The sequence below is a fragment of the Arachis ipaensis genome, chromosome B4 (assembly GCF_059453495.1).
Source record: "Arachis ipaensis isolate K30076 ecotype BB chromosome B4, ASM5945349v1, whole genome shotgun sequence".
Lineage (NCBI taxonomy): Eukaryota > Viridiplantae > Streptophyta > Magnoliopsida > Fabales > Fabaceae > Arachis > Arachis ipaensis.
This window is the reverse complement of record NC_142439.1, coordinates 3741114-3885292: the sequence shown is the minus strand read 5'-3', so window position 1 is coordinate 3885292 and position 144179 is coordinate 3741114. Positions and strand designations below refer to the sequence as shown.

Sequence of the window (144179 nt, the reverse complement as noted above, 5' to 3'; positions counted from 1 at the left end):
AGAGCCCTAGAAAATCCTAGAAAACCCTAGATAACCCTAGAAAACCCTAGAAAACCTAAAAAAACCTTGAAAATCCTAGAAAACCCTAGATAACCCTAGAAAATACTAGATAACCCTAGAAAATCATAAATAACCCTAGAAAGCCCTAGAAAACCTAAAAAACCCGAGAAAACCCTAGATAACCCTAGAAAAATGTCAAAAACCCTAGATAACCCTCGAAAACCCTAGAAAACCTTGAAAACCCTAGAAAATCCTAGATAACCCTAGAAAATCCTAGATAACCATAGAAAACCCTAGATAACCCTAGAAAATCCTAATTAACCTTAGAAAACCCTAAAGAACCCTAGATAATCCTAAAAAATCCTAGAAAACCTAGAAAATCCTAGATAAACATAGATAACCCTAGAAAACCATAGATAACCCTAGTAAATCCTAAAATATCCTAGATAACCCTAGAAAACCCTAAAAATCCTATAAAACCTTAGATAACCCTAGAAAACCCTAGATAACCCTAGAAAACCCTATATAACCCTCGAAAACTCTTGAAAACCCTAAAAAACCCTTTAAAACCTTAGATAACCATAAAAAACCCTAGATAACCCTAGAAAAACCTAGATAACCCTAGAAAATCTTAGATAACCCTAAAAAACCATAATAACACTAGAAAATCCTAGAAAACCCCAGATAATCCTAGAATACTCTAGAAAATTCTAGAAAACCTAGAAAATCCTTGAAAATCCTAGGAAACCCTAGAAAACCCTAGAAAGCCCTAGAAAACCCTAGATAACCCTAGAAATCCCTAAAAAGCCTAGAAAATACATGAAAACACTAGAAAACCCTAGATAACCCTAGAAAATCTTAGATAACACTAGAAAACCGTAGATTACCCTAGAAAATCCTAAATAACCCTAGAAAGCCGAAGAAATTCCTAAAAATTTTAGAGAACCCTAAAAAACCCTAGAAAATCCTAGAAAATTCTAGAAAACCCAAGAAAACCCTAGAAAATCCTAGAAAATTCTAAAGAACCCAAGATAACCCTAGAAAATCCTAAAAAACCTAGAAAACCCTAGATAACCTTAGATAACCATAGATAACCCTAGAAAATCCTAGAAAACCCTAGATAACCCTAGAAAACACTAAAAATCCTATAAAACCTTACATAACCCTAGAAAACCCTATATAACTCTAGAAAACCTTAGATAACCCTAGAAAGTCCTAGATAACCCTAGAAAACCCTAGATACCTCTAGAAATCCCTAGTTAACCCTAGTAAACCCTAAAAAACTATAGATAACCCTAGAAAATCCTAGATAACCCTAGATAATCCTAGAAAACCCTAGATAACCCTAGAAAACTCTACATAACTGTAGAAAATCCTAGATAACACTAGAAAACCCTATAAATTCCTAAAAACCCTAGAAAACCCTAGAAAACCCTAGATAATCCTAGAAAACCTAGAAAACCCTTTAAAACCCTAGAAAATCTAGAAAACCCTAGAAAGTCATAGAAAAACAAAGAAAACCCTAGATAACCCTAGAAAATCCTAGATAACCCTAGAAAACCCTAGAAAATCCTAGATAACCATAGAAAGCCCTAGAAATTCCTAAAAATCCTAGAAAACCCTAAAGAACACTAGATACTGCTAGAAACACTAGAAAACCTAGAAAATCCTACATAACTTTAGAAAACCCTAGAAAACCCTAGATAAACCTAGAAACACCTAGAAAACCCAATATAACCCTAGAAAGCCTTAAAAAATCCTAGAAAACCCTAGATAACCCTAGAAAACCCTAGAAAACCTAGAAAACCCTTGAAAACCCTAAAAAATCTTAGATAACCCTAGAAAACCCTAGATAAACCTAGAAAACCCTAAATAACACTAAAAAATCATAAATAACCCTAGAAAGCCCTAGAAAACCTAAAAAACCCTAGAAAATCCTAGATAACCCTAGAAAATCATAGATAACCCTAGATAACTCTAGATAACCCTAGATAACCCTAGAAAACCCTAGATAACCCTAGAAAACCCTAGAAAACCCTAGTTAACCCTAGAAAATCCTAGAAAACCCTAGTTAACCCTAGATAACCCTTGAAAACACTAGATAATCCTAGAAAACCCTAGAAAATCCTACAAAGACCTAGAAAACCCTAGATAACCCTAAAAAATCCTAAAAATCCTAGAAAACCCTTGAAAATCGTAGAAATCCCTAGATAACCCTAGAAAATTCTAGATAACCCTAGAAAACCCTAGATAACCCTAGATAACCCTATAAAACCCTAGAAAACCCTAGAAATTCTTAAAAAATCTAGAAAACCCTGGATAACCCTAGAAAACCTAGAAAACCCTAGATAACCCTAGATAACCCTAGAAAACCCTAGATAACCCTAGATAACCCTAGATAACCCTAGAAAACTCTAGAGAACCCTAGAAAATCCTAGAAAATACTAGATAACCCTAGAAAACCCTAAAAATCCTATAAAACCTTAGATAAACCTAGAAAACTCTAGATAACACTAGAAAACCCTAGATAACCCTAGATAACTCTAGAGAGTCCTAGAAAATTGTAGAAAACCCTAGATAACCCTAAAAAACCCTAGAAAACCTAAAAAATCCTTGAAAATCCTAGAAAACCCTAGATAACCCTAGAAAATCCTAGATAACCCTAGATAACTCTAGAAAGCCCTAGAAAATTCTAGAAAACCTAAGATAAGTCTAGAAAATCTTAGAAAACCTAGAAAACCCTTGAAAACCCAAGAAAACCCTAGATAACCCAAGAAAACCCTAGATAACCCTAGAAAATCCTAGATAACCCTAGAAAACCCTAAATAACCCTAGAAAGCCCTAGAAAACCTAAAAATTTTAGAAAACCCTAGATAACCCTAGATAACCCTAGAAAACCCTAGATAACCCTATATAACCCTAGAAAACCCAAGATAACACTCGAAAGCCCTACAAAACCCTAAAAAATCCTAAAAAACCCTAGATAACCCTAGAAAATCCTAGATAACCCTAGAAAAACCTAGATAACCCTAGAAAATCCTTGAAAACCATAAAAACCCTTTAAAATCTTAGATAACCCTAAAAACCCTAGATAACCCTAGAAAACCCTAGATAACCCTATAAAATCCTAAATAACCCTAGAAATCCCTAGAAAATCTAAAAAACCCGAGAAAACCCTAGATAACCCTAGAAAACCCTAGATAACTCTAGATAATCCTAGAAAACCTTAGAAAACCCTAGATAACCCTAGAAAATCCTAGAAAATCCTAGATAACCCTAGATAGCCCTAGAAAATCCTAGATAACCCTAGAAAATCCTAGATAACCCTAGAAAATCCTAGATAACCCAATATAACCCTAGAAAACATTAGATAACCTTAGAAAGCCCTAGAAAATCCTAAAAGATCCTAAAAAATCCTAGATTACCCTAGAAAATTCTAGAAAACCCTAGAAAATCCTAGATAACCCTAGAAAACACTTGAAAACCCTAAAAACCCTTTCAAACCTTAGATAACCCTAAAAGATCTTAGATAACCCTAGAAAAACCTAGATAACCCTAGAAAATCTTAGATAACCCTAGAAAACTCTAGAAAACCCTAATAACCCTAGAAAACCCTAAAAAATTCTAGACAACCCTAGAAAACCCTAGAAAACCTAGAAAACTCTTAAAAACCCTAAAAAACCCTAGAAAACCCTAGAAAGCCCTAGAAAATCCTAGAAAACCCAAGAAAACCCTAGACAATCCTAGAAAACCCTAGATAACCCTAGAAAACCCTAAAAACCTAGAAAACCCTTAAAAACCCTAAAAAAGCCTAGATAACCCTAGAAAATCCTAGATAACCCTAGAAAACCCTAGATAACCCAAGAAAATCCTAAATAACCCTAGAAAGTCCTAGAAATTCTTAAAAACCCTAGAAAACCCTAAAAAACTCTAGATAATCCTAGAAAATCCTAGAAAAGCCTAGAAAACCCTAGAAAACCCTAAAAAAGCCTAGAAAGCCCTAGAAAACCCTAGAAAACCCTAGATAACGCTAGAAAACCCTAAAAAACATAGAAAACCCTTGAAAACCTTAAAAAACCCTAGATAACCCTAGAAAATCCTAGAAAACCCTAGAAAACCTAGAAAACCCTAGATAACCCTAGATAACCCTAGAAAACCCTAGATTACCATAGATAACCCTAGATAAACCTAAATAACCCTAGAAAACCCTAGATAACCCTAGAAAACCCTTGAAAATCCTAAAAAACCCTAGATAAACCTAGAAAACCCTAGATAACCCTATAAAATCCTAAATAACCCTAGAAATCCTTAGAAAACCTAAAAAACCCTAGAAAACCATAGATAACCCTAGAAAATTCTAGATAACCCTAGAAAACCCTAGATAACCCTAGAAAATATTATAGAACCCTAAATAACCCTAGATACCTCTAGAAAACCCTAGATAATCCTAGAAAATCCTAGATAACCCTAGAAAACCCGAGATAATCCTATATAACCCTAGAAAACCCTAGATAACCTTAGAAAGCCTAGAAAACCCTAAAAAATCCTAAAAAACCTTAGATTACCCTAAAAAATCCTAGAAAAACCTAGATAACGCTAGAAAACACTTGAGAACCCTAAAAACCCTTTCAAACCTTAGATAACCCTAAAAGATCTTAGATAACCCTAGAAAACCTAGATAACCCTAGAAAATCCTAGAAAACCCTAATAACCCTAGAAAACACTAGAAAACCCTAGACAACCCTAGAAAATCCTAGAAAACCTAGAAAACTCTTAAAAACCCTAGAAAACTCTAGAAAACCCTAGAAAGTCCTAGAAAATCCTAGAAAACCCAAGAAAATCCTAGACAATCCTAGAAAACCCTAGATAACCCTAGAAAACTCTAAAAACATAGAAAACCCTTAAAAATCCTAGAAAAGCCTAGATAACTCTAGAAAATCCTAGATAACCCTAGAAAACTCGAGGGTTATTTAGGTTTATCTAGGGTTATCTATGGTAATCTAGGGTTTTCTAGGGTTATCTAAGGTTATCTAGGGTTTTCTAGGTTTTCTAGGATTTTCTAGGGTTCTTTAGGGTTTTCTAGGATTTTTAGGAATTTCTAGGGCTCTCTAGGGTTATTTAGGATTTTCTTGGGTTATCTAGGGTTTTCTAGGATTTTCTAGGGTTATCTAGTGTTTTTTAAGGTTTTCAAGGGTTTTCTAGGTTTTTTAGGGTTATCTAGGGTTTTCTAGGGTTTTTTAGGGCTTTCTAGGCTTTTCTAGGGTTTTCTAGGGTTTTCTAGGCTTTTCTAGGATTTTCTAGTATTTTCTAGGATTATCTAGGGTTCTTTAGGGTTTTCTAGGATTTTCTAGGGTATTTAAGAATTTCTAGGACTTTCTAGGGTTATTTAGGATTTTCTTGGGTTATCTAGGGTTTTCTAGGGTTATCTAGGATTTTCTAAGATTATCTAGGCTTTTCTAGGGTTTTTAAGAGTTTTCTAGGTTTTTAGGGTTTTCTAGGGTTATCTAGGGTTTTCTAGGATTGTCTAGGGTTTTCTTGGGTTTTCTAAGGTTTTCTAGGGCTTTCTAGGGTTTTCTAGGGTTGTCTAGGGTTTTTTAGGGTTTTCTAGGGTTATTAGGGTTTTCTAGAGTTTTCTAGGATTGTCTAAGATTTTCTAGGGTTATCTAGGTTTTTCTAGGGTTATCTAAGATCTTTTAGGGTTATCTAAGGTTTGAAAGGATTTTTAGGGTTTTCAAGTGTTTTCTAGAGTTATCTAGGGTTTGCTAGGGTTTTCTAGAATTTTCTAGGGTAATCTAGGATTTTTTAGGATTTTTTAGGATTTTCTAGGGCTTTCTAAGGTTATCTAGTGTTTTCTAGGGTTATATTGGGTTATCTAGGATTTTCTAGGGTTATCTAAGATTTTCTAGGGTTATCTAGGGTTTTCTAGGGGTATCTAGGGTTATCTAGGATTTTCTAGGATTTTCTAGGGTTATCTAGGGTTTTCTAAGGTTTTCTAGGGTTATCTAGAGTTATCTAGGGTTTTTTAGGGTTATCTAGGATTTTCTAGGGTTTTTTAGATTTTCTAGGGATTTCTAGGGTTATTTAGGATTTTATAGGGTTATCTAGGGTTTTCTAGGGTTATCTAGGGTTTTTAGGGTTATCTAAGGTTTTAAAGGGTTTTTTAGGGTTTTCAAGGGTTTTCTAGGGTTGTCTAGGTTTTTCTAGGGTTATCTAGGATTTTCTAGGGTTATCTAGGGTTTTTTAGGATTTTTTAGGGTTTTGTAGGGCTTTCGAGTGTTATCTTGGGTTTTCTAGGGTTATATAGGGTTATCTAGGGTTTTCTAGGGTTATCTAGGGTTATCTAGGGTTATCTACGGTTTTCTAGGGTTATCTAGGGTTATCTAGGGTTTTCTATAATTTTTAGGTTTTCTAGGGCTTTCTAGGGTTATTTAGGATTTTCTAGGGTTGTCTAGGATTTTCTAGGGTTATCTAGGGTTTTCTTGGGTTATCTAGGGTTTTCTTGGGTTTTCAAGGGTTTTCTAGGATTTTCTAGGGCTTTCTAGAGTTATCTAGGGTTATCTTAGATTTTCTAGGGTTATCTAGGGTTTTCTAGGGTTTTCAAGGATTTTTTAGGTTTTCTAGGGTTTTCTAGGGTTATCTAGAGTTTTCTACAATTTTCTAGGATTTTCTAGAGTTATCTAGGGTTATCTAGGGTTTTCTAGGGTTATCTAGAGTTTTCTAGGTTTATCTAAGATTTTATAGGATTTTTAGGTTTTTCTAGGGTTATCTAGTGTTTTCTAGGATTTTCTAGGGTTCTCTAGAGTTTTCTTGGGTTATCTAGGGTTATCTAGGGTTTTCTAGGTTTTCTAGGGTTATCTAGGGTTTTCTAGGTTTTTTAAGAATTTCTAGGATTTTCTAGGGTTTTATAGGGTTATCTAGGGTTATCTAGGGTTTTCTAGGGTTATCTAGGATTTTCTAGGGTTATCTAGGGATTTCTACGATTTTCAAGGGTTTTCTAGGGTTTTTAGGATTTTCTAGCGTTATCTAGGATTTTCTAGGGTTTTCTAGGATTATCTAGTGTTTTCAAGGGTTATCTAGGGTTAACTAGGGTTTTCTAGGATTTTCTATGGTTAACTAGGGTTTTCTAGGGTTATCTAGGGTTTTCTAGGGTTATCTAGGTTTATCTAGAGTTATCTAGGGTTATCTAGGGTTTTCTAGGGTTATCTAGGATTTTCTAGGGTTTTTTAGGTTTTCTAGGGCTTTCTAGGGTTATTTATGATTTTTTAGTGTTATTTAGGGTTTTCTAGGGTTTTTTAGGGTTATCTAAGGTTTTTTAGGGTTTTCAAGGGTTTTCTAGGTTTTCTAGGGTTTTCTAGGGTTATCTAGGGTTTTCTAGGATTTTTTAGGGCTTTCTAGTGTTATATTGGGTTTTCTAGGGGTTTCTAGGTTTATCTAGGGTTTTCTAGGGTTTTCTAATGTTATCTAGGATTTTCTAGGTTTTCTAGTGTTTCTAGCAGTATCTAGTGTTCTTTAGGGTTTTCTAGGGTTTTTAGGAATTTCTAGGGCTTTCTATGGTTATCTAGGATTTTCTAGGGTTTTCTAGGGTTTTCTAGGGTTATCTAGGATTTTCTAGGGTTATCTAGGGTTTTCTTTGTTTTTCTATGGCTTTCTAGGGTTTTCTAGGTTTTCTAGGGTTTTAAAGGGTTTTCTAGGTTTTCTAGGATTATCTAGGGTTTTCTAGGGTTTTCTAGGGTTTTTAGGAATTTATAGGGTTTTCTAGTGTTATTTAGGATTTTCTACAGTTATGTAGAGTTTTCTAGGGTTATCTAGGGTTTTCTAGGATTATCTAGGGTTATCTAGGATTTTCTAGGGTTATCTATAGTTTTTTAGGGTTTACTAGGGTTAACTAGGGATTTCTAGAGGTATCTAGGGTTTTCTAGGGTTATCTAGGACTTTCTAGGGTTATCTAAGGTTTTCTAGAGTTATATAGGGTTTTCTAGGGTTATGTAAGGTTTTATAGGATTTTTAGTGTTTTCTAGGGTTATCTAGGGTTTTCTAGGATTTTCTAGGGTTATCTATGGTTATCTAAGGTTATCTAGGGTTATCTAGGTTTTTTAGGGTTTTCTAGGGTTATCTTGGGTTCTTTAGAATTTTCTAGGATTTTCTAGGGTTTTCTTGGGTTTTCTAGGATTTTCTAGGGTTTTCTAGGGTTTTCTAGGGTTCTCTAAAATTTTTAGGAATTTCTTCGGCTTTCTAGGGTTATTTAGGATTTTCTAGGGTAATCTAGGATTTTCTAGGGTTATCTAAGATTTTCTAGGGTTATCTAGGGTTTTCTAGTGTTTTCAAGTATTTTCTAGGCTTTTTAGGGATTTCTAGGGTTATCTAGGGCTTTCTAAGGTTTTCTAGGGTTTCTTAGGGTTTTCAAGGGTTTTCTAGTTTTTCTAGAATTTTTTAGAGTTTTCTAGGATTATCTGGGGTTTTCTAGGATTTCCTAGTGTTATTATGGTTTTTTAGGGTTATCTAGGATTTTCTAGGGTTATCTAGGTTTTTCTAGGGTTACCTAGGGTTTTTTAGGGTTATCTAAGGTTTTAAAGGGTTTTTTAGAGTTTTCAAGAGTTTTCGAGGGTTATCTAGGGTTTTCTAGGGTTATCTAGGGTTTTCTAGGGTTATCTAAGGTTTTATAGGATTTTTAGGGTTTTCAAGGGTTTTCTAGGGTTATCTAGGGTTTTTTAGGATTTACTAGGGTTATCTATGGTTTTCTAGGGTTATCTAGGGTTATCTAGGGTTTTCTAGGTTTTCTAGGGTTTTTTAGGATTATCTAGGGTTCTTTAGGGTTTTCTAGGGTTTTCTAGAGTTTTTAGAAAATCCTAGGGTTTTCTAGGGTTAATTAGGATTTTCTAGGGTTATCTAGGATTTTCTATGGTTATCTAGGATTTTCTAGGGTTATCTAGGATTTTCTAGGGTTTTCTAGGGTTTTCTAGGGTTATCTAGGGTTTCGACATTTTTCTAGGTTTATCTAGGATTTTCTCGGGTTTTTTAGGTTTTCTAGGGCTTTCTAGGGTTATTTATGATTTTCTAGGGTTATCTAGTATTTTCTAGGGTTATCTAGGGTTTTCTAGGGTTTTCAAGGTTTTTTTAGGTTTTCTAGGGTTTTCTAGGATTTTCTAGGGCTCTCTAGGGTTATCTAGGATTTTCTAGGGGTTTCTAGGGTTATTTAGGGTTATCTAGGGTTTTCTAGGATTTTCTAGGGTTTTTTAGGGTTATCTAAGGTTTTAAAGGGTTTTTTAGGGTTTTCAAGGGTTTTCTAGGGTTTTGTAGGGTTATCTAGGATTTTCTAGGGTTATATAGGGTTATCTAGGTTTTTCTAGGGTTGTCTAGGATTTTCTAGGGTTATGTAGGGTTATCTAGTGTTTTTTAGGGTTTTCTAGTGTTATTTAGGGTTTTCTAAAATTTTTTAGGTTTTTTAGGGCTTTCTAGGATTATTTAGGATTTTTTAGGGTTATCTAGGTAATCTAGGGTTATCTAGGGAGTTGTAGGGTTATCTAGGATTTTCTAGGGTTATCTAAGTTTTTATAGGATTTTTAGGGTTTTCTAGGGTTTTTTAGGATTATCTAGAATTTTCTAGGGTTATCTAGGTTTTTCTAGGGTTTTTTAGGGTTATCTAGGATTTTCTATGGTTATCTAGGGGTTTCTAGGGTTATCTAGGGTTTTCTAGGGTTATCTAAGATTCTTTAGGGTTTTCTAGGGTTTTTAGGAATTTCTAGGGGTTTCTAGGGTTATCTACAATTTTCTAGGGTTATCTAGAGTTTTCTAAGGTTATCTAGGATTTTCTAGGGTTATCTAGAGTTTTCTAGGATTTTCTAGGGTTTTCTATGTTTTCTAGGGTTATCTAGGGTCCTATAGGGTTTTCTAGGGTTTTCTAGGGTTTTTAGGAATTTCTAGCGCTTTCTAAGGTTATCTAGGATTTTCAAGGGTTATCTAGAGTTTTCTAAGGTTTTCAAGGGTTTTCTAGGTTTTCTAGGATTTCCTAGGGTTATCTTGGGTTCTCTATGGTTTTCTAGGGCTTTCTAGGGTTTTCTAGGGTTTTCTAGCGTTATCTAGGATTTTCTAGGGTTTTGTAAGGTTTTTTAGAATTATCTAGGATTTTCTAGGGTTATCTAAGATTTTATAGGATTTTTAAGGGTTTTCTAGGTTTTTCTAGGGTTAACTAGGGTTTTCTAGGGTTATCTAGGGTTTTCTAGAGTTATCTAGGGTTATCTAGGGTTATCTAGGATTTTCTAGGGTTATTTAAGATTTTCTAGGGTTATCTAGGATTTTCTAGAGTTTTTTAGGTTTTCTAGGGGTTTTTAGGGTTATCTTGGGTTCTTTAGGATTTTCTAGGGTTTTCTAGGGTATATAGAAATTTCTAGGGTTTTCTAGGGTTATCTAGGATTTTCTAGGATTATCTAGGGTTTTCTAGGGTTATCCAGGACTTTTTAGGGTTATCTAAGGTATTCTAGAGTTTTCCAGGGTTATCTAGGGTTATTATAGGATTATTAGTGTTTTCTAGGGTTTTCCAGGGTTATCTAGGGTTTTATAGGATTTTTTGGGGTTATCTAGGATTATCTAGGGTTATCTTGGGTTCTTTAGGATTTTCTAGGGTTTTCCTGGGTTTTTAGGAATTTCTAGGGCTTTCTAGGTTTATTTAGGATTTTCTAGGGTTATCTAGGATTTTCTAGGGTTATCTAGGGTTTTCTAGTGTTTTCAAGTGTTTTCTAAGTTTTTTAGGATTTCTAGGGTTATCTAGGGTTTTCTAGGGTTTTCAAGGGTTTTTTAGGCTTTCTAGAGTTTTCTTGTGTTATCTGGGGTTTTCTAGGATTTTCTAGGGTTATTTGGGTTTTCTAGGGTTTTCAAGGGTTATCTAGGATTTTCTAGGGTTATCTAGGTTTTTCTAGGATTTTTTAGTGTTATCTAAGGTTTTAAAGTGTTTTTTAAGGTTTTCAACGGTTTTCTAGGGTTATCTAGGGTTTTTTTAGTATTTTTTAGGGTTTTCTAAGAATTTCTAGGGTTATCTAGGTTTATATAGGGTTATCTAGGGTTTTCTAGGGTTATCTAGGGTTTTCTAGGGTTTTCTAGGGATTTCTAGGGATTTCTAGGGTTTTCTAGGATTTTCTAGGGTTTTTAAAGATTTTCTAGGTTTTCTAGAGTTTTCTAGGGTTATCTAAGGTTTTCAAGGATTTTCTAGGGTTATTAGGACTATGGTTATTTGGATTTTCTAGGATTTTTTAGGGTTATCTACGGTTTTTTTAGGATTTTTTAGGGTTTTCTAGGGCTTTCTAGGGTTATCTAGGGCTTTCTAGGGTTATATAGGGTTATCTATGTTTTTCTAGGGTTATCTAGGGTTATCTAGGATTTTCTAGGGTTATCTGGGGTTATCTAGGGTTTTCTAGGATTTTTTAGGGTTATTTAGGGTTTTCTAGGGTTTTTTAGGTTTTCTAGGGCTTTCTAGGGTTATTTATGATTTTCTAGGGTTATCTAGGGTTTTCTAGGATTATCTTGGGTTTTCTAGGTTTTCTAGGGTTTTCTAGGGGTTTCTAGGGTTATCTAGGGTTTTCTAGGTTTTCTAGGGTTTTCTAGCAGTATCTTGGGTTCTTTAGGTTTTTCTAGAGTTTTTTGAAATTTCTAGGACTTTCTAGGGTTATCTAGGATTTTCTAGGGTTATCTAGGATTTTCGAGGGTTATCTAGGTTTTTCTAGGGTTGTCTAGAATTTTCTAGGATTTTCTACGGTTTTCTAGGTTTTCTAGGGTTTTCTAGGGTTATCTAGGGTTTTCTAGGGTTATTTAGGGTTTTCTAGGGTTTTCTAGGGTTTTTCTATGGTTTTTTAGGGCTTTTCAGGATTTTCTAGGGTTTTCAAGTGTTTTCTAGGTTTTCTAGGGTTGTTAGGGTTATTTAGAATTTTCCAGGGTTATGTAGTGTTTTTTAGGATTATCTACGATTTTCTAAGAATATCTAAGGTTTTATATCTTTACTGGTTCACGTGCAATGTAACTTTATTTGTCTCTAACTATATATAAATCATGCTGCTCTTGACTTATTTCTCATTCAAATTGCGTCTTTAATTATTAGCATTATTATATCTTTGTAGGCCCATCTGTTTAACATGGGACTTTTATGAAAATATTTGTTTTTCTAAGATTATTAAATAATTTTGAACAATTGATGAGGTCTTCATAAATTTCATACAAAAAAATCGGACACCAAAACACTAACTTGTATCAGAAGTAGTATCAGGCGTATCATTCACCTTATTTAGTAAGTACAGACTAAAACTCACTTATTTAAACAAAATTATACCTATATTTTTAGTGGTTACCAAATTAAAAAAATACCGAGTTAGTCTCTTTTAATAATATACGTGCCATTATCATCCAACCTAACTGTATTATCATTGTGCACGTCTTCGTTTAGGTGTCAATGCATGAACCATACACGAGTCAATGTATGCAACTGTACGCGTCCTATATCTTTACTAGTTCACGTGCAATGTAACCTTATTTGTCTCTAAATATATATAAATCATGCTGCTCTTGGCTTATTTCTCATTCAAATTGCGTCTTTAATTATTAGTATTATTATATCCTTATAGGCCCATCTGTTTAACATTAGACTTTTATGAAAATATTTATTTTTCAAAGATTATTAAATAATTTTGAGTAATTGATGAGGTCTTCATAAATTTCATACAGAAAAATCAGACACCAAAACACTAACTTGTATCAGAAGTATCAGACGTATCATTCACCTTATTTAGTAAGTACAAGCTAAAACTCACCTATTTAAACAAAATTATACCCATATTTTTAGTGGTTACCAAATTAAAAAAATATCGAGTTAGTCTCTTTTAATAATATACGTGCCATTATCATCCAACCTAACAATATTATCATTGTGCACGTTTGCATTTACGTCTTCATTTACGTGTCAATGCATGGAACCGTACACGAGTCAATGCATGCAACTGTACATGCGTCCTGTATTTTTACTGGTTCACGTGCATGTAACCTTATTTATCTCTTACTATATATAAATCATGCTGCTCTTAACTTATTTCTCATTCAAATTGCGTCTTTAATTATTAATATTATTATATCTTTGTAGGCCCATCTGTTTAACATGGGACTTTTATGAAAATATTTATTTTTCTAAGATTATTAAATAATTTTGAGCAATTGATGAGGTCTTCATAAATTTCATACAAAAAAATCGGACACCAAAACACTAACTTGTATCGGAAGTAGTATTAGGCATATCATTCACCTTATTTAGTAAGTACAGACTAAAACTCACCTATTTAAACAAAATTATACGCATATTTTTAGTGGTTACCAAATTAAAAAAATACCGAGTTAGTTTCTTTTAATAATATACGTGCCATTATCATCCAACCTAATAGTATTATCATTGTGCACGTCTTCATTTACGTGTCAATGTATGGAATCGTACACGAGTCAATGCATGCAACTCTACACGCGTTCTATAACTTTACTGGTTCACGTGCAATGTAACCTTATTTGTCTCTAACTATATATAAATCATGCTGCTCTTGACTTATTTCTCATTCAAATTGCATCTTTAATTATTAGTATTATTATATTTTTGTAGGCCCATCTGTTTAACACATGGGACTTTTATGAAAATATTTGTTTTTCTAAGATTATTAAATAATTTTGAGCAATTGATGAGGTCTTCATAAATTTCATACAAAAAAATCGGACACCAAAACACTAACTTGTATCAGAAGTAGTATCAGTATAATGGACTATTTGTACAATGAACATCCCTATACTATCTAGTGATAGTTCACCAAAGATCGAACTTTTGACCTTTCGGATCTAGCGCTTTAATACCATGTCATAATACCACTCATCCCAAAAGCTTCAAATGATGAGAAAAGGTAACAATAATGATTATATCTCTAATACTCCCTAAACCTCCATTGTACACATTGTATAAATATTTCATTGACTCCTCATACTTTCCCATTAAAAAAATACCGAGTTAGTCTCTTTTAAATAATATACGTACTATTATCATCCAACCTAAGAGTATTATCATTGTGCACATCTTCATTTACGTGTCAATGCATGGAACCGTACACGAGTCAATGCATGCAACTGTACACGCGTCCTGTATCTTTACTGGTTCACGTACAATGTAACCTTATTGTCTCTAACTATATATAAATCATGCTGCTCTTAGCTTATTTCTCATTCAAATTGCGTCTTTAATTATTAGTATTATTATATCCTAGTAGGTCCATCTGTTTAATATGTGACTTTTATGAAAATATTTGTTTTTCTAAGATTATTAAATAATTTTGAGCAATTGATGAGGTCTTCATAAATTTCATACAAAAAAATCGGACACCAAAACACTAACTTGTATCAGAAGTATCAGGCTTATCATTCACCTTATTTAGTAAGTATAGGCTAAAACTCACCTATTTAAACAAAATTATACCCATATTTTTAGTGGTTACCAAATTAAAAAAATACCGAGTTAGTCTCTTTTAATAATATACGTGACATTATCATCCAACCTAACAGTATTATCATTGTGTACGTCTTCATTTACGTGTTAATGCATGGAACCGTACACGAGTCAATGCATGCAAACGCCTCATGTATCTTTACTGGTTCACGTGCAATGTAACCTTATTTATCTCTAACTATATATAAATCATGCTGCTCTTGACTTATTTCTCATTCAAATTGCGTCTTTAATTACTACTATAAACATCTCTAGAAAAAAATTCTATAGCATGAAAAAAAATCTGAGAGTATAAACAACATGACAACTCGGCAAAAGAAGCGTGAAGAGCTTTTGTGAGATGGCAAAGCAAGGTGAAACCGTGGTTCTTGGTGGTACTGGTGACAAGAATCTAGAAGCGCGAAAACACTTTGCTGAAGGTATGCAATTGATTTGTGTTATTTAATTTTTTTATTAATAATAATATAAATTTAATTCTAATTTTTTTTAATAAGAGTACGAAATGAATACATAAGATATACATTTTAATAAATATTTTTTTAAAAAATTTATATATTTTATATGTATTTTTATTATCACAATTAAGTTTAAATTATTATTAATAAAAAATAATTTAATAATTTAAATGATAATTTGCATTATTTGTATAATCCTTTTTAAGTGTATTTTGTTTTATTTAAAAAAAATTAATATATCGTACTATTATTTTTTATTAAATTTAAATGAGTAAGAGACAAATTTTTCGCTTTTTTTTTTTTAAATCAATTTTTATGTCAAAATTTTTTCTTTTAGGATGAATGAATTTGAATCCTAGACTTAAACTATTAAAAACTCGTTTTAATATATGATACTATTTGTTTAAGAAAACTTAAAACCGATAAAAAAACATGAATGCTATTACTTATTATTTTTTTGAAAATGAAAAAATGTTCTTTATACTTTAAAGATGATCTTTTGGATCATATTAGGATCACTTATGAATATAAGTAAAAATATAGGAAGGAACAGCTAAGATCAAAAGGGTATCATGAGATAGGTACAAAAGGAGGACAAACTAAGAAGGAGCAGATAGGGACCGTGAACTACCAAGAAATGGGACGTAAAGTAAGCCTCTCTATATCAATATTTTTAAAAAATAATTTTTATACTTAATTTCCTTTTATAAATTATTATTATTTTGTTGATATAGTATGTTAATTATTTTTTTTTAAATTACATATTGTAAATCGAAATACTGGTTTGATTTATGCATACATGCTGTCTTAGCAAATCTAATCAGACTACTTCGATTTATGCATGCATGCATATTAGATTTACTAGAACAATATGCAAATATGTATAAATCAAACTATATTTTTCATTTTGGGCAAATGCGTGATATTGGATGAATTTTGGACAATATGCGTGATATTGGATGAATGTTGGTTTATTTATGTGAATTACCCAATTTACCTACTCACATTGGAAATATACGAACTGTTTCAATTTATTAAAACTTACAAAGATCAAATTGAACATTAACTTAGTGAAAAATGCTTTCAATGTTTATTTTACAGTGTCCGGAGAACTTGGAAATTCCCAATAATACCAGTCACAACATAAGTATAACCATAGATATGACGACTTCTTGTTTTTCTTTTTTTTTTTTTGGTTTTTTGTTTTGGTGAGTTGAGTGTTTATGTTTTACTTGGTCGACTCATGAAATATGGGTTTGAATAGGCCAAACCTCACACTGAATCCACCCCCCCCCCCCCCCAAAATTTTATTTTCTTATGTCATCACTTCTTAATGAATCTTAGTAGTCACTGCTGGTAAATCTTAATAACTACGCGTTCAGCAGCAGATAGTGAATCTTAATAAGTTTATGATTACAATACAAAGATGAATGGATATTTTTTTACGTGGTATAATTTTTCTCACATTTATGAACAACTTGTAATAGTCAAATACTGAATACCATATATACAAGGACGTCATACTTATATTTAACAATAAATCAAATATGATCCTAATGGAATCAGATGGATGAAAATGAACACAATTCCCATGAAAACAAACAGCATCAACAACCTGGTTTAACTAACTGCTGGGCTGCTGGACGTAAGATTTAGCATGGCACGCCACAAATGACTCAACAAGTGGATTCACAAGATGAGGGGCTTCATCCTTCATTAAGTGAAGAAAAAAATTTAATAAAGAGACAAGACTATTCAGATTACTTCATCATAAAGTGAGAATCTTTCATAATCATAACCTTAATCTTATCATTGCACTTGTCTAAGAATTTCAAATTTATAATTAAGGAATTAGGGTAATATGGTTGATCCCAAGCAAATATATTAAGCCAATGCTATGGAAGTCAAGATCATAAATCAGACCTTTGAAATTCCAGGACAAGTGATTTGTAAAGGAGCCTGTGTTATACATTGAATTCATCCATGAAATTTCTACCCCATTTTTACACTGAATCAACATACCTAGAAGTTATAACAACATTATCAGATATCTTCCAATAGACTTAAATTCTTGCTAGCACCAACAAGTGCTCAATTGTTCACTGGTAAAGCTAAAGGGTCATTGACGACGAGTTATTGGTGACTACTAAATTAAGGATTGATGATAGGGAAAATGATGGATAGTCCAGTTTACTGATGTATGCTACATATCTTGTAGACAGATATGTAGACCAGAGACAAAATAATGGATGAAACAAAGGACTGTTCGAAACTAGATGAGAAAAGAACAAGAATACGCATATTTGTCTCTTCCTTCGAAAGATTCTAAGGGATAAACCCTCTCCCTTTCAGCCTCCATGTGAACTGAAAGATCTTCAATTGGTCACTTTCAGCTTTCTGGTGGAGGCTTTCAATATTTAAATCCCATCCAAAATTTCAAATGCACAATAAATGTTTATACTATAAAATATAATCAAGAAAAAATATTAATGTTAAATGATTATCAAAAAATACAGAAGATAGGTTAATAATTTCTAAAAATTGAAAAAAAAAAAAACATTGAAGATAAAAAAAGATATAAAGTTCCATGATATGAAATTTATTAGCAAAGCATAATATGAATTGTCCAAGTACTTGTAAAGATTAATTAGTTATGGCAAAGAAACAAAAGTAATGGATATCTGAATATATCTAAAAGAAGGGCATCTCATACCCTCAAACATCTTCAGGATTCAACATTTGATTTTAACCTTCTTCCAAACTAAAAGGTTATTTATTTCACCGTTTGGTTATTCCAGAGGCATAAGAAAAAAAGACAAGAATTTTCAAAAAGAGTGATAAGATCATTGGATTTGAGAACTCATGCCAATCACATTTTGTAATTGCATCAATTAGAAAAACAGCAACCGCACTTGTAGATATTTTCTTTACAAATGTAGCAAATAACTACACATCTAGAAGGCAGACCATAGATGGTAGCAGAGAAACCTTTGGCTCTTTCAGTTAGCATCACAAGTTAATAACAGTAAATCTAAGAAGGAGCATGAATATGTCCACATTTTTTTCTTCGTCATGCAAAGTCTCCTATTATTCAATCACTAGCACAGCACCATGGTATTAGCTTAGAAGAATTTCCGATTTATATTTCCCAAGTCAACTTAAAGCTGACACTGGATTTAGAAAACATGATGAGGAAAGACAATACTCCTGATCAGTTATAAGCTTCTCGATACTCCTGTGTGACTATGTCTATAGAGAAAGCAAGGGCATGACACACAAGAGAGAGAGAGAGAGAGAGAGAGAACCTGGGGGCAATGTCCAACATTTGGGAGGACAACAAAGTCTTCTACAGAATCAAATTTTCCGTAGTTTCTACCAAGCTCAATTGGTTCCCAAGGATCCTTGTCACCCCATGCTATCAATACCGGGCACTGAGAAGAAAGTTTTCTAGACTCAGTTTATCTTGTCAACCTTACATTCATTTGGCTTTGTTCCGACTTCCTCATGTATGGGAATAAGGAAGCTTACCGTTACTTGGGGTAGTAGCTCTTCAGGAAGAGGGCCACCTGAGTAACAAATGAACTCGAGAAAGACCTCCGCGGCTCCAGGTTCCAATCCTGGATTGAGTATGATCTCCACTAGCTCGTCAGTCACCATGGAGGTGTCATGATAGCACTGCAGAGAGCAATTCATAAAACAATCATTAGTTTTGGGGGAAAGCATCATCATGTGTCAATGAACAAAGCGGCTATGCCTTGGATTTAATTGCTTACAACATATTCATACAGATTTATTCTAATAATCTTTTCTTGATTTTTGATAAAATAGTATACATTAAGAGGGAGAGAAGAAACATAGAAGAAAAAGGGACAATAAAGATCCTCCTAACAAGAGACCAAAAAAAAATCGGAAGAAAAAGAATATCAATGAAGAGATTTCCAATCTCTTATCTTGTCTGCAAGGGGAAATCTTCAAACAAAAAATCACAAGCTTTACACCAAATAAGGGGCCATACATCTAATCCTAAACCATAAGGCTTGTTTATCTGAAAGTCCATTAAAGTCTCATTCTCAGGCATTTTATTCAGTTTGTGTAAGGTTCTCAGATATCACAGAAGGTGGAATAGGATTAGGATAGAGATAGTATAGAGAAGCAGTAGTATGAAAAATTAAGAATAACAAGAATAGAAGAAGTGTGTGATAGTCCCAAACCAGGGAATGAGTATATTGACTATGTGTGTATGACTGTAGCAGAAATGACGTTTGGCATTCGAGAGGCCAATTCTTTCCACAATTCTCACTTTAGTCTCTTCCTACCTGAAATAAATGCTTCTCACTTCCTATTTATATCTCTCTCTCTTGTAACTAACTCCCTAAATTCACGTTTCCTTCCTTACTCATTAGTTATTTTTTATTCCTCTCCTCCTATATGTATTTAAAAGGAGTAATTTCTCTATGCTGCCCCTGAACTTCTTGGCTGTTGGGGTTTGTCACAGTTTGTCAACCCAACATTCCTTGAAGCACAAGTTTTTGAATATACAAAGTTGAGTACTAAGCTAGAGGAGTACCTGACAAAGAATGTTCCTTACAGATTCTTTTGTCGCAACAGCTTTAAAGAAGAATTTTCCTACAGCTGTATCCCTATAAAATATAACATTATGATAGTAATAATCTGGTCAAGGCTTGAAATCTGCAACATCAACATAAAGATACTTCTGTTTCAGTTGTACCTGAGCAATCTCTGGAATGATCTGATGAAAGGTTTTGCATACCATGGCTGCTTTTTTATATGAAGCATACGCAGTGATATATTGAGAATAATAATGCCCCTGCACATCTGTGGTGCAACTACAGCTGCCTGAAGACCAACAACTCCTGCAGAAAAAAAAAATACAAATAAACAAAAAATAGTTAGTAATAGTGTAAATCTAGCATATCGAAATAATCAACAGCTCAGCTTATAACAGTAATTAGAAATAACTAAATGAAAATAATCCCAGCTATGAATAATTATTAAGGCGCTTCTGAAAAATTCACCTCCAATAGAATTGCATACAAAGAATGCTTGATCTTTAACGACATCAAGACAAAAATCATTTAACTGGGCAGCCCATGTGTCAAAAGTGTAAAATGAATCATCTCCAATTTGGCGAGGATTCGGTTTGTCTGAATATCCATATCCAATAAGATCTATAGCGTATACCCGGTTGGATTTTGCAAGAACTGGTATATTCTTCCTCCAATGGTTACTGCAATGATATCCATGCTCAGTTCAGTTACTTTGCGGCATAGTCAAAACAAAGGAAGATAATAAAATGCACAAAAAATTAAAATTAGATAAATAACATGTGATATCATATGCATATACTTTCCTATTTTGCAATGTTAGAGCATGCATCCATTTTTCCAAGAGAAGGGAAAATTATTGTTGCACACTAATTGGATACCCCTTTCTTTTACAAGGATCTTGTTTCCAAATAAAATTGACAAAGTTTGCGAAGAACATTAATTAAGAAAGCAAGAATGGAAGCTTTAGGTTTTGCTTTTACAAGGGTGTTGCTTCCTTACAGCACTAGTTAGCAGAAGCAGAAAAAAGATAGACTCTCTGTGTTGAAAATTGTGTTGAAAAGGAGTAAACTCACATTTAGGTCCTGAAATTGTAAGCCAAGATCATAATAGCCCATGAAGTTAGGAAATTCACTTTTAAGTCCCTGACATATGTAAACCAAATTAGTCTCTAATATTGTATTCTTGATAATCAAACTAGTCCCTATTTGGGTCCTAAAAACTCAATTCTTAAAGCCACTAGTGTTATAAGCAACATATATCATTTCAGGAAGTAAAGTGAGCACTTAGTTACCCAATGGAATGCTTGGTTTGAGAGACGAGATGTCATAACCAAAATTTATCATTTCAGGGAGTAAAGTGAGCATTTAGTTATCCAATGAAATGTTTGGTTTGAGAGATGAGAAATATAGGGATAGAAACACAAACTATCTATGTGTGTATGTCATTTGGAATGAGAGATGGAGATGGAAACAGAACTGGAGTGTCTTAAGACAACATATTCTAGTATTTTTTGTAACTCCAAAAAATGGGGACAATGGACCACACTACTACCAAACAAGATACCAAGACAAATTTTTATGTATCTTTTTCTCTGTCCCCACTGTTTCCAAACACAACTAAAAAGAAACACTTCCAAAAAAGAAAAAGAAAGAAAAATATAACAAAAATGGTGAGGAAATATCTTTGCTTCTATACAAATATGTAGATATCTAAATGGCATTTTAGAGTTTAGACACAAAACATGTGAGTCCTAAACCTGAAAGCACAACCAAGTAAAACATTGAAATATTTTTGCATAGAGCAATTCAATAGTAGCAATTTGTACAATTAATCTTCAAGGTACCTAGGGGCATATTTGATAATGAGAAGCAAAATTTGAACAATGTAGACCTGTTTGCTCCAAAACCGTGCACTAAAACCAGTGCAGGGCCATCGTTCCCAGCACACTGATACCGGATAGAGTAACCCCTCCAGTTCCACGTGCTACAAGCCAAGGAAAAGAAAAGACATGTTAGCACTTAACCTTAGACCAAAAATATTTAACTTCACACCACTCAGAGGAGAAAAAAATTTTTTGATAATTATTAGATGTATCCAACAAACAAAAGGAATACTCTATAATGATAGAGTTATAGCATAATACAGCAACAAAGAGAACAAATAGCCCATCCTCAATTACATCAGACCTCACCATAATGACATAATGTTACCCCGATAATTGATAAAAACCAACTACACTTGCTCTACCCCTATAAGTAACAATACCTTCTGGCTCCACTACTTAAGAAGTACGTAACTGCTGCAATAACTATTCCACAAACAAAGCACAAGTTTGGTCTTTAAGCTCCTTTAATGTCCATAAATCATGAATCCCTGCCAAGATTCAAATACTACACCAATGTACGCATTTATAGTCACATCAGCTTCTCCTATAATCATGCAACACTAAGTCCATCATCAAATATTACTCAAGAAGAGTAGCCCCTCTGTTTCTTCCACGTTGGAATCCCTTACAAAAAATTTACCTGCCTATATCTTGTGTCCTCTCAAGGTAGTTCCTTCGACGTCGCTCTGTTCCCACAGCTGATCGTTTTTTATTGCCTCCACTATTCTTCTTCTCGAGCTTATCAACTAGCATATCCTGGATCACCACTGCTTCATTGTCTGAGAGACAGCAGTTCATCCCAAAGCTCGTCTCATTCACCTCTTCTCTATTGCTGCTCCAACATTCCTTGATAGCAATTTCCGTTCCACAATTGCAGAAAAATCCACTATGTTGCTGTCTTTGACTACTTTCTTAATCACACTATTCTTCTCTATTCCTCCACTGCCTTTACTATTCCGACAACCAGTTCTTTTCCTGGTCCTTCTTCCTCTATTCTACCTCAGTCCTCAAGTTAGAAAGTTTGATCCACTATCATCATCATCTAACTACGCGTAATATAACCAAGACTATCCACTAGTTAAATATCCTACTAACATAAATACATTAGAAAGATTTAGGCATAAAAATAACACTAAAAGATGAAAACGACAAAAAACCATGGAAAGATAGTATTAGTTTTAGAAAAATATCCAAATACGAGAAATTTACTTTCAAAAAGGTTCTTGAAGGTGAATCACAATTTTTTGAATGTATCAATCTTTAAATTTCTTCGTGATTAAGTCAAGCAAATTTTATTCAGCAATTTTATTTCTACATTGTTGACCATGAGTTTTTTAAAAAGAAAACTTGAAAAAGGTCTAAAGATCCAATTTTGCCCGGGTTCTTTATCATGCAATTTTTTAATAATTATCTAAATGTTCTCGCAGAAAATTAGACGTCACTTGTGAAAAAACAAAAAATGCTACGTGCATACGAAAAATCAGCTCCCATATCATTACCATGTATTTGTTTGTTTAACTCAATGTGTATTTTGTATTTCAACTTGTATTTTTTTCGGGTGAATGATATGAAGGCTGATATTTTGTTAACAAGTAGCATATATGAAAAAAAGAAAACCGTGTTTTTTGGTCATTTCTTTTGTCATACTATTGTTTTTGGCCCTGATTTCTGAATCTTTCAGCTATATTTTTAGTGATTTACTCAATTACTAAGTAATTTATTTTTCAGAAAGTAACATGAATCTCATGGTACACAAACTATACTGAAATAAAAAAGAGTTGAATTCCTATACTGTTGAATTAATCACTGAACGATGCGGAAATTATTCTCAAGGTCCCTGGATGATGGTAAAATAATAACAAGAAGAATAGATAGTGAAAATTTTCTCATGCGCACTATAGAAAGGATAGAAATAGTTAGTTACCGGGTTTGAGGCTCATGCTGGAGATCTGGAATTTGGTTGGTTGACTTGGAAGCAATTTGGTCATTCAATTTAGGGGCAGAAAATGCAACGATCCTATTTGATTGAAAGAGATGAGGGACTTTGAGTTTGGGAGAAGGGTATTTCCGGTAAAACAATGGTGTTTGGGTGCGTGGGAGAGTGACGGTGGTGAAGGAAGATAGCAATGCCATGGTGTTAGTAGTATTAGTAACAGAAGAGATTCAAGTTCTTATTCATGGCTTCTGTTTTGGTTCTCTAGTGCCCTCACTGGTCGTGTGTATGTGTGCTCAACCACGCACCACGTACTGCGTGGTGTAGCTTCAACTTAATTGTGGTTCCAACAATGCAGGTATGGGTGGCTAGGGATGAAAAGGAAAAACTTAATTAAACCGGATTAATTATATAGTTTTTAAATGGAGTAAAAGTCATTTTCCATCTTTAACCATTTATTCTATGCATATTATGTCTCCTAACAATTATAAAAACATAAATCTATTCTCATCTATTTTTGTATTTGTTCAATCCAGTGAGACCAGTTGACAGCAGGTCAATACTGACGTGTCAGATAACTGTTGTTAGAATAAGTTAATTTCAATATCCCAGATCATCCATATTGAATCACCAAAAATATATATATCATAATGCGGAAGCGTACCTGAATTCATAAACATGAATCATACGATCGGAAGAGTTTGGATCTTGTGGTTCTTTCGATCTTCCTCAACCAAAGCCTTCTGTATTCCTAGGAGGCTGAACTGTAACTCTTTTGATGGGGAAAGAGTAACAAAGGCGGCTTTGGTATATTGGGGATCGAAACCCTGAAAATCTATTTATATTTGAGCATGGCACCCATTAAACCCTTAAGCCCAAATAAAATAGTATCTAAAGCTCAAAAGATAATATATCTAAAATCCAAAAAGATAATTATCTAAGGAACAAAAGATAATATCCGGTTTTATTCTCATTTAATTCCAAATCAAAAGTAATAATGACTTATTCAATTTAGTATTTATAACAATAAATGAGATCACCATTATATAAGTCATTTAATTTGAAATAGCATAATTTGTGATTATAATTAATATATGTATTGCCCACAAATAAGTTAGGAAATCAAATAATTTCCTAACAATCTCCCACTTGGGCTATACATATATTATTTCTTGACATAATCACATCTTTATAAACTTTATGCGCGCATCTGAATGCTATTTCTCTCATTACTTTAACAATCTGGTCCGTCTCATTCATTAGATATGGAACTACCGCAGCTTTTATCACATTAAATGCCGTGACTAAACCACGCCAATCACCATCCTAATATACTCAACGACATAGATCAAATTTGGATGAGTAATATGGAAATTACATGCCAAGTGATCTCATGCATGTCTATTTCCAGCTGGTCCAACTTTATTGAGATCAAACATAATACAAATATTGTAAAATGAACATTTCACATAACATGAAATAAACCATCAACTTAATTCTGCAGAAAAATTAACTCAATATCTGTCATAGGACATATAGCATAAAATAAACTCCCACTAAACCAAGGCATCACAAATATTGACTCCCATTCGAGCAGTGTGCTCATGAAAGACTTTAGGGATCAATTCCTTGGTTAATGAGTCTGCTAGCATATACTCTGTTCCTATATATTTTATGGAAGTCTGTTTTTTTCTTAACCTTTCTCCTTGACAACTAAGAACTTGATGTCTGTATGCTTCGATTTTGTCAAGCTCTTATTGTTATTGGAGTATAGTACTGCTGACTTGTTGTCACAAAATATCTTTAATGGCATTTCAATGTCATCTACTATATGAAGCTTAGTGACAAAGTTTCGCAACCATATGCCATGAAATCGGAATCAGAGTACCTTATGATCTCTAAATTTTCTGATCTCCGATAAATAAGCATGTAATCATTTGTTCTCTTTAAACAACGCATTACGTGTTTAACAGCTATCCAATGATCCATATCCGGATTGCTCAAGTATCTACCCAATACTCCCACTATAAATGATATATCGGGATGTATGTAGACTTGAGCATACATTAAATTCCCTAGTGCTGATGCATAAGGCTTATCATGCATTGCTGTCCTCTCAAGATCATTTTTAGGGCATTGCTTGAGACTGAACTTGTCTCCTTTAACTACGGGTGTGTCCATTGGTCTACAACTTTCTATGACATATCTACTTAAAATCTTTTCGATATAGTTATTTTGTGACAATCCAAGAATACCTTGAGAGCAATCTCTTAGTATCTCGATTCCTAATACAAAAGAGGCATCACCAAGATCTTTCATTTCGAATTTGTTCGATAGAAATTTCTTAGTTTCATGCAACAAGCCTATATCGCTACTGGCAAGTAGAATGTCATCAACATGTAAGACCAAAAGAATGTATTTACTCCCACTGAACTTGCGGTATACACACTCATCTATAATATTTACCTCAAAACCGTATGAGGTAATGACTTGATGAAACTTGTGATACCATTGATGGGAAGCTTGTTCGAGACCATAGATGGATTTTCTCCTTTTCTATTAGATCTCCTTAATGACACTTCTTGAGGTTGTTGAGCTTGCTGTATGGGTTGGGATTGAGGAGGATTCTCATTATTTTCCTGTACTGTAGCAGTATCTTGAGCAACAACAATATTCTCATTGTTCTCTTGTACTGTAGCTGGATTTACAACAGGATTCTCATTGTGCTTTTGTACTATAACTGTATCTTGAACAATAATAGGCACAAGGTCCTGATCATTGTCAGTTATAAAATCCTCATCAAAAGCAACATTCCTAATATTTCCTTTCCCCCCAAACTCAACATCCTCAAGAAATCTCGCATTTTCCGTCTCAATAAATAGACCTTGATGCAGGATTGTAAAACTTGTACCCCGTGAACGCTCAGCGTAACCAACAAAGTAGCAACTAATTGTCCTTGAGTCCAATTTTCTTTCATGCGGCCTATAAGGTCGCGCCTCAGCTGGACATCCCCAAATATGCAAATGCTTTATACTAGGCCTTTTCCCAGTCCAAATTTCATATGGGGTTTTGTTAACTGCTTTGCTTGGCACCCTATTAAGGATGTACACTGCGGTCTTTAAGGCTTCTCCCCAGAGTGATTCAGGCAAGGAAGAATGACTAATCATACTTCTCACCATGTCCTTAAGAGTTCGGTTCCTTCACTCTGCAACACCATTCATGCTAGGTTTGCCTGGCATAGTGTATTGCGGAACAATACCACACTCCTCTAGGAAAAGAGCAAAAGGCCCAGGACGTTGCTCACCTGAACCGTCATATCTTCCGTAGTATTCACCACCACGATCAGATTTGACAGCTTTAATTTTCTTTCCAAGTTGAAGTTCAACTTCAGCTTTGAAAGACTTGAAAACATCCAAGGCTTGGGACTTTTCATGAATTAAATATAGATACCCGTAACGAGAGTAATCATCTATGAACGTAATAAAGTACCATTGTCCATTCCAAGAGACAGTAGGAAATGGGCCACATATATCAGTATGTATTAGTTCTAAGACATCTTTAGCTCTCTCGGCACCTAATTTCCTTTCGTTTGTCCTTTTTCCCTTTATGCACTCAATGCAGACTTCAAAGTCCGCCAAATTTAGGGGTCCGAGAATTTCATCCGACACGAGCCTCTGAATTCTCTGTTTAGAGATGTGGCCTAGGCGTTTGTGCCATAATGATGCCGAATTCTCATTCAATTTTGTTTTGTATTCGTTTGCAGTATTTCATTATTATAGGAATTTAAGTTAAGCCTATATAGATTATCCACCAAATGATCAGAGCAAATATTATTCGAATTATAAAAGAGACTGACTTTATTGTCTCCGAACGAACAAAAAAAAAAAAAACCTGATTTGTCCAAACGAGAAACAGAAACCAAAATTCGTCTAAATGACGGTACATAAACTGTCTCTAATAAATCCAAGTAAAATCCACTCGTGGAACATAATCTAAAGGTTCCTATAGCTTCGACTGCAACTATATTGCCGTTTGTCACATAGATGTATCTTTCAGCATCACTTGGTGGTCGGCTCCACAGGCAACCCTGCATAATAACACTTACATGAGTAGAAGTAACAGAATCTACCCACCAAGTATCAACAGGTGCATAACTTAAACTAGCCTCAGAACAAACGAAAGTAAGAATTATACCCTTCTTTACACGCCAGGTGGCATATTTGGTACAATCCTTCTTCACGTGTCCCACCTTCTTACAGAAGAAACAAGTTGAAACTTGATCTTGTTTCTTAGCCTTTTTCTGCTGAGAAGGCACATCCGCAGTAGTATCACGCTTTCTTTTATACTGAGAAGATGAAGCCATGTGAGCACTTTCAGTCTTATCTTGCTGTAGCCTCTCTTCTTCTTGCACACAGTGAGATATAAGCTCATTTAAGGACCAAGTGTCCTTCAAAGTGTTATAACTCACTTTGAATTGCCCAAAGTGTGCAGGAAGGGAAATCAAAATGAAATGCACGAGTAAATCTTCAGACAACTCTAATTTTAGTGCTTTTAATTTTGAAGTAAGATGAGACATTTCCATAATGTACTCCCTTATGTTCCCGTTACCTTTATACCTCATGGAGACAAGTTTGCTCAAAAGACTACTTGCCTCCGCCTTTTCATTCTTAGTAAAGAATTTTTCTACATCCTTTAGAAACTGTTTGGCATCTTTATCCTCAGTGATTGAGCCCCGAAACGCCTCAGGAATTGAGCGTTTCATGATCATGATGCTCATTCGATTGGATCTCTCCCACTTCTCTATTTTAACCTCATTGAGGTTTTCCGGAGTGGAAGTGGGTTTCTCCTCTCGAAGAGCTATATCTAGGTCCATACAACCGAGGACAATCTCCACGGTATCCTTCCAAACTTTAAAGTTTGAACCATTCAGCATAGGAATACTGCTAATTTGTGCAGAAACATTGGTAGCTAAAGCCATAGTTTCTGGATTAGAACAAAAAGAACATGCAGTAGACATTAGTTAATTAATGGGAAAAAATCCATATTGAGATATCTAGCACAACATTAATTTTCAATCTTTGGATAGAAAAATTAACTGTAAGTGATACTCTCATTGCAGTAATCAAATATTGTCAAAATTCCTGTCACACATTAAGCCTTTCTTTGGACCGACTTAATGCGCACATGGAAACTTAAATTTCGCAACCTATTTATTACCGCATATATTTTCTATTAATTGGCCAAACAATAACCTTCCTTTGGGCCGATTATTGACCGCATAATTAATAGAAAATAAACAGAAGTGTGCAATGCTTATTATTTGGCCAAACAATAAACTTCCTTTGGGCCGATTATTGTTCGCATAAATAATAAGTATTACTTTATTCTTAATTAGTTATACCCAAATATTTATTTACCATTAATATGTATATGTAATTCGGCCAAATATAGGCCTTCCTTTGGGCTGACCAATATTCGCATGAATTACATATCACCATATTCCTAATATTTTAAATAAATTAATTTTCACAAAAGAGGCTACTTTGGCAGCATAATGTTCAATCAATTTATTCTAAAACTAAATCTTTATAAAATAAATGGGTATAATAATCCAAATTGTTACTAATTTCCTTATGTGACAATTAAATAACATTTTTTTTATTGTTATTCTATTAATATTTATTTATCAAAATAATTTTATGAGTATCATCTCAAAAGAAAAAAAAGATAACCGAATACAGGACGTATCCATCACAGATACACAGCAATGTGTATAGCCGAAAAAAAAAATGATGATGATGTCTCCGAATTTACATATATAATAGCACCAGTGTATATAATATAGAACTAACCTATGACGGCATATATACATATATATATTTATAATGCAGGCACATAGTAAATTATATATATATGCGGTAGCAACAAACCGAACCAGTTAAGGATGTTTAAAAAATATATATATGTAATTTTACAGCACAAAAAACGCAAATGTATACGACGTACGCATATACATATATTAATCCAAAAGAAATAGTAAACTGAATATTTTGATGATTAAATTATGGACGGCTCTGATACCACTTGTTAGAATAAGTTAATTTCAATATCCCAGATTATCCATATTGAATCACCAAAAATATATATATCATAATGCGGAAGCGTACCTGAATTCATAAACATGAATCATACGATCGGAAGAGTTTGGATCTTGTGGTTCTTTCGATCTTCCTCAACCAAAGCCTTCTGTATTCCTAGGAGGCTGAACTGTAACTCTTTTGATGGGAAAAGAGTAACAAAGGCGGCTTTGGTATATTGGGGACCGAAACCCTGAAGATTTATTTATATTTGAGCATGGCACCCATTAAACCCTTAAGCCCAAATAAAATAGTATCTAAAGCTCAAAAGATAATATATCTAAAATCCAAAAAGATAATTATCTAAGGAACAAAAGATAATATCCGGTTTTATTCTCATTTAATTCCAAATCAAAAGTAATAATGACTTATTCAATTTAGTATTTATAACAATAAATGAGATCACCATTATATAAGTCATTTAATTTGAAATAGCATAATTTGTGATTATAATTAATATATGTATTGCCCACAAATAAGTTAGGAAATCAAATAATTTCCTAACAACTGTGTCTAAGTAGCTTTGTCTCCTTTGTAATAGGGCCAAATTACCCCCTAGTCCTTCAATCATTTCCCTCCTCTGCTTCACCTGCTCCCTGTCTGCCACCGCTTTTTCCCTCTCCCTCCTCTTCTCCCTCTTCTCCATCGCCTCTCTTAACTCCAAAACTCTAACCCCCCTCCCATCCCCCAATCCACCTCACCTCCTCTCCGAAATTATCATCAAAATCATCACCACAGCAATCATCATCAAAATCACCGTATTCACTTATCTTCATCCTCGTCACAATCATTATCATCATCAATAATATTATCAGAATCCAAAAATTTAAAAACAAAAAACATAATCACACTAAAAAATATCCTGGTCACTTGGAGGAAAAAATTTATTTGTTTTTAGAAAAAATTATCAGAAAAATAAAGACTAAAAAAAAGTAAAATTTAAATATTAAAATAAATGAAACTCATGATGTTGTTGTGGTGGTGATGGTAGTGGTGAGTGATGAAGAGAAATGAGAAAGTAAAAAAAATGTAGACAAGGAGGAAAGGGAAGAGAGAAGGGAGAGTTTAAGAAAATATAAATTTTTCATTAATCATCATGCATAAATGGTGGTGATGATATTATTAATGACAATGATGATTGTGACTCCGGTGGGGTGGCGAAAAGGGAGGATTGGAGGGAGAGGGAAGAGTGTGAGTGCGGTGGCAGTAGAGAAGAGGGAGGAGAAGAGGAAGAAAGAATTTCGGGAGAGGGAGATGGTTGAAGAGTTTAAGGGACGATTTGTCCCTATTAGGAAGGAGACGTTACCTGACATGTCAACGTTAACCTGTTGGTAACCGGTTCTAGGGGCTGGATTGAACAAATACGAAAGTGGATAGGGATCAATTTGTGTTTTTATAATTGTTAGGGTGCGCAATGTCCATCGAGTAAATGGTTAAGGACCGAAAGAGGCTTTTACTCTTTTTAAATGGTTTGTTCTAAAATGATAACGATGAATTTTTATGCTATATTTTTTTGTTATATTTTTTATTGAGTAAATTAATTTTTTTATTTTTAAAATTAGATCATATTCAATTATTTTTATCATTATTATTTTGTATTATTTTAAAGAATTTAAAAAAATTAATTAATTATAAAGATTTGTTTCCCTTACAAAAATCAGTTAAACTCTAAAATTATTCTCTAAAATTATTCTTGAGATTCACGAAATGTATCAATATTATCTTTAAAATTGGAAAAAATGTATTTAGTTGAATTTGACCATAAAAGAATTGCGAACAACTTTCTCAAATAATATCCAGAACCCCAGTAACTTGCTTCTTCAATAGCATCAATGTATTTTTTATCATTATCAAGTAAGTCACGCACGTAACATGCATATCTGAATGTCGGGTAAACAACACCATTGAAAGAATGAAGTTCTTCGTAACTACTTGAACCTTTAACAATGTTGAGTAACATTCTTAAATAGTATAATTCACTTGCTGATAAAGGGACAAAGAATAATCTACCAATAACAGTGTTTCTTTTCCTAGGCTCCCATATTCTAAAGCTATGTTTCCAAACAAATTCAGTTGGGAAATTGTTATAAGTTAATTATCTAGCTGCCTCATATTTTATGTTTGCTTGAAACTAAGCTATGAACGTGGATTCTTTAATTGTTGCTTTCTCAATAGTTCTTTGCAAATTGTCTTGATCTTCAAAGATTATTGGTTGTTCATTGGGTAAGTGAAAGCTTAACCGTTCAACTGAGGGTCTTCTCTAGTGAATATCAAATGCAAATATTCTCCAAGTAGATTCACAGGGAGAGATATACCGACAATCATAATACATTTTCACTTCATCTATAATTGAATTATAATTGGAAAGCATTGAACTTGAATAAAAAGAAGCCGTGACTTGATCACTTCCCTTGTTAACATACTTAAAAATATACTTTATCGATCTTGACTGATTGCACCATTCAACATTGATATGAGCACCATATTTCATCAATAAGAAGGGTTAAGTATGATTTTGGTCCCCAACGTAGAGGCCAAAAATTGATTTCGTCCCCAACTTTTTTTTGCTACAAAATGGTCCCTAAAATTTCAGTTTGTTTTAAAATCGTCCGTCGGACGAAAATACCCCTCACTCCCCTCTTCTTCCTCAACACCCATCTTCTTCCTCAACATTAACCAGAAGCAGATGCACAAACGCAGAAGAACAACAATGGATAACAACAAGCTCAACCAGAAGCGGAAGAACAGCAGAAGCGAAAAATAATGAAACAACAACAACCAGATGCAGAAGAACAACAACAACCATGGATCTTGTATACAATTAACCATTAACAGAAATTCAATAACCTAAGCTAATTCTATCAAATCTAAGTTAATTCAACAACAACAACAACAATTCAGCAGCAACTTTCAGCAATTCAATAACCTAAAATCAACTAACAGAAAATTAAAATTCAGCTAAACTAACCCAGAATCAAATCAAGGGGCTGGAGGGAGGGTAACAGGCAGTGGTGGCTCTGATTCCTTCTGCGACAGGGACTGAGGGAGGGAAAGCAGGGAGGCTCGCTGGCGGTGGTGAAATAGAGGAGGCTCCACGTTGCTGCGTGGTGGTGAAGCAGGAGAGGCTCGCCGGCGGTGAGCTCTGGTTCGAGGAGATCCGAGACAGGGAAGAAGAGAAGGAGGAGAGAGGGTCGCGGTTGATCTGGACAGGAAAGAGGTGGTGGCGGGACGGCGAGACGGCGGCTTCCCTTCCCCCTTCTTCCCTTTCCTCCCCCCGGTTTCTCGCGCCCCCACCCCCCATCTTTCTCTCCCCCCCCATTCTCTCTGTATCCCTTTCTTTCCTTCTTTTTTATTTATTTTATATTTATTTTATTTTATAATTTTTTAATGAGGGGTAATTTGGTAATAAAAAATAAAATTGGTAAAAATAACGATTTTAAAACAAATTGAAATCTATGGGATCATTTTGTAGCAAAAAAAAAGTTGGGGACGAAATCGATTTTCGTCCTCTACGTTGGGGACCAAAATCATACTTAACCCTCAATAAGAACTTATTATATGGCACAACATATCAATTATCCAAATGAATACCTGAAACCTCAATGTTATGACCAGCATCTCGACATCTATAAACTGGATATCCATTTTGATCGAAGGTGGTAAACTCTACGAATTTCTTAGGGAAATGTCGGATGCAAACACCATTCTCCATGCAAGGTGAATTTTTGTTTACAAATCCACAGGGTCCATGCATCATTAAAGCCTTAACTGCCTGATAGTATTCTGGATCCATATTTTGATATGAAATTTCTGTTGAGATAATGTTGTCTATGTCATCAAGACCAGAAAATTTACGCTCTTGCGCAAGAAATAGTAGTATATGTGCATGCAGTAATCCATGCTTCTGAAACTCAATAGTATATCTGACTATAATAATAGATATGCATTCATTATAATTGTATTATAATGGATTGAAATAGTAAACATTTTCCTACAAAAATGTAGGTTTAGAGTATTACCTGCCCTAGATGTACCGAAATTTTTATTCTTTTAAATATCTTTGATGAGTAAGTCCAACTTTGTCTTGAATAATCTGCAAACCATGTCTGGTCTATCTTCAGGTTTTAAGTTATTTTCCTTACAATAACGCTTTAATTCTTCCCATTGGGGGTTGCAGGTTACTGTTATAAATAAATATGGATAACCGATTGACCTATAAATTGCCATTGCATCTTGGTAGTTCTGAATCATATATATCGTGGTCTCCCTATGAATGTTGCAGGTAAAATAATGCGCTTGCCAAGTGATGACGCCTCAATTTCACCGTTCAGAATTGCATCTTTCAGACCTTTATATATTTCAGCTCTAAATTCTCTTTGCTTTGAGTATACAAATTTAAGTCTAGAAGCTTCAACCATTGAGAATGCATCAACTAAAAACCGTTGAAAAGGTCGTTGAGAATACAATAGAACACCTTCACAACTTGATCTATGCTGGATTATTCTAAATGCAAAAAAAATCCCTCATGCTAAAATAGGAGGTTTCCTCTTTAGAATTTGTTGCCAATTTATTTAACAAGATGTTTTCTCTCCAACCTTCTTCACCATAAGGAATTAGAAAAGGATATTGTAATCCTAAATATGATGGGGGTTGAGTTATGAAATTCGTTGAAGTCGCCCAGATTTTGTTTCCACAATAATATCTCTTTCTTTTGAATTTGAATCAAAATCTCCAACAACTAAACTTGCAACCTCATCAACAGACGGTAGATTATATCGCCTTCCATCTTTTTCCCTTTTTCTAATAAGCCATAAATGAACATCAGTTTGTGGATTAGTCTTAATAACATCTCAGATATGATCCAGCATTTTTATAATATCGGATATGATCTCCTAATTCTATTGGTTGATTTTGTCGCCAGAAGTGTCAAAAAGAAGTTTTTGTTGTGTATAGAAACCAGAGTCAATAATTTAGCATCAGAAATTCAAAATTAAAGTAAAATAATAAAAATTTCAGAATCATAGAAACCAGAATCAACAATTCAGCATCAGAAATATAAATTATACTTAATCTAACCTAAAGAAATTATAACAAATGCTTCAAAATCTAAGTAAATAATGAAAATTTAAGAATCATAGAAACCAAAATCAACATCAGAAATATAAATTATAATAAATACTTCAAAATTAAAATAAATAATGAAAATTTCATAACCATAAAACCAGAATCAACAATTAAGCATAAAAAATTCAAAATCAAAGTAAATAATGAAAATTTCAGAATCATTGAAACCAGAATCAACAATTCAACATCAAAAATATAAATTATACTTAACCTAACTCACAAAAATTATAACAAATCCTTCAAAATCAAAGCAAATAATGAAAATTTCAGAGTTCTGTGACTTACCCAATAGAGAAGAGGCGACGACCGGCAAAGAGGCGATGAACGACAAAGGCGCGAAGACCGGCGAAGATGCGACGACCGACGAACACACGACAATGAGAAGATGCAACGACGGTGAAGATGACGGACTTCCTACTGCGGTGTGCGTGACATGACGGTGACCTAACTGACCTCCACAATGCGTGAGAGACTGAGAGGTGGCGGTGAGGGACTGAGGGGGTGGGAGGTAGCGGTGAAGGATTGAGGGGGTGGGAGGTGGCGGTCGGCGGTGGTGATGGTGAGACAGTGCCGTCCGTGCGTGGTTCAGCGTTTCTGAGAGGACAGGGCGAGAGGATGAGGTTTAAGGGACTTCAGAGTTCAGACTTGATTAGGAATTTAGGATTTGTGAATTGTGAGTTGTAATGGCTAGGGTTTCCCACGTTCCCTCATATGGTGTGTGTGTGTGTGTGTGTATATATATATATTAAGGGTTATTCTAGTCTTTTTACATATACGGGGTTAAACGGGTTTCCACAGGGCGGGGACGTCTATCCTCGCCCCCGCCCCCACCCCCGCCCCATTTATTATACGGGGTCCCGTCCCCGTAGGTAGAAAACCTTCTCTGTATCCGCCCCCGGCAGGTAAATCCCCGTGGATACCCGCCCACCAGGGATTTTTTGCCATCCCTAATAAGGAAATAATAAGGGATATTGAAGAGCCAAGTATAATATGTGTAAAGCATCAATCCTTTGCAATTTGTTTGACGTGGATTGTATTATAATATCCCTTTCAAGAATTGGGTCATCAATATCACCTACAATTAGAATGACAACCTCAGACATAGTTAGTAAGTAATATACTCTTCCATCTTTCTCACGCTTTCTAATTAGCTTCAATTTGATTTCTGAATTAGAACTCCCAACGAATCTATCTCTAGCAAAACAAAAGTTCTTTGTAGGAGGGTTGTGAAAATCTAACATCTCTTTAAGTTTATACACAATCTGTGCCTCAATAATATTTGACGTTGCTGCAAAATTAAAATCATAAAAATGAAATACATCGTCAATTATACATTTACATGGGGAAATAGATACATTTTGTAATTGTGTGATTAATAATTATTTCGAAATAGTAATGATTATCAAATCAGAGGAAATACCTCACAACAGTTATTCTATTGTTAACTTTACTCTCAGTGTTGTATGTGTACAACTGTGCAAACCTCGGCCTATCATTCTCTGTAGGAATCAGACTTCTAATTGAATGATAGTTTTGTCCACTTATTGAGAAACATGGTGGGGTTGAACTGTTAGTTGAGCTGTTATTGATAACATGATTGACTTTTCCAACCATGGATGTAAATGCAAATATGAAGTTAAATTTTCTTATATTCTTTTTGAAATATCTGCCTTTGTTATTATTCATACTGTGAAGATCTTGTAGAACTTGTGGTACTATGTTTAGCAGTGGCGGCTCTACTTTATCATTCATGCAACAAACTCCAAATCTAGGCACTCTATTCCTCTTGCTTTTTGATAGCCTCTCATCCTCTCACATGCATGCATTACAGTAGATACAACAATGGATTGGATCACCGATATCCCAAATATCTGATGTTTTATTTATATCATGTGTGATGATGAGTTTCATATCTAAGATTCATTTGTATAAAGTAGACATTAATTAGAATTGCATATAGACTTAATGTATGTACTAACCTTCTTCTTGAATTGATTCCATGTTCACTACAGATGCCTGATGGTATTGATCTGTTGGCAAAGTTGTCGTAACCTTAATTATAATTAACGTAGGCTTATAATAAAATTTTCGCAGGAGAGTAATGTGTTAGTTATAAGTGTACCTTGTTGGACCTCAGTCTAACAATGCTTTACGTATAGGGCTGCACACGGATCGGATACGATATCCGCATTTTTTTAGGCTGGATCCGATCCGTATCATTTTTCACCTGTTTAAGCCTATTTATTTCTAAAATATTATCAATAAAAATTCTCTTAAATAACAAAAACAAAATAATAACACAAGATTTAAGTTTAATTATTCTAAGTTGAAGTACAACATAAAAAATTAAAAACAAGATATCATAAAATTCATAAAATAACACATTAAAATTCATATCACATTAGGGTTTACTTTCTTAAACTATGCTATTTATATAATATGTGCGGATATGCGGATTTGCGGATCGGATCCGCAAATATCACTGCCAAATCCGCAATCCGATCCTATCATAGTGCGGATCGGATAATATCCGCAAAATTCGGATCGGATGCGGATAATTACTGCGGATATGCGAATATTACCCGATCTATGTGCAGCCCTATCCACATAGTCAGAGTCCATTATTCCAGTGTCGTCAAAAGCATAATTGGGACAATTAATCTTCTAGACATGATTGCTTTTATGCGTGAGTCTTGCTTTGGTCAAAACAAAAGTTCAAGGACTTTGTCCCAAGACATAGCTTCATCATCCTCAATGACATCATTAGTATTTTCGGTAGATTCAGTGGTAAGTACAGACTCTTGTACCTCGTAAGGAAGCTGTGACTTCTCTAGAATTGAGCGGTGTTGTGTATGCCTTGCGACTAATACAAATGATTAATTAGCTTCATTCATGATATGACTTATATACCTTGGTCATACTTGCGATCTAAGAAGTATCCTTATATATATATATAATGTACTACCACCTATGTATAATGTACAAAATATTGTTAGCTTTTAAAAAAAAGCAAATAATTTACTTTTTATAATAAAAATACTTTTTTTTAAAAGACGTATTTAAATAGATTTTAAATTGAATAAAAGTACTTTATTTTTTAAAAGAAAATACTCAAAAATGCCATTCTAAACTAACACATAATCTATGATCAATAAAGGTTGAGACAAATATGAAGTTTCACAAACAGAACTGAAGGAACCTTTCATACTTATATTGCACAAAGACTATGTTTTCCTTCAAATTGGTAAGTTACATAAATGGTTAAGATGGTAGCTACATCACATAGTCCATGCACGTGTACAGGAAAAGTAACTTCATGAACCATTTTTTTTGTCCTCATGTGGCCTAATTATTCATATTATGCTAATGAAACTATATGAGAAAATCTATTAATAATGGTTCCCATAGTTACTCAACAAAAAAGGTTATAACACGTTAGACACATATACCACCAAAACATGTAATAATCAACAAATATTTATGCGGTAGAGAGTTTATCAGAGCTTCAAGACCTCTACATACATGAAAGATTCATTAAAGGTGATGCCATAAATCTTAAAACACTGCCAACCTTTAAAAAGTTGTTCCTCGTATAAGCTTTCCATCCTTTATATCTATTAGGACTTCGACGAACCATAAGTAATATTCTAGTTGAGACGCATGTGGTATTGCAATCCGCCAAATAGGAAAACACGAACATCATTGAATCTAGATGGAAAGACATGGATGACAAAATTAGTAGGAATAATCTAGGGCTAAGTATTCTTGGTTAAAAATATTCTTGCAAGTATATTTATACTTTATTTTGATATTTAAATTAGTGGAATTCATAAATCATTATAGAGTCTTGCTAGAAAGTTAATGGGGTATTTGTATAATGTGTACAATAGACTGTTTATTTAATTAAATCTGAGTTAAAAATGAAAATTACCCACAAAATAATAAATTTAAAAACTCTTATTCAATTATTTCGCAACAAATTTCAAATTTCAAATTCTTCAATTTCAAATTTTAAATTTTTAAAAAATCCAGTCTGAAATCCTCCAATACTCTCTCCTTTTTCAACTGGCGGCCACTTCACCTTCATCAATAATAATCCCATTTCACTATCTTGCCACACGCCACTCACCCTTAATAAAAATAACCATCAACTTAAGGATAAAAATAATCATCCGCATACCTAATGAATTGAACATCTAACATATTTTAATTATATATAACTAAACTCAATCCAATCAAAATAATCATCTACATAAAAATAAAATAACCATCCGCATACCTACTAAAATGACCATCCTAAATTGACCATTAAAATAGAAGAAGATGAATAAACAGAAGAAACTATTATTGTGGTGAAACATAATTTTGAAGAACTAGTAATGACAAAAACGGTACTATTGTGAAGCATAGGGCTCGAATCATGAAAGAAGCTAACCATGCTTGGATTCGAAGAAGAAGAGCATGGTGGTATCATCGGTGAGAAGAGACTTAAAGGAATGGGAGAAAGCGAAGGCGCACCGGACGAGGTGAGGACGGTGTCGAGAAGAAGGCACACACCGGCTGCGACGGAGGTGCTGGACGTCCGGGTTGTTGTGGTGCCGTTAGTTCGACCCAAACAATATGCGCGTCCTCCCTTGGCGGTGGCCTGTGCGGCAACGGCGCCAGTCAGAACAGTGTCAGCACGATTTCCGATGGCGGCTGGTGACCGTGGCGTTAGTGTACCGGCGAGACTCCATGAGAAAGGCTTAAAACACTGACAAACCGTATTGAAAGAGGGAGGTAGTTTAATTGTTTCTAAAACCGACGATAATCTTAATATTTGATTTAAATTTCAAATTGGAAACTATTCAAAATTAATTAGTTGCATATAATTTAGTTTTAATTTCAAATTAACTCCATTGTACATATTGTATAAAACATACATTGTCTCCTCATACTTACTATCTTAACTCTACTTTGTTCATATATGTTTTTGGAGATTGATTTATTTTTAACCAAGTAGGTAGACGCATTTTGCATATTAGTTGATGAACCACAAGAGTTTAGAATGAAGACATGCTAATGTTTAAGTGTGAGAAAGTTGATGAACCATTTGGTGGATTTTATCAACTTTTTTCATATTTATTCACTAAAATAGCATAGTTTTGTAAATTTCTCTTAAGTGTGCTTAATGATTGAAAACATGCTTTCTAGGATATTAAATTGCTAAATTTAATTTACTTTTCTCCTATTCGATGTCTTTTTATATTTATTTGAGTGATTTAAAGTTTTGAAGGCAAAAATGACTTAAAAGAACTAGAAAAAAACATGCAAAGTGGAGAATTCATAAAAAAATAAGAATTTACTGAATTTATTTGAGTGATTTAAAGTTTTGAAGACAAGAATGACTTGAAAGAAATAGAAAAAAAAAAGCATGCAAAGTGGAGAATTCATAAAAAAAATGAGAATTTACTGAATTCATTTGAGTGATTTAAAGTTTTGAAGTCAAGAATGACTTGAAAGAAATGGAAAAAAAGCATGCAAAGTGAAAAATTCATAAAAAAAATGAGAATTTACTGAATTCATAGCGACGCGTACCGTGACAAGTATTACGGGAGCCACATCAGACTTTTCCGTTGGGTCAGGACCTATTCGTCTTTTAGTTTTTTTTTTTTTTTTTTTTTTAACCAAAGATAGGAGACTCAAACCCGTAACCTCTTAATTGAATATGGAGAGATTATGCCATTTGAACTATAACTCATTCGCCTTTTAGTCTTTGTTTTATTATTTTTCAATGGTTGAATCATATTTTATCTCATGCACATGATCATCGAAAGGTAAGCAAGCATCTTGGAGGAGGAGAGTCTGTTCCTCCCGGAGTATAAAACAATCTTCTATTAGGTAGTTTACTTTCCTTTTCCTCGTACTATTTCTGTATTTCCTACTCATCTCTCTCAAACCCTAAATCGCAAAGAAAAACACGAAAGCGTTGAACATCAGTCGGCGGCGTCTTCCCTTCCCCTATTCAAACCCTAAACCTAACCCTATTTTCTTCACTTTTCACCGCTCTGCTGCTATTCTGCAAGGTAACTCTCTTTCTTCTTCTTCTTTCTAATATATCCATGTAGCTAGCTACCTCTGTCTCTGTATGTTGCGGATCTAAGACGGTTAATGGTGGCAATGGCAGAGATGAGAGGAAGGAGTTACAGCCCGTCACCACCGCCGGCAAGGGGTTACAGCCGAAGAGGAAGGAGTCCGAGCCCAAGAGGCCGCTACTCTAGCCGCTCTAGAGATCTCCCTACCAGCCTTCTTGTTCGTAACCTTCGCCATGATTGTAGGTACAAACTCTTTCCTCCTCCGCCTCCTCCTCCTCCTCCTTATTATTATTGTTCATGTATCGAAGCTATTGAGAATTTGAGACTAGGAGTTATGATTAGGGAAGTAGTTGTCTTAAACAGTGTTTCGATTAGTTAACTATGGATAAGTGTTCATGGCGCCTAAGGTCCTGGCTTTCGAGCCTAAGGTCCTTTGCTATGGAGTTCCTTGGTGTTTCCAAGTGATGTTAAGAGACCTTAGAAATTAGTTTGACCCTGCTAGGCTACTTGCCGAAGTTAGTATCATATATTATGCTGCCATATATCTAAGTATTGTGCAGATAAATTTTACTTTATGTACTGCGTTATTGACCATTGAATGGACATGACATATAAAATCATTGAGTCAACTTTAAAAAATTCTGAACTTTGCATTTTACGGAATGGTATAACAGGAGAACATAAGACAAAAATATATAATGGAAACTATTAACCATTAAGAATCATATATGGTTGGCCCAAAGAGTTCGTGAGTTGAATGCAAGGTATTTCGAACTCCATTTAGACATGTAGGAGACAACCACTATGTCATGGCTTCAACCAATACTTTTTATTATATATTTTTTTATTTGATTTGGGTAAGGTGTGTGTATGTATGTAATATTTTCCATTGTTGCAGGCCTGAGGACCTTCGCAGACCTTTTGGTCAGTTTGGTGCCCTTAAGGACATTTACTTGCCCAAGGATTATTACACTGGGTGAGCTTTTATTTTATTTTATTTTATATTTTTCTTTTTATGAAAAAATTATATCTTTGGGACTTTGTTTTTAAAACCACGAGTCTGAATATTGTCTCCTAAGTCATTTTTAGTTTCTTGCTTTCATTCTCATTATATAATATAATAATATAATAGTAGTAAAAGTGACTAAATTATACCCAAATATCTCTCTTTATTCCATCATTTATCAAATTTTTAAAATTCATGAGAGAATTTCTGATTTGTGAACTCTCCAAGTGTTGTTTTTGCCGTGGGGATTTTTTATTTTCATTTTTTACTTTTTGTTTTCTTTGAGAACTACTACAATTGTAATAGCAAGCCGGCATAAGTTTTCTTGGGGTTTAGCAGTGATTTAGAGTTTTGAAGACATCAATCAAGTAATTAAGAGTTCTTTTGAAGATGTTATTGGTAGTGAAGATTTCAAGCAACTTGTGAGTTTGATTACATTATGAGAAGAGGTTCCAAGTCTTGAAGATTTTCAAGTGATCTTAAAACTGACACAAAGGTCAGCAGCCTAGTGCTTGCTTTATTATCCTGTCCTTCCATGTTATTGGGGGATATTTCGGCAACATTTGTATTAGTAAACTTCTGCCGTGTACACAAATTTCTCATATCGGTTTCATATTTGATTGAGCATACTCTCAGTAGTGACGGCATATCTGGGATTTTCTTGTGTTTTCCATCTTTCTGTTTTTGTAGAGAACCCCGTGGTTTTGGTTTTGTCCAGTATGTGGATCCTGCTGATGCGGCAGATGCCAAATATCATATGGATGGTCAAGTTCTACTTGGTCGGGAGTTGACTGTTGTCTTTGCTGAGGAGAATAGAAAGAAGCCAAGTGAGATGAGAACAAGGGAGAGAAGGTATGCCGCCTCGTCTCATCTTGTTAGTTATGTTGCTCAGAAGTCAAAATGCTGGTGTATATGATAATATTCCATGAGTTTATAAATCCTCTATATTGTTCAGCTTGAATATTTTGCTTGTAAAGTATTACAGTTATTGTTGATGCTTTCCAAATAGTTGAACCAAAAATACCTAAAAGTTTTCCAGTTCTAATATTAATTTAACTTTATTTGGTTTTAGATTCTAGGTTTAGATTTATATTTTACATATATTTTTAACAGTTTGATTGTAGACAGTTACCAGTTTATCATATTCTTCGCAATTGGTATCACGGAGTTATTGCCAAGTCTACCTAATAGGTCAAAGCGTTGCTGTCGTCATTAATATTATATTTGAATTGTGTACTTCTATCCTTATGATTGCTTGTCCTTATTATTACTAAATAATAAATATAAATATTAAACGTTTAGCTTTCAATTGTTCTGCAGACTTCTTGCTCATTGCAGCAAAGAGGTCAGTTGGAATTCTGATTGTCTAATTTAAATGTTAATACCTACATAGGGGCCGATATGATCGAAGAAGATCTCCTCCTCGTTATTCTCGATCACCCCGCTACTCTCGATCCCCACCACCACGTCATAGGTCTCGTTCCCATAGTCGTGACTATTATTCCCCTCCTCCTAAAAGAAGGGAATATTCAAGGTATGTTGCCTGGAACCAATCATATATTTTTAGTTTTACTTCATGTGGTGTTTTTTAACCAACCTTTCTTGGTTTGGTTCATATTAATTTTAATAGGATTATATTACAATAGACAGATATAGAGCAGGTGTGTTTTTGGCTGTAGTTTTGTCCAAAGCAATCTCTTGTGGGGTAGTTGTGTAGGGTTTGTGCATTAACTTTGTTCATAAACATGATTTGTTTCATATTTACTTTAATTTGGATGGGTTTTGCATAATATATAGCCGATTTATCTGGTTGTATTTTAGTTCAAAGCAACTTGTGCAATATTTTTGTGGGATTTATGAATGAACTACAATATTAATATGATTTAGTCGCTCATAATTTTGTTGGGATTTGGGGAATTTTGATTTCTCTTTCTATTGGTTTTGTACTTTTGTTGCACTGACCAGCTTTTATGCATGGTAATTAGTAACTGATTGGTAAGACATGTTAAATTTTTAACATAGCATTGCCTATTTCACAGATCTCCCTCGCCTGAAGGTAGAAGGTACAGTCGAGAAAGATCATATTCACATCATAGTAGAGAGAGGTCATCCTCGCGTTCTCCACCCTATAACGGTGGCTCAAGGAGCCGAAGTCAGAGTCCGGCAAAGGGCCCAACCCATAGCAGAAGTCCAACCCCAGACCGTGATGTTAGGGAACTGGCAGCGCGCAGGTCCCCAGCCAGTGAGAACGTCAAGTAACTCGTGTTGGACTTATGTTGGATTTTGGATTTTGTTTGATAATGTGTTAAGTAGATTATTTGTTTCTCTTCAACTACTACTAGTTTGTTGTTTGTGGAATAAAACATTTTAAGATTAGTTTACTTTTTCAAGTTGGATATTGATTGGGATCTTGTTACTTATTTTCCATCTAGTAGAAGTTGGATACTGACTTTTGGGTATGTGGTTGTATTTTCGATGTAGTTTTATTTTAGATGGTGTTTGTTTTCGTTTATGCATTCATTGTTTTCGAAATGTGTCGTCACATTTCCTAATATCAAGGAGATGATTAGAAGACATACTATTTCTTGTGGCGACACCTATGATGTTCTTCGAATAGTCAAAAGTTATACCGTAATCAAAATCTCGATCTTTGTAAAACCTCGAGACTCTGATGGCCACGATTGTTAACTGGGCACTTGCAGAGCCAACATTTAGGGATATTTTAAATTAAATAAAATAAATTCAATATTTACAGATGTCCCTTCTTTAAAAAATTTACATTTTTACACTTAATAATGTAGCTGGCACTTGGCAGTAACAGTAACAGTATAAGTAAAATTTATTGACATAGCACCAGAAGTGAGATATCTAGTAACAGTAAAGAAGATATTTGTGTTGATGATGAAGCCAGTGATGGTAGTGATGTTAGGGTTGAAGGTGACCATGTTGAGGAGAAAGGTTCAATTAAAAAATTTGTGAATTTCATTAGAGAAGATATTTGGGATGGTTGGGAACAAGGTCAACAAGAGTGAGTAATCAATCAAATAAAAAGAATAGAAAAAATTAAAGGCGGGTTTAATAAGTCTGTATGTCCCTTTTCTTTTTTCCTCTATTTTTTAATTTAAAAACAGTAGTTTGAAATTTTTGTATAATTTTTTAGAATTTGGTTAGTTTTGTCAAATAAAATTTATTTTTTATGAGTACAAATTTGTTTTAGATTGTTCATAGTCAAATTTGTTAATATCGTAATCTTTCGTTATCAATCTTAGTACTTTATTCTAAAAAAATTCTAACAAGACCGTGTTTTTCATATATAAAAAAAAAAATGAATAGAAAGTTGAACAGGCTTTTATGTAATTTATGCGTGACTTTTTAAAAACACTGTGCTGGTCATGTCATCGATAAAGTTGGAATTTTCTAGTATTAAGATTTGAAGCTAAAGCATAGAAAGAGAATCTGTAAGGTTTAATACTATAATGGTTTTAATTTACAATCATATTTGCAGTTTTAATCATCTTTTCCTACTAGATTCTAGATATACTTAATTTCTTACTCTAAAATCGTGATAATATATACATATTTCATTTAAATTAAAAAATTAAATGATTAATAATTTTTTACGCATAATATAACCAATTATCTTATATATAACATGACTCTTAAATTAAATTTCTAACAAAAACATTATCTAATGCGTACTCTACGATCAGTTACGATTACTCATTCTTTATTTTTATAAATAAATTCAAGTTATTATTAATATAAATTATAAATGAAATTTGTTGTTATAGTTAATAGTTAGTTACCCTAATAGTTATTGTAAGTTTGTAAATTGTAATCCAAATTCTAAAACAGTGCTAAGCTAAGTAATCTTAATGATCAAAATCTACACAATAATGCGTCATTCGTCTTTCTTTTGATAAGTTATCAGAATTTATTATTTGTTATTATTACTTAATTATTAATTTAATAATATACTTTATTTTATACTTATAAATATTAATAACTAACTGATAATTAAAAATAATAAATTCTGATACCATAATATTCTTCTCTTTTTAGATATTTTGTGCATTGTGCACTTTTTGATTTGTGATTGAACCAAAGTAGTGAACGACTTTTGGTTTGCACTGGAGGGAAAATCGAAAAGGCATGTCTTCATTACAAAAATAAATAAAAAAATATGGGAAGAAAAGTTTCTTAGCTCTCAAATACTTTAAGAATTAACAAAAGGATCCTGCTAGGAAGACAATAGATTATTTGTACAATGTGTACAATGGGCTACAATAGATTATTTGTACAGTGTGTACAATGGGCTATGTGTACAATGGGCTATTGACATTCCCATACTATCTAGAATAACCATCCGAGTACTAGCGATAATAAATATTTTCCTAAAATCTTAAACTAATTTTGGGATTTACCAAGGATCGAACTCTTAACCTTTCGAATCTAGCACTCTAATACCATGTCATGATACCACTCATCCCAAAAGCTTCAACTGATGGGAAAAGGTAACACTAATGATTATATCTGTAATACTCTCTAAACCTCCATTATACACATTGTATAAATATTCCATTGGCTCCACATACTTTCCAAATAAAATATTTGTGCCAACAAGTGGAGGGAACTAGTGAGGTGTGAACAGAAGAACAAGAAGTACCACAAATCAAAACAGAGAGAGAAGCTGCTAACAATTTGCACATTCATTGAATTGTTACAAACAGTCACAAATTTGATGCTTCTACTTCTACTTCGGGTTCTTAGCAGCTAAGGTTAGATCAGTTTCATTGAGCATGCATCTTGTCTTATTATCTATTTTCCTTTCTTATTTATTTCTGTGCTTATTTCATATATGTTGTTAGGAGGCCAAACTAGGTGAAACACTGTTTGAGGGTTAATTCACAAATCATAATTGCATGTCTCATTTTTAATATAGAATTCTGGATTATGGTTCAATGGATGGAAATTTTCAGTATGTTTGATGCTTCAACATGGTTTTTACTGTCAAATCACTGTTTGAACAAAAAGTGGAAGATGAACAACACACGAAGAGAGAAAAAAAAGGCTTTTCACTTTTTTGTATGTGTTAAGAGGCAAAGAATTTGTTGAGGTTTTTGGTTAATCTGAATGGTTATACATTATTAGTTTGTTACACAGAGTTATATTGCATACTTAGTAGATCATAGGCAATCCTTCTGGTATGGTTTACCTCTAGAAAGCTCGTTCATTAATGGAGTGTACAACAATTTTTCTTCCAAATTATGTGTATACGCACCAACTTAGGTTGGTCAAGTGGTCAGCTTACTTGTTAGCTTAAACAAGTGCCGGGGGTTCGAATTCCGCCCTGTGCATGCAGCAACTCATTGACCAGACCTTTAAATGGAGCTCAGATTTGTGACAGATTAATTCTTAGGCTGTCGGGTTGAGAGATACCGTGGGTAACAAAAAAATCATGTGTATACGAATTTGAATCCAGTTTTATTTGCTTTCTTTTTTATTTCGGTTTTGTATATTATCATCCATAGTTATATAATTCTTCTCTGATTGTTTAAAGATGTTTACTTTTCTCTGTTTATGTTGGTTATTTAGCTAAATATTTTGATTTCAATTTGACTGCAGAGTTGCCAACAGTTTATGATTTGCTTGTCTGCAAGATTGGGCTGATCTTGCTGACTACAGTAATACTGGATGGGATGAAGCTTAAAAAATGGCTAGAATCTGTTTTATTGCTGCTTGTCGCCATGTTAAGCGGTGCATTAGGTAATTTATTTATTCCCTTTTTTAATTCTATGCTTCATCTAAATGATTTATATGCTTCTGTGTTTGAAATTTTGTGCACCAAGTACTAAGGAGAATGATCTATACTGACAGGCTCTTCAGGATTGTATTGCCTTGTTAATATGGCGTGTAGTTTGAAAATGCTATTGCTGTATTATCAGTTTAATGTTTCATATATATGTACTGATCAATGGTATGTGAATTCTTAATGATGAAGTCATTTAGTTTTTCGCATGCTGGTTCTTGAAGTTGACTCCAACAATCTCACATGCACTTACCAAACACAGATAAAAGAGTCAAAGAGATGTTTCATTCTTAATTTGATAAAGCAAGGACTTCAATGTTGAGGCTCTTGCAATTTTGCTTAACGAGTTGGCAATATATTTGCCTTGCAAATTTTGCAATTGATTTTGGATGACATTATTGAACAATGTAGGTGCATTTGTGGGGGTAAACATTGGCACTGATGTATCTGATCTTCCATCTGCTGCAAATGTAGTAGCCATTCTGAAAGCGCATCAAATTGGCCATGTGCGACTATACGATGCCAATGCACACATGCTACAAGCCCTTTCAAACACAGGAATTGAAGTGATTGTTGGTGTCACCAATGAGGAGTTACTTAGGATTGGTAGATCTCCATCGGTCGCAGCGGCCTGGGTTAACAAGAATGTAGCTGCTTACATGCCATCTACTAATATCACAGCAATAGCAGTTGGCAGTCAGGTTCTTACCATAATTCCAAAGATTGCCCCTGTTCTTGTTCCTGCCATGAATTATCTTCACAAAGCTCTTATTGCTGCAAACCTTAACTTTCGTGTCAAAGTTTCGACTCCCCAATCCATGGATATTATCCCTCGGCCATTCCCACCTTCTACAGCTGCATTTAACTCTTCATGGAACTCTACAATCTATCAACTCCTTCAGTTTCTAAGGAACACAAATTCCTCTTACATGTTAAATGCCTACCCTTATTATGGATACACTAAAGGGGATGGCATTTTCCCTATCGAATATGCTCTTTTCCGGTCGCTCCCTTCAGTGAAACAAATTGTTGATCCAAATACACTTTTCCATTATAATAGTATGTTTGATGCCATGGTGGATGCTACTTATTATTCAATAGGTGCCTTCAATTTCGATAATATTCCCATTATTGTCACAGAGACTGGTTGGCCTAGTTTTGGTGGAGCAGATGAACCGGATGCTACCTCAGAGAATGCTGAGAGTTACAATACTAATTTGATTCGGCGAGTTCTCAATGATTCAGGTCCCCCTAGTCAGCCAAAGATAGCCATTAACACTTACATATATGAACTGTTTAATGAAGACAAGAGGAATGGACCGACATCGGAGAAGAATTGGGGTGTTTTTTATACTAATGGAAGTACTGTTTATCCTTTGAGTTTTAGTGGTTCTGTTCAGAATACTGGAAATTCTTCAGCAGTTTTCTGTGTTGCCAAAGATGGTGCAGACACTGATAAACTGCAAGCTGCTCTGAACTGGGCTTGTGGACAAGGCCAAGCTAATTGCGCAGCGATTCAAGCAGGGCGGCCATGCTATCTCCCCAATAACTTGAAAAGCCATGCCTCTTATGCTTACAATGATTATTATCAGAAAATGCATAATGCTGGGGGAACTTGTGATTTTGATGGAACAGCTATGGTTACTTATGAGGATCCTAGTAAGTCTTTGCGGCTTCTTATTTTCTATTTTAACTTCCAATCTCATTATCTTATTGGTTCTGACTTTGTCAGTGTATTGTTTAATGAATTTAATTTTGATACACTGTGTGTAAAGTAGTTTTACAATTTACACATGCATCCAATTACGTAACGCCACATCAGTAAAAGTAACTACCTTTTACATTGACCGCGTGAATAGTCATCCAAAAGAACGGATGTAATTGCATGACTGCTTTAAACGCTTTACAATGTCAGTCCATCAAAGTTAAACTCTTGTTTAATAAGCACCCAAGTATTTTTTGTAGATATGTTCTGATTTTTTGAAAGCTCAAATTTCATTCTAATGTGGTAAGAGTTTTGGGCGATTAATCAATTTCCACTTTGTTTCAGGTTATGGATCCTGTGTATATGCAGGAAGGTGAGAATTTGAAGAATGCGTTTATTATGAATTAGACTCTTATTTTATGTTTACATTTCCAAAATCTGATTTGAGCATTTGATGCTTTGGTTATCAGTTCCAACTCGTCAGGCGGCGCCGGACGGAGTTCATCATCTACAGCAGCAATTGCACCTATGGGTTCTTTTGGAGCAAGCTCAAACCTTCAAGTTCCCATCCTTCAGTCTTTGATATCTGTTATTAGTGTTATTTTTGCCCTAGTGTCATTATGACCTAAAGTTAAATACTCTCTGACATTTGTTTGCAGCTCAATGATTGTGGGAAGGTAGTCTCCATAAATTTTTGCTGAGAGTTTTCCTTTGGATGTTATTTAGTAACCAAATTTTACATTTTATCTTGTATGGTGTATTTGGTGTAGTTTTGATTTATTATCTAGATAGTTAGTTTTAGCTGTGAGAATACAAACAGGAGATTTGGCTTTTTGAAGAAATCATTTTTGTGTTTAGTAAGTAGTTTTTTTTTTATCCAAAGGTAGCTGTTGTCCAAATCCAGGACTTGTAGCAAAGAAAAGTGGGGTTCTGCCATAAAACCACACATGGTGGAAAATAACTAATAAATTCAGAAGATTGTGTTACCATTTGGTAGAAAGACTAGGAGTGTGAATGGGTCGAGTTGGTTCTAGTTTAGGGGAAATTAGGAAATTTAATTGGTTTGAGTTGGATTGGTTCAAATATTCAAATGTCCAATTGAAAATTAATTTAGAAAAATTGAAAAAAATAGAAAAATTTTCTGTAAATATAAAAAATAAAAAATGAAAAGAAAGAGATAATAAGTGAATTACAAATTATAACACATTATCAAATTTTTGCTTAAATAAACAACATCTAATATTCATAATTTGACAAACTTTAAATTTTTAAAATTTAGCAAAAAAATCACAAAATAAACCACATAACATGAGCCAACATTTTGAATCTTTAATAATCATTATAAACTAAAAAGTAAATTATTATTTTTCATGTACATTCAATTATGTGTAACATTACATTGGTACAAATAATTACTTTTTCATTAACCGTGTGAATGATGATCTAAAAAATAAATATGATCAAACGACTATATAAAATATTTTTTAAAGTAAATATATCAAAACCAAACTCAATAAACAAAAAAATTACTTAAAATAACAAAAATAAAGATGATTATATAAAGTCAAATGAATACATTTGAACTTAATATTTTTATAGTTTTACTTAAAATCTAATTTATATACAAAATTTTTAATTTTATAATTAAATTAATTAATTTGCATATTTTATAAAATATATATCCATCCTACTCCCATCCTACTAAAAGTTTCATATTTTGCATCACTGCATCAGTGGCACCTATTCTTTGAAAAGAAAATTGTTCAAGAGTACAAACAAGAAAGCATTTTTTTGTAACAAAGGAACCCATAATCTAGCTATATCTTGGCCAGATTCTATGCTTCATAGTAACATAATTACATCCAATTATTTAATTTGTGCTAATATTTATAAGTAATAATTATTTTTTCTTTTTCCTTTTTTTTTTTTAAAAATAAACATATACATATATTTGTACCAAGCAATGAAGAAGGACCTCACATTGGTCCAGCTTGAGAGAGTTGCTTGAGGGCACTAGCAATGTTGTTCTCTGTTGCTTCACTGATTTCTGCAACATTGGGACTGCCATCTTGTACCACATCTTCTCTATGGTAGCTTCCTTGGCTTCTAAGTACTTCTTCTGAACCCTTAGTAACCACTCCTTTTATGATTATTGTCTTGTGAGTTCCGGAAATCAGTTCTTCGTAATCGGTGTCCCCAGTTTCTCCTACCACGACATACATGTTTGCAACGTTTGGTCCCCAGCGTACAAAGAGATACCTAACAATTGATTTTAGTTAGAAGTGAGTTGGTGTTAACGTGATTTATGTTTGACATCTTTATATCAAAATGAAATGACAAATACGTTATTGATTTTTTATTTCGAACACAAATAAGTCATTGACTAATTGAAAATACAAAAACGTCCCTCACTTTCCAAAAAGCGAGACATCTAAGTTTTCTGAGAGGACTTATTTGTCTTTGTATATTTTGAACAGAAAGACTTAAATGTCTCGTATTTTAGAAGGTGAAGGACTTATGTTTCTTCAAATTAAAAAGTCACATAGGAATGAATATTACCTGAGTGCCTGTGCTCTGGATGCAAGAAGCGGAACAACCTGCATACACGTAGACCTCCTACAGTACATAGGATGGCAACGTAAGCCTCGCATCCGAAGCTTCTGCCGCAAGTCATCAACTTTCCTGACCTGCAAACAGAACCCGCGACCTCTAGGTGAATATGGTGAGACTATGCCATTTGAGCTATAACTAGTTGGGAAAATACCTCCTTATCTACTACCAATATACGAAATCTCATTTACCTTACTAGGATCCTTTATTTTATATGAGATACAATGGGAATTGCTTGATTTCAACTCTTCCACAATAGGACTTGAAGAAGACTTTTTCCCTTCAACTTCAGATGTATTCATAAGCTTGGAAATGGTGTTTTTCAGACCCTCATAACCCCAACGATAGTCGATATGGGCACAATAATCCATATCAGGCACAAGCTTTCCATCTTCTGTAGGAGTACAAGGGTAGTAAACTTCACTTCCACTGCTGCAAATTAAAGCATCAAAATCCTTTGCTTGAATATTCCCGGATTTAAGGAAATCAACTGCTTCCGACATAGGCATCGCCGTAGACAGAACAAATCCAGATATTTTTGCATTATGAGGGTCTAGTTGAGCAGCTTTCATAATACTTTGCACAATTTTAATCATGTTCTTGTCTGGGAGTCCAGTACTTTTATAAGAATCAAGTGCTATCACAATCAAAATGCGACGCCTCCTCAGTAGAGGATATTTTCCAACAGCATTGTCCTGAAGTTTATTTCCACCATCATTGTCATTAGAACCATGGTCTAACTTCTTCATCCTGCTCATAAGTACCCTCTTCACTTGGTCTTGCATGTCATGTCCCCCGCTAAATCCAGCCAAGTCGCCATCGATTGACAGCCTAAGGGACATGTCCTGCACATCCTTAAGCGAGTCGTTGAAAGACTCCTCGGCTGGTATGTCATCCCCTGGAGTGCTAGTCTGCCATTGTGGATGCCTCATCCGGCAGGCTGCCACTCTAGTCAAATAAGTACGACAATGTTCCGGCCATGAGAAAAGGTGTATGTTCTTCAAGCCGTTTTTTCTGCACTCTTGCCACATGCTTTTATCTGACAACAACTTGAGAAGTGCATTAGCAATTGCTTGCTGATCGTGAGGATCGACAAGCAAACCGTTGTTCAGAGCCTGACATATCATAATGAGACATAATGTGAGTCTGCAATGGTCCTGCTTGACTTCCAAAGTAAACATAACAGGTAAGACAATTTTTTTAGTCTAAAGCCTTTATGACAAGACAAGATATCTATTGTAGAATTATTTCATCTAAGAAAGAACTCAATAGCTTAGTTGTTGTGTTTTCATTCTTCTTCTTGTTGCATCTGGGAAATAGCTCACAATTAACTAGCAAAGATAATTCTTTGTTTACCCGATGAATGTCAACCGGTCCGCCATTTTTAGTGGCCACCATGGGAAGACCATGAGCTGCAGCCTGCACGATTTTGAAGATGTTTAGGGGAATAAAATTGATTAATTGAGCATTAAAATGAGAAGAATACTGCCAAAGAATTTGATTAATTAAATCCTACCTCAATCAAAGTAAGACCAAAAGGTTCCACTAAAGCAGGATTGATGAAAACTCCCTGAGTGAAATTTTGGAGAATTAGCAATTGATAATTGTGAATAGATAAGAAGTAAATGCTTACATAACTCGGACATACCCTTGTTTTCGCAGCAAATCGGTATATCTCTGGAACATCAGCTTGCTTGTGATGTTTGGGATATGCAACTTGACCATATAGATCATACTTATCAATGATTTTCAACACTGTTGTGAGCACACTGGCATTCCCAGAAGACATCTCATCTATGTCATCCCTGTTACCCATGATGAGAGTCTGTTTCGAAACACATTAGTCCTTTGTCAGGTACATAACCATAATTTCCACTCAAGACGACATTTTAAGTGAAGTTAACTTACAAGATTAGCTAGTTCTCTTAAGGGACGGCTCTCGCCAAAGGCCTTCAAAAGAGTGATGATGTTCTTCTTCGGATCAGGCCTCGATAAGGCCAAGATCATAGGTTTGTGAGGATTGGTAAAGAAACGCATCACCTGTGCAAAGCTGTCAGTTGCAAACCAACAGCTGTGACTAATGTGAAATATTTTGTGGACAGAAAGTTACTCACTTCTGACCAAATTGGAGGCATTGTTTTCGGCGAATTGCCTTCGGAACTACTAGTAAGCTGAGCAAGATCCCCATCAACTTCAGGGCCATCTTCTTGAGTCACAACATTGCTGAAGTCCATACCGGGTGGGATAACCTGAGAAAGTTTGAGCCACAAGATTCAAAAGCTAAAGTAACACAGTGTAACATCAATTCAATTAACATATTACCGCCATCCTTGGCATGAATCGACCATGACAGTCGACACCACGTCTTGCACGAGCACGCAATACTTTCTCGAGCTTTACATCAAATCCATCATAAAGTCCCCACTGTTCCTCAATTTCCTGTTTTGTGCTGGTGATGACAAGTTCAGCAGCATCTAAGGAAAGTTCTTCTGCTTCAATCCTCCTCATCATCTTGTATGTTGAATTGATATCCTCCATTGATTGGCGATGCTTAAGAAGCTGTTCGAGCTTGTTTCTTCCAAGTGAATGACCCGTCAAGACCATAGGCACATTCAAGGCACCTGAAAGAAGAGCAGCACTATCTCCAGCATCGGCATAATGTCCATGAATTACATATGGCCAAACAGGTTGGCCTCCACCAATTTGTTCACTCAATACTTTTGACATGTTGAGAATGTGAGCCAATGCTCCATCCACAAATTCTCGAATATAAGGCCAAAGAAGTTCTTTTCGAAGATACTTCTCGCGTGGACCAAAAGGTATTCTAATTATATAAGCACCACTGCTCTCCCCAACACAATCATCATCATCTTGCCCTGCAGTTAGCATTTCTGTAGGCTCTCCATAGCTCCAATCGATTTCAGGCGATGAGATTTGGCGCGTAAACAGATCAACTCTGTACACTCCAGGCATTTTCGCAAGCGCACGAGCAAGTTCTACCACATATTTAATCTGCCATCACATTGATTAATCATTAATAACCCATAAACAGGTTCAATTTTGACATGAGAGAATGTGAGTATTTAAAATACCTGTCCACCAGTATCAGAATCTCGACCAAGTTCCATGTTTTCTCCACGAACCAATCCATGCAAACTGTGGAACAGAGTGAAAAATTTACAGCCAAACTATTATTAAAAGGACTCTGCAGTTAGACCACACTTGTGATCATACCTTATGAGGACAATATATAGCTTCTTTTCTTTTTTATCATCAGACCATACTTCCAAGTTAGAAACCTGGCGCTGAAAAGTTTTCTTTGAGGTCTCATTACTCTGCACCATCTCCATAAGAATGTCACCCTTTTCGATTTCTGACAAGTCCTCCGACATATCCTCAGCTGCATCCCTGCGGCCTTGTTCCCGCTCTAACCTTCGTTGCGTCTGCCTCTGCCCTTCCTCCCATTCCAACTGCACAAAGCATCCAAGTCAAATTGGAATTTGAACATAACTTCCCAATCAAGATGTATCTTAATTAAAAACGAATGAAAATTTTATAAAACTTAAATTTCCATCAATAGGATGAAAGTACCATTCGAGAAAAAAACACAAAAACTTTGCTCCGCTCATAATGATAGAGATAACATGCATATAATTTTGCCATTGACTCAACAAAATGCCCTGAGTTCAGTTGGAATCACAAAAAAATGAAACAGCATAACACACATGGATTCATGTAGTGAAACCTATTACTACACCTAACATCAACAACCAATTCAACTATTTGGTTTCTTTTATGGAAAAGTCTAGGGGCAGCAACTTTTGTGTTTTTTGGCCAGCACTTAACCATCAAAAGAAAAGTAAGTGATTTTTCACCATTGGATGTAATCTCACACCATTAAAAACACTATTGATGGCCAATTGATGGTTACAAAATACCAAAGTTGCTGACTCCCTAACATTGCTTTTCTTTTATTCGCATCATCTTTAGTGAAACCTTATGCCATTAGTTGAGATCGGCTGCGTGAATGGTCATCCAAAAGAACGAATGAGATTGCATCAAAATTAAACTCAACGAAATATATCCTGTATATGAAACATAACTTGGTAAAGGGGGCAAGTCCATGAAGAATAGAGTGATTCAATATGAGAAAGCAATGAGAGAGAGAGACCTGCTTCTTCTTGCGAGTAAGATGCCATATGCGCCAGCACATATTCTCAAGCCTAGAGCTTCTCTCCCTTGTGTTCCTGGTTGCAACAACCTTGATCCAAGTGCGGTAAAGATCAGACTCGTCCACACTTGCAACCACCTCTTCAACAAAGTACTTTGTCGGATTGAAATGGCCTCCATCTTTGAGAGTAACAGGCGCAGGCTTCTGTTCCTCGATGTTGGATGCCCCTGTCGACAGTATTGCCTCCAGGTACCCATTTATCCATTCATTTCCAGCCATTTTCTTTTCTGTTTGTTTTTCTTGTGTTTTTTTTTCTATGTAATCAAAATGTTGAGTGTGCGTAGTGCACGTGCATGGCTTTGGTTGTATGAAGTGAAAGAAGAAGTTGTTTGGAAGAACGTAGAAGGAGGGGGGGTGTGTGCTTTTGGAAGAGTTCAAAGAAGGGTGTGTTGGTTATGTTGAATTCAAATAACAGAAACAAGAGTGGAGGAGAAGGAGATGGCAAAGGCGAGACAACCACATGGCATCGAATGGTGGGTCACCGATATCGACACGTGTACACATCAAACACAATAGCAGATTCGTTCACTGTTTCTTACATTAACTAATATACACATGAAATTATTATGAAGGTCCATAATAATGATCAGAGAAATTTATATTTATTGTTTTTTATTTTTAGTTAATTATTAGTTTAATTTTTTTAGTAATTTAATAACATATTTTATTTACTTTTTTAAATATTGGTGATAAAAAAATAAAAAATTTTGTTAATTTTTTATTATTTTTCTAATAATTATCAAAGATTTAAATAGAATAACAGACTAACCGGCTCTTCGGATAAATTACGAAAGCAATCCTATTATGTAAGCTATATTTAAAATGAGTTAAATAATAGATATATTTCTATAAATATATAAGAATTAATTTAGTAAACAAATTTTGTTATAGGTATAGTCTTTTTGTTACATAAATTCTCCCTAATTTTGTAAGAGTTGGTATTTATAGGGAAGGAGTAGATAAATTAATATGAAAACATGGAAGGTGCTGGACATTATGTTGTGAAATCTTATTTGCAGGTATTTTACAAAAATAGAGTGAATCAAGAAGAGTTCAATATGTATATGAGGAGTCTAGGGAATTAGCTATATCATGAGTCAACTCAATTTAATTTCTTATATTTTTAGTTTTAAAATTTGAAAAATTTAGAAGTAGTGGGGATTTTTTTTTCTTTATAACAGACTTTTTATTTTAAAACTAGTTGGCTCTAGTTAGTTATATTTCTAATTGATTTTCTAGGATAGTGTTTGTTTTGAGGTATTGGGATAGAGATTGAAAGATTGAGATTTAGTATATGTTTGTTGATCTAAAAATTGGTACTAAAATTTTAGGTTCTGTCTCCAAAATTTCAGTATCTCCAAAAAGTGAGGATATAGAGCAGAGGCTGAAACTTTAATAACGTTTTATACCTTAATTAATTCTCTTTACTTTTTGTGCAATTTAAATTAGGACTTCATTTTTATTCCAATCTATGTTTCTCAATCTCTCCTCCAAAGGCTATCTAACAGAACCGTTTCTCACGAGCTTTATGAGAAAGCGGGTGAAACTTTTGACTTGGTTTGTAATTTTAATTAGAAAGGCTGAACAAGAGCGATAAATTGACCAGATGTGTTAATCAATCTTTATCAAGGTGTGGATTGTGTGGTATGATTGCAAACTGTCCATCAGTTAATTAGTTTTCACTTGTGACACATCTTGGACTGTTTGGAGTGAGATTCTGTGCTTGAATGGGTTGTAATGAACATGGCCGAGTAATTGTAGAGTGTTTTGAATCATGGTCAACTCGTGTTTTACCTAGGAGAGCCAAATTGAGTTGGATAATTTCGGTTTGTTGCTGTGGTTTGGTGTGTTTGGAGGACGTAAAATAATGTAGTGTTCAATAATGGCGTTAATAATGTGGAGGATATCTCTCCTTCGGTGAAGTACTATAAAAAAAATGTGGTTAAAGGAGAGGGAGACAAAAAGATTAGTTGCTGTGGGGGAGGGGCAAAATTTGTCTGAAGAGGCGACCATAAAGGAGTTTTGCAGCCCGTTGTTTATTTCCTTTTTAAGTTGTTAATAACTTCATGTGTATTAGTGATGTTGTATTATGCTTGGAATCTTTATGATGCTTGTTGTGGTGTCTTTAAATTGTTTATGATGTTTGTGCTGAGTGTTGATTGTGTTGTATCATACATGACCTTCACTCATGCAGTAGGATCTAGTGAGTGCATTGTTATCAAAAGAAGATGATGATGATAGAGAAAGATAAATAGGTCCCTAACTTTTTGTTTTGCGAATATTTTCGTCATCAAAAATTGGAAAATACATATAAGTCTCTGACCTCTTAAAAATTGAACATCTAGGTCCCTCTATTAAATAGGATCCGTTAAATTTAACGGAAAAATTTGACCTGGTTCCCATTGAACTGATCTGGCCATTACAGTGTCCTACGTGGAGGTAGAATTTTCAAAACGGGGACAAATTAGTCCCCTCCTTCAAAACGACCCTGTTTGGTGAGTACCCCTTCCTTAAAGATCCTCTGGTCCTGCATCTGCTCCTCTCTGCTGCTACTGGTCGTGTGCTGCCCTACTCATTGTTGCTACCCTACTGCTCGTGTATTGCCCTGCTCGTCGATGGAGGGGTTTTCCTCATGTTCGTTACGGTTTTTGTTTTTGTTCTTCTTTTTATCGAAGCTTGCTTTTCCTTCTCCAATGGCGGATTTGTTGGCGGTGGTCAAATTCAGTCCAATAGTATTACATAAGAAAAATTCTCACTCTCGCTTTTTATTTCCGATACCATTAGCACAACAACAAAGTTAGAGGAACAATAGTCGCTCTCGGCAAATGCTTCCTCGTCACCGGTCCTCCTGTGAGTCATTATCATCTAATTCCTAATTTGACTTATCATTCAATTACAGGGCGTTGGAAAAAACACTCTCATAATCAGAGTCTTCGAGTCCCTTAAAACTTTCCATCTAAATCTCAAGCTTCAAGGCTTCTACACTCGTAAACTACCCAAATTCTTCTTCGTTTTTATGAATTCATGTCATGGTTATCAAAATCATGTAATTATTTCTTCTTTTTTGCAGATGAAGTTAGAAGCTCAGGTAAAAATGTTGGTTTTGAAGTTGTCACTCTTCTCGCATATGTCCACTTGTCTCCACCACTATCTCAACGTACCATCCACCTTTCTTCTTCTTGGGATGGTGCTTGAGTGTATTCATTTTTCATTCTTTGAGCTTGAAAGACTGAAAATTTGTAACAATAAAGAGTAGGAGTATAGGTGAGGGATGGTTGTGGAAGTTGTAGCGGTGTATGGTGGCGGTGGAAAGGGACGAGCCTTTGAAGTGGAGGGGTACTATTCAAAACAGCGTCGTTTTGAAGGAGGGGGCACTAATTTGTACCGTTTTGAAAACTCTCCCTCTACGTAGGACACTGTAACGGCTAGATCAATCTAACAGGAGCCACGTCAAACTTTTCCATTGAGTCTTACGGACCCTATTCAATGGAGGGACTTAAATGTCTAATTTTTTAAAAGGTCAGGAACTTAAATACATTTTCCAATCTTCGAGGACGAAAATATCCGCGGGATAAAAAAATCTGGAACCTATTTGTTCTTTTCTCTAATAATAATAATAATAATAATAATAATAATAATAATAATAATAATAATAATAATAATAATAATAATAATAATAATAATAGGTAAATACTAAATCGGTGCCCAAAAGATTTTGACGCTGATAAAATATACCTGACTTTTGTTATTGACAAAATAGTCCCCAAAAAATTTTAAAATTTGACAAAATCACCCCTAACATGAAAAGATGATATCACAGTGAGCAGAAAATGTTTCGAAGAGAGCTCCAGCGACGTTAAAACCACCATCAATCCCTCCTCCCCCTCCTCCTCCTCGTCGTCGTCGTACTCCTCCAACCCATTCTTCTTCTTCTCCGGCGCCAGCGAGGGAGGCAGGACATATGTGACGGCGACACAAGAGGGTACGACCCACTGTGGCGTAATGGAGGAGTGCGGCACGTTTTCTCATGGCCGCTGCTTCACTTTCGATTCTCTGTTCTTCTCTCGCATCAACTGCCGCACGCCATCTCCACCACCACCAACTATATCTCCAAATCCTCTTCTTTCCCTCTCTTCCACAACAAAACCCTCTCTAAACCCACCGCCACCACCACAACACGTGCCATTGGCTCCGACAACCACAACTCTCCAATTCCCAAGCCATAACAGCACCAACACTTGTCTCTCTTCTCCTTTTCCGATGACGACGAAAAACCACGTGAAGAGTGCGGCATCGCTGGAATCTACGATGACCGCGAAACCTCCCGCCTCTGCTACCTCGCACCCCACACTCTCCAGCATCGCGGTTAAGAAGGTGCCGGCTCGACCAGCTCTTCGGCCCATTCTTCGTGGGCGTCCTCCCTCCCCGGCGCCGAAAAAGAAGAAGAAGAATAGGTTGGTGGTGGGAAGGAGGAGGGTTGGTGGTGTTTTTTAATGTTGCCAGAGTTCTCTGCCACCGTCGGAGCTCTCTTCTGACGGTTACATTAGTATTTTTCGTTCACTGTGACGTCATCTTTTTATGTTAGGGGTGATTTTGTCAAATTTCAAAATCTTTCGAGAACTATTTTGTCAATAACAAAAGTCAGGTACCATTTTGTCAGCGCCAAAATCTTTTGAGTATCAATTTGGTATTTACCTCTAATAATAATAATAGGATTGTTTTTTGTAATGAACTTATTTTTCAATTAGTTGGCTACACCCTAGTTAGTTTCGTAGCAAGATCGATTGAAAAAAAAGGGGTTAAATATCAACCCACCTCAATTTCCTTTATATTGGTCACAGATTATCACTTTATTGTATTAAGCTTGGACTTACAATTACCTTAGCTTCTTAAAATACGTTTGGTTTGCGTTTTTTTATTTTTGTTTTTAGTATTTTTTATTTTTTAGATGTTATGAAGGAAAAAGTAAAAACAGTAAAAATAATAAAATTTTATATTTTTTTTATCTCCTGTTTTCACTTTTTTCTTCACAAAATCTTAAAAATAAAAAATACTAAAAATAAAAATAAAAAATAAAAACACAAACCAAATGCATCCTAAGAATCTTTAGAAATTAGGACAAAAGTGAGATGTTTTACATAGAAAAGTGAGAAACTTCAAATAAATTTTGAATTTTTTTTTTTTGCTTTCTATTTTTTAGAGAATGTTCTTCAAAAATTTTTCATAGGTAAATATTTTTTTTTAAGAAGCCAAAAGTAGAAAATTTTTCATATAGATATAAAAAGTTGAAGTTTTAACGTATTAAATAATGTATCAGTAAGTTTAACTACTTTTGTCTGCCCAAAGAATGTGCTTAAGACAGTGTTAGTAAAATGTTTCTAAAAGAGCTTTAGTTAACAGTCTTGTTACATATTTAAATATTTTTAGTAATCAAATCTAATTAAATTAGTCTAAGTCTAACAAACATTAATTTTATTAATGAAAGCATGGATATATGCTCTAATTATCTCCATTAATGTGAATGTTGTATCTCGTGTTCCTCCTCTTCCTCCTTTTTCTCCTTCTTCTTCTTCTTCGCTTTTTTCTTTTTCTTCGCATGTTTTTTTCTTATCACTGTTCTTTTATTGCTGTTATTGTTAAATTTTTTTTATTTTTCTCCTCTTCTTCTTAGTGATTTTACAACATTATGTATTTCCTTTTCTTTTGTTTGATTTTTTCTTGTTTTTATTCTTATTAAGAGGGTAAAACAGTAAGAATTATGAGAAGGTAAAACAAAAAGAAGGTGAAAGAAGAAGGAAGAAGAAGAAGAAGAAGAAGAAGAAGAAGAAGAAGTTTCACAATTTTGACACCGAAATTTCTTAACCGTAATACAAGTTCTTGTCAAGAGGGTGAAACAAGAATTATAAGAACTAGAGTGAGACCCACCACTACAAGAAAAACGTTGAGTACCATTGGATTTACCGTCGGATTCTTCAAATATATCTGATGGTAATCAATTTATCGTCGAATTTACCATCGGAAACAATCAGACAGTATAAACCATGCAGGTAAATATTTACCGTTAGATTTATTTCGTTCGACGATAATTACCGTCGGATTTTGCGACGGATTACCAGCTTAGGAAACCAATTGGTTACCGGAGGATTTTTCCAACGGTAATGTTGACGGCAAAACATTTTGTTTCACGCCATGTTGCCGTCAGATTATTCCTATGGTAATTTCATTTTTTTTAAATTTAAAAGAAATGATCAATTTTAATTTTAAATTTATTTTTTTTACACAATTAGTGGTCAATTCATAAATAATACAATGTGCAAATTAAATAAAAGTCAAATACACCAACTAAATGTATGAAACAATAAAACAAAAACCTAATATCTACATATTTAGGTAGTAATTGTCGTCGTCGTCAGTCCCGTGGTCCTGAGTCGGCGGTGCAGGAGGCGGTGACGATGTCCATTGCCACCAGTGCTGCCACCAGCAGGGTCGATGCCAACAACGTGTATCCGGGCCTGGTACACCTCCATTTGAGCCTCATACGGTGCATCTACTCTAGCGACTCCTTAAACTCCAACTTGAGCTCATCCGTAGATGTCACGGGGGTGAGGATCTCCTGATACCTCTCCCAATAATCCTTAAGTTCCTGAGCTGACTGGTGAAGGCTGCGCTGGAGCTCATACACGTGGAGCCTCAAATCCATGCCTTCCTCGGGCTGGACAATTCAAGACCTAACGTATTGAATCTAACCTAACTTAATCAACCTAAATCTACTAAGATTAGAAAACTAACCTTGAACAAACTTTGAAACTGATTCAAAATTAAAAGTGAAATTCTATTCAAACCTAAACTAAATTAAACTAAAATTAAACAATTAGCAAATAATCTCAGCAACAATTTCTCAGTAAAACAGTCATCAATGGAACAATTAACACAATTAGATAATTTCAGACACTTTAACAATTCAACACCTAATGTATTAATTTTAACCTAAATTAATCAACCTAAATCCACTAAGATTAGAAAATTAACCCTGAACTAACTTTAAAACTGATTCAAAATTAAAATTTATATTCTAACCAAACCTAAACTAAATTAAACTAAAATTAAACAATTAACAACCAATCTCAATAATAATTTCTCAGTAAAACAGTTATCAACGCAGGAAATAACAAAATTAGTGAATTCTAAACACTTCAACAATTCAAAACCTAATGTATTGAATCTAACCTAAATTAATCAAACTAAATTACAAACCCTAAAAAATTCAAATTACAAACCCAAGAATTATAATAACATGCTTAATCACCTATGAACCAAGAGAAATCCTAATAAAAAGTTCTAATTTTACTCTATATCAACCTAACAGCAAAAAATAGTTTAACTAAACTAAATTACTAACGAAAAATTAAAATCTAATTAAACCATAATGAACTTAAAACAGAGAATATTAAATTGAAAATTGACAAAATTTCAAAACCAACCTTAGAGCAAGAAAAGTGGAGCAACAATGAAGGTGGAGGTTGTGGCGGTGGAGGTGGCTCACGGAGTGCACCTCAGTGGAAAAAGCGGCAGACGTCGTGGTGGTGGAGGCTTGGCTCACGGTGGAGCGGCGGCGGCAACGACGGGAGGGGGTAGAGAACCAACGATGAAGGTGGAGGTAGCGATGAGAGAGAGAGGGTGGTAATGAAGAGATAAAAGGGGAAATTCGAAATGGGGGAGACGAAGGTTCGCGCTATCATTTAGGGCATGGTTACCGTCAGATTTCGTGTGCCCAAAACATAGCATTTCACTAAACAAGGTTACCGTCGGAGTTACCCACCGGTAAATCCGATGGTAGTGGAGCGCGCCATAATTTCTTTTTTTCCGCCAAATATTACCGTTGACATTACCATCGGAACATGAATTTCGACGATAATATTTGGCGGTTACGAGTTTATAGCCAAGTTTGACGGTAAATCCGACGGCAAACTTGCCATTAACATCCGACGCTATTCAGCATTTTTCTTGTAATGTGCGCGATGCATGGAGAGATAAATTATTTATACGATATAGTGTATTTTAATATGTGTGTTATACTATTTAGAGATTGATTAGATAATATGTAAATGAATGTTAAATTTAAGTGTTTTATATTAAAAATATTTTGCATAACATTTATTTAAAAATTTGTATACAATTCTATACAATTATTCAATTAAAATGTAATACAAATTAAAATTTAGTTTTTTGTTTTAAGATTTTGAATTTATTTCTTTTTAAAAATGATATAAGTTATTTATATTAGAATTATATAAAGCTATATCTTTATGTATTTTTTTTTCATTTTTAGATTTGCTTTAATTGCTATACTTTGTCTTCTAATAAAATTTTTTCTTGTAAATAATTAAAAAAATAAATGAATGAGAATAAAAAACATAAAAATATTATATTAAATTTTTATTTAACTTTATAATTATGATATATTTAAATATATCTAATAAAAAGATATGTCAAATTTGAATTTATTTGAAGAAATTTTTACAATTGATATGAGAGATTAAGAAATGAAGAATAGTAAGAGTCTTAATATGTATAAGATGTAAAATTTGAATATTTATAACTGAAATTTTTTATAATTATTATTATTACGATATTTTTAATGTATGTTTATTACATTTTTTTTATTAATATCGGGGCTAAAGCCCAAAAAAAGAGAACTAACCAGAAACTATTTTGGAGTGAACCATTCCTATAGCATCAGTAAAGAAATGCAAGGAAATACAAGATGGCAATGAAAAAAAAAATGACAACCATAACTTAAACTATGACCAAAAGATGCCAATTTATCAGCATAAGAGTTTTCTTTCCTGAATTCATGATGAAGAGTCCAGCTATTGAGCCTGTTGTACCTGGTCCTTATCGCTGACATAAGAGTTCCTACCGAATGTAAGTTGCCCAAGTCTTGAGAACATAGCCGCACTGCTACCGCTGAATCAACTTCAACCTCAGCATGGGAGTGTCCCATGTTAATGATTAAATCAAGGCCGAAGAATATGCCCCAAGGCTCTGCTGCTGTCACAGTGCAAGCACCCAAATTCACACTATAACAAGCCATAAACTTACCGTTGCTATCTCTAAGGATTCCACCACAAGCCGCTCTGCCATCCTTACTAACGAAGCCATCCGAATTCAGCTTGATAAAAGGAGGAGGAAATAGCTGCCACTTTATAAGCTTCTCTGCAAAATTTTTCACCCTTCTCCTAGGTTGCATAGATTCAGAATGAGCCCTGTGATAGTCCTGTGCCATATACCAAGCTATTTCATGAGTCTTCTTTTCATCTGGGATTCTATTCTTATCAAAGACAAAGGTATTCCTTCAAAACCACAGGAAGTTTAAGGTACTAGCAAAGAGGAGGGGCCATGGAACCTCTTTGAAGGGAAGTTGGGAAGTCAAGTTCTCCATCAACCAAGGAATGAGAGGTTTGATGAAGAAATTCTCCAGATCCAACCTATCATCAATGCTCTTCCACGTTCTATATGCGACTAGACAGTCACGCAAGACATGGAGCAAAGATTCAGAGTTGCTACCATAAACACCGCACAAAGCAAACTGCGCTATATTCCTCCGAACACGCTCCTCATTTGTTAGAAGTGTATTATTCGCTACCAACCAGCAGAAACTGCGAAGCCTTTGAGGGACTTCCAACTTCCATATCCGAGTAAAAAGGCTAGCATTCTCAGTACTAGTAGGGGAGACAAGGAGAATAAGCTGACTTGATAGAAAACACTCCATTCGGTGTTAGCATCTAAGCAATCGAATCCTCACCCAACTCTGCTTCTGCCGGCTTAATAGAGGCAAAGATTGAGAGCTAATCATCCCTCAAACTGTAACCAATTCAATCAAAGTTTCAATTATTATCCACAACATAGTCACAAACTTTTTCATCTGCCATATCTGTTGTTACCTCTGTTTGCGCAAAGTCCATCAAGCATTGAACACTTGGGATCCAATGATGCCTCAAAAAATCCACGGTCTGACCTGATCCTACCCTCCATATAAGGTTCCTCTCAAATTGTTTCCAAATATGAGAGATACGTTTCCAAGCATTAGAGACACGATGAAGAGGCTTCATCATAGGGATGGTATCATTACCACACCTATATTTACTACGGAGGACCTGCACCCAGAGAGAGTCTCTATTATGAATTAACTTCCAAGCCAATTTCATCAGATTTGCATCATTCATAACTTTGGCAGATCTAAAGCCCAGGCCTCCAGATTTCTTTGGCGAGCATAGCTTCTTCCAGTTGAGTAAGTGGATTTTCCTACCAGAATTATTACCTCTCCATACGAAGCTCCTGCATATACTATCAATCTTATCACAAACCCTCATGAAAATCCTCATGGTCTGCATAATGTAGGTTGGAATTAAAGGTAGAGCTGATTGGGTTAAAGTAACTCTGCCTGTCAGAGAGAGATTATGAGCTTTCCATGTACTCAACCGACTCGTCATCTTATCAATAATAAACTGAAAGTCCTCTATTTTAGTACGGCCATGTGGAGGAGAGGAACACCCAAGTACTTACCCAGGTTTGAAGTTAGTCGTATACCTAAGGCTTCACTAAACTCCCTCTTACGACTAAAATTCATATTCTCAGAGAAGTAGATACAAGACTTTTCATAGCTAACTTTCTGACCATAACACGGACAAAACAAGTCAAGAATACCATGAGTTAACTCCACCCGCTCCATTGATGCATCACCAAATAGAACGATATCATCGGCAAAACATAAATGTGACAGTTTCGGATCCCCTCTGTTCAGAGTGATTGGCTCCCAGATATTATGTTTATTACATTTAATTAGTACTTGATGTTTTAATTGAATAATAATAGATAAATTTTTTTGTTTTAATGTTTTAAAAATATTTTACTAAAGGTGGTTGTTTTTCATCTTTTGTCAAGTTATTAGAATTACTGATGTGGAATCATATACAAATAAAAGATGACTTAAACTCATTGTGGAGAGAGTTGGTATCAAGTTTTATATGATATAAATGGATCTGTAAGAAGAAGTAGAAGAGTTTTGAATTATGCAGAAAAATAACACCGAAATTTTTTAAATCTTATTTAGTTGAATAAATGTAGGTTCACACTTATTGGATTGAATTATTGTCAGAAATAAAAATAGCATCGAAATTTGTTTGAAGTGACACCAAAACTTAAATACAATGATATAGAATATAGAAAGTAAATGCATACTTAAAGATCATATTGACTCTATAAAATGAAATAAAATACTAAAATAGCACCAAATTGACACCAATAGTTTAGTAACATGACACAAAAAAATATTGAATCTTTCTAAAAAATATTACAATTTAATGAATTGAATGTTTATTTCGTATATAAAACAACACAAAAATCTAAAAAATAATACTGAAAATATCTTCACTCTAACACCAAAATTTTGAACTAAATATTATGATAGAACTAAGAACTTATTTTATGAAGACTTGAGTTGTAGACTTACAAATTTTAATAGAAAAGAGAATAAATAAAAAAATTTGTAGATAACACAGCAAAATTAACAAGAAGTGCAAAAAATCAAAAGAGAATGAATAGTGACATTTAAGTATAAGAAGAATACGATATATCTAATATATAAAATAACACATAAAGTTCTAAACAACAACACTAAAATATCTTCACTCTAATACCGAAATTTTCAACTGAATGATGTGATGGAACTAAGAATTTATTTCATAAAGACTTGAGTCGCAGATTTACAAATTTTGATAAAAAAAATAAGTAAAAAAATCTATAGATAACGCAGTGAAATTAACAAGAACAAGTGCAAAAATTCAAAAGAGAATAAACAATGTTATTTATGTATAAAAAGAAGACGACGATGACAACGATAACAATAATGATAAGGATAATGATGATGATGATGATAATGATGATAGAGGAGGAGGAAAAAAAAGGAGAAAAGAAAAAAACTCAAATTAAAAAAGAAGGAGGAGGAGATGAAGATGATGGTGGTAGTGGTCACGATCCGAATAATAAAAGAAAAAATTGAAAAAAAAGAACAAGGAGAACAAGAAGAAACAGAAAAAAAAAAGTGTAAAAAGAAAGAAGAAGAAAAGTGCACACACTTAATGTAATAAATTGTTATAGCAATTTGATTGAATTTGATTAAATATTTTAATTAATCGTAGAACTTTATTCTTTAGTTAATTATTAGTCCATAAAGGTTGATCCTTCAAAAAGAAATAAACTTTAATGTATTATTATTATTATTATTATTATTATTATTATTATTATTATTATTATTATTATTATTATTATTATTATTATTATTATTATTATTATTAAAATATTTTATAAACATAAAATTTCAATCATCAAATTAATTATTATATATTTAATTATATACATTAGTTTATATATTTTTCTTAGAAAATAATCAGGCATCACTATAATAATTAAATTTAATATATTAGAATAATTAAATATTTTTACAGTAATATAACATAATTTGTTTTAATAAAATTAAAAAATATTTTTATATAGTAACTAATTTTTAGTATTTGTATAACATAATTGTTATTATTTTATTCTGATTGGACTACCAATATTGATCTAATTATGAGGAATTAACTTGATTTGATCTAACTAAAGTTTCATATGAGGTTTTCGCATGAAAATTTTTTCCATTTTCAAGACTTTATATATCGACTAATAGGATAAGATGATAAATAAATCCTTAAAAATTTTATAACAGATTTATCTGTTTCGAAAGAACATAAAATACCAAGTAAGCTTTTGATAAGAAAACATACCATGAAAAATATTTGTAATAATGAACTAATAAGTCTATAAGAAAAACATACCAAGAAATCATTGAAAAATTGAAAAGCTAAACTTATAAGTTCTTAAAATTTTATATATACATGTTTCATAATTGTCAAGAATATATTGTTGGAATTCCGAGAGCTCTAACTCTACTAGGATAATCTATATTAAATTATTAAAAAAAAATCTAAAAGTGAAAGCATACTTGAATATATAAACACAATTATTAAAAATCTTAATTCTCAATCTTGATTTGTTGTTATTAATGGTCATAATATGTGATTCTTTGATTTTTTTAATTAAATTCTACCAAAAATCAAAATCCTAAAAATCTATTTATAATTAGTTATTTGTTTTCGTTAAACCGTTAAAATTCAAGTAACATAGAATTGTAACTGATTTTATCCTCATTAAATCAGCTTATTTTTTTTATATATATTGCTAACAAAAAATACTAAGAAAGTAAAATTTCTAATACCTATAAATCCATCACTGTAATTTTTGCGAACTCACTTTATATTATTTTTTCTCAAAAACTTATTTAATATTTTATTTGAAGACCTGCATATACATCTTTTGTAAAATTTGATTATTTTATACATATTGTAAAGGTGAAAAAGAGTAATTGAATGGAACCAACAGTCATTAAATGGTTAAATGTCTAGTTGTCATTCTCTTGTAATGTATTTGATGCAAAAGTTTGTGGCAAGTGAAGCATCATCCTCATCCCACAAGTGTTAGACCACCATCAACCAAACTTTATCTCATCTTTCTTTTCCTAAAATATTTTGAAGTTTGAACCCTCTAAAGTTGATTAGTTCTAAATTATAGTGATCTGATCTCATGGGCAGATGTTGCCTTCAGCAACCAGCCAAAGAAAACCTAACCATAAGAATCAGGGATTTGGTCATTTGCCCATTTTGCAAAAGCAGACAGATTGTCGTTTTTTGTCATTTCAAGTCCTTCAGATATGTACGCATTTTCAGGATTATTCATTAGTTTATTCATTCTAAGATTCCAATTCTCTTTCGTTTTCCTTCTATCTATTACTTCCTTTTAAAATTTACGAGGTTCTCATTACGAAGTGGGACAAAGTTAGGCTACTTGATTAGGGGTTTGGATCTGACCTAGTCTCTGCATAATCTAGCACGCAAAATTAATTTATAATCTAGCATATCTAAGAGTGTCAAAAGATGCCAAATTTGTTGGTCCTGAGGGTTTGAATTTAAAAAAAAAAAAACACGTCAAACACTCAAACCTGTACTATCAAATTTGCAGGTTTTGCTGGGTCAAAATTCTTTTTTATTACACAAAAGGAGTGAGTATTACAATAATATAGAGGATAAAATGACAATTAGGTTCTTAAATATTTTGATTTTGAATTAATTAGTTCCTAAAAAAATTTTAATTTATTCGGTAGATACATAATATGTTTTTATCAATTCATCAACTAAAACTTAACGGTAATATTTATATGTATTGGTTAATTATTCTGACGTATCTATCTATGAAAGATAGTCATATAGATAATAATTTTTGGAACGAAATTTTACTTGTTTTAATAGTATTTATTATAATAAATAGAGAGCAGTTGATAAAAGATATATGAAAATTCAAAAGATAATAAATGTTTTACTATCTAAAACTACATCGTTTTCCTGCTCATATGACAATAATGAGACATGCACCACTATAAATAATAAAATACATGGACAATTTCGTTTCGTTTCGCACTATTGACATACATGTCCACCATTTGCTATCTTAGAAAACCTAATTGGTACTTTTTTTTCTTCTTCAAGGATTAATTAGTCCAAAATCAATATTTTCGAAGGAATTTGAATCCTCTAAATTTTAAATTTTCACTTGAGAGAGTAAAGTGTGAGCTCTCACCCTTAAATAGTTTCTCTCTCGTATTTTTCTGGGTCTCACCTATGAAATAAATGATGAGAGATTACACTTTATCCTCTAAAGTAAAATTTAAAATTTAGAGAATCTAAATCCTTTTTGAAGATCTAATTGTCAGTTTACTCTAATATATATTAGAAAGTTAAAATAACTTAAGTTAATCCAGTGGTTAGGGCAATTATTCTCTTAAATAGCTGTTGAAAATATATTAAACTCGCCTTATATATATAACTACCTATTGACTCAACTCACTCAAGATAAATATTTAAGTAGAGCTAAAATATACAACAAATTATTTGTTGAACTACATGACTAGGGATATCATGAAAAACTCAAATATATATATATATATATATATATATTATAAAATATGACTTTTCAAATACACAACTTATTTTTTGTAATTTTTTTATTTATTTTATTTTTTATATATATTCTAGACCATGTGACATAACTTGTTTCTTAAATCAAAGATAGTTCTTTTTTTTTGTTTTAAATCACAAAATTCTATTTCTATTTTTATGTTGTGTTGCGTTATGTTATTTTATAAATGTTGTTTCAAAATTATTTGTTAATTGAAAATTAAATCGAAACTTTTCTTTTCTATTTTTGTAGTAATTTGAGAATAAATATTATGATTAACAACTCTATTAATGTTGAGAATTTAAAAAAAAAAATTGTGTTATAATCTGATTCCCTTTTATTTGTATTTGAATTATGGTTGGATTTTCAATTAAATTTTTTTAATAGGTTGATTTCAATTAATTTTGCTTTTTATTTATAAAAAAAAAAGAATTTGGTGGATTAGTCTGTCGACCTGCAAATCTATCATAAAATGAGGCAAACTAATAATATTTTAGATCCATTACTTTAGCGAGATAGACCAATCCACTATATTTTTGAATTTGACAACCCTAAATATATCTATGTTAATAAACCAAGCTTGAGCTCTTCAACGAAATTTTCAGACCATATAGGCCAACATTTTCAAGTGTACCGAGTCGGTGTTTCAGTTGGATTGGACAACCCCCAATTCTAGGTACAAATACACACACCCACACACTCTTCATATACTTACCAATTTTTTCTCCTCGGATGCAGTTGGTAGGAGTTAAATTCGAGACCTTTGAGATGGAGAGGGGGCGAAATGCCATGTGAACTAAGGCTGGTTGGCGTAGTTTGTTACTTTAGTTTGCAATCATTTTGACTCCTTAAAGAGAGACTAATAACAATGAAAGTGGTAATTAAGTGATTTTTTTAATATACTAGGCCAAGCCAAAATAAACCATGCATGAATTTAGGCCTAATAATCCCATGTTAGGTAACATACTTCAGGACCATTTCTAAAATTTGTTGTTATATATTTCTTTTCTAATATTATATTTGATCTGCTTTTTCATTTTGAGATTATTATTTTGTACATTATAATTATTTAAAACTTTAAGTATTATACTTCTGCTTTTTAAATAAAATAAAATTGTTAGCTGATGTACAAACTCAGTAAGTAGTTATTTGGTTTATTAGTTGTATTAACAAGTTAGTTAGCATAGTCTAGCACTAATTAGTTAGTTGTAGAAAGTGAAATAGAAATTAGTTAACTTCTTATCCTAACTCAGCTAGTTAGATAGACCACTATATATAGCTAATTGTTATAACAGTAGAAGATGAGATTATCATTTTGTGCATTGAGCTAATAAGAATTAAGAAGTCTCTCATTTTCTCTCTCTCTTCACCTTTGCTTTGCTCTCACACTCCCTCTTCGCACCTTCAACAAATTGATTGTTTTGCAATGCAGTGCGATTTCGTGCGATCTCAAAGAACATCAAAGTTCGTAGTTGACAGAACACCAAAAGCGACAACTGTAAGGTGAAAAGTCCAAACCGATGATCCGAGAGGATGAAAGAGATTCATAAAACGATTACAATTATAGAAAGGAAAAGTCTAAGAGGCCAGCAACTTTGTTAAATTTTGGCTAGCATGTAACCAGCAAAGAAAAGTGAGCAATTGGATAAAATCTCACACCAATCTCACACCATTAAAACCATCATTGATGACTATTTGATGACTACAAATCACAAAAGTTGCTGGCCCCTAGCATTCCTCAGGTAGAAATTAGATAATTGAAACGGAGATTGATGATAGATTATAAAATTGTTGATGTTAAGATTGAAAAGATAAGACTAAGATTCCAAACTCAATAAAAGTTAGAAAGGAGATTGAAGATAAATACGGATAAATATCAGATTGTTAATGATAGAGTTGTAAAAATAAAATAAATGAATAATAAATAATAAAATAATAAATTAAAAATTAAATCTAAGATTTTAAAATTAAATAATATATGAAAAATTAATTAATAAATAAAAATTAAAATTGACTATTCAATAAATTTTTAAAAGAAATAAAAAATATGTTTTATTACTAAAATCACTTAATAGTTCAAACATTATGGGACATCAAAATCAGAGACAATTTGACATATGCGCTGGAGAGGGATTTTAAAGTTGATTGGTTACATCAATTGATTTTCTTTTCATATTTTTGGTAATCAATATTACATTAAATTATTTTATACTTTCCTATTATATTAAAATTTCCCCAAGCACAATATACGAGATATTATTCACATTTAGTAAGGAACAAGATCTGTCTTCAATGTTCTTAGTACTACATAAGTTTAGTTTTATACATGGCAAATGCCAAGGTAGTTTATACATTGCATGAAATGGAAATTAAAGTTTCCAATCCCCTGTATGGTATATATAAATGCAGTTCATTCAAGTTTACTTGGTTTTCAGTACCTTTCAATGTAAGTTTTATGCAAGGATTGTTGAAGTTCTCAAGTATTTATTGAAGAGCCATCTTGAAGTATTCAGAGCATCTCCTCTACTCTTCAATGGAAATATGTTTGTACTGTTTTGCCAATCATTGGTAAGCTTTATCCACTCCCTCCTCCATTCCTTCAGGTTAAAATCCTCGCCATTCTCTAAGCTTTCTCTTAATTGTTTGAAATAAATAGCAGCTCTGGGACCATAGTAATCACGGAGAAGACCACTCCAGTACTTGTTCCCTGTTGAAAAAGTTGTTCAACATAGTAATTGATATCAGAATAAATTGGCATGTCAAAAAGATTTTATTTTCCTTCTCTGTAGAGTTCAAAGAAGAAATTCACAGGGACGAGAAAACTTCTTGCCAGCTATGACACGTTTCGCAAAAGGGCCAACGGCCACAAAACGCATCCTCAAACTTCATTTACCTCTTTTTATTTGGTGAAAACTCAGGTGAAGTCGACTTCACGTGAAGTTGATATCTGAGAGCCGTTAAATGAAAATTTAGTCAAATCAGTCAAATCATTTAATGGCTCTCAAGTATCAACTTCACGTGAAGTCGACTGCACCTGAGTTTCCACCTTTTTATTTACTATCTTGTACTTTTGTCCCTAAACTTTAAGAATGTGCAGATCAACAACACCCTAAACTTTCCTAAATGTGCATTTTACCCAAAATAAGTATAATATACGTCCCAAAGCTTTGGGTTATGTACCCATCGCCCCGAAAACTTTCTTAACGATGCAACTTTGACATTCTAAACTTGTTAATTGATGGAAAATTTGCTAATACGATCAATCTACGCATTTGGGAAATTTCAGGGGATCAACTTGCACATTTTTGCAGTTTAGGAACTAATATGCACATGACATAAAATTCAGGGGGTGAAATGCAACTAACACTTATAAAAATGGCAAGGAACTATCTATCATTACCGTAATCACGAAGTAGACTGGCTTCCAATTCTGTGTTGTCGTACCACATGGTGATTTGTGTTCTCGCATTCCACTCATACTGTAGATGTTTAGATTACAACAATTTAAGTATAGAACAGAATGACAGAATGCATGGATTTGAATTTTTTGCCAATCAATGAAAATCAAACCTGCTTCTGCTGTTCTTGATTTTGAGCTAGTTGCTTTGCACTTTCTAACCAAGGTCCTAGAAGAAATCCATCATGGGTAGCCAAGAGCGTGTCCAAATCATTGACCAGGTTCAGAAATTTCTGACTGAGGAGAGTCACTTGATTGAGATCACGTGATTGGTATGCCTCTATGACCTCAAAGAACAACTGATTTGCATATTTTGCCAAGACTTGTCTAGTCAGATCAACAATGTCATACCTGGGATACACAAGAGATACCATGAATTTGGATTTGGAAACATATAATAGCTAAGCAAGAGTAAGGGAAACTCTTAATACGTTCTCACCTGTAAGTGTTACTTCTTGAAAGTTCATCTCCACTGCAAAGAAAAAGCTCCAATGCATGAATTACTTCAGAAGTTGGATACCACAAATGAGGTTGTTCAAATGAATCAGTTATTTCCCTGATAAATGTTTTTGTGTATGGTTTGCCATACTTCAGAAACCCATTTTGCTGTCCTGAAATCAAGGATGGGTCGACATCCGGGATTGATACAATGACATCTCTATTTTTGTCCTGTTACCATAAACAAATAATATCTTGTCAAATAATAGACGAATACAATGTAGTTCTTGGTTGGTTGAAAATGGACTTGAGCAATAAGATGTGCAGTTATACAAGTAATTATCAGTCAGAATTACATGAAGGAGACATATACCTTTTTCTCTAGCATTGTACATATGAAGAAAACAATATTCAACATATGATAAAAGGATGTGTACAATGTGATATAATAAGTTGAACACATAATTTCACCGAAACTCTTCTATTGCAAGACTAACAGGAATTACTAATCTGAGATATGTTATAACTTATAAGCATTGAGCAAGCACTCACATAGGCACCATCCGTGCAATTGTAAATGGTATGGTATAATATGTTCCATCCCTTCTGGATTAAAGGAACTGACTGCCCATAACGTCTGGTTGAATACAGATCAACCCACACCTGAGAAAGGAACAACCATAACTGATATGAAAAACTTCAATCTGAAAACATTTACCATGATATTGAGATAGATACGAAGAAAACACAACCTAACTAGAGAATGGATTTAGTAAAGGCTCGGAGGCTAACAACTTTTCATTATAACAGAAGTGAAACACACTTGTATAGGAATGAACCAGTATGCAAAGCTTGAAGCATATAACTATATAAAAATGGATTCATATAACGCCATACTACAGGCTTACCAGAGAACTAATAAATAATAAATCTTAATATTATACAGATTCACTTTCCTGCACACCATAGTTATTGATAAATTCAAATAGGCACCGTGTGAAAATGATAGTGCCAACGGAAATATATTATACAGGTAAAAAGGAAGCTAAAAACAAGAGAGATTCTTATCAAAATTGTCAACAAAATGGGGCTCATACATATTCTGATTGTTTTTAAAATAAAGAGAAAATATGTCAGACTTACATCCAAAGTACAAACTTATCAAGTAGAGGTTACATTCATATTGAAGAAAATCTCTCCTAATGACATGTAGAATACAAAAAGACTTGCTACCGGGAATTTTCTTATTCATACCTTAACGTCAATTTTATTGTGTTGAAATGCCATTTCTGACATCAGATCATAGACAATTGGATTCTGTTCTATACCTTCCATTGACATTCCAACTCCAACCTTTGGAAAATCAAATAGACCACCATGGTAAGTATGATCTATATGCCTATAATAGCCAGAAACATAATTACTTTTGTACACAGTAATATCATTTCTACATGTTTCACATGCTAAATGGGAATCGAGTGGACAAGATGGAAAAGATATTGCTCAAGTTGGACAGACTACTTTAGAAATGGATTGTCACCTTCAACAATATACATTTATTGATGTATGAGTGTGCTTTTGAGTATCTGTTCTAAATAATCAATTGAAAATTTTCTTCTTTTTTTTTTTTTTTTTTTTTTCGAGATACAAGATGATCCTTTCTCATGTTTATATATATATAACAAAAGAAGCTTGTAATAAATTAAACTTATTTAGTCATTTGAGAGCACAACTAATATAATAGAGCCAAAAAACCCAAGTAAGATAGCTGAGAAAAAATATGAAATTGATTCTCCAACAGAAATGGATAACTTGCCATTGTTGAGTTAATGCTTATACGTGCTTTAATTGGCCCAGATGCTATTGCATCCAATATCCCATACATCTCGATGTTTGCTGCGAAGTTGTGCAGCATACACCTGTGAAGCAAAAATATTACACCCAATCAATCAAAGAACAAAATAATGCAAATCAAAAGGATACAGACTGTAGAATCTTGGGTAACCAATAGGTCTATTTATATATCAAATAGATAAGGTGAATAATAGTATTAACTAAAAAGTATAAAAGCCCTAATACCTACAATGTATAGATATAGACATGTATGAAACAAATAATTTGGATTATTTTACGGGCATCAAATAATTTGAATGCAAGTCCACCAGTGGCTAATAGTTACTTGGACAACATTGTCAGTGTTTTGCAAAACAACTATAAATCAATCAATGAACCACCTCCTTATGAAGCTGAATATTGGCTTGAACATAATGCCAACCAAATTTTAATGAAAGTGAAGATAAATCAAATTATAGGACACTGAAAAAAAATATATTTTACATCCAGCAGAGTCAAGATATCACTGGCACATGTATAGCAGAGGCAAGAAGAATATGGATATAGCCAACAAAATTAAAAAATAGATGGGATGATATTATTATTTTCATTGATCAAGATAAAAGGGAAATTGACTTTCCAAATGTAGGGAACTCCATAAAACTGTCCTGATGTAATCCATATAGGTTTTACTTCAGCGTACAAGTCAAGTATGACCAACTTTCCAATGGGAACAGAATGCAAAAGGGCCTGAAATAAGCTCAAATAAGGGGAAAATTAAAAAAGAAAAAAAAAGTTCAAGAGTCACATATAAATGAATGGTGATACATTAATAACAATAAACAACTAGCATTAACTTATATTCTAGAAAGCATCCATGCTGATTAATGTATCAACTGTTCACATGTATATAGCACTATAGCAGCCATTAGGACCATTACTTACATAATCACTATCTTAAGCAGCAAATGAAAGAAAAGAACAGGAAAAAAAAAAAGGAACAAAGAAAAGAAATACTAAGAGTAACTAATCCATTGTCTCAAACTGAATTACAATGATAGAGAGGGTATTAGAGAACCCATCAACTCTCATAAAACTCTAACAAATGAGCAAAGACTCCTAAATAATGCCTTTATTTAGAGTGACCCAACTCCGCTAACTAACTACTAGCAAACTCGCAAATGGGATCCTAACAAAGCCATCAAATTTCAATACATACCAACAACCATAAACATTGATGGAGATATCTACAATATATCAAAACTAAGACAAAAGCAATCTAACATGAAAACAGTTAAGGCAACAAAGTGGTTTACACATACAGATCTTAGACAAACTTTACTTGTAACTTCTAGACCATTGCAATTATTGAAAACAAAGGAAAAAGTAAGACTTTCTATGAAAAAAAAAAATTATTATTATATGACCTTCATTTGTGGTGGTTTCCAGAATGGATCATATGAAAATAGCCATCCCTGCATACAGAATATTGAACCATTAGGTTTCATTGCTGCATAAATCTACAGGCATGAAATTTTAGTTAGTTATACACAAAAGCTGCTATTTGACACTAAAGAAAAAAGCAAACTAATTCCCATACCTGCATCAGCCAAACAGCATCATCATCACCACTTTGCATTCCCTTAAAGATTGCTGCTCCTAATGATGAAATGTACTCTGGATCATCACTAGGTGGGGTGTTCTCATCAAAAGTATCACTGTGATTGGTTCAACATAATCTATGTTATTAAATTGAAGCACGTATCAGCAAAAGCAGTGATAAAGGGCAAAATTCTCCAGATTTTGCGCACTAATCATGTATATTATTATAACTTTAATTCAGGCCTTTGTCTTGGCATCAAATGGAGCAAAAATAGTTCAACACAAGGAATTTCACAATTACTGCCATCAGAGAGAGTCCTCTAAAATCACAACTTAGTATAATTACACAATTCTAGCTCCACTATACTGGGACAATCAAATGAGATGTGTTTCTCCGAATGAACTCATATTCATTGGATACTCATGGATTTAATATTTAATCATTATGCATATTGATGATAATAACAAATGCGATGAATATAAGAATCTAGAATAAAGTTCTGAGAAGTGTGAAAACATATCCGAGGAACTACAAAGGTGAGATTTAAGCATGAAACTTATTGGCATGCACTTCTTAGTAAGAAAGTAAGACATAATATCATTTCATGCCAGGAAGGGTCAACAACTCAACGTTCAATATTTCAAGTTACAGCTAGTGCAGTTCTACTAGATCTCCATGTACATACAGAAATTTACACAAATATTCAGCAAAGATAACATCATTCTACTCTTTTGAAATTGATGTGTAAAGATATACTTACCAATTATATATGTGGCTGGTTCTTCCATACTCTGGAGAGAGACATAATCAAATATGTAAAACAATTAAATTGGTATCCATTAGATAAAATTATAGAATAGCTGCATGAATCCTTTTATTTTGCACTGCAAACTGGGCAACAAAAGTTCAAATCACCTTGCAATTGTTTCTCAATGAATGCTTTCCCAATATCGATGAACAAGGGATCAGTAGCATCAAGAAGATAAGTGCAACACCATTTGACATCGTTCTTAACAGAAAACCTATAGCAGGATGAAAGAAAGGTACATAAAGTAAGTATGGGGGGTTTCAATGGACATGAGTGAAACAGAAAACATATAAAAACATATAATATCTGCCTTTGATATCCTTTCATTGGGCTATCACACTAAATCCATGGTATCACATTTTTGTTATGATAAAATATATAAAAGCATAAACACCCAGTTTCCTATAGCACATTTCTCTCTTTTGTTCAGTTTTATATACGGATTGATGAAATTTAGTAACTCATGGACATGCATGATCAAATGGATTTACTACTCATGCATGGGGGTTATCAATATTTTGAAAGGAAAAATCAACGGGTACAAAAATTAAGAACATTTGTTTGGTTTAGTGACATTCATGGTACTGGTACTAGATATTAAAGCCATAAATCCAAGCATTACCAATTTCGGAAGGTTATCTATTTTTGAAGGTGCAAGATTAAATTTTATATTTCTAGGGACAGTAAAGAGTGACGGGGTGCTAAACATATAAGTTATTTCTCCGAGCCAGCTTGACTCTCTGGTTTCCAGTTTTCTCTATGTAAGAAACCTCTGTGCTTGTGATTTTGTAAATTTGTTCCTCAAAAAACTAGGCATCCAATCACCATCATAGATATGCTTCCGTTGTTTAATGAGTTTGTGTTAATATACTGGTATGTGAGATATGTATTAGTGTCAGCTGATCCATATACATATATAAGTATCACAAATTGGTGTAACACAATACAAACTTCGAATATTCTCAAAAAATATCAAATAGCTGAATTTTTAGAATGATGTTAGTAAACTTCCTAAACCAGTGCAATTGTTGAATAAGCAGACTAATTCTATGGAAGTTCAAGTTAACATGCATACAGCTGTACTTACCAATTTCCCAAGCGTGTTATTTTTGCTAATGGAAATATACGTTTCAGCGCCGCAGGGACATTTCCAGAAAAAGCTGGTAGGACTGCAAAGCAATTATTCAGTATATAAATGTTTTAATTTCCAGAAAATGGAGGTAGAACATTGACCGCCAAAGGTGTCAACTTCATATATCTCAGATTAAGTTTTGATGATTAACAAAGACAAATACAATTTAAAATTTTCATTAAGTTTTTATCTGTTGACTAGATCAAATCAAAATCCGACTCCTAATTCCTTTCATGAATCTTTTATGTAAATAGAATTAGTTATAAATCTTTTCCTTTTTGGTTTAGCTTAATTTTAGGGATTTTATGATTAGAAATCTTTCCTTTATTTTAGACTAGTATTTTTCCCTTCTTTCCCATTTTTTAATTATTTATATTTCCGAAATTCCTCTATAAAGAGGATGATTCCCTATACATTTGACAGAACATTATATTCAAACACTTCAACTTGGTATCAGAGCAAGATCTCTGCACTGTGCCTCTGATTTCTAGCTATGGCTGACAGTTCCGCGGTCATTAATCCTGAACAGAAGGAGAATACCATTCCTACTCCATCAAATTTAAAATCTGAACAACAGGTACTAGTTAGTGGTGACTCCCATTCAGTTCAGATCACCACATTTTGACTCAATGGGTCAAACTACCTTAGGTGGTCTCAATCAGTTCAGATGTAATCCGTGGAAGAGGGAAGATTGGATATCTCACCGGTGAGTGAAGCCAGCCTAACGTCACTGACCCACAACATACCGAAAATTCCATGGTGATGACATGGCTGGTGAACTCAATGGAGGAGGATATTAGTAGTAACTACATGTACTATACCACTGCCAAAGAATTGTGGGATAGTGTCAAGGAGATGTATTCTGATATTGGAAATCAATCCTAGATTTATGAATTTACTCTAAAAGCTAGAGAAATTCGACAAAGGAGCGACAATGTCACCAACTATTTCCACACATTGAAGCGGGTGTGGCAGGATCTTGACCACTTCAATAATTACAAGTGGAATTCAGCCGCTGATGCCAAACACCACCAACAAACAGTGGAAGAAGGGAGGATATTCCAATTTCTTGCAGGCCTCAACGTGGAGTTAGATGAAGTTCGTGGCAGAATTATTGGAAGAGCAATCCTACCCTCAATTGGAGAAGTATTTGCTGAAGTTAGAAGAGAGGAAACTCGTAGAGCAATGATAATGGGAAAAGGCAAGACTGAACAGATTTCTTTGAAGTCTAATGCACTCTTAGTGGCACCTGCTGCACTTAAAAGTTCATCAAATCAGAAGCACCCCTCTAATCTTTGGTGTGACCACTGCAATAAACCTCGTCACACCCGAGAAACCTACCGGAAGATTTATGGAAAACCAGCACATCTTAAAAGCAGCAAACTTGGTCCCAAAATACGTTCTATCCCAACTGCTCATGAGGCTGAAAAATCATCCTTGAGTAAAGAACAGGTTGAGCAGCTCATAAGGCTGTTAAATTCCAATTCTGTGTCTAGTACTCCTTTATTGGAAAAGGTACAATTAAATTGTCTAAAAATATTGACCTAAGAAATGTCCTACATATACCAAAACTTTCTTGTAATCTTCTCTCTATTTGTAAAATCTGCAAGGATTCCAATTGTGCTGTGACATTTTTTGACACATGATATTTTTCAGGACCGGACCTCGGGAAAGATGATTGGCAGCACCAAGATGAGGGATGAAGTTTATCATTTTGAGGATATTTCGGAGGATAAAGTAGCTCAAGGATTTAGTGGTATAAGTTCTATGCCTATAAAGGGCCAAATAATGCTCTGGCACAATAGACTAGGACACCCTAGTTTTCCATATCTCAAACATTTGTTTCCAAGTTTGTTTAAGAATATTGATTCTTCCTCTCTTAAATGTGAAAGTTGTATTCGTTCAAAGAGTCATAGAGTTCCTTATTACTCTCAACCTTATCATGCATCTAAACCTTTCCACTTGATTCATAGTGATGTATGGGGTCCATTGAAAATAACAACTCAATTAAAAAAAAATGGTTTGTAACTTTTATCGATGACCACACACGACTATGTTGGATCTATCTCATGCATGAAAAATTTGAGATTTCTAAAATTTTTCAGTATTTTTCAACAATGGTAGAAACACAATTTGACACAAAAAATTCAATATTAAGAAGTGATAATGACAATGAATACTTTAATAAAAATCTTGGTGAATTTCTTCAAAAGAAAGGTATTCAACATCAATCTACATGCCCCAATACACCCCAACAAAATGGCATTGCTGAAAGGAAGAATAAACATCTTCTTGAAGTAGCACATGCCATTATGTTTAAGAGTAATTTTCTAAAGTATTTATGGGAAGATGTTGTCCTAACAACAGCCTATCTCATAAATCAAATGCCCACACGTGTGTTAAATTACTGCATACCGTTGGATACTTTCAAAAAGAATTTTTCAGCATGTAGGTTGCATTATGACTTACCTTTAAAAGTATTTGGTTGCACTGTATTTTTGCATACACCTTCGTATCGAAGTAAACAAGATCCAAGGGTAGAAAAATGCATTTTTATTAGCTATTCCCCAAGTCAAAAGGGTTATAAATGTTTCAATTCACATATCAAGAAATTTCACGTAAGCATGGATATTACTTTTTTGGAACATGAAACCTTTTTTCAGAAAAATTCTCTTCGGGGAAAAAGTCTAAGTGAAGAAAATTTTTTGTATGAACCTTTACCCACTCCTATCTTACATATTAAGGATACAACTTTCACTGATCAAGTAAATTCTAAAACAATTGGAAAACAAGATGTGGAAACCAATTCTGAAATTGTGCCAGAATTAGTTGGAACCCAAACAGGAAAAGAAATACCACAATCAGAAAAGGAGTTTCGATATTATGTTCGGAAATATCCCAAGACAACTAGAGACCAGCCCATCATCTCTGTACCAACCCAATCTGAAAATCCGGAAGACGGCCCAACTGTAGTACTGTAGTACTTCAGGAACTTCCAAGTAAATTTGAAATTGTCACTTCTAATAATAACTTGCTAATAACCCTTAGAAAAGAAACCAGAACCTGCACCAAAAAAGTACTCAAAACCAGCACCAACCATCCTATTTCCAATTATGTCTCTTACCAAAATCTCTCTCAAAAACATCGAGCTTTTACTTTTAAAATTACAAATCTGTTTGAGTCTAGAAACATAGAAGAAGCACTAGATGATCCCAACTGAAAATTAGCTGTGATGGAAGAGTGGCATGCACTCAAGAAGAATGAAACTTGGGAGATTGTAGATCTGCAACAGAATACAAAATTGGTTGGTTGCAGGTGGGTTTTCACCATCAAATGCAATGCTGATGGAAGCATAGGAGGTATAAGGCTAGGTTAGTAGCTAGGGGATTTACACAAACCTATGGAATAGACTATCGAGAGACTTTTGCTCCAATTGCTAAACCCAACTCTGTGCGGATTCTCTTATTTCTTGCTGTGAATTACAATTGGCCTTTACATCAATTGAATGTAAAGAATGCTTTTTTGAATGGGGAGCTAGAGGAAGAGGTGTTCATGAAACTTTCACCAGGATTTGAGGCTGAACTAGGGAGGAATAAAGTGTGCAAACTAAAGAAATCTCTTTATGGATTGAAACAATCCCCAAGTGCTTGGTTTGAACGACTTGGAATGGTGGTGAAGGGACTTGGTTATACTCAAAGCCAAGCTGACCATACACTTTCTATAAACATTCAGCAACTAATGAAACTGCCATCTTAATTGTATATGTGGATGACATTATTCTAAAAGGTGATGAATTTTTGGAGCTAAAAGACTTGAAGGAGAAGCTTGCCAAAGCATTTGAAATCAAAGAACTTAACTCATTAAAATACTTTCTTAGAATTGAATTTGCAAGGTCTAAGGAAGACATTTTTATGAACCAACGAAAGTACATCCTAGATCTTTTAAAAGAGACGAGATTACTTGGTTGTAAAGCTGCTGAAACACCTATAGAGCCTACTTAAAATTGAAGCCAGCTGTAATGGACAAAGGGAGATATCAGCGGTTGGTAGGGAGGCTAATCTATTTATCCCATACACACTAGGATATAGCCTTTGCTGTGAGCATGGTAAGCCAATTTATGCATTCACCTGGTCGAGAACACATGAATGCTGTCTTTAGAATCTTAAAGTACTTGAAGGGGTCGCCTGGGAAAGGGTTACTCTACAAAAAGTATGGAAATCTTCAAGTAGAAGCCCATACAGATGCGGATTGGGTTGGGAATGTCATGAATAGAAGGTCAACATCTGGGTAAACTTTTGTTGGCAGAATCCTAGTTAATTGGAGGAGTAAAAAACAGAGTGTTGTGGCACGAAGTATGCAGAAGCTGAGTTTAGAGCAGTGACTCATGGAATATGTGAAGCACTATGGCTAGAGAAAATCCTACAAGAACTAAAAGTTCCCATTTCTCCACCAATGAGGTTGTATTGTGACAAAAAATCTGCAATTTCTATTTCTCATAATCCAGTGCTGCATGATAGAACTAAACATGTTGAAGTTGACAAGCATGTTATCAGGAAAAAGATTGAGAGAGGACAGATTTGTATCTCATATGTTCCAACCACGGAATAATTGTTCTAACTAAAGAATTACCCAAGAAGACCTTTGATAGCATAATAAGCAAGCTGTCAATGAAGGATATCTTCAAGCTAGCTTGAGGGGGGAGTGTTGACTAGATCAAATCAAAATCAAATTCCTAATTCTTTTCATGAATCTTTTATGTAAATAGAATTAGTTATAAATCTTTTCCTTTTTTGATTTAGCTTAATTTTAGGAATTTTATGATTAGAAATCTTTCTTTTATTTTAGGCTAGTATTTTTTCCTTCTTTCCCATTTTCTAGTTATTTTTATTTCTGTAATTCCTCTATAAAGAGAATAATTCCCTGAACATTTGACAGAACATTATATTCAAACACTTCAACTTTATCTAATAGTTTGCACAAGTGTTTTTAAATTACTAGAGAATCTTTCTCTAAATTATAAAAGTTAACTAGTTAAAAATGCTATCTCAAAAGGACTATACTATAAAGTCATAACCTCAGAACGAGCTTCTAAGATGCTAGTCAACCTCAGAAATGAGAAAAGTCACTTCCTAATACATCATAAATGGAAGAATGTGCGGAAATAGACACCAGAAATGGTTTTGCTTGCAGCACAGATAATTTTGGCTCCCAACATTTATAGGTGAAGAAGGGAGAACATTTATAAGTGAAGAAGGGAGAGAGGTTGAGATAATAAGTGAAGAAGAAGATTCTATTATTAATAACCGAGTTAATGGTCAACTCATAGCATATATATAGTTAGAACACAAGAGGAAAAGGTGACTGATAGGGTGACCCCAAACTGGTTTGGTTTAGTTTACAAGAGAGGTAAGTAGTTCTATGATAGGACCGGCAATGGCAGAATGATCAGGCTTTATTGATACACAGGGATGGCCAATTAGCTCACCCTAGAAGGTTCTACACAGTTGGAACTACCAACTTAGAGAGAGAGAGATTCTCTCCAACTTCTAGCAGAATTCATAACAGAATAATATCCTCCCTAAACTAACTATAACCTAGCTATTTATAGGCAGTGAGTAATAGGGCCTAACAATCTATCAGCCAGCTAAAACAACCCCTACTTGACCTCTACTTACCTCTCTTTTAGTAACACAGCCTAAACCTGTTATTAGTAGGCGCTTCTCTATCAATACTCCCCCCTCCGACAACCACCTTGTCCTCAAGGTGGAACTCCAGAAAGGTGGCCCGCAATGTCGCCGCCCACTCCCAGCTGTCCTCACAAGGAAAGAGGCCCACCCAGCGCACCAAATACTCCAAAGTCCTGTCCTCTGCAGTTCGCGATGCCAGGATCTAAGATGGAATCTGTTGAGTTTGAAAAACTAATATGATAATTAAACATTATTAACTAATTGTTTTGTTTGATGAATTTGGTGAGTGTGTAGGAAAACAACTCAGTTTCTATAATGGGCCAAAAGCCAAACAAGCCCAAGCTGATCATTGAATTAATTTAGCCTTGTGCAAATTAATGATGGCTGAAACCTTGAAATTAAAGAAAAGAAATCCTAAGCCCACATTAAACAAGCCACATATCAAATTGATCCAACATTAGTGGCTGAAGAAACAAAGAGAAATCAAAATGGGCTAAACAAATGGAACCAAGCCCAATCAAAGGAAACAACCCAAGAGTCAAGAATGATAATTCAAAACAAAAGAAAAGAAGGAAATGGCCCAAGGATTTCAAGACATGCTTCGGTTACTCCATGACTTGGGAACTAGAAGTAAAAAATTCAATTGAGTTTAATTTCATTAAAAGCATGCTTCGGTTACTACACCCATTGGTAACTGCAACTCCAAATTCAATTGAGTTTAATTTACATTGAAAGCTTCACACGTTACTTTATGTCTTGGGTAATGGAAGTGAGAATTCATTTTAGTTTAATTTCATTTAATGCTTCCATCAAAAGTTTCTTTCTTCTCTCTTCTCTCTCCTCTCTCCTTCGGTCACGTCTATCATGAGAAAAGAAGATAGAAAAAAATGAAGCCTCAAAGAAAAGGCTATGAAGAAAGGCTCAAAAAGATATTTCTACAGAAGGAAAGATTTGAAGAAAGGCTTCAAGATTTTGTTGCCAAGAAAAGGAAATGATCAGCCTCGGTCAAGAAGCAGATCTACCTTGGTAAAAAGTTTATTTCCATTTTTGTTCCACCAAGAAGAAGATAGCCTATGAATCTCTAGAGGGGAAGAAGCAAAAATGGAAAGCTTGAAGCCAGCCTGGGTCAGAACCACATCAACGCTTAGAATCAAATCTTGGGGCAAAAGTCAAGTTCAAGGATCCAGATTGAAGAAGTTCGATGAAAAAGGATGAGAGAGATGCATGCAACAAATTTGGGCGATCTCTCTCTCTCTCCTCTGGTGAAGTCGCGGCTCTAATGTTGGAGAAGAAGACAGTGCTAGGGTTGAACGTGATTCGACCTTAAAAGCTTCACTCTTCTATATTAAGGGTGAACGGCTAAAGGTTGAAGGTAAGGAGTGAGAGCACACGTTTGGGTTCCCATAGCTCTTTGAGCTATTTATTCTTCTCCTTCACGACTTTCATTGAATACTTCTTTTTCTCAGTTTAGTCTGTCTATGTTTCATTAGTAAAAGGCAAAATATGAGGTTTTGTAAGAAAAAGCCAATGAGTGAAAAAAGGCAGAGAGTTAAAAAAAATCATGGTTATCTCAGAAATTCTTTGTATATATTTCTGTTTTGTTGTTATGATCCTGAGGGGATTCCCTTACAAGTTGGGTTAGCACTTTACGGTTGAAAGCTAGGTTTGAGTCCTAGTCAAGTTCAGGTTGGGTTAAAATCTGGACTTGTTCCCTTACAAGTTGGGTGAGCACTTTGCTATTGAAAGCTAGGGTGATTCCTAGTCAAGTTCAGGTTGGCTTAGAATCTAGACTTGTCCCAGATAGGATTGGACAGATCCTAGGGAGAATTGGTGAATGTAATTCTATTGAAAGATAGTGAAATTCTGTCACTGTTGTGATGGAGACTGGATGTAGGCTGCATTGCACTTAGCAGTTGAACCAGGATACATCTTGGTGTGATTCTCTCTTCTCGGCTTCGTTTATGCTTCTGGCACTCAGGAGACAAAATGCAAAATGTCTCTCAATCTATTACGAGACAAAATGAAAATGTCTCTCAACTTCTTATGAGACAAAAGTACAAATATCTCCTGAAATTTCTTTACAAGGGAAAAAATAATATTCTGCAAAAAGGATAGCTAAGATTCAACCCCCCTTCTCTTAGCCACTGATTACCATGAGAAGCATCACCAGCTCGCCATCCTCAGCCAGCCCTGGTGGAAGCGTCTGTACCTGCTGCTGCGGCGGAATGACCTTTTTCAACTTGCTAACGTGGAAGACCGAGTGGAGCTTGCACCCTTTTGGCATGGCTAACCTGTATGCCACTGCCCTTATCCTCTCAACCACCTCAAATAGTCCATAGTAACGAGGGCTTAGCTTCTCATTGACCCTCCGCGCTAGTGTCCGCATCTGATAAGGTTGCATTTTCAAATAAACCCACTCACCCGGCTTGAACTCGACATCCCTTTGATGCCTATCTGCTGCTTGTTTCATCCGCTGCTGCGCCTACACCAAGTGCGTCTTCAGCTCTGCCAACACCGCATCCCTGGCTGCGATCAATGCTGCTACCTCTTCAACATGCGATGGAAATGTCTCTCCACGGAAAAAAACAGGTGCTGGCACACCATAAAGTGCTTGAAATGGAGTAGTTTGGGCTAAGGCATTGTAGGTGTTAAACCAAAACTCCGCCCATGGTAGCCACTCCAACCATTTCTTCGGGTAGCCCCCCACAAAGCACCGCAAATAAGTCTCCAAACAGCAATTCACCATTTCGGTTTGGCCATCGGTTTGCGGATGAAATGTCGTGCTGTACTTCAATTTTGTCCCTACGGCTTGGAATAGTTCAGACCAAAACTTACCCATGAACACCCTATCCCTATCTGATATGATTGACTTGGGAAACCCGTATAGTTTAACCACCTTAATAAAGGCTAGTGCCACCTCCTTGGCTGAAAATGGATGAGCTAGGGGAATGAAGTGAGCATATTTGGTTAACCGATCGACCACCACCAGGATAGTGTATATGCCTTTGGATTTTGGCAATGCTGCCACAAAATCTATCGTAACATGCTCCTAAACTCTCTCCGGGACTGGTAGGGGCTGCAACAGCCCCGCCGGTTTCATCGATGCATGCTTGTTTTGCTGGCAAGTGTGGCAACCCGCAACATAATCCCTGACTCGTTGCCTCATGCCGCGCCAATGAACCGCTGCTGCCAGCCTCTTATAGGTTCAAAAGAAGCCTGAATGTTCACCCGCCCCACTATCATGGGATTCAGCCAGCAAAAGTGGGATCTGAAAAGAATTTGCGGACAACACTGCTCTCCCTTGATAAAACAGCCGACCCTTGTGTAGGGAATACCCCAGATAGTCATCCAGCCCTTGCTGCAGGGCGACCATGATCTTTTGTAGCTCTTGGTCGTGAGCCACCTCCTCTTCCACCGTTTCCCGGAGGTTCATGTGCACCACCGAGATTGCCCTTGCCATCATTTACCGTGACAACGCATTTGCTGCCTTATTCTCAAGGCCTGGCTGGTATCGGATCTCAAAATCCAAGCCTAACAATTTAGTGGTCCACTTCAAGTAAGCTGGGTCCATGAGTCATTGGTCCGTGAGGAACTTCAGACTTTGTTGATCTGTGAGAACAATAAAATGGCAACTCAACAAGTAATGCCGCCACTTTTGGACAGCGAAGACAATGGCCATCAACTCTCTCTCATATGCAGATTTTTGTCGGGCCCTTAGAGACAGTGCTTGGCTTAGGAATGCTATTGGTCTACCTTGCTGGGACAGCACCGCATCCAACCTCTTACTCGATGCATCAGTTTCCAACACAAAGTCTTGATTGAAATCCGGGATTGCTAGAGTCGGTAGATCTGCCATCAACCTCTTCAATCTCTCGAAAGCCTCCTGGGCCTTGTCATTCCATTCAAACGCATTTCGCTTTGTCAACTCCGTCAACGGCTTGGCAATCACCTCATAGCCTTGCACAAAACACCTATAATAGCCGGTAAGGCCCAAGAATCCCTGTAAAGCCCGCTGATCCATAGGCACCGGCCGCTCTAGCATCGCTGTGGTTTTGTTAGGATCCGCCGAGACTCCTTGTGCCGAGACAACATGACCCAAGTATTCCACCGAGCTCACTGCGAATGCGCATTTCTTCTCATTCAACACCAGCTGGTTCTCCATTAAAATTTGGAAAACTTGTTAGAGGTGAAGGGCATGGCTCGCCATATCCTAACTATAGATGAGGATATCATAAAAAAAACACCAAGACGAATTTCCACAATAGAGGCTTAAGAATGTCATTCATCAAGGCTTGGAAGGAGCTAGGGGTGTTGGTCAAGCCAAAGGGCATGACTAGAAACTCATAATGGCCCTCATGAGTGCGGAAGGCAGTCTTGTGGATGTCTTGATCCCTCATCCGAATTTGGTGGTACCCCGATTTTAAATCCAACTTAGAGAAAATTGCAGCTCCCGCCAATTCATCGAGTAGCTCATCAATGACAGGGATAGAAAATTTATCCGGCACCGTAATACCGTTTAACGCCCTATAATCGACACAAAATCTCTAGCTGCCGTCCTTTTTCTTCACCAACAATATCGGGATAGCGTAGGGGATGGAGCTTGGCCGAATTATCCCTGAGGCCAGCATTTCTCGCACCATTTGTTCAATCACTTATTTCTGATGGTGCGGGTAACGATACGGTCTTATATTCGGGACTGAAGCTCCTTCACTCAATGGAATGGCATGATCATGGCGACGATGCAGTGGCAGCCTTGGTAGTGTCTGAAACACCTTAGCATGAGAAGTTAACACCGATTTGATCACTAGCGGCACCTGCGATAGAGTAGCCATTTGTAGAGACATGGGCTACAGCTGGACCATAAATCCCTCTCCCCCTTTTTGAATGGACAAAACTGCAGACTGAAGGTGCATGCCTCCATAGCACAGCTCCTGGTCCCCTTGCAAAGTAACCATGTTGTCCCCATTCCGAAATCGAAGGCATGATTTTTTTGAAGTTTCCGATGACGTCTCCCAACTTATCTAGCCACGCCAGCCCCAGGACAAACTCCTCTTCGTCAGTTGGGAAGATAAAGAAGTCTTCTTTGATCGCCACTTCCTTGAATTGGAGAGTGACACCCAAACACCTTCCTTGTCCCCCTTTATTGCTGCTGTCCGCTACCCTGACCTGGAACTTAGGGGTGTTGTCCATCCTTAGGCCCAACTCGGTGACGATCTCCGGTGTCACGAAGTTGTCCGAAGCTCCACAATCAATGAGAACACGTACACGACGGCCATTTATCTCTGCCCAGGCTTTGATTGACTTGTGATTTCCACTCAAGTTTATGGATTTGAGTTCCAATTGTCCTTGCTCTTCTGTTTCCGGAACTGCCTCATGCTGTAACCAATCCGTTTCAAAGTCTGGCTCCATGATTAAAAGCTTGAACTCCTTATTCTTGCAAATGTGATATGCGGCGTACGGTTCATTACAGAGGAAGCATTCCCCCTAGCACGCTTCGCTCTATACTCCTCGTTGCTGAGATGCCTCAATCCACGCCGTCGCAAGGGATCTGTCGTCGACTCCGCGTCGTTGCTTTCTGGAGAGTTGGACGCTATAGCGGGGTGCACCGCTTTGGTGGCGGTTGAATTGGTAGCGACGAAGTTGGGAGCCAGTGATTTACTGCGTCCCGATACCCCGCGCAAGGCAGCGTTGCGGTTTTCTACCTTCTGTGCCAGTTCCATTAGCTCGTCCACTGACTGGTATGGGAACAGTTTGCATTCTTCCCCTACTTCCGGTTGCAGCACATTCAGGAAGAGGTCCATCAGCAATTCTGGCGCAATTCCGCGGAGGGGACGCGCATGAAGCACGAACTGGTCAACATAGTCCCGTACCGAGTTCGTTTGTTTCAGCTTCAGCAGCGCTTGATATGGGCTCTGCAGCCGTTCCAGTTGAAAATGCCGTAGCAACGCCGCACTGAGGAACCGCCACTGCAGCACCGGCGTCGTCGCCTCCCACCACCTGAACCACGTGAACGCCCTTCCTTCCATTGCGAAGGTGGCGACCGTGATTCCTCCTCTGGCACTGCACGCAGCAAGAAGAATTGCTCCATGCGTTCAATCCAAACCACCGCGTCATCTCCGCGGAAGATCGAAAGTTCCAGCTTTCGCCATTGCTCCGGCGCGCCGCGGCTTCCGACCGACAAGCCTGTGGCCAGGTGCAATCCCGGTGAACCACGCTCGTTCCGATTAAGCGCGCGATTTTCGAACGAATCCATTCGGGAATCGAAGCACTGCAGCGTCTCCTGCATCGATCGAAACATCTCCATGCGCGACTCGATTGTGTCAAATCGTGTCTCCATTTTCCTCGATCTCGGTTGCACCATTCAGTGACGGGATCCTCAAGCTCAGATACCAGTTGATAGGACCAGCAATAGCAGAATGATCAAGCTTTATTGATACACATGGATGGCCAATTAGCTCTCCCTAGAAGGTTCTACACAGTGGGAACTACCAACTCAGAGAGTGAGAGATTCTCTCCAACTTCTAGCAGAATTCATAACAAAATAATATCCTCCCTAAACTAACTATAACCTAGCTATTTATAGGTAGTGAGTAATAGGGTCTAACAATCTATCAGCCAGCTAAAACAACCCCTACTTGACCTTTACTTACCTCTCCTTTTGTAACACAGCCCAAATCTGTTAGTAGTAGGCGCCTCTCTATCATTCTACTTGCTGGTATTATTTGGCTGTTTGTTTGTTCCTTTTGATCTAAGCTAACAAGCATGAGGGTAGTAGTCTCAGTAGCTACTGCCTATAAATACTAGTTGACCAGTTAGTTTTCAGTGTATGAATTTTTCTGTTAAATCTGTTTGAACGGGAGAGGCTAAGCTCCCTCCATAATTGGTAGTTCCAACCGTGTATTCCTATAGGGACTGTAATTTGCAATCCCTATTTCTTCAATAAACCTTACCAATTCTGCTAGCTGCTGACTCTATCAGTGACATTCTTCACTTAAGTTAGTTACATTCCAGATTTTGATCCGTTTAGACTCCTCTAAACTCCTCTAGAACTACTCTTCATCTTACTCTATTAAGGAAAGAATATCTAGGGTTCTTATATTCTTATAATTTTAGTCAAAACTTATCCCGGAAAAACTTGAAACGATATCTTGTAATATCGTTTTATAGTGTAAATCTTAACTATTGTTGAGGACTGGATGTAAGCAAGTCTCAACTGAACTAGCATATATCTTTGTTCTTTATGGTAGCACCGCAAATCAATCCCTAAATCTTTGTCCCCAAAATTTCACCGCCGTCAACTGCCGCACGCGCCGACACGCGCCGCTCCTTTTCCTGCGCGTGGTCCTCACGCGCCTCCGCTCCAGACGCGCGTGAACATCACGCTCCGCTGCCCAGTTTTTTTTTTTCCGGCCCTCGTTTCCCTTCTGCAGGTGTTTTTCGGCCGTTTCTGAGTGTCTACCATCATGTCTTCTGAGGTAACCCCCTACACCAACTCCAATGGTGGCAAACCGGCTGTTCTAACATCTGTTGTTTCTGGAACCGCTACAATGACCTCTGAAAAATTGATGGGTGCCAAAAATTACCTTTCTTGGGCTGATTCTGTGGAACTTTGGTTCATCGGCCAAGGCTATGAAGACCACCTTACTAAATCTGTTGATGATGTTTGCGTCGCTGACAAAACCACTTAGAAGAAGATTGATGCCCAGCTATGTAACCTTATGTGGCAGACCATTGATCCACCAAAGCTGACTATGTTTCGGGCTTACAAAACTTGTAAAAAGGTGTGGGACCGTGCTAAAGCTTTATACACTAATGACATTGCAAGACTTTACCATGTTGCTAAGAAGTTGTGTAGTTTACAGCTTCAAGGAACTGATATGGAATCTTATGTTAGGGCTGTGGAAGTTGTCAAGGAAGAGTTTTCGACTCTCCTCCCCTATGTGTCTAATGCTGATGACCATCATGCTCAACAGGGAAAGCTGTTTTTGGTACTTACGTTACTTGTGTTGCCAGCTGAACTTGAGTCTCTTCGGCAACAAATATTGGGCACCTCACCCGTTCCTTCCCTTCAGGACGTATTTGCACGACTCTTGTAATCCGGCCCCTCTCTTGAGACCCATACTTTCAACCAAACTGCATTGGCATCCCAATCTTCTTCTCAAGTGTCCTTTCAAGTGCCCACTCGGGGCGGCCGTGGGGGTCGTGGTAATGGTCGTGGTAATCGTACTCGCCTTAGTTGTACCTATTGCCATAGGATTGGTCATACTCAGGATAAATGTTATGCTCTCCATGGTCGTCCTACCAAGGTAGCTAATGTTGTCCAAACTAATGAGCCATCTGACATTCACTCCGCCGCACAACCACAAAGGATATTTGTCTCTGGCAATGATTATGATGAGTTTCTCCAATACCAAGCTTCAAAGCAGGCATCTACTCCCGTTGCTTCGGTGGCCCACTCTGGTAATTCTGTTGCTTGTATCTCTCATTCCTCTTCTCTTGGACCATGGGTCCTTGACTCAGGTGCTTCTGATCACATTTCTGGTACTTCTTCTGTCCTCTCTAAACTTGAACACCCTGCATTTCTTCCTTCTATCACTTTGGCTTATGGTTCTAAAATTGGTGCTAAGGGAATAGGTCAAGCTACTCCTCTTCCTACATTACCTTTGAAATCTATTCTTTACATGCCCAATTGTCCTTTCAATTTGATTTCTATTAGCCAACTTACTCGTTCTCTTAATTGTTCTGTTACCTTTTTTGCTGACTCCGTCATTGTGCAGGATCGAGGGACGGGACAGACGATTGGTACAGGATGCGAGTCTCAAGGACTGTATTGGCTTGCCTTACCCACTACTACTGTGTCTTCTGTTGTTGCTATTGAGTCTCCAGACGTGGTCCATTGTCGCCTGGGACATCCCAGCCTCTTGAAGTTACAAGCTATGGTCCCGAGTTTATCTCGTCTTGCTACCTTAGAGTGTCAAACTTGTCATTTAGGTAAACATGTTCGTAGTTCTTTTTCAAGTCGTGTCAATACACGAGCTGCGTCTCCCTTTTCTGTTATTCATTCTGATGTACGGGGACCTAGTCGTGTTACTTCTCATTCTGGTTTTCGTTATTTTGTCACCTTTATTGATGACTTTTCTCGTTGCACTTGGTTATATTTAATGAAGGACATATCTGAATTATTTGCACATTTCAAGTCTTTCTGTTCTGAAATTCAAAACCAATTCAAAACTTCAATTAAAATTTTACGAAGTGATAATGCTCGTGAGTATTTTTCAGCACCCTTTTCGTCTTACTTGTCCTCCCAAGGCATTCTACATCAGTCGTCTTGTCGCCATACCCCTCAACAGAATGGTGTGGCTGAACGTAAACATCGTCACTTGATTGAAATTGCTCGCACTCTTCTTCTCCATACTCATGTTCCTCTTAAGTTTTGGGGTGAGGCTGTTCTAACTACATGTTATTTAATTAATCGTATGCTTTCTTCTGTTTTGCAAAATCAAGTTCCTCATTCCATTTTATTTCCTCATGAGCACATTTTTTCTCTTCCACTACGAGTCTTTGGTTGTACTTGTTTCATCCATGATCTTACCCCAGGCAAAGACAAGTTAACTGCTCGCTCTATCAAATGTGTTTTCTTAGGGTACACTCGATTTCAAAAGGGTTATCGTTGTTATTCTCCAGCTCTTAATCGTTTCTTCGTGTCTGCAGATGTCACTTTTCTTGAGAATACCCTTTTTTTCTCTGCACCCGACATCACTTCACCTTCCATTACGGAGGTGCTTCCTGTTCCTTACTTAGATGGGCCTCCTATTCCCACAAAGCCTCTCCAGGTTTATCATCGCCGCCCACAGCCTGCAGTCCAAGATAACTCATCTCCTGAACCCGTGGTTGAACCGTCCTTGGATCCTTCTTCGGGAGTTAGCAGTAGTCCTCCTATTACTCTCAGACAAGTTACTCGTTCCACCCGTAATCCTAATCCTATTTATAATTTTCTTAGTTACCATCGTTTATCATCTTCGCACTATGCTTTTACCTCCTCTTTGTCTTTTGTTTCTATACCCAAAACAACAGCAGAAGCTCTTTCACATCCAGGGTGGCGCCAAGCTATGATTGAGGAGATGTATGCCTTAAATTCTACTGGTACTTGGGATCTTGTTCCATTGCCACCGGGCAAATCTACTGTGGGTTGTCGTTGGATCTATACTATTAAGGTCGGCTCAGACGGAACCATTGATCGATTAAAAGCCCGCCTTGTGGCTAAGGGCTACACTCAAATATTTGGTTTGGACTATGGTGATACCTTCTCTCCTGTTGCGAAGATGGTCTTTGTTCGTCTTTTTCTTTCTATGGCTGCCATTCGCCATTGGCCTCTTCATCAACTTGATATTAAAAATGCTTTCTTACATGGTGATCTCGAGAAGGAAGTATACATGGAGCAACCTCCCGGGTTTGTTGCTCAGGAGGAGTCTTCCGGCTTAGTATGTCATTTACGCCGATCTTTATATGACTTGAAACAATCCCCTCGAGCTTGGTTTAGTCGCTTTAGTGCTGTTATTTCTAAATTTGGCATGATTCAGAGTGAAGCAGATCATTCAATTTTCTCCCGTCATTCTTCCTCCACGACCTCCATATATCTGGTTGTTTATGTGGATGATATTGTCATTACTGGAGATGATCATGAGGGAATCACTCAGTTAAAACAGCACTTGTTTGATCACTTTCAGACTAAGGATATAGGGAAGTTAAAATATTTCCTAGGAATTGAAGTGGCACAATCTAATGCTGGGATCTGTATCTCACAGAGAAAATATGCTCTGGATATTCTTGAAGAAACTGGAATGTTGGATTCTAGACCTGTAGATACATCAATGGATCCCAACACAAAACTTAGTCCAGATCAAGGAGAACCTCTTACAAATCCTGGTAGATATCGCAGATTAATTGGCCGATTGAATTATTTGACAGTCACTCGGCCAGATATTTCATTTGCCACAAGTATCCTAAGTCAGTTTCTTGACTCCCCATGCGATAGTCATTGGGACGCAGCTGTTAGAGTCCTTAGATATATCAAAGGTGCTCCAGGAAAAGGTTTGTTGTATGAAGATAAAGGACATAACCAGATTGTTGGGTATACTGATGCAAATTGGGCAGGATCTCCATCTGATAGACATTCTACATCTGGTTATTGTGTTTTTATTGGTGGAAACTTGATATCTTGGAAGAGTAAGAAGCAAAATGTTGTAGCAAGATCTAGTGCGGAAGCTGAATATAGAGCTATGGCACTTGCCACATGTGAACTTATATGGTTGAAGTACTTAGTTAAGGAACTTAAGTTTTGTGAGCCGAGTAAGATGGAACTGGTGTGCGATAATCAAGCTGCCTTACATATTGCTTCCAGCCCTGTGTTTCATGAACGGACCAAGCACATAGAGATTGATTACCATTTCATAAGGGAGAAGTTGCAAAGTGGAGAAATAGTAACAACTTTTGTCAACTCTAACGATCAACTTGCAGATATTTTTACCAAAGCTCTCCGGGGTCCTCGGATACAATACATATGTAACAAGCTTGGTGCATATGATTTATATGCTCCAGCTTGAGGGGGAGTATTGAATATCATATTAGAGATATAGGCTGTATATAAGTTATTCTGAGAGATATAGGTTTTATATAAGTTATTCTATTTTGATATAGTTTCTGTTTTTAGATATCTGATTCTGTTGTATCTCCTAGTATTAAGGAATTTTATCTCCTAGTATTAAGGGATTTTATTTTTGTACCTATATATATATATATTGACGCTGAGAGATGATTCTCTCAAGGGATTCATCCAAAACACAATCCTTGTCTCACTCCATTCGTGTATTTCAAGTCTATCATAGAAATGATTTATGATATGATGCTATTATTCTATTTTATCCATGAAATTGACACGATGTAGTGATGAAAAGCCTTAATTGTTGTTGTTTAGTTTGCATAAGGATCAACAATGATTTACTAACGTCAAAATACAAGAGCCCGTAGATTCATTACCAGGATTCATTCCAAGCTCATACATTCGGGCAAGAATTTTCTTCTGCATGTTTAACTGTTGATCCAACCAGCTCTGTGGCAGGGGTCCACCCCATCTAGAAAAAATTACACAATCATTCACACTCTAAATATTGAGCTGGGCTGCTAGAACCAGAATTATTACGAAACTTTAGACAGAGAAAAAGAGTTTTTCCTAGAAGCATTAAACTTGAGAAATTTATAATGAAACTGAAAAGTCTTGGCCACTACATATACATTTTGTAAGTTTTCAACCCTAATTATTTAGGCTAAAATTGAAAGGTACTTTGTGCCTAGTGTAAACTCAAGATAAAGTGCAAGTAGTTTTCTAATTTAAAAGTTTTTTTTGTACCTACAACAGATTTGAACTTTTATTAGAAATTTTAACACTAAATTGTAAATAAGGGTATTTTCAGAAATTGATATTGTGACCAAAAGGTACTGTTTTTTCTTTTTTTTTTTCATTTCTTTTTTCCCCCTCAACCACTATATTTGTGGTAAACATAATAAGAAATTACTGAACCTAGAAATATAAACATATAATATGAATAATCTAAGTCAAACAAGAAGACCAGGAATTTGGTTACCACTCACCCATGCAAATTTCCCATTCGCGACCATGCAAGAAATGCGGGGCCTCCAAAGAAATCATCCAAATCAGAAGTGCTCATGTTAAATTTCTCCTGGAGAATAAATATAAAGTCAGCCATATGATAAATTCTTTAAACAGAATTGAACAATATTCAAGATTACTAAGCTACAGATAATGATTATTTGAATAAAAAATTCTATTACAGAACTATGGGCCAAAATCGATTTTCACATTGTTAACTCATTACTTGCAATAAATGGTCTAGAGAGATGAAAGTTGCTAGCAGTAAAGGTTCTAAGAGTTATATGCTAAAAAGGAAGAAGGCCATTAGAGAACTAAGTCTCAAATCAAATCTGACTGAACTTGAACATTTTCTATATCCTATAAGATGGCAGATTACTCTATACATCTCCTGCCGTTATTAGATCATAATATGTATTATCTAAAACCACACTCAAATTGATGTTAACAGATCATAGCTTGCTTGCAAAGCCAGTGTCTTAAGAGAAGAGCCACAAAATTCCATGCAATAAGATAACGCATGTAGTTGTTCATGGCAAATATATAAACTGCTAGATATATAGAAGAATTCTTATGCCTCCTTCTCAAAGGTTTTTCTTTGAGACACTTGGTGTGGTTCTTTATAAGGTATCATAAACTCTGACTATGCGCCGATGCGATCATTGCTGATAATTTAAATTAAACTTATTTACAAGATATAGTATATGTATGTTAGCTCATGCTTTAAGCCCGAAGAGCTCTGGCAGTATTACATGAGATGTGAAGGAGATGGAAAATAATAAATTGGTCATCACCTAATAACTGTGCCTTTCAAATATTTATTGTTTTGCATAAACCATAAATTCAAGGAAACGGTTATGCTCTTTAGGATATGCATTTTTTTCACTGCTCAAGCTTTCCGTAAATTAAAAACGAAAATGACTATTCGTAGTACCCTAAACCCGTATTTAAAGAACTTTTCTGACAATATAACATCTAGAACTTGTCAGATGGTGCATATTTGAAAGTTGATTTTGAAGATTAAAGTCATTTTCAGAAAGTTCCAAAGCGACAAAATGATGTCATAATGCCAAACTTATCCCAAAAACTATTTAACGCATTTGGGTAGGAATACTAACCTGAAACACTTTCTGCCATATAGTCTCTTGACCTGTAAATGCGAGTGGTAGGTTGATACCCTGCAGAGCCATCCAGTCAATCTCCTTCTCCCATCTATTCCAATCCCACCAGGCAAACGAATCTTCCAAAACGAAATTAAAATAAGATCACATGGAAACAAAATGTTCTATTGTAAAACCATGATGCTCAAAGAGGTAAGCTTACAGCTAGATGTAACAGCATTTTGGTAATAGCTCCATGGAACAGGCCTCGGAATCAAGATCCCAGCCTCCTGAACACGTGGAAGAAATCCCACCTTAGGCACCGAAGATAGTTGCGAGCCACCAGTTTTGTCCCATGATATATGTGAGCCACACCGTTGCTTTAAATACCAGTGTAGACCAGTCACAATGTCCACTCCAGTAGTCCCAGCTATACTGTTGAGGACTGAAAATCATTATTCATCTAACCATTTTAAAATCTTTAAGCAAGATTATCATAATGCATTAAGCTTAGTTACCTTAGTTGAGAGTTAATTTTCTTTAGTTGAGAGTTAATTTTCTGGCTCAACCTATTAGTTATAACAAAACACACTTAAGTTTGTTATTGATTTGTTACTTACTTTTCCATGTGCCCATGTATGAAAGCCATATATAGTATTTTGGGTGAAAATCACTAGCTAAGGGTCCACTAAAGTTCAACTAATCTTATTCAAGTTAGCTTAGCTTATTATGAGGTAATTCTCCCAGCATTAAGTCTTCTATATTTCGAAAACCTTGCCCAAGAACTAGTACTGAACCATTTGAACCAACCAATTATTATAGTCACCTCCTCCCTCAGTTCTAAAAAAGTCTGTTTAGCCAAATTGGTTCTGTAAAAAGAATCATGTATCTCGATCCAATTTGTATCCAAATATATTAAATTTACCCGTATCCTTTTGTCCAAAATAGATTTATTTTGAAACGGAGTAAGTATAGTCTTAGACCCCAGTAGACAACCACAACTGCAACTACTGCAATATCACAGTTTTAATTTGATTTTCTTCCCTTTTTGATTGCGAGACAACAGCAAGTGCAACCTAAAACCACAACACAGAATTTCCAATCATGAATATTGCAAATGAAATCTAAAAATTCAAAAGTAGCATACAGTATTTGAGGATCCCCGGCTTGTGTGTAAGCAGGATGGTTTTTTACTACAAAGCAATAGTCACTGCCGCATTCATCCTGTAAATGAGAAAATTATATAACTAACTATTTCAGTCAATTGGATAAACTACGAAAATGGTATTCGTTCATATTGCTGGCGAAAATCACCCAAAAGATATGAATAGTAAATAAGCTTTAGAAATACAAAATGCGTTTTCAGAAACGATGAGATCTGTTTCTAAAGTTTGATGATTTTACGACAACTGAATTTTTTTATGATCCACATTTTTTAAAAATTTAAAAATACTTTAGAAATCTTTTCATTTTTGTATGCACCTTCTAACTAATTATTTAAATATTTCTATACAAATTTGAATCAAATGCACTGCTAAATACAAAATGCGTTTGCCAATTAAAAATATATACCTTATTTGTTTCGAGATTATTTGTATCATTTTGCTAGTTTACCCTAGTCAGTTCAAAAATGAAAAGAAAAATGAGTAATTGGGATTACCTTGGAGATAATTCGGAAGTGGAAGCTCGAGGAGTGGGAAGGGAGGAGGCGGAGGAGGACGGCCGCAGCAGCGGCTTCCTGGACGGAAGGGGGAGCCCTCTGGCGGTCCTGGATTCGGAGTAGGCGAGAGATGGAGTCGACGCCGGCCGTGGAAGAGAGAGCTGGGTTTGGGAACCAAAGACTTTGGAGTATGATGAGAAAAATGGCGGGAAAACATGGGAGCATGTTGGGGTTCATTAGTTGGTTTTGGGAGGTTGGTAAAGAAGGCTTTTGCGAATAGAAGAAGAGGAAGAAGAAGCGTATTTGAGGAAGGAGGTTCCATGAGGAAACAGGATAAAAGTATTCAATTTGGAGGCCGGCAGAGAGACGACACAAGAGTTGTTAACTGTGGAAGCTGATGTTTCAGCTACTAAGAGGAGTTCGTTTGTCCGTTTTTCTATTGCCAGAAAACTAGTTTTTTATTAGAAAGTAGAAACACATGAATGCTTGCCAACCAAGTATCTTGCTACGCATCCAAGTTTTTTTTTACGGTCAAGTTTAGTTTAAATCCAACAAAAATAAGTTTTTCATTCTTTTATAGTTGTTATTGCTGTTGCTTCTTTTCTTTTTCTTCATCCTCTTTATAGTGATTTTGCAACATTGTGTTTCTTCTTTATTTGATTTTTTCTTATTTTTATTTTTTTTTAGAGAATAAAACAAGAAAAATCATAAGGTAAAAAAACAGAGATGAATAAAAAAAGAAGAAAATGATGAAGAAGAAAAACAGGAAGAGTTTTGAGTTATGCATAATTTTTCAGGAAATAATTTCGGTGCATTCTAAATTTAAAATAAGGTACACTTTTGGTCTGTGCTTGGTTTGAACTTAGTTTGTTTGTGTATCGTCATCATTAAGTACTTTCCGTGCATTCTGGATTTAAATAAGGTGTACTTGATCTGTGCTTGTTTAGAACCGAATTTGTTTGTGTATCATTAAGTAATTTCGGTGCGTTCTGGATTTAAATAAAGTGCACTTTTAATCTGAACTTGTTTTAAACTAAGTTTGTTTGTGTGTCATTGTCATTAAGAATTTTGGTGCATTCTGGATTTTAAATGTATGTATAAAAAGAAGACGACGATGGTCATGACAATAACGATAACAATGATAATAATGACGATGGAGGAGGAAGAGGAGGAAAATAAAGGAGGAGATCGAAAAAATTCAAATGAAAAAAAAGGAGATGAAGGTGGTGGTGTGGTGGTAATGACGATGACGATAATGAAAGAAAGATGAGAAAAAATAAGGAGGAGGAGGAGGAGGAGATGGAGATGCAGCAGGGGTGTAAGAAGGAGGAGAAGGTGTGGTGGTAATAACTGAAAGGTTTCTGAGATTGATGAGAATGCTTTCACAGCAAGAAAGCAGAGAATGCTAATTATGCAGAAAAAACAGAATGTTGGAAGAAGAAGCACAGTTATTGAACTAATCAGAAGGCAAAAGAATGTATGTTTTATAAATGAGACTTAAAAAATGGAATTTACCCATTCTCATACTCATGGCCTATCAATATATACACACATGAATACACACTCATGGATTTCAAGAAACTCCAGACCAGTAACTAACTCTAATGCCCATAAATTAACTCACATTTAATTCACAACATCTCTAACTAACTATAAAGAATTTACATCCTTACCCTTGACATCCCCCTCAAAATCATAATTGGTCTTCTCACAATTCTGAGTTTGCTTTTCCATTTCTCAAAGGATACCGATGTCAAAGGTTTAGTTAGTATATCAGCCCTTTGTTCAGCTCCTGGGATATGTATCACATGTACCAAGTTTTTCTGCACTCTATCTCGAACAAATTGAATGTCAAGCTGAAAATGCTTGGTTTTATCATGAAAAACAGGGTTGGCCGTGAGCAACACAATGCTCAAATTGTCACAGAAAATCGAAAGGACACTGGCTAATTCCACATTCAGCTGTGTCAACAACCCTTGAATCCAAATGATCTCCGCTTGGCAAGATGCTAGACTCCTAAACTCAGCCTTAGTTGATGACCTGCTGATCGTCAATTGTTTTCTGCACATCCAAGACACCAAATTAGGACCAAGAAAGACGCAAAAACCAGACACAGACCTCCTGTCCTCCAAATCAGAGGCCCAGTCTACATCAGAAAACTCATAAATTCTGAAGTCTCTGCTTTTGTGGAATATCAACTATTGATCTTTAGTGCCCTGCAAGTATATAAGCAACCTTTTTACAGCCTTTTAGTGAGCAAGAAGAGGTCTATGCATAAATTGACTCACTCTACTCACTGCAAATGCCAAATCTGGCCTTGTCACAGTGGCATACTGCAGACTCCCTACCACTGATCTGTAAAGCTTCGGATCATCAAATTCTTCGAAACCTCTAGCAGTTAATTGTAGAAAAGATACCATAGGAGTTACCATAGCCACACCAACTTTAGAGAGTAGATCACGTATATACTTGGTCCTAGACAAGTGCAAAGCTCTTGTATCAATTTTTAAAATTTCAACGCCTAAAAAGTAACTCAAATCTCCTAAATTCTTTAAAGAGAAGATGTTGTGAAGTTGCTGCATTAATCCAACTATTGTAGATTGATTATTACCTATAACAATCACATCATCAACATAACACAATATAAAAATAACATTATCTGTTTCAGTTCTAATAAAAAGAGAATTATCAGACTTAGCATTTTAAAACCCAAAAGTTGCTAAAGTGCTACTTAATTTAAGAAATTACTCTCTTGGAACTTGTTTAAGATCATAGAGAGACCTATCTATTAGTAATATATTAAAACAGAATACAAGATAGTCTCTAGATGTATTGTTAGTCTCCTTGCTTCCTATCATGATTCTAGATTCATTCTTAGACTTTGACTCTTCTTTTTTCAACTACAACAAAAAACAAAAAAAAAACTATGAATATCATAATGAAACCTCCCATTAAAATTATGAAACGTTACAAGGAATAAAATTCAATTTAAATTAATGTAAAAATTTCACCTTAAGCTCCCATTAAATTTTTGAAACGTTACACCTATTTAATGTACAATTACCATATCCTACATTGATCTTAAGGTCACATTACAAGGAAAAAAAAAAATTCTTAAGATGCCACTAAAATTATCAAATGTTACAAGAAACCAAAATTAAATGTAAAAATTCTTTTAAGATTCACAAAAGTTAGAATAATCAATCTACTTTAAATATAATTAAAAATAACATAATTATATATTATGTAATAAGATATTACAACGGCTACTATAACGATCATTTGAACGGTCACAAATAACAAAGAACAATATAAATATATACTATTTTATTTACACAAATTTATAAAATCTAATAAAAAACCATTATGTAAAAATTATTATTCAAATTCTCCGTGCATGGTGCAGGTCAAAATCTAGTTTAATTAATTTGCAAACAAGAGTTTAAGGTTGTATTTCAAATCCCTTTGTTTGTCTCATATAAATAGTTTGGTATAAATCCCCATTTAAAAAAGCATTATTAAAGTCATATTGTCTAATAGTCCATCCTCTAGTCAGTGCTACACTTAACATAATTCTAATAATTGTAGGTCTTATGACTGGACTAAAGACTTGACCAAAATCAAATACTTCAGTTTGATCAAAGCCTTGTGCCACAAGTCTGGCCTTGTATTTTTGTATCTTTGGTAACCTTTTAACAGCATACATCCACTTTGAACCTATCACTTTTGCATTAGGTGGAGCCTCAACCAAGGTCCATGTATTAGTTCTCATAAGAGCCTGGTATTCCTCTTGCATAGCAGCATATCAATGTGGTATTTTAAGAGCCACAGCTGCATTTTTAGGAGGACTTTCAATAGACAAGTCTGAACTTCCAACAGTAGAGTGAAGTTTTGGCTTTAACTTTCCTGTTTTTGACCTTGTGGTCATGAGGTGTTGATTCTGAACCTCAATAGTAGCAGGTGATTCAAGATTCTGTTGAGCAATATTTTGTGAAGTAGTAGGAGGTGCAGAAAGAGGTAGCTATTTTTCAATACCAGTGATTGGAATGATATCTGAACTTGTACTTTGAGAAGTAGAGGGTGGTGATTCTTTTATTAAATCACTAGGTACATCACTAGTTGTTGATGCTGCAGACTTAGTTAGTACCAATAGTTGGTCTATCTGAAATAATACTTGAATCAGAAGAATTATTTGAAGTGTGAATTGAAGGTATGGTAGTAGAATTATGAGTGTTTAAAGTATTGCTATTAGCTAATTTAGGTAGACACTTATACACTTTATGATCAATAGCATATCCTAGAAATAAACATTTGTGGGACTTATAATTAAATTTGTTCTTGTTATAAGGAGTTATTAAGGGATAGCAGGCTGAACCAAAGGTTCTTAGAAGAGTATAATCAGGTTCTTTGGTAAACAGAACCTCATATGGAGATTTATCTTGGAGAGTTGGAGTAGGTAATCGATTTATAAGATAAGGTTGTAACTACAACCTCATCCCAATAAGTGAGTGGCAATTTGGCTTGAGAAAGCATAGCCAAACTTGTCTCCACAATATGGCGATGCTTTCTCTCCACTCTACCATTTTGCTCATGTGTGTAAGGAGAAGTGTATCTATGAGAAATATCTTGCTCTGCTAAGTATGAAATAAAGATGTTTGAGGTGAATTCATCTCCATGATCAGTCTGAAATTTCTTAATTTTACGTCCAGTAAGATTTTCCATTAGAGATTGAAATTGTACAAAGGCAGTAAAGACTTGAGATTTCGAGTGCAGTAAGTACAAGCATGTGTATTTTGAAAAAGCATCAATAAAAGTCACATAGAATCTATAACCTAAGTGAGAGCTATATGGTGATGGTCTCCAAACATTAGAGTAAACAAGCTGTAGAGGTGCTGTATAGACAGTAGAAGACTCGGGAAAAGGCAATTTATGATGTTTAGCATGAACACAATGAGAACAAATATTATTCATATCAAATTGTTTACTTGAAGAAGAAATATTACACAAATTCATAACCAAATGTACAATTCTAGTTGAGGCATGGCCTAAACGCCGATGTCAAAGATTATTGTAAGTCAGATCTACACTAAACACACAGGGAATAGAACTAGGAGTGAGATTTGAAGGACTTTGAACATTGAAGAATCTGTATAGACCACCTCTACGATAGCCTTGTAAAAGTATCTTCTTGGAGTGTTGGCATTTCATTAAACAAATGTAAGCATGAAATTCAAAGAATACAGCATTGTCTTCACAAAATTTTGATACACTAACTAGATTCTTGGTCATTTGTGGTGAGTGAATTAATTGTTGAGGATTAAAGAAACGATTTGTATCTAAAGCATGTAAAATTGAATTACCAATGAGAGATTAACAAACCTTTGCCATTGTCTACGATAACCTGTTCAGGACCATTATAGTCTGTTTTTGAAAGGAGGTTGTCAGCATTGGGTGTGATATGGTGTGAAGCACCAGTGTCTGGATACCATGTTGGATCAACAAGAGATGTTGGAGCAACCATGTAAGCAGATGGATTGTGGAAGGCAGGGGTTGGATGGGGGAATTGACGATGAACCAAAAACTTGTGAAGCAGATGAAGACGGCAAAGTCTTTGTTGAGGGAGGCCTAAAAGATTGATTCTGGGATTGAGAAGGGGGTGGAAACTGTTGATCAAACCTATGGAAACAATGCCAAGCTATATGACCAAATCTGTCACAAACCTGGCATTGAGGCCTTGGTGAGCTATAGTTGAATCTGCCATCTCGAGATATTCTTCCACCTCTGCCTCTACGGTTGTAGTTGGCACGACCAGAGGTGAAGGAATTGGAGAAAGAGCTTTGTGCAAGATGAGCCTGAGGGAGCAAAGTATCTGGGTTCTGAAACTGCTATAACATATCATCATGTGACATAGTGATGGTTTCTATCTCACTTAAAGAATAGAGTTCAGGTTTGGAATTGATCATAGTAAGAACATGATATTCAGAATTTAAACCAGCAAGAAGGGCATCATATGTTCTTCTGATGTGAGTGGACTCCCAAGAGCAGCCAAAGAATCAGTAACTTCTTTAATCTTTGAATGTATTGTGTTGCTGTTAATCTGTTCTTCTTGATATTCTTGAGGCTAGCTTTTTGAGTTGCTTGATCTTGTATTTGGTGCTTTTAGTAAAGTAATCCTCGATCCTATTCCAGATTTCATAAGCAAATTGGCTGCCAACCATCTTGTTGGAGAAAACTTCCTCCATTGAAGCCAACAAGAAGGAAATGATGTTGTAATCTTCCTGGCGCCATTGCTTGTACTGTGCAAATTCTTTACCTGAAAGTCAATCTTGATCTGATGAAAATTGAGGAGGAATGGATTGTTGAAGATGGCTCTCTAAATCTTGTCCTCTAATTGCTTCCAATGCCTGCTGCTGCCATGTTCGATGGTTGTTTTCACCTAACTTGTTGCTAATGGCATTCTGAAAGGATTGTGGTGTAAAAGATGAACTATTCGGAAGAGGAGTATTGGGTGTAGATTATGAAAATTCATTTGTGATGGAAGAAGCCATGGATCAATAACCTTTGGCTCGTGATACCAAGAAAGGTTTTTGAGATCGATGAGAATGCTTTCACAGCAAGAAAGCAGAGAATGCTAATTATGCAAAAAAATAGAATGTTGGAAGAAGAAGCACAATTGTTATTATTCATGATTGAACTAATTAGAAGGCAAAAGAATGTATGTTTTACAAATGAGACTTAGAAAATGGAATGTACCCATTCTCACACTCATGGCCTATCAATATATACACATATGAATACACACTTGGATCTCAAAACAAGGGGAAACAAGGGGGAAGATTTAAATGCAGAGACAGGTGACATGGCATTTTTGCTCTCTTAGAGAAATGCTCTACGCTTTTGCATGACTAGAATATACATAACATTCGAACAACTCCAGAAGCCTCCAAGGAAATCAAGTAGAAAGATAATATTTAAGACATTACTTTCTCCTTCAAAAACAAATGCACCAACATAGCAACCTCTTTTACTAGCAAAAACCGACAGACCATGCAGCCAAAATAGGGTAATATCTATACCAAATAGAGACATGGCCCTTCACGCTGTATCATAGAGTGTTCTAATACCAGTTCTGAGAAAACTTTGCATCAAAAGAGAGGTCAACCTTACAAATGTTCTTGCCATTGATGTGTTTGGATATGCACACAACAACTATGGCCCTTGCAACCTCAGCTGAATTGGTTGGTCCTGAATTGTCATATCTTCACTGAAAATTTTCACGAAAGTTGTAATAAATGTTAAAAAGCGTCAAAATTTGAAATGACATTATTAGTGTAAAGATAAAAAAGTTACTCCTTCCATTTCAAAATAAGTGACAATTTTGGAATAGTGCCATATTTTGAAATATCGATGTATCAGTTTGTCTGAATTGACCGTTATTTTGAACCAGAAGAAATAAAATAGAAATATAAATTATGTGACTAATGTCTTAAAAATTGCTTATGATTTATGAAAGCGCCTCAAATTTGGGAAATCAAATTCATTGTGTTATGAAATTATTAACTGAAGTAACAAACTAAATTTAAGTGCGAGAAAAATGATACCCTTACAACAACAACAACAACAACAACAACAACAACAATAATAATAATAATATCCGATAAGTTCGATGAACAAATAGGAGGACTAGCATGCATTATTTAAATTGTAGAAGTCATACAATTTACCTATAGAAATAAGTTCCATCCAAGATCCTTCAACTCTTTATTATTCAAAACTTCCAACATGGCGTTCGGCATCATCTGCTACATTACCCTGTTGCATCATACTTATCAGAAACCATGGCACTGGAGTATGAATTATTAAAAATTCATTATTTTAGATTTACTATAATATGAATGCCAAAACTGAGAGTATAGTGATAGACACAGAGAAGGGAACACGTGAAGAATTTACTTGAAAGAATTAATAACCTGCACCAGGGTATTAATAGCAGCTCACTCAATGTGAGCTTTCTGATAGGTGTTTTGGCTTTATCATCAATGCAAACCACCACGCTCACCTCACGAAACTGTTAACACAATGAAATTGACTAGCTGCTTTTTTGACGCTCCTCTTGCCATTGCAAAACTTCTATCATTGTACCTAAGATCAACTGTTTACTTAGCTTACTTTCACAAGAACATGAGAGGAGGAAAAAAGAAAAGAAGTGACAACATAAGATGGGATTAAATAATTCAGAAAGCATCACTACCATCACAATCAACACTTAATCCAATTCCCATTCAGAATTCCTCATAAGTCATAAATAGAACTTTTTAATTATATTCTAGAAATTAAAAAAAGAAGCTGCTCTGACCAAAGATACTGCCTTAGTAGTAAACAACTTCTACACGTCAAATGTAATTATAATAGTTATAATCTACTAAAATTAGGAGGTTGGATAACCCACTTCCTGAAACCCATACAATGTCCCCCCCAAAATAGAAAATGTTCACGGCCTCCCAATTGGCAACACCTGTCTTCTTCTGTTTTGGCTTCAAAGTTCAAACTGAAATGAAACAAAATGCAATTAGTTCAGTGGATAAAGGAGTGAGAAGTGGCTTGAGGGAGAACTTTCTCGCACAAATTTGAGTATAAACAAATCAATGGCTAATCCCTCTTTTCATCTCAGTCCCTCTGTTGATCCTTCTTGAACAAAAACAAGCACATTGGTGTCCCCTTTCCTCTCGTAACCACCCTTCTCTTTTCCAACCCTCTCCTTTCCTCTCTGGTTTCGCTTGAGGATGCATTCTGAGACCAGAAGCCAAAAAGGTGACATCATACCCTTCATCCATTTTTCAATTTCAATTCGGATTCAATCAAAAAGCAAAGAAAGTAAAAAGCTTGCAAGTCAGAAGAGACTTGAGAGAAGGTTGATGCCAAAAAAAGGGGTTCAGGGTCCCCTCTCCTCGGCACCACCAAACCACAACATCCCACTGGCATAACTCACTGTCACCAGATCAGAAAGCATCAGATCAGTAGAATCGATTTCGGCGTCTCACGGCTGCTGATGGTATGTTTCTTACTCAGCATTCCCCCTTTCTCCTTTTCCATTTTCTATGTTTCCCTTTTCACGGGATAGGTGCTCATTTGAAGGTTCTTGCAACTTTCTGAGCTTCTAAATACTAAGTTAATATTGTAAAGGGATAATACTTTGGAAGGGTTTACACTACTAACACAACCTTGAAGGTGATTTTTCTGACTATCTTTGCAGCACTATGTGTGCAAATATCTTATTTTCATAGCCATTCGATCCCTATTTCCATGAATCCACTCACCCACGCATAGCCATGGCTACCTTGCTATTGGACATTGACATGGACACACGGGGCACAAAACAGACAATGACACAGCAAATTCCAAAAATTATAGGACACCAACACGACAAATACACACATACATAAGATTTACAATATCTCCAGATTTTCATAGATGTCAAACAATTAATTTCCATAAATTTTTTAGATCCCTCTGGAAAGAAAGAGTATTATTGACCTATGCCATATATATTACCTGTTTCTAAGTTCCCTCTAGGACACCTGGGGAATCATTTCTATTAGCATTTCATAGAACATATAACATGAGACACTTGTATAATAAATAAATGAATAACAAGAAAAACATTGGTCATGCCAGATTGTATTCAGGTTGTTTCCTTTCATGTTTTCGACATGCTCATTCGCATATGTTTTCCACATGTTTTCAACAAAAAATAATTTGAACATGGACATGTAAGGACGCGTGGGTATTCACCGTATTTTGGTATCATGTCAACAGATACACCATTACCTTGATATAGCTGTACTTCATAGCAATAGGCAATAGTATAATACTAAAGAACTATCAAACATGTTAATCTCAACTGAAAGAAAATGTTTTGGAATTTAAGAAAAAACAAGCAGCCTGTATATATAAATTGAAGCTTTATGAGCAGTCACTGGCATATTTGAAGCAATAGCCATTAGTTTTGTATGCTGCAATGTCATTGTATGATGTGGGAAGTTCACCATAACCTAAAGTAATCATAAATTTGACCAATAATAAATTACTGCAAACGTTCCAATATAAATTACTAAATAGAAAAATTAGCTCTTCTATTTCATTCCTACATTCACAACAGCCAACATAGATAACAGCATCATAGTTAAAATACTGCCAATAAAGGAGGAAGGATAAATAATAAATCTAAATTAATACTTACATACTGTTATCGGTGTGCTGATATATTCAGGATAAGTAAATTGAATGGCCCTTCAAGAAGAAATTGGATGCATGTTAAGCATAAGAGCTCAACAAACTGCAGCAATGTCTGATAGGTCTTCAGAACTGGATGAATATGAAAGTACGTTCTGTTCCGATTCAGATTTGGTATAAACTTTTTCTTTTGCTTCTTCACCTTCAGTTTGTGCATCTAAGATTGATGAGTGCAACACCTTTGCAGATAATAATCCTAAACCTCTCATCTTAGACAACAAGTTCAAAGTAGAAAAGTATGTCTCTGATCCACATGGAAGTTTAGATATGTTTAATAAATTCCTGTAACTCAATTCTACCCTAAAATCAATCATCTCTTGTAGCATTACTTTCATCATTTGAAGATTTTTTTCTCTGCAAAATACATAAATCATCAGATTAAATGTATGACCATCAGGTCTAAGACCATTCACCTTCATCTGGTCATACATTGCACGGGCCTCTTGAATTCTTCCACATCTAAGTAGTGCATATATGCCAACTCCGAATGCTACACCGTCAAGTGGATATTTTTTCAATACTGCAAATCTAAAAACATCAGCAGCCATGTTATATTTACGAACCTTGACAAGCCCTCCTATTATCACAGTATGGATGTGAGCATCAACATCAGGGTAACTCATGGCAAGACCACGGTAAACATTAACTGCTTCTTCAATTCTTCTCGAAGCACAAAGTCCAGTCAGTAATCCAGCAAAAGTATAGTTATCTGGTGTAAAACCTTTATCAACCATATTATTATAGAGTTCAACTGCATGAGAGGGAAGTCCAGCCTTAACAAAAGAGCATAAAAGTGCATTACATAGCACTAAATCAGTATCTACATATCCACAGACTAGTTTGGGTAGTAGATTAAACTTGGGTAATAGATAAAACTTTCCCGAAAGACAAATTGCAGACAACAATGAAGTAAAGGTATAAGAATCAGGTTTTAGATTTTGTTTTGACAAACCGGCAAAAACTTCAACTGCATCCTGATACCTTCCAACCTTTGAAAGGCAATCAATTAATACATTACAAAGAATTAAATCCGGATTTTGGTCAGTAGATAACATGATCTTTAACAAATCTATCGCTTCAGTGACCATGCCAGATTGCATAAATGCCTTGAACAAGATTGTATATGTCACAACATTAGGGGAACAACCACTTCCAGCCATTTTCAAGAGCAGATTGCGAGCAACATCAAGTCTCCCCACTTTACAATATGTATGGATGAGAATCGTCCAAATGTTAACAGACAGTTCAAACCCTAAAGAAATCATGAGACCCAGCACTTGATACACCTGAAGTAATCCACTCATCCTAGAGAAACAATTGAGAAGCATCTCAAACATGGGAATGCTGGGATAATAGCCCATCCTCAACAGGAGTCGAAACACATAACCGGTGTGAGTAATATCATTTAACTTGGATAGATGACAAAGTGCATAGTTAAAGGTGAAGAAGTTTGGGGCTTGCGTGTGGTGAAAAACCCTCAATGCGAGATTGGGTTGGCCAATTTTAAATAGAACATCCATGAGGATATTACGAGCAAATGTATTAGGTTCGAAGCCCGAAACTTGCATCAGGTTATAAGCCTCAAGCACCATGGGATGCATTTTGCCATGCCATAAAATCCTTAATAAGAGGATGTAAGTTGCACGCTTTGTGACACATCCTATAGTCTCCAACTGAAAAAGAATAACTTGGAGGGTTTTGTAATGGTTGGTGAGACGTTGAAGCACTGGGACCATGTAATCAAGGGCACGGATATCATGAGAGTAATTATAATTAAAATCATTATAGTAATTCTGGCGCTGGGCAGTCCAGATAAAAAAGGAAAGGGTAATCAAGTCAGAGGGGCACCTGGCCACTGTGGAATGCACAACATCAATCCTACTCATAACCGATTCCATTTTGGTTTTTGTTTTAGTTTTGTGTTCATTGATGATGTTACTACTACTGCTGGTGTTGTTGCCACCACCCCACTTCAAACAATGACAGGATGATGCGTAGCAGCGAGACAAGAAGACACGAGCTAGCAGTCTTGTCACTCTCATGACCTGGTGGTGTGGCTTCCTGTTGTGAACAAACAAAGCCCACCTCGTGTGTTTCCAAGCACACATAAGCAAACCTACAAAATACAAAACATATATCATGTCATTCAACATCGTGAATTCACAGGGGGCATTAAAAAAAACTCTGGACAGAAGACATTACATAGCAACAGCGAGAGCAAGCTCAAAGGTTGCAGCCTCGCGGGAGAGACATGTACATATCAACAGCAACGAAGGAGAGAGAAGACTTAGCAGCGGCTGCAGTGAAGAGATGGGTGTAACGCTGAGAAACAAATGGCCGCCATTCAGATATTTTTTTTGTGAAGATGAACATTCCTCTAGAAAAGCCTAAGTCACATCCATAAACCTAAAGAGGGTGCTGAGGAGCAAAACAACTGCAACAACCAGCAGCAATAGGATGAAAAGATACAACCAAAACAAGAATACAAAACATAGATCAATCAACACAAAACAAAGTAACTAGTAATCACCCCTAAACACAAAAAAATCCACTAGCTACAGGCACGGAACAAAAAAGCTTCAATGATCAATTATCCTGTCTTCCCTACCTCGTTTCCAAGGCTCCTTATAAAATGAAATCAGCCTTTACATCTTCCCCACATTCACAGATTCTTTGTTGAATATTTTCTTGTTTCCAATTTTCCATACATTCACTCTCTTTTTTTTGCACATTTTAGCATCGTTGTTCTAAACATGCAACAAAAAACAAAATGACCAAAGAACAGAACGTAAAAGACCCTTCCTGAATTGAAAACAAGACAAATATAACAAAAAAAACTTAAAACTGCTAGAACCTTCCTATTTTCTCTCTTAAAAACAAACTCTTATTTATTACCACTGACCTCCAAATCAAACTATCGCAAAGTGATTAATCTCCTTAGGAAATTAAACAGTACTACACAACACCAGAAGAAAGACCCTTTTATTGAATCTTCATCATTTGATTATCAAGCTAGGAGACAAATTTTGAGTGTTATTGAAAATGTTTTCTGCTCTATTATCTCTCTCGGTTTCTCCAACTTTAGTATACTAGCCCCAAGAAAGGGAAAAGAACAAAGAGAACAACAAATTAAATCAGTTAGTTTTACATACAAATACAATTCATCTAAACCTATTACAAATTGAATCAACCAGTTTTACGTACAAATACAATTAGCATCAATAAATTAAAACAGCAAAAATCCAGTATAAAAAATTAATAAGAATAACTTAGGAAAAAAAAGACTCACCTACCCTACACTGCAGAAGCAGAAAGTCAGAAACAGAGTCAGGTGCGGTTTTCCAACTTGGGGTCGTTTTGCAGTGTTGCACCGTTGCAGAGCAGGCCACCGTCGAGAGAGCGCAGAACTTCGACACGAGCAGGGCAGAGACTGCAGAGGAGCCAACTCGATGACGACGGAGGAAGCAGAAGCAGAGACAGGCGAGGCACGGTGGAGCCAAGGCGGCTGGGACGTCACAGACGGAGAAGGCAGAGGCGAGCAGACACTGGCGGCGGGGGGACGAGGCAGAGGAGCCGGCAAGGGGAGTGACGAGTGACGTCCTCTTCGTTGGCTGCCGTTGTGTTCGGCGGTGAACGTGCGGAACTGCGGTGAGTGAGGTTGAGAGGTGAGAGTCAGTGAATCTGTGATTCTTGGGAGAGAGTGAGCTGAGACTTGAGGTTGTGGATGGCTTAGGGGTTCTGAAAACCGGACCAGTTATCGAACCGCTCTAGTTACTGGTTCAGTAATTCATTGGTTCAACCGTGGTTCAACCGAAAAAACCGTTTTATAATGAACACCTGATTCTATAAAAATTCAATGAATAAAGTAACTGGTTCTAAACACTATTCTGCTGCATTTTTTTACTTATAAAGGGGATCATAAACAACTAGTTCTATGAATAAATAAACTACAATGATGATATGTAATGCCAAAAATAGGCCAATGATGAAATAATAAAGGGTTTCTCTCTTCAATTCTATGTTCAAGCTTGTAGCAAACCAAAATCAACAGAGTAATACCGTTGAAATAGTCTTCCTTCTTAATTCTTATATACCTCAAAGAATTTCCAATAAAATGAAAATTGAACACAATACACAGCTTTAAAACAAAAATAAAACAACACTCAAAAATCAATCACCTCTTCCAAACACAGCCTTAAAACAAAACAGAACAACATTCAGAGTATGAGCATTGACCACAAAAAATTTATTTCTGAAACAGAACAAAAACAGCAGAACAACATTCAGAATTTGAGCATTGAATTGATTTATGAAACAAAACAAAAACAGAAGAACAACATTCAGAGTTTGAGCATTGATAACAAAAAATTGATTTCCGAAACAAAACAAACAATTAACAAAACAATGAAAACAGGAATTTTTTTTCCTTCAGAAAAAGAAAACAATGAAAACATGAAGCATATAATAAATCAATGATCACCAATATCCAGCAAGAATCTCAAAGACAACAATAAATACACAACAACAATTTAGCAAATAAACAAGAACAAGACCTAAATAGAAAATCCAACAAATTAAATCGCAGAAACCTAACAATTTAGCAAATTAAAACAACAGCGCAGCCCAAAAATTTACCAGAACACTAATGCAAGTGGAATCATCATGCTAATATAATATGTTTTCTACAAAGATGCTATTTGTGCAGCTAAAATTTCCTAATTACTAAGATCCAATTATTCTAATTTCACATGCAATCAACTTACTAAATTTCTAAAAGCTAGAAATCATAAAACCAACCCGAAATATGGTTAAAGCATTTCATCAAACGTGTTGAGTGCGGTAAACTTAAAACAAAATAAGAGATTTCAAAGCTTAATATCAATGTCATAGAGAAGAGAACATAACAATTGTATACTTTAATCAGTCTATGAAAAAAATACAAACCACTACCAAATCAAATAATTATTTATTGTAATAGAAATAAGAAGTTGCAGAGTTTGAAGCAGAGTATTGGTGTTGTGTGAGTGTATTGTCTGGTGGCGGGTTTAGGGAACTCACGGCGGCGATAAAAGAGAGCAGTTCGACGGCTAGGTGGAGCGCGCGGGTTGGTCGCAGCGTTTGAAGCAGACCAACGTGGCTTCCAGACGAACGCGAATGCGAACCCGAACGGTGAACGCCGAGCAAACTTGAACAGCGAAGAACGCGAACGAAGACGACGGCTGAACGAAGACGCGAGCGTGAACGGCAAACAAACGGCGGCTGAACAGACAAAGACGACGGACGCCGAGCTCGAGGAAGCAACTGCGATCGGTGACAGCGAACAGGGGTTGAAGACTTGGAGCACGAGGGAAGCTAGATAGACGGACGGATGGCGGCAGTATGCCACTCCTTGCGGCGGTGGTGTAGGCTTACAGTGCTAGGGTTTTTTGGCTGAGTTTCTGTGAATGAAAGATAGGGAGGGAGAAAGGGAGAAAGAAACGAAGGGGCTTCAGAACCAAGGCCCAAGGGTGAAAGTAAGCCAAATTTGACAAAAACGACGCCGTTTCTTTTAAACCAGTCGGCAAGGTTCTGAAAACCGGTTCGAACCGGACGGTTGAACCGGTCGAACCGCTATCAATTACGACTCAGACAGAAGGCAAAACCGGCAAATTTCAAAACCGCCGTTGGATCGTTGAACCGGCTGAGAACCGGTCAATCGAACCAAACCGTGACCCGACCGGTTTTTGAATCTTAACAAAAACGCTGCGTTTCGCTGTGCAGCGATGGCAACCCTAAGTTCCATAACCCCTCTTCCTTCTAGTCTCCAGTAGGGGTGTTCAAATCCAAGCCGATCCAAATTAAACCGCTCATCCAATCCGATTCAAACCGAAAACCGATTAAAACCGCACTAATTCGGATTTGATTGGATTCTATTTTTTGCAAACCGCTGGATTGGATCGGATTTCGGATCTACTTTTCATAACCGATCCAATCCAATCCAAACCGCACAATGTGCTATAATATTATTATTTTATTATTATATTTACAATTATACTTATAATATGTTCAATTTGTTATATATTTTTCTATTATTCATGTATTATTATTATTTAATAAATATTTTATGTTGAAAATGTTATTTATTTATTTATTTTAACTAACCTATAATTTTATTTCTATTGTTATGTTATCGTTAGTTTTTTAAGATATTGTTAAGACTTGTTATGTCATTGTTGATTATTTAAAATTTGATGTTGAGACTTGTTATATGTATTTAATTTTTTTATTTAAAAAATCGCAAATCCAAACCGATCCAAACCGCTTGTAATCGGATCGGATCAGATTTCCAAAAAAAATTCATCCAATCCAAACCGCACCACACATAAATTAAGCGTTCGGATCGGATGACTTTTTCCCTTAAAACCGAACCAAACCGCACCGCGAACACCCCTATTCTCCAGCCTCCACAACGCGAAGCAGCAGTCCAAAGTCCAGACTCTAGCCCCAATTCGTCTCAACCTCATCGAAGCCACCGGTGCATGTCCGTCCAGCCACCGCCGCCGTCCCAACTTCGAGCTTTGAAGGCAACGGCGCAACGTCTATCCAGCCACCACTGTTTGAGCTTCGAAAATCGAATCCACTGTCGTCGGTCTCGCCTCTTGCCTCCGTCGCGCAGTCACTTCCTGCCGGTGCCAGCTCTGTTCCACACCACCACGTCGGCCACTGTCCCCAGCCACTTCCACACCCTCGCCAGCTCTGCCTTGTTCCATCCTTCCAGGATCCAGCTTCTAGCCTAGGTATTAATTTTTTTTTTTGTAATAATAATGTTGAATAATTGATTTATGTTACTCTGTTGCTGCTTTTTTTTAATTTCTGAATGTGAAATTGTGAAGGAAAATCAAATAATTGATTTTGTGTTGTTGAATATTGCTAAAAATGGATTTGATACTCTGTTGTTGCTTTTTTTAATTTCTAAATGTGAAATTGTGAATAGAAATCAAATAATTAATTTTGTGTTGAAATTATTGCTAAAAATGGATTTGTTACTCTATAGCTGTCATTGGAGCCATTCACACACCACTTTGGCCAAGCTCTCTACTAAAAGGCAAGAAGTTCTTTCTCCAGCAGGCAACATTGTTGAACAGGTCAATAATACACCAGAGTATTAATCTTGGGAGCTTCTTTTAACTTTTTTTCATCTGGGGTGGTGTTGTGATTGTTGTTGATGATGTTGAGACTTTTTTTTTTTGCAGACTATTGTTCAAATCAGAGTGGTGTTGGGTTGCTGGCATTTGTTGGGGGAGAATAGAGCACTGCAAGGTTACTCATCTGCACTGAGGATTGCTCAGCAGCGGCTCCGAAAAGAGCATGGTTGTGTCCCTCATAGAGAGATTCTATCAGGTAAACTTAAAAGTTACAATTTCTCAATTTGAGTGATGGCTAAGTAAAGTTGCATTCTTGTTTAGTATGTAGTTTATTTGCTTGTCAAAAAATTTGGAACTGAAGTTATGCATATTAATCAAAAGCCATATGATATGGTATAGTATGTTATGTGACACTAATTAATTGAAGAAATTGTATGTAAGACAAGTTTTGTTAGATGGGAATGATGTTAGGAGTTTGAAGCTAAAATGGTTGAGGTAGCAAATAGGACTAGTGAGTCAAGAACTGGCTTTGTTTGCGATAACAATTAGAGAAAACATGCTCTTAGAAAGATCTGATGCTGACCAAGTTGAGATTGAAGAAGCTACAAGAGTAGCCAATGCATTCTTTCATTATCAAACTTCCAGAGGGTTATGAAACACAAGTCAGCCAATATAGAGTTTCAATTTCTATTCTTATTTATTGGAATCAAAATTGTTTAATTTTTTGTATCATTGAAAATCTAGATGATGACTTGTAATTCTATGTTTAATTTTAGTTTTATAGTATATTTTGATAAGATCATATGGCTTTGGTCGATGACATTTCATGTAGTGTTTTAAATTTGGAAGATAGTTTAAGATATATATTAAACTATAATTATATTTTAAAATGTTTATTTATAATTTATTTATTATTTTATATTTTTTATTTCAAAATGGTTTTTTCGGTTGAATCACGGTTGGACCGGTTGAACCAATAAACCAGTAAACTAATAACTAAAACGGTTCGATGACCGGTTCGGTTCTCAGAACCTTGCCAGTCGGTACCTTGTTCGGTTCAACCGGCCGAAACCGGCGGTTCGGCCATTTTTCACCGATTTTTGGAGAAACGATTTTAGAGAACAAACCGGATTGTAATATTATCAGTTTATAATTAGACCGGTCGAACCATCGGTCCGGTCTAATTTTTAGAACGTTAGTTAGGAGAGAGTGAATCTCTAGGGCTTTTTGTTTTTTTGTTTTTCTTTAATTACCCAATTCCATGTTTTTAAAATCGGATACTTATTTGCTAATGAGTTATAGTTGAAATGGTCTAATCTCTCTCTACTCACTTAAAGGTTGTAAGTTTGAGTCTTTTTATCTTTGGTAAAAAAATAAATAAATAAATAATTAGATACTTATTCTTTCAAATTTTAAAATACATAATACAAAAATTTATTTTATTTTTATTAGATAATAATATAATATAATCTTTTAATTTTAATAATATTTTATTATTCTAACTAATAAAAATATTCGACTAGTTACGTGTACACTAAAATCAACTATTAAAGTTAGCTACTAGTATAAAATATTAAAATACATGTTAGAATATAAATACACATTAAAAATAAATTAAACTACTCATATATTTATACAGAAATACATTAGTAACTGATTTCAATAGTTAATTTTACGAAAAAGCTCTGCATCCATGTATTTTTTACATGGTTGTTAACCAAGTAATTTCCTCCACACGCACGTCTCCCACCCCTCACTCGTTTGTCATACACGCGCTACATATAACGTGCTGCAACCTAAAGTTTTGCTCAACGTAAACCTTATGCTGCAACGTAAACCTCCTTGCATTCTTCCTTATTGATCTGCATTGCCTTCGTCGTTCTCCTCTGGTCACGTTCATCTTCTCGTTTTCTTATTTCGATCTGGTTGCATTTATCTTCTTCCTATTCTTCTTCGTTTTCTTCTTCGATTTGCACTTTTGGATCGAAACAATAAATGACTCAACTTCAAATTAGGAGAGCAATTTGGATCACTCTTCTGAAACGAATCAAACTGACAAAGTTTGGATTATTCAATTTTGAATTGAATTAAATGGACGGATGTGTACTGAATTGAATTGAATTGATAATATGTAAATTGTAGGCAGAGTTATTTGAATTTGATTTTATATAATGGATTATGTTTCGTTCACTCAGTACTATACAATTGTTTCACCATGAGTACTGTGTTCGGTTCACCATGAGTACTGTGTTCGGTTCATTCTGCAAAAAGCTGTTTGAATTTGATTTTATATCATGGATTATGTTTCGTTCACTCAGTACTATACAATTGTATTGTGTTCGGTTCACCATGAGTATTGTGTTCGGTTCATTTTGCACTATTCAAAACTCTTCTTCCTTACCTTTTACTGCTTCTTCACCAGAGAGAGGAGGAAAAGACAAAAAAATACAGCAGCAACAACAACAAAAGAATGACGATATGGTTTCAGGATTTAGGATTTTAGGGTTTAGGGTTTATGAGTTCAAGGTTCAGTGTACAATGGTTCAGTGTGTTTCAAACTTTCGGTTCGTCCTGTGTATTAATTTCGGTTCACCGTGTTCATGGTTGAGGGTTTAAGGTTTAGGGGTCTAGGATTTAGAGTTCAAGGTTCAGGATTTTAGGGGTTTAGGGTTTACGATAGGGTTCAGGGTTTAGGGTTTAGGGTTTAGCATTCAGGGTTCAGAGTTTAGTGTTTGGGGTTCGTGTTCAAGGTTTAGGGTTTAGCGTTCAGAGTTCAGAGTTCAGAGTTCAAAGTTCAGAGTTTAGGGTTTAGGTTTTAGGGTTTAGGTTTTAGGGTGTAGGGTTTAGGTTTTAGGGATTTAGGTTTATGGGTTCAGGGTTCAGGGTTCAGGGTTCTGGTTTTAGTGTTTAGGGTTTAGGGTTTAGGGTTCAGTGTTTAGGGGTTCATAATTTTTTGGTAAACAGGAGAGCGATTTGGATTACTCTTCTGAAACGAATCAAACTGACAAAGTTTGGATTATTCAATTTTGAATCGAATTGAGTAGAATGCAATTGCTAATTTGAATTGAATTAAATGGACGGAGGTGTACTGAGTTGAATTGAATTGAATTGATAATATGTAAATTGTAGGCAGAGTTATTTGAATTTAATTTTATATAATGGATTATGTTTCGTTCACTCAGTATTATACAATTGTTTCACTATGAGTATTGTATTGGTTCATTCTGCAGAAAGCTGTTTGAATTTGATTTTATATAATGGATTATGTTTCGTTCACTCAGTACTATACAATTGTATTGTGTTCGGTTCACCATGAGTACTGTGTTTAGTTCATTTTGCACTATTCAAAACTCTTCTTCCTCACCTTCTACTGCTTCTTCACCAGAGCGAGAAGGAGGAAAAGACAAAAAAATACAGCAACAACAACAACAAAAGAATGACGATAAAGAGAAAACACATGAAGAAGAAGGAACGCGAAAAATGAGGAGAAGGAGGAGAAGGAGGAGAAGGAGGAATGCGAAGAAGAAGGCAAAGAAGCTCCGTGCGTAAACGAGCGTGAAAAGCGCGGGAAAAGAAGAAGAAGCGTGGGGGAGAAGAAGCGTTGGGTAAGAGCGATTTCGTGTGTGTTGGGCGCGTATATTTCACGTTTCGTTTAATGGTATTGGATTTTTTTGGTGTTGGGCCAACTTAGTTACATGGTTACATGGATGTGTAGCATCTCTGTTAATTTTAATATACGAATAACATTTTTAAAAAATAGTATAATATTATTAAAAATGCCCAAAAAATATCATAGTTATAAAGCAAAAACATAAATATAAACAGAAACAAATTAGTAGTTATTATTAGTCAATTGTAATATATGTTATTAGTTAATTGGAAGATGAAATTTATAGAATTCAATTATTTAATCTATTTAGAATTAAAGGTGATCGAGTACATTGCTTTAATAGCTAGAACAAGTGTGGTCGTATTAAAAAATTTAATTCGTGAGTATGAAATGTATTCCATGAAAAACTTGTGTGCAGGGTAATGGAAAACCACCCAAGACAACAGGGCACAAGTATAAGCTGAGTTTTTAGTTTTTACATGAAGACTGCAGTCAGTATGCTCTCAAATACGCATCATTTGCGATGTGGGGGGAGATGACTATCTGAGTTGACGATATAATCCGCCTCTCTTTTTTCCGTTATATTTAATATCATCCATGTTGTTATGAATCCTGGAGCTAATAGAGCGACCTTTCTTCAGTCTCATCATCCTAGGTTGGACCGAATACGGAACCCGTTATAGGATGGCCAGTCATCCTCGTGACCTATGGGTCGAAACTCTTATCTGTAAATATTAAAGATCGACTACATGCGATACACAGGATGTACATACCGCTTCCAATCAAGTCGTGCATGAGAACAAACTGCAAGAATGTGACGGCAAAGAACATGAAAAGCCTGAAAATACCCACAATTACACTTACCCTCATCAAGTAACACGTGATAATTCTATTGCATAGACCCAAGCACTCCCGCTAACTCTTTAACCGTGAATGTAGTCATCAACCGATTAAACTGATAAACATTCATAGTATTGACGTGTTTCGAGTTGAATTTTATGGCCTTCATCAACGTCTGTAAGAATACAACACCGACTTGAAGCTGGGCAAGGGCCTTTGAACCCTTCCTAGAAAAAAGTTATACTTCTACTCTAATTTTTTGTCTGTTTGAGTCTTTCAGTTCTGTATATTTTCTACTGCTTCCTTTGATGCCTTTTTTGTTTTAAAAAAATTAAATAAAAATAAATTTTATGCTCTGTAATTTCTTGATTTGTGATTCTCTTGTTGTATTTTTTTTTTTAAATTTAGATGCTATTAGGGTTTGATTCAGGTTTCTAGTTCTTGTAAAATTACTAGTGATCTGTTATGATTTGATTGTAGTTATTTTTCTTTTAAATTCTAGATTTTTTTCGGTATGCTATTTTTCGTATTTTAGAGTTAAGATATTAATATATTTTTTATTTTTTAATTTTCAAATTTTAAAGCATATTTTTATTTTTTGTTTTTTAATCGGATATATCCGATATCCGTTCGCAAATGTATAGATCAGATCGAATCTGAGTATAAAATGTGCGGATATTAGATCCGATCCGATAAATTTAGTACAAATCGAATCGAAATTTTGGCCACATCTGATCCGATCCAATCCGTGTGCAGCCCTACTTTATCCTAGGTAATAACCCTCGAACCAACCCTTTTATTTACATTGAATTCTGAGTTCTCTGTTCATAATGACTTTATGCATGCCTTAATTTTTTTCTTTTTTCATCTTTGCTCTAATGAATTGTTAATTAATTATCTTTGCTCTGATATATATAATATGTATACTTTTGAACTTGGATTATTGGTTGGATTATTCATTTCATTTTTGATGATTATCACTTATATTTTCTCAAGTATTATGTAATTATATGTTGCTCTAATACTTGTACTATAATGTTGGAATACTTATGGTGAGATTCTCTAAGATTTAAAATAATAGTTGAAAAGTCTTCACTCTAAATTCTTATTATCTTATGATGAGAATAATCAATCATTTTTAGAAATTATATTAGTTTCATCATTACCTAGGGGAAAGAATTTTGACTTCATATAGTTTAAAACTTTAAATTGTGTTTTGATAATTAACAAAAATAAATATAATTTAAAACTTTCAATAATTTACATTTAATTATTTTCTCAAGCTTTTAAGTAATAGAAAATTGAGTTATTTATTTCAAACTAGTCAAATATAAGACTTGAAAAAGACACCTTTATTGTATATATCATATACCAAACTAGCAAACACATATTAAAGTAGTTTTGACTAAATATTAACATATATCTTAATAGGATTTAGATTTTAAAGTTTAAAGAAGTCTTAGTTGTTTATAATCTTGTTGATTTATTGTCACACAAAATAAAAGGGGATAAAACCTAATTAACAAGAAATAATCGACTAAACTCGTATAAATACAATTATATATTTTATGAGTTAATAGTCAAATTAATTCTTAAAAAATAAGACATTGTTTAAATTTATCTTTAAAAGATAAATTAAATTGGTTCTTAAAAAATTACAAATTAATTATATTTGTTCTTTAGTCACTCCATTAATAATTTTTTTTAAAAATTGATGCAGTAAAACATTAATTGATAATATATATAATAATACCTAATATATCTAATTAGATATTGACCAAATATATTTATGAAAATTTATTAATTTAGTCATTTTTTCTAATTACAAAAATTTTATTTTCAATCTGACCTAGTGACTAAATTAATAGATTTTCTTAAATATATTTAGTTAACGTCCAATTGAACATGTTATGTGTCATGTATGTTATCAATTAATATTTTACATCATCCATCATTGACAAAATTATGAGTAGAGTAACTAAAGCACAAATATGATTAATTCGTAATATTTAAAGGACCAATTTAATTGAAAAAATCTTTTAGAAACGAATTTAAAAAATGTTTTTATCTTTCAGAAACTAATTTGACTATTAACCTTATATTTTATTGCTAGGATGAAAAATTATTTAAGTAGTGGCGTGGCTTGTAATTGTGATTTGTGTTTATACGCATAGGTAACGAATTTAGCGTTACCTGTTTCTATCTTTCTGTCATTTTCTCCTTCTCTAACATACATACATCACAATTTGAGTCTCCCAAATTCAAAAGAAATTCAAAGCTTCTTGCATTGACCCATGAAAATGCGACTTTAGGTACAGAAAATTCTTAAAAAATTTGCAGGGTGATCAAGGGGGGTTAGGGCCCTGCAAATTTGAATCGTAACCCCTTGAATACGAACATCATGGGGATGACAAAGGACAACGTAATTGGGTTTGTTTTGGCTGTGTCTTCCAGCATTTTTATTGGTTCAAGCTTTATAATTAAAAAGATGGGATTATTAAAAGCCGCCGGTAATGGCAAAAGAGCAGGTTCAATTCATTCGCCTTCCTTCCTTCCTTCATTCATTCATTATTTTCAAACATTGGAATAATCATTTTTATAATTTGATTAATTAGCCACGGGAGGCCATTCATACCTGACTGAACCGTTTTGGTGGGCCGGAATGATTTCAAGTGAGTCACCTTCTTTAATTATGTAAATAATTAATTAATTTAATTGATAAAGTTTATTTAATTAGCATTTTTTGTATTTGGTTGTAGTGATCGTTGGGGAAATAGCTAATTTTGCGGCATATGCATTTGCTCCTGCAATTCTTGTAACTCCTTTGGGAGCTTTAAGCATAATTTTCAGGTGAGAGCTGAGCATATAATAATGTATGTTATAATTAATTAATGTGATGATTATTAATTATGATTTAATGATGCAGTTCAGTGCTAGCTCAATTTATCTTACATGAGAAATTGCATATGTTTGGAAAGCTTGGATGTGCCTTGTGTGTGGTGGGGTCCATAACTATTGTTTTGCATGCCCCGCACGAGCGCGACATCCACTCCGTCAAGGAAATATGGGAGCTTGCTACAGAACCAGGTAATCTTTACGGATTCATAATTCATTCATTGTCTCCCAACACTCCTTAATTAAATTACACCATAAATAACTTTTTCAGATGAATCTATCAAGTATACGACCACTTCCTCAACTTCTCATGTCATATTTCTTGTCTAATAATTATTCAATACGCGTATTTTTTGTGTTGAGTTAGACGGTGTTTATTTTATTATGGAAAAGTATACGTAATCAACAATTTTTTTGAACAATATATGAACAATGTGAATTAATAGAGTTAAAAGAGTAAATTTAATTAATAGCATTAAATTAGGATATAGTATATTTTTATTTGATTGATGATTGTTTATATTATTTAAAATAGTCATTATTTACCTAACATTTCCCTTTTACTATACATGTAACACGCCCATTAAAATATGGACATCGTTTGGTTGTTGAGATATTGAATTTTGATAAATACAAAGACATATGAAAGATACATAAAATACATGTTTTTAGTGAGACACAAATGATACCATACTTGGATACAAATGATGAGATACGATTAATAAGTCTCACCCTTAAATATCTGTTTTGCCACATATATCCATCTCTGCCAGCCCCTCTCTCACCCCCTGCCTCTCTTTAAATATCTGTTTTTTTTTTTAGAAAACAATTGTTTAATTGATTGTTGAATTTAGTTTGTCTTTTCTTTTTTTTAAAAAAAAAAAAATAATTCTTGAATTAGAATTGTTGATGATAATAATTTTGGGCCAAAGTTGAAGAACTAGTAGTGGTGGTGATGGTAAACGCAATGGGAGTAATTATAAATATATTGTTTGAAGGTTAAAATTGATATATATATATATTTTTTTACTAGACAAGAAATAAAAGAAAACAAAGAAAACAAAACAGAAGAGAGACGAAAGCCTCCTAAAAACAAGCAGATAAGTTCCTTGTAAGTAAGACCCAAAGCTCACCTAAGGCTCCAACAACTCAGTTTGAGGGATATTATTCACTGCTGCAAACTTTGCCATAGCATCCGTAACATGATTAGTTGATCTTTGAATTACCTTGACATCAGTTTTCCAATTCCAAGTCAAAATCTCATGAATTTTAGAAACCAAATTAAATCATAATTAGCACTTTGGATGTTAGTAAAACAGTTTTGAATTAGGAGAAAAGCTTTCAAATAGTCTATCTCACAAAAAATCTGTCTGTATCCTGCCTCCCACCCTGCCTCCCAAGCAAAAAGTAATCCTCTCCAAATAGCAAAAAGCTCACAACGAAGTACCGTTCCTAGCGGCAGAACTCCAATACAACCACATTGCCAGGCACCATCCGAGTTTCTAATAATACAGTCAAAACCAGCACAATCGTCATGGATATTAGCATCACTATTAATCTTAAACATCCCCCCAGGAGGAGGAGACCAAGATGAGCTCGGGCAAGATAAATGAACACCATTAAGCTTAGTGAACAAAGACTTTAATTCCTTATCAAATGGTAAGATTAACGTTATCACTTTACTAAAAAGCCAAGAACTCATAGGATTGAAAACATCATTATTTCTGTCTCTCCAAATCTACCAAAGACCAAAGAAGAAAAGAGTAGCATTGACATTCTTACATTCAAATATCCATTGTTTTAAGGATGGACAGTGAACATTGTTAAACTGTAAAGTTTGCCAAACTGTACTAACTTTTGGACAATCACGTAAATAATGAAGAACGGTTTCTGGAGCTAGGGAGCAACATGGGCATAAATCAGAAGAAAAAAAGTCAACGGTGATGTCTAAAAACAGTAATTGAAGAGTATTATGGAAGCAAAGCCAAACAAAAAATTTAAATTTCTCAAGTACCTGGGATCTCCAAAGCCAGAGCCACTCTTCATTCTCCTCCCATCCATATTTATGCTTGCAAAGCCATAAGTAACCACTACTAGAAGAGTAAATTTTTGAATTTGATGCATCCCATCTCCAACCTGCTATGTCCCTAGATTCCACATCAAGATTGTAAGAATTTATATTTAGAGACAAAACATCATGTATAGTAGTGTAAATTCCATTGAAATTCCAAAAACCATCTCTCCAAGTATTACCAATAGCAAGGTCAATATCTGCGATGTGAACATATATGGCAACTCATTTGCAACAGCACCTTCTCTTCTCCAAGAATCAAACCAAAAGGAACCATTTAGAGAACCAATACACCAAGAAAAACTCTCTTTCAAAACTTGATAAGCCTTCACAATACTTGTCCAAACATAGGAAGCATTCTTATAGGAGAACAAGTATCTGTGCTTATATTTAGTAGCAAGCATTTGAACCCAAAATTTTTCTGGACACTAAAAAAACTGTCAGACAAGTTTGCCTAACAAGGCTATATTGGTGCAGCTGTACAGGCAGGGTCTCTAATCCCAAGCTTACCAAACTTCTTCGGGGTGACTACCGTCCTCCAATTGACAAGACTCATATACCTTCCTTCAACCTGGCCCTTCCAAAGAAATCGGCGCATTAACAAAGATATCTTATTAGTAACATTGATAGGAAAGAACGAAACCTGTATTTGGTAAACTGGTAAAGAGGCCACTACTGAATTAATCAAACAGAGCCACCCGGCCCTATTCAAGAGATGCTCTTTCCAACTAGCAAGCTGACTCCTTATTTTATCCACGATACTATTAAAGGAAACTCTGGTTGGAGTGATTAATATTGACGCCGAGATACTTACCAAGATCCTGGGTGAATCTAATGGCAGAAACTCCGATGAACATCTCTTTCCTTTGATTAAAAATATTTTTGGAACAAAGAGTTCTGGATTTATCTAAATTAATTCTCATTCCGAAAGCTTTTCAAAATAAGTTGAGGGAATTCATAATAACTTGGACTTGGGATTTTCTGGCTTTGCAGAAAAGCAACAAATCATCAGCAAACATAAGATGGGAGACCCTAGGTCCTCCTTTAGAAATAGCCATTGGATCTCATATACCCATATCAACCTGATTAGTAATATAGCAAGCTAAACATTCCATACAAATAACAAACAAATAAGGGGACATAGGATCTCCTTGCCAAAAACCTTTCTTAGGAACAAACTTATCTAACCTGCTGTCATTCCAAAGAATTGAAAGAGAGAAAGCTTGGACACAGAACATGATAAGTTTGATAGTAGCAGTGAAAAAAGCAAAACCCCTAAGGAAATGCTCTAAGAACCTCCCGTCCACTCTATCATAAGCCTTCTCTAAATCGATTTTAAAGGCCAACGTTTCTTTGTGTGATTTTGTTTTCTTCATGAAATAATGGAGAATCTCGTGAGCAATGATAATATTCTCTGGAGCGCCCTTGCCTTAGATGAAACCGTTTTAAAAAGGTTCAATGATATCTGTCAAAAAAGATCGAAACGGGTTCACCAAAATTTTGAATTCATCACTCTTAAATTAAATTATTAGTTATATTTGGAAAAAAAAATTAGAATTATGATTCCACTCGTCCCAATTATCAATAAATTAAGAATTTCTCAATCAATAAAAAAAATTCCCGGCTTGAGCTTATTTCAGTGGATTAATTTTGATCAAGTAGTTAAAACTTAAAAGTATGCACCATTTTATTTTATTTTATTTTTTCTTTTAATTGGTTTTTATGAACAGGTTTTATTTTCTATGCCATTATTTGTGTGGCAATGATTTGCATTCTCATTTTCCGTTATGCGCCAACCCACGGACAGAAGTATATAGTGGTATATATTGGAATATGCTCACTCACGGGCTCACTCACGGTATTAATTAATATTAATTATTATATATATATGTTTTCAATCCTCAAAATAATTGATGCTAATCTTAGTTTGTGCATATATAGGTTATGTGTGTGAAAGCAGTGGGAATGGCCTTGAAGCTTACATTTGAAGGGAATAATCAATTTAAATACTATCAAACTTGGTTATTCACGTTGGCCGTCGTTGGGTGTTGTCTCATGCAGATTAACTACTTAAACAAGGTAATAACATCGCCTATGTTCTTATTATAATACACTAGTGGAGCTTTAAAGAAAGAAAATTGGTAAACTAAGAACTTGGAAATTTAATCACCTGTTTTTTCATAGAATTATCATAGACTTAAGTATAATCCATTAGAAATATAAGATTTAAAATCTAACATTTTATGATGATATATTGTTGAGAAAATACTCAGTTTGATCCTGAAGTTACATTTGAATTTCAATTCAGTTCTTAAAGTTTTAATTGCCTCAATTTAGTCCCTAAACTTTTCAAATTGTAATTATGTTAGTCCCTGTGGTGATTTCCGTCACAGAGTCAATTGAAAAGTTTAGGGACTAAATTAAGACAATTAAAACTTTAAGGATTAAATTGAGAGTTTGAGATTCGAGTGTAATTTTAGAGACAAATTAAGTATTTTCTCTATATTGTTATATTAGAAGCCTACTATACGCACATGATCTATGTGCGACAAAAATCATAGCGCCAAGATAGTAAAGTTTCAGGTGACAAATGGGTTTGTCCGTCCCATTCTGTTGAGTTCTGTCTAAATAAATTTAAGTTTCTGACACTTGTTTAAGCGGATTAGTGAGCTAACTACTAAATCGACTTAACTTGGTTAGGTGGGTGGTGGCTTTAGTTCTGAGAAGTGAATTGATTTTTTTTAAAAATTTTTGCCAGAGAATTTTTTTAGAGTTAGACTAGGTTAATTTTGAAATTGATCTGTTTTTGGCTTATAGTATTAAAAAAAACCAACGAAAATAAAATTTAAATAACAAAATTTTAAAAGACAGAATTAACCTCAATGCATTTTTCTTCTCATTTATTATTTTTATCTTTTTTCATCTCACAAAATTTTAAAAACAAATAACAATGAAAATAAAATTTAAATATAATAGATCCTACTAATTGGTTTAACTTTTCTGTTTGATCTATTATTGTTCAAATTTTTCTGAGCTTTGATTTACTTAGTTATGTATAAAAGTAATTCCAACCCTAAATTTACAGAATTTAAAATGCACAAAAATGATTATTTATCGGTGTTAATCGGATCCCCTAATCAAATGTAACATATTCTATTATTTCTTTGGTCTGGAAAATTAAGTAACAAGTTCAAATTGGAAAAAATGTTTGCAGGCTTTGGACATCTTTAACACAAATGTGGTCTCTCCAGTTTACTACGTCATGTTTACTACACTTACCATCGTTGCCAGTATAATCATGTTTAAGGTGAATTATTTATGAGTAAATATTTCATCCGACCCTGACAATTATCTCGAAAGGACAACGAGAACCCCAGAAAAAAACACCAAATTCGGTCTCTAATCTTTTTTTGGGACTGATTAGCTCTGTGCCAAAAAAAATAACATTAACTTTTTTTTTGGCACAGAGATCTCGTTGTCCATTCGAAGTAATTGTTAGGGGTCGAGTTGAATTTTTTTTGTCAAGAGCTTCGTTGTCTTTTGAAGTAATTGTTAGGAATTATTTTAGGTTTTTCTCATTATTTATTTACTTTCCATGCCTTTTTCATCAATTGCATTATTTAGCTTTATTATTAGAGGGTTAGCTTTAAACACAATATTTTCGTTTTAGGTATTAATAATGAATGAAATATTTATAGTAGCAATATTTTGGTTCTTTTACTGTAGGATTGGGACCACTCAAGTGCACAACAGATTGCAACCGAATTGTGTGGTTTTGTCACAATTTTATCTGGGACATTCCTTCTTCACAAAACTAAGGATATGGGAAACCCACCACCAGAAGTTTCTAATATTTCAAAGTCAAGTGACGACCCTCCAGAAATTTGATTCATTTTTGTGTTTACATTACAGCAGCAATTTGCTATTATTCGATGTATATGTCATTAACATAATTCAATTAATTAATTGTTAAATTAATCGTTATTTAAACCGACTCCCACACGTTTTTACTCTAGAATATTTAATAATTACCAGTAATTTCAAGAATTTTTTATTTAAATAAATAAAATAAATATAATAATTATCGAAATAAATAATTTAAAAAATATTTATCGATTTAAATTTTTCAGTCTTATCTCGTTTACAGTCTAAACAGATAAGACACGTCATCTGCGACGTGTCTATCTCGTTTATACTGTAAACGAGATAGACTACTTATCTCGTTTATGCTGTAAATGAGATAAAGTCTGTCTGTACTTATAAATAGAAGTCGTTAACAGCGACAGTCTGGACCCCATTTTGACTGAGTCAACCTATTTCTCTCCTCTTTTGTCCCTTTCTTATCCTATTTTAGACTGATACGGTGATGGCGTGCCAGACAGGGAACGACGGAGATATCAACAGGCTGAACGATACATCGTATTACGCCGAGGCGGCCGATTTCGAGGTTAGTTGCGTTCTGTTTGTTTAATCTAAGAATGTGGTCATTGTTAGGATAGTCCTGAATTGGCAAGAATGTAGTTAAATAGTTTAGTAATAGGTCTCTAAAAGGAATTTAGAACTCTATTTGTTTGTGCAAGGTTGTTATGACTTACTTATTGGTTTTGAACTTTTTTTTTTCTTGTGCTAGGTTGTTAGTATTTATAACGTTCTAATTGTGAAAGGTATCCTGACATATGTAATTTAGAGACATGTGTAGGCTAGAAACATGGAAGTATGTTATTAATTAGAAGTAATTGTAAGTTAGATAGAAATATTTGCTTTGTATCACATGTTAAGCTTATCTAAACACAAAAAAAAAAAAAATAGTAAGAATTCAATAATGTGCATAAATTTATGATCATCTCTTTATAAGCCCGAATTTTTATTTTATCGTTCAGAGGCCTCGCCTTTTACTGCCCCGACAAGTGAGTCATACCCTTCCTCCACCGGACACCATCGTCTCGTATTGCTTTAGCCATATCTCAAACCTACTTAATATATCGTACAGAAGTATTGAAAAGTACAAGTAAAGTTGAGCTTACCAGTATCCGAGGTTCTGCCGAAGGGCTACACAGAGGCTCCATTGACACCCATTCTCATCTTGACGGCACTGCACATCTTACTTTAACCAATCCGATTCGATCATCTGGTACTCCGTACTCCTGCGAATACTGTAGTTCTTCACACCCTGAAGCACTGCCTCTCGGCTTCTAAACCTGTGGCCGACCCGAAACTCTACACCGCCGTCTAGGTTGTAATCATCTTCACCAGTGTCAGAAAACGGAGTCCTCTCATACATGGTGTCCAGATTCAGACCGTGATAGTGAGATGGCACTGCCGATAGCGCCGGAATTGGATGAGGTGGAGGCAAGACATGGCGCGCCACAATTTGGACAGGTGTCTCCGGAACACACTCATCCTCATCCCCACCCATCGGACGAGTCGCTGTCCACAATGTCCGCCACGTAATCCTCATCCGACTCCTCCTCGCCCTCGTTTGCCTCATCCACTAGAATGGCGACATAAATGGGCGGTGGTGCGAGAGGTCGGTCGTGCTGTACATAGGTCGAGTGTACGGAACTCCCATCACCACTGTGTCTCACCTCTGCGGAAAGCTCCATTACCTGCTCCACCATGATCCTCCCATGGATGTTGAACATCAGTCGCACATGCTCGTCCCCTTGAAGTTGAAATAGTCGAAACCGGAAGACTCTGTTACCCATGGGTGTCAGCAACCTATACGCCACCCTTTCGATTTTCCTCACTTCTGTACCATCGAACTTACTCAATATCAAACTCTTAAAATACGACAACGTATCCACACGCTGAGTGCGAAACAATATCGGATCCTCACACTCAAATGTCACCCCATTGTCGCCATTTCTCATACGACAATTGGGATAAACAAGCACAACTATGTATGGATTATTACTGGCCATTAATGCCTTGTATTCGTGAGAAATACGAGACAGAAAAATGATAGAAAAACTTTGTGAAAAATACCAAGAGTTACACATCCTTTTATAATTACTATGGTTGTCTTCTATATATCTCATGTTGAGTTAAGAAATTAACTAAATTAATTAATGACGACAAACATTAATTTATTGGGCAAATTAACTAATTAGTTTTAATTATTTTGGTTAAAATGATGCAGGCCAAAAATTCAATATTCAGTTGCAGCCCAAATTGAATGATAACAAAAACAAAGCTGGCGGGATACAAACCAATAAAAGCCCAAAGAAAACAAAGCAAGGAACCAACGGGCTGAACTTGTTTCAAACCCGATCCAAGCCCGTATCCATCATTCCAAGTTGATCCCACCAAGCTTCTCATACAAGATTGAAGTCTTCACTCTCTCTTATTGCTTCGGTCAGCAACAAGACACAAGAAAGAGAGCTTCGTCCTTCCTACTCATTTCAACAGAGAAGAAAGAAAGAGAAAGCTTATTCAGAAAGCAAATGTCTAATCATCCACATCAATCTCTATTAATCTAAGTCAGAAATTAAAAGGTGATTTATTTCCATTTGCATGCAACTTACTTTCTTCACTTCATCTCAAATCTTCTGCTTTACCATTTTTGGATAAATGGAAAAAGTGTTCTCTGATCTATACTGCTGTGAATCTATGGTTAAAAGTGTGTCTTGGGGATCAAGTTGTTTTTCAATGCCAAGATTTGGGATTACCATTGAAAATGTTTGTTTCTACTGCTCTGAGGCTTTCGATCAAGAAAGAAGGTCAGACTCAAACTTTCAATTTGGGGATTAACTGGAAAAAAGGTGATGTGGTGTGCTGGTGAAGCACACAGCTCGAGGGTTGACCTAGGAGCTAGAGCAACCCAGCAACATGCAAGGAGATAAAAGAAGATTTTTGTTCATTCAGAAGCTAAGGAGAGAAAACCAGAGTTAGGTAAGTTGTGTTCTGTGAAGAAGTTCCTCTATTTGGATAATGCTTTCTTTCAAAGAAGCATTCGGCCAATATTGAAGAACTAAATCTGAGGCTTGGAAATCTGGTTTATCACATAGCAAAGAGGCTGTTGATGAAGTCAATCTCCTTCATGTTTTACAGATTGTGATGTACTTTTCAATGTTTATCTTTCTGTAATTTCTTGAGTGAAAAGGCATATTGAGAGAGCTAAAAAAAAAGTCATGAGTGGAAAAAGGCTAAGTGATACACTTGAGAGAAAAGTCTAGAGTTATTTTCAGATTTCTTTAGGTATGTTTATGTCTTGTATCTTGTACCTGTAAGGTATCCCTTTCTTAGTTGGGTTAGCACTAAGAGTGAATAGTTAGGTATTAGCATTGCCAATGTCAAGTTAGGTTAGAACTTGAGTGTGAAAGGATTGTGTCAATCTTATGGAATTGGTGTATGTAATACGTTTAACTATAGTGGAAAACTGGACGTAGGTTGCATAACACAAGGCAACCGAACCAGGATACATGCTGGTGTTAGCTTCTCTCTTCTCTGCAATGTTCTGTTTTCTGATATTCATGAGACAAAAATAAATTATCTCATAAATTTCCGCTGCTGAGTTCAAACAGAATCAGAATTCAAAGTTTATTCTAAATGGTCATTTCAGTAACTTAAAAGGAAGGCATAGATTCAACCCCCTTCTCTAAGCCTACCACAACTTTCATCTCGTTTACATTGTAAACGAGACATATAAAATGTCATCTCGTTTACAGTGTAAATGAGATAAGACTAAAGAATTTAAATCGATAAATATTTTTAAAATTATTTATCTTGATAATTATTACATTTATTTTATTTAATTAAATAAAAATCCATTATTCCAACTATAGAATATCTAATTACCAGTTATTCTTTATTTCTCAAAATATGGTGAAAAATATTGTCACTTATAATAAAGGATAGTCAAACTATTTTGAAGTTATTTGATTTTTTTCATATATATATACATTCAAAAGATATTAATTAATACTGAATGTATTCTATTTAATTATTTAAATAATATTAAAGTGAAAACTTACTAGCCAATGAATAATAGCTCAAATGGCATAGTCTCTCCATATTCGATTAAGAAGTTGCGGGTTCGAATCTCTTATCTTTAGTTAAAAAAAAAAAAAGTGAAAACTTACTATTAAATAATAGATTAAATTACTCAATTAGTTTTCATAGTTTTTTTTAATTTATAATTAATTTTTTTAATTTATAATTAATTAAATTTTTACACTTAAAAAATTTATGACGAAATCGCTACATGCCTACACTGTATATAAATTTGTAATTAGGTCTCATTATTAAAGAATATTAGATTTAACATAATATAATATACTTAAGCATATTCTCAAGTGGTGTCAGATAGGTTTAATGTGGCTACTGGCATAGGAATAGGTGCCATTGTGAGAAATAGGTGTCAGAAATGACATACGCTCTCACGTTCAAATAAAAAATAGAATGAGTGGTCCATCTATTTTTTTGTAGTTGTATCGTAATGCACGACATAATGATCTGTACAGATGTGTCAGACTGATTTCTCTAATTGTATAGTGAAATCGGTGAAAATCTCGAAATAAAGACAAAAATTTCGAGTTCAAAGAATTGGTAGATTTATCCAGAAATACGACTGTTCCGAGCACGCAAAAAATGTGAGCCCGAATATATCGCTCAATGGACTCCTCCGTGTCACACGATTTGGTGTCACTGTACCGTTGAACCCATACAAGATTTACCTTACCCAATATGTGATCGTCCGGACTGGACAACCGACCAAAACAAGCGAAGTAGTTCTCCACCAAAAAGTGGTTACTGCTGTCCGTTCTACCCGTGACGGGCTCCCTGTTAACCAGAAGACCAAGTATGTGTGTCACGTCTTCTAGCATTACAGTCACTTTGTTGACTGAAAGGTGAAACGTGTGAGTTTTCGGTCTCCATCGTTCTACCAAAGTACTCAAAAGTGCAGAATAACTTCTTATTTCGCCTACTCGCGAAACGTGCTGAAACCCAGTTAATACTAATGCCGCTACAACTATATCGTTAAAGGTTTCTGGCGGATCAAATTTTTTGGACAACAAATTTCTAATCTCTTACAAAAAAAAAATAATTATTAATATTACTTGACAACTATAATTAGTCTTAACAATAACATTAATAAAAATATTAATAATTAACCACAACAATAATTATCATAATAATATATTAATAATAACCGTTAATAATATATTCAAATAATAATAATAATAATAATAATATATCATTATTAAAAAACTCTTTCGAATAATAAATATTTTTATTAACATGTTCATAATAATAAATTTTTATTGTCATAATAAACAATATTATACAAAATTAATAATAATAATAATAATAATAATAATTAATCAACCATAACGAAAACACTAATAACAACGCAAATAATAATAATAATAATAATAATAATAATAAATTTTTTATAATATTTAAAATATTTTTATTAATATAAGAATAAATTATTATTGTTATCATAAATATTATAAAAAATTAATAATATACTAATCATAATAATACTCACTCATAGCCCGACGAAAACACTAATAATAATAATAATAATAATAATAATAATAATAATAATAATAATAATAATAATAATAATAATAATAATAATTTCATTATTCTTAATCATAATACTACTCATGATCATAACAAAAATATTAATAGCCATACCAGTTTTTTTATTAAATATAATCATCTGTTAATAATATTAATATATTAATAATAATAGTAAATAATATATTAAAAATAATAATAAGTACAAAATACTGATAATAATTAATAATAATAATAAATTATTATTGTTATTATAAACAGTTTTATAAAAAATATGTTTATACTACTTAAAATATTTTTATTAATACATTGATAATAAAAAATTATTATTCTTATAATAAACAGTATTACAAAAAATTAATAATATACTATTGATAATAATATATATAATGAAAACACTAATAATAATATAATAATAACAATACTAATAATAATAATAATGTCACTAATAATAGTAATAATAATAATAAAAATACCAATAAAACTAACAACTAAACACAAATAAATAGTATATAAATAAATATATTTATTTGTTAAAAATAAAAAAATACTTATCCATTGAAGATGATCTAAATACTCAATAATATGTTTTTGAGGTAATGTAAAATCGTAAACCATTTTTTTCTCTTAATTTTATTCCTTATTCGCTTAAACTACTCTCTCTCCTTCCTGCTATTCTTCTTCCTCTCTTTCTTGCAACCAAAAGTCTCAAACCCTCCCTCCCTTACAACACAAAACGTTGAAACCCTCACCCCAAAAATACTGAAACCTTCTAAAAACCACGAACCCTCACCTTTGAAACAACCTCACTTGCGTTTTGCTTTTTAAAGACCCTATTCAGCCATCTTCCACAACACGTGTCGGACATGCAGGTTGTGTTTTGGGCAGTCTCAAGGTGGTCAAATGGCCAAACTTGTCTGCATGTAGGGGATATAGAACATGTTTTGGCAGTTGTTCTCCTCCATGTCAAACGTAACTTATGTTTTACAGTTGTTTTTTTTTTTCTTCATGCAAAACGTGACCTGCGTTTCGCAAATCTCTGCATGTTCAGATCCAGATATATGAATAACACACCATGCACCAATATTATTGGATAACACACTTTTTCACTCCATTTGTAAATTAATTTTTGGGTAAGTTGCTCAGTATTAGAGAGAATTCAATTTCAATGTTACTTTTTTTTTTTTTCAAAAACATCGATCAAAAGTCTGATTTGTATTTTTTTTTTCAAGTTAAATAATATAATTCGGTAAGTATAATTTTTGGACACCACCATATAACCAAAATAGAAATTGGTACCTCCAATTTCTTAAATTCCATAGCAGTGAAAATCACATCCTTTGCCTTATCTTTTTGTGATGCACATGCACATCGAGCATAATAAAAATAATAAGGTTGCATTTGAAATAGAAGCTGAGACTGAGAGATAGAGATTGTGAGACAGAGACTAAATTAAATTTAAATATTATATTTAATGTAAATTATACAGAATTAAGTTATGTGTAACATCTTAACTTTTAGCACGTCATGATCGTACCAAAGTGAGGCGTTACTAACATGTTTTTCTTATTTACTATTTAATATTGAGCCTTTAGTTCGATTTCGCGTTTCAATTTTCAGAACATGCTGGAAACTTTTTTTTAATTAATTAAACTCATTATTTATATTTTTTTTTATAAAAACTGGAGTTGTTATATTCTACTCACCTTACCAAAATTTTCGTCCTCGAAAATTGATACAAGATGAAAAAGATTCATTTCAAGTCCACTTTCAAAAACATCAAAGAAAAGAAACAAAACGGTTTGGCATATTCAGTTTTTCAAATGTGAAAGAAATCATATCTCATGAAGATGACAGAAAAGGTGTAGTCTACTGCAGAGATTTAGAAAGATTCTTAAGATTAGACTCTAACAAAGATGCACATAATAATGATAGGTAAACAACATTAAGGTTGAATATTCCGAAAGGTTCGAGTAATAACTAGAAACATACTCAAGAAGATATTCAAAACACATCCCAAGAAGAAAGTTCGAAACAAAGAATTCCACTGCAAGCAATCAAGAAAAAGATTTACATCGGCACGGATAAGAATTATGCGTTGAAACGAAACTAACTCCTAAAACTTCTAACGTCTCCAAATCCCGTGATTCGCATTGCTTATTAACTCTATTTTGTCCATGACAACCCATTAGTGTTCCCATATACATAAATTATTCGTATTAAGTTGGCCAGACTTAATACCATGAGGAATGCAACAGTCGACTAACAGCATTAATCAATAGACAATCATGCATCTAAAATTTAAACTCTTGTCATTAGGACAAGTCCTATTGCATGACACACACTCAGAGTATGCAGTGAAGCATAATCAGTCCATTTTCCAATGCTCTACAGGAAGGACTGCTCTGATACCATAATGTAACACCCTAACTTTTAGCACGTCATGATCGTACTAAAGTGAGGCGTTACAAACCTGCTTTCCTTATTTACTATTTAATATTGAGCTTTTAGTTCGATTTCGCGTTTCAATTTTCAGAACATGCTGAAAACTTTTTTTAATTAATTAAACTCATGATTTATATTTTTTTTTAATAAAAACTGGGGTTGTTATATTATGTCTCAATATTCTATTTAGTTTAAAAAAAATACAAAGACTAAAACAAATAAAGTTACTTGAATACTCCTTGTTGTTTCTCTCTTTCTTCTTTTCACTTTTCTTCAAATTTCTTCATACAAATTCATAATATAGTAATTCCAAATCAAACAAACAAATCAAACATAACTAAATATGAGTGTTTCCTTATCCAAATCCAGATCAAGGCATGGCCAGAACATAAATAAGCAAATACTAAAACAAAGCATGTTCAAAGAAAATTCATACACATCAACATAGAGGTTTTTTTATTTAAATAAATATATAAAAATTATTAATTTTCAAAATGCGCATAAATAAAATTGTTGATGAAAATGCGCATGGCCAATTCACAGGAGCCGCCCGTAAAGTGAAATTCGCCATAAACTCAGCCTAGGCGCCCATGTTGTGGGTGACATAGTTGATGTGGCCATTTTGCATGTGCCAGAAGCAGCATGGATTCTCAACCTACAACTCCTCCAATTCGCAGGCGATGCAGCTAAGTTGGGTACCCACACCTACTTCCGATGTTTTTGACTTGATCCTAACCTACATCAGCTCTATTTCGTGGGTGCATGGGCTAAATTGATGGCGAATTCCACTTCGCGGGCAATTCCCATCGTAAACATTTTCATCAACAATTTTATCTATGCGCATTTTGAGAATTAATAATTTTATATATTTATTTAAATAAAAAAAACCTCAACATAGATCCATGCTTAAATTCTAAACATCTCAATAAAACCAACAATTTAACCACACTAAAAAATTGAAGAGAATTTTCCCAAACCAAAAAGAAAAGAAAATAAATGCATTAATAACATCACATACCCATATCAAACTGTACCCACAATTTGTACAAGATACTCACAATTCACAATAAAAACATGTCTTTTTTTCGATGGTAATGAAAGGTAATGATTTTCTCTTTCAAAATGGCAAAGGGGGGTGCCGATAGCGACAAGCACGACGAAGTCAAGGCGATCGACACGAGATGCAGAAATAAGAGGATGAAGAAGTATTCGAGAGGCAAGCAAACACTGGCAGCGTGGGAATTAGGGAGAAGAGAAGAAAAAGGAAGTCACTGACGATGAAGACAGGTTGATCCTGGTGGCGACAATGAGGTCACGATTTGAGTAGGTGAGTGTGCAGAGAAAGAATGAAGGAGAAGGCTTTAAATAGTGGGAATGAATCCTCTCAATTGTTAAAAAAAATTGAGAGTGTAAAGTGTGATCTTTAACCCTCCATTGTTTTCTCTCTCATATTTATTATTGGTCCTACTTATAAAACTAATGGTGAGAGATTACACTTTACTCCCTCAATTATTAAAAAAGATGGAGAGGATCCATTCCCCTAAATAGTTGGGGTAGTGTTAGATTTTCAAATTTTGATTGAAAGTATTTTAGAAAAGAAATATTAATAAAGTTTCAATCCCCATCCCCACTTTATGAAGGTATTGAAGAGAACTGAAATTACGACATTCAAAACGATAAAATTGCGTATTACAATTTATTTGAGTTTGGGTCCTCTTTATTACTGCATACTCCTCTTGCCACTGAACTATGTTATTTCTTAATATTTTATATGCTAATTATTATAGGATTTATATATCATGTGGACACATGTTAAGTTTACAAATTAAGAAATTTTTTATTGAAAATATAAAAAAATTTAAATTGTCAATACATTTACATTCATTAAATGAAAACATTTAAAATTTTTCATTAATGTCAAGCTTATCATGTGCCTTTAGGCATATGTTAGTTAAATCCTTAATTATATAGTAAATCTGCACAATAACTTTTTAGATATTATTTTAATTTTATACTCAATTATATTTAAATTAATTATATTTTTTATTATTTATAATTATTAATAAAAATATTATTAAACATGTATAAATAAAAATATTAAATATTTTTATTAATTATAATATAATTAGATTTTTATGATATGATTATGTGTTATTTATTAATATTATTTTTAATAAATACATATAGTATATAATAATATAATAAATATAAAAATACTTTAATATAAAAATAAAATTAAAAAATTTTTATTATGAAAAAATACTAAAATTTTATATACTTATTTAATAATAATCGGATTATAACTTGCTGATTATAATTTGTTGAAACTTGATAAAATATTAGTGAAGATATGTATTTTAAATTTTAATTTTAAGTTTTTGACTATTTTATATTTTTTATTTACATAGGACTGATTTACCAGTTCAACCAGTAACTCATCGATTGAACCAATAAATCAGTGAACCAATAATCTAATCGGTTCAGTTTTAACTTCTGACAACTATGGTTGATACCTAAGTGGTTAAGTTCTTTTATATTGTGTTTAAGCCATATTTTTTCTGCTAATAATGCCATATCATCAATTTTGCTTACTTGACAAAACTTGAAAATCAACCAATCATCTTTTAGTAAAAGATTTTAAAAAACTAGAAGAAAAACTTCTAATATATTATTATTCAATTAAAACATAAAATACTAATTAAATACAATAAATACACATTAAAACTATAATAATAATAATAATAATAATTATAAAGAATTTTAATTACAAATATTGAAATTTTACAATTTATACATGTTAATACTCTGACTACTACATTATTTGGTCTACTTATACATGTTACATACGACTTTACTATTCCTTATTTTTTAATCTCTCGTACCAATTAGCAAAAGCTCTTTCAAATAAGTTTAAATTTACTACATTTTCTTAATAAATACATTCAAATATATCATAATTATCAAATTAATTCATAATTTTATATGACAACAAAACAACAACAACAAAGCCTTGTCTCACTAGGTGGGATCGGTTACATGAATCAAACGACGACATTGAGCTTTATTATATATTATGTCTACAAGAGACCGTTTACATATAGATCTCGTTTGACCACCTCATGGATGGTCTTCCTTTGCCTTTCATCTCTTGTCCATTTTCCATCTCATCCACCCTCCTTATTGGGTGCTCGGTCGGTCTTCTTCTCACATGTCCAAATTACCTGAGACGTGATTCTACCATCTTTTCTACAATAGGTGCTACTCAAACTCTCTCTCTTATATCTTCGTTCCTTATTCTATCCAATCGCGTATGACCACTCATCCATCTCAACATCTTCATCTTTGCCACACTAACTTATGTTCGTGCTCCCATTTGGCCCCCAATACTCTGTACCATAAAACATAGTCGGTCTGATAGTAGTGCGATAGAATTTACCTTTAAATTTTAAAAGCACTTTTTTTGTCAGATAAAACTAGACACACTCTGCCACACACTCTGCCATTTTGACCAACCTGCTTGGATCCTATAATTTACATCCTGTTTAATCTCTCCATTATCGTGGATGATGCACTCAAGATATTTAAAACTTTTAACTTTTCGTAAGATGTTTTCTCCAATCCTCACCTCTGTATTAGGGTTTTCTGTTCGGCGGCTAAACTTATATTCTATATATTTCGTCTTACTACAGTTTATGCGCAAACCATACACTTCTAGAACTTCTCTCCATAAATCTAACTTCTTATTTAGGTCTTCTCTTAACTCTCTCATAGGACGATATCATCGACAAAAAGTATGCACCATGACACAAGCTCTTGGATATGCTCTGTGAATAC

The 144179-nt window shown here is 34.7% G+C and overlaps 7 protein-coding genes and 2 pseudogenes across 22 annotated transcripts; 4 read left to right on the top strand and 5 right to left on the bottom strand.

Annotated features, from left to right (window-relative positions):
• Positions 1-16356: 16356 nt before the first annotated feature.
• Positions 16357-23741, bottom strand: LOC107638451 (alpha/beta-Hydrolases superfamily protein). Of its 2 annotated transcripts, XR_001619804.3 has the most exons (9): positions 23342-23710; positions 21423-21515; positions 20001-20212; positions 19694-19838; positions 19532-19604; positions 18493-18639; positions 18270-18395; positions 16888-16986; positions 16357-16675 (listed from the first exon to the last, which is right to left on the bottom strand). XR_001619804.3 is itself a non-coding variant. In XM_016341729.3 (8 exons), exons 1-8 carry the CDS (start codon positions 23548-23550, stop codon positions 16589-16591), a joined length of 1092 nt encoding a protein of 363 aa, XP_016197215.1. In that variant the 5' UTR covers positions 23551-23741; the 3' UTR covers positions 16357-16588. The 2 variants fall into 2 exon arrangements, 1 of the variants encoding a protein (XP_016197215.1); XM_016341729.3 differs by lacking the exon at positions 16888-16986 and having other exon boundaries at positions 23342-23741.
• A 16666-nt stretch (positions 23742-40407) lies between these two features.
• Positions 40408-44150, top strand: LOC107638450 (serine/arginine-rich SC35-like splicing factor SCL30A). 2 transcript variants are annotated; one of them, XM_016341728.3, is made up of 6 exons: positions 40408-40676; positions 40778-40928; positions 41584-41661; positions 42382-42543; positions 43085-43225; positions 43731-44150. In XM_016341728.3, the coding sequence occupies exons 2-6, from the start codon at positions 40780-40782 to the stop codon at positions 43948-43950; spliced, it is 750 nt and encodes a 249-aa protein (XP_016197214.1). In that variant the 5' UTR covers positions 40408-40676; positions 40778-40779; the 3' UTR covers positions 43951-44150. The 2 variants fall into 2 exon arrangements, with proteins under 2 accessions (XP_016197214.1, XP_020976128.1); XM_021120469.2 differs by lacking the exon at positions 40408-40676 and having other exon boundaries at positions 40762-40928.
• Positions 44151-46291: 2141 nt separating this feature from the next.
• LOC107638449 (glucan endo-1,3-beta-glucosidase 4) lies at positions 46292-50047 on the top strand. 4 transcript variants are annotated; one of them, XM_016341726.3, is made up of 5 exons: positions 46292-46469; positions 47352-47457; positions 47912-49159; positions 49551-49578; positions 49676-50047. In XM_016341726.3, the coding sequence occupies exons 2-5, from the start codon at positions 47391-47393 to the stop codon at positions 49827-49829; spliced, it is 1497 nt and encodes a 498-aa protein (XP_016197212.1). In that variant the 5' UTR covers positions 46292-46469; positions 47352-47390; the 3' UTR covers positions 49830-50047. The 4 variants fall into 4 exon arrangements, with proteins under 4 accessions (XP_016197212.1, XP_016197211.1, XP_088340019.1 ...); XM_016341725.3 differs by having other exon boundaries at positions 46305-46469; positions 47317-47457; XM_021120468.2 differs by lacking the exon at positions 46292-46469 and adding an exon at positions 47111-47131 and having other exon boundaries at positions 47317-47457.
• An 873-nt stretch (positions 50048-50920) lies between these two features.
• Positions 50921-56471, bottom strand: SPS3F (sucrose phosphate synthase 3F). Its single transcript, XM_016341724.3, has 12 exons — positions 55987-56471; positions 55050-55285; positions 54908-54971; positions 54138-54827; positions 53930-54064; positions 53724-53855; positions 53464-53640; positions 53332-53385; positions 53172-53234; positions 52007-52930; positions 51765-51892; positions 50921-51464 (listed from the first exon to the last, which is right to left on the bottom strand). Exons 1-12 carry the CDS (start codon positions 56263-56265, stop codon positions 51182-51184), a joined length of 3165 nt encoding a protein of 1054 aa, XP_016197210.1. The 5' UTR covers positions 56266-56471; the 3' UTR covers positions 50921-51181.
• Positions 56472-73384: 16913 nt separating this feature from the next.
• Positions 73385-101976, bottom strand: LOC107638447 (alpha-N-acetylglucosaminidase). Its single transcript, XM_088485847.1, has 19 exons — positions 101540-101976; positions 101027-101103; positions 100103-100314; positions 99898-100019; positions 98761-98849; positions 98149-98243; positions 80381-80462; positions 79401-79507; positions 79246-79276; positions 78483-78600; positions 78310-78357; positions 77524-77632; positions 76866-76969; positions 76304-76402; positions 75602-75712; positions 75051-75280; positions 74725-74962; positions 74555-74633; positions 73385-73861 (listed from the first exon to the last, which is right to left on the bottom strand). The coding sequence occupies exons 1-19, from the start codon at positions 101774-101776 to the stop codon at positions 73608-73610; spliced, it is 2442 nt and encodes an 813-aa protein (XP_088341973.1). The 5' UTR covers positions 101777-101976; the 3' UTR covers positions 73385-73607.
• Positions 80919-84426, top strand: LOC148566506 (uncharacterized; annotated as a pseudogene).
• Positions 101977-106474: 4498 nt separating the features above from the next.
• On the bottom strand, positions 106475-117352 carry LOC107638446 (Pentatricopeptide repeat (PPR) superfamily protein). 11 transcript variants are annotated; one of them, XM_088483994.1, is made up of 7 exons: positions 116891-117352; positions 115122-115675; positions 114035-114266; positions 111780-113948; positions 109510-109681; positions 109264-109351; positions 106475-108803 (listed from the first exon to the last, which is right to left on the bottom strand). In XM_088483994.1, exon 4 carries the CDS (start codon positions 113938-113940, stop codon positions 111868-111870), a length of 2073 nt encoding a protein of 690 aa, XP_088340120.1. In that variant the 5' UTR covers positions 113941-113948; positions 114035-114266; positions 115122-115675; positions 116891-117352; the 3' UTR covers positions 106475-108803; positions 109264-109351; positions 109510-109681; positions 111780-111867. The 11 variants fall into 11 exon arrangements, with proteins under 11 accessions (XP_088340120.1, XP_088340119.1, XP_088340121.1 ...); XM_088483993.1 differs by having other exon boundaries at positions 115122-115669; positions 116891-117329; XM_088483995.1 differs by having other exon boundaries at positions 115122-115606; positions 116891-117329.
• Positions 117353-125590: 8238 nt separating this feature from the next.
• On the top strand, positions 125591-132290 carry LOC107637511 (putative magnesium transporter NIPA1). The gene is made up of 8 exons (XM_088483737.1): positions 125591-125934; positions 126022-126078; positions 126166-126256; positions 126333-126493; positions 130103-130230; positions 130314-130451; positions 131587-131679; positions 132099-132290. The coding sequence occupies exons 1-8, from the start codon at positions 125808-125810 to the stop codon at positions 132258-132260; spliced, it is 957 nt and encodes a 318-aa protein (XP_088339863.1). The 5' UTR covers positions 125591-125807; the 3' UTR covers positions 132261-132290.
• Positions 132291-132717: 427 nt separating this feature from the next.
• On the bottom strand, positions 132718-134014 carry LOC148566505 (uncharacterized; annotated as a pseudogene).
• Positions 134015-144179: the final 10165 nt, after the last annotated feature.

What these genes read in the sequence shown, in the direction of transcription:
- SPS3F (XM_016341724.3), bottom strand. Translation starts at nt 56,265, where the DNA reads ATGGCTGGAAATGAATGGATAAATGGGTACCTGGAGGCAATACTGTCG. An exon ending in ATTCTGATACTGGTGGACAG is followed by an intron (nt 54,828 to 54,907) that starts GTATTTTAAATA and finishes ATGTGATGGCAG; the next exon opens with ATTAAATATGTGGTAGAACT. An exon ending in AAATAAAGGATCCTAGTAAG is followed by an intron (nt 51,893 to 52,006) that starts GTAAATGAGATT and finishes TTCTGTTTGCAG; the next exon opens with GTCAGGAAAGTTGATGACTT.
- LOC107638447 (XM_088485847.1), bottom strand. Translation starts at nt 101,776, where the DNA reads ATGAACCCCAACATGCTCCCATGTTTTCCCGCCATTTTTCTCATCATA. An exon ending in ATAACACGCTTGGGAAATTG is followed by an intron (nt 79,508 to 80,380) that starts GTAAGTACAGCT and finishes ATCCTGCTATAG; the next exon opens with GTTTTCTGTTAAGAACGATG. An exon ending in TTATGGAGTTCCCTACATTT is followed by an intron (nt 76,970 to 77,523) that starts GGAAAGTCAATT and finishes TTTTGCTTCACA; the next exon opens with GGTGTATGCTGCACAACTTC.
- LOC107637511 (XM_088483737.1), top strand. Translation starts at nt 125,808, where the DNA reads ATGGGGATGACAAAGGACAACGTAATTGGGTTTGTTTTGGCTGTGTCT. An exon ending in GGAGCTTGCTACAGAACCAG is followed by an intron (nt 126,494 to 130,102) that starts GTAATCTTTACG and finishes TTTTATGAACAG; the next exon opens with GTTTTATTTTCTATGCCATT. An exon ending in CCAGTATAATCATGTTTAAG is followed by an intron (nt 131,680 to 132,098) that starts GTGAATTATTTA and finishes CTTTTACTGTAG; the next exon opens with GATTGGGACCACTCAAGTGC.
- LOC107638449 (XM_016341726.3), top strand. Translation starts at nt 47,391, where the DNA reads ATGAAGCTTAAAAAATGGCTAGAATCTGTTTTATTGCTGCTTGTCGCC. An exon ending in CATGTTAAGCGGTGCATTAG is followed by an intron (nt 47,458 to 47,911) that starts GTAATTTATTTA and finishes TGAACAATGTAG; the next exon opens with GTGCATTTGTGGGGGTAAAC. An exon ending in GGTTACTTATGAGGATCCTA is followed by an intron (nt 49,160 to 49,550) that starts GTAAGTCTTTGC and finishes ACTTTGTTTCAG; the next exon opens with GTTATGGATCCTGTGTATAT.
- LOC107638451 (XM_016341729.3), bottom strand. Translation starts at nt 23,550, where the DNA reads ATGGCATTGCTATCTTCCTTCACCACCGTCACTCTCCCACGCACCCAA. An exon ending in CACGGTTTTGGAGCAAACAG is followed by an intron (nt 20,213 to 21,422) that starts GTCTACATTGTT and finishes ATATCATTGCAG; the next exon opens with TAACCATTGGAGGAAGAATA. An exon ending in TCATTCCAGAGATTGCTCAG is followed by an intron (nt 19,605 to 19,693) that starts GTACAACTGAAA and finishes TATATTTTATAG; the next exon opens with GGATACAGCTGTAGGAAAAT.
- LOC107638450 (XM_021120469.2), top strand. Translation starts at nt 40,762, where the DNA reads ATGGTGGCAATGGCAGAGATGAGAGGAAGGAGTTACAGCCCGTCACCA. An exon ending in AACCTTCGCCATGATTGTAG is followed by an intron (nt 40,929 to 41,583) that starts GTACAAACTCTT and finishes CCATTGTTGCAG; the next exon opens with GCCTGAGGACCTTCGCAGAC. An exon ending in AAAAGAAGGGAATATTCAAG is followed by an intron (nt 43,226 to 43,730) that starts GTATGTTGCCTG and finishes CCTATTTCACAG; the next exon opens with ATCTCCCTCGCCTGAAGGTA.
- LOC107638446 (XM_016341716.3), bottom strand. Translation starts at nt 113,940, where the DNA reads ATGTGTGCTTGGAAACACACGAGGTGGGCTTTGTTTGTTCACAACAGG.